Source organism: Cygnus olor, chromosome Z (assembly GCF_009769625.2).
Source record: "Cygnus olor isolate bCygOlo1 chromosome Z, bCygOlo1.pri.v2, whole genome shotgun sequence".
NCBI lineage: Eukaryota > Metazoa > Chordata > Aves > Anseriformes > Anatidae > Cygnus > Cygnus olor.
In genome coordinates this window covers 43,796,469-43,940,647 of record NC_049198.1, presented here as the reverse complement: position 1 = coordinate 43,940,647, position 144,179 = coordinate 43,796,469, and the positions used below count along the sequence as shown (strand labels likewise).

Genomic DNA, 144,179 nt, shown 5'->3' with positions numbered 1-144,179 from the left:
GCTGTGAGAGATTAAGTAACGATGATGTCAAATGATATTAAAGAAAAAGGCAGATATGATTTAGTTTGTATAATTACTAGATTTTGAGCTCTTCGTTTTTCTGTGTCTCAATACAAGTGATGGTATCTGGTTGAGCATAGGAAGCTGCAAGAATATATCAGGATGTTATATTTTGAAAATAACTTGAAATATTATCTGATACTCTTTGTTTACCCAAAACTCAAATTACTTTTAGTGAGATTTTGTGCCAGTAAATGGTATACTGGAAGTTCTTTAATGTATTTCAGAATAAAAGTTAATAGCTATATTGCAGCCTTTTGATTTTCATTTTACCCTTGGATATGTATTCAGAGTGTAATGTTAAAGTTACTTTAATTAGCCATGTAACGACTAGCTGCATGGTAGACCATAAAACAACCTTCTTGTTTTTCTTTGTTTCGTTTCTCCCCCAAGGTTTTGCCTTTTCTTGCTCTTGGAGTTGGTGTAGATGATGTTTTCCTTCTGGCACATGCGTTTAGTGAAACAGGGCAGAATAAGAGAATTCCATTCGAGGTAATGACAAAATGGGGAGTTAGGGTAAAAATTAAAAAAAAAAGGCTTCATATAGAAAAAGATACTTTATCCACACTGAGTAACAATTACAAAAAAAAATGTTTTTTTTTTTCCTAGAGATCTTTTCCTGATTTGTACAATATAAATTCTGCCCAAAATTTTTGTGGAAGTCAATGTAAATTTGGGAACATACTCAAATGTGAGTCAGACATTAAAATGATGAGTGTTTTTAATAGAAGAGCACAAACATTTTAGGGTGAAAACAAAGAGAAGGAAAAAAAATATATTTGTATTATGTTACCTTTATTTATTTGTTATGACCTTTAACTTGAGATTTTACTTTTTTTCTGTTTTTCTTCACTGTTACTTATAATTGACAATGACATTACAAAGCGTAACATATTCATGTTATAAAATCTAAGATGTCATCTTGTGATCTTTTCCTTTTAGTGACCTTTTTTATCCTCAGTCCAAAGTTTCATATCCAAAGTACAAATCATTTAAAAGTAATGTACACTTGCCCATCCTGTTCTGTACAAACAATGTTTTCCATGTGCTCTTTGCAGCTGGTTCAGCATGCAGTTACGATAACCTCACTCTGCTTCAAAATAGCCTATTGGGTTGGGAAAGTGTCCTGCGCTTATGTTGATTTCTGTCCTTTTTTTTTTTCCATGTGTGTGTGATTCCTGGGTTTGGGGTTGCTGGTTTTTTTTTTGTTACATCTATCTTCAAGATCTGTAGATATGTTATGTATCTGTGTTATCAATGCACGCTTATTTTGTCTGAAAAATGTTAAGAACACTAAGTGACTCCACTACTAGACAATGCATTCTAGTTAAATTACAAATCTATTTGATGTAATGTCAGTATCAGTTTAGTTGTGTCTACTGAAGGTAGAATCAGGTTTGATAATGTCTTCTACCCTTAAAAAAACATCAGCACTTAATGTGTCATATTCTTTTCTCCTGGACAGCATACTTAGTATATTTTTTATTGAAATACTCCGAAATGCACACTTTTATTCAGAATTTCCTTGTAATAGTTTTTCACTGTTAATGTGTTACATCTGTAGGATGACCCCTTCATTTGCAGGACATCACCTTATTCACATGACTTCTAAGATACACCATTTGTTTTGCAGGACAGAACAGGTGAATGTTTGAAGCGAACAGGAGCAAGTGTAGCCCTTACATCTATCAGCAATGTTACTGCTTTCTTTATGGCTGCCTTAATCCCTATTCCTGCTTTACGAGCATTTTCACTCCAAGTAAGTTTACATGCTGTTTTGTTAGCTCTTGTAGATTAGTCCCATTATGGGACTAATGATGATGATACCTGTTAGTGATAGTAGTGAATTCCATGTTCAGTGCTTCTGCAGTTCACTGAACCAACATGTAGTCACTGTCTACCATAGATCTGGGTAATAACAACAACTGTCTGCCCTTGATTGCGCTCCTCCCATTTCTCATGCCCGGAGTCTCTTGCATCATATTGGCAGGTGAAAGAACACCCTGTCCTACCACAGCTGGGGTGAGTTGCAAAAAGCAAGATGTGTGCATCTAAGCAGAAAAAAGCCACCAGAAAAATTTGCATTCTTATGGCAGTCAAAAGCATTGGACTGTCCTTTAGTGTATACTGTAACGTTCCTAAGTAGAAATTTTAATCCTTTAATTCAGGTTTGTCGAATTTGCTGCTTTTCAGAACTACAACAAAAGTTCAGTGACAGCAGCGAGAATGCATTTGCCATATTAATTTTTACTAAAACTTCTTTGTACTGCCTTGTTCCCAACATAATTTTAACAAAGCCTTGGAGAAAACTTCAAGAATTTTATATTCCAACTGCTTTGAGAGAAAATGTGAATTTTATGTGCTGAACCATGTATCGCTCTCTCTCCCTTTTCCTCTGTCTTCTTGTATTTGTTTGTGACAATATAACTTCAGGAAGATGAACTGTTAAGGGTGCTGAAGAAAGCTGCCTTTAAAAGCAAGGGCTCTTTGAAGAAGGCTTTGGGAGGTTCCCATCAGACACTGCTTTGACACACAAACAATTTATAGCAGTGTCTGACCTTGGTGCAGAGCAGGCAAACCATACTTTTTCAGTAGCCGTTTTTCTTCTGATGTAGTCTGGTTCTCCAGTCATTTTTCATTCTCCTTGAGCCCTTGGCTACCCAGAGGAAGCAAGGGCTGTAATTTTTCTTAATACATGTTGCAATTATTGCTGTTTTCTGAAATTTAGGTATGCCTACATTAAACTGTAAAATAGTAAACTGTTTATGATCGCAGCTACATGGCCAATAAGCATTAATAACTCATTTACCACTTTTTTCTCAATAGGCAATTTGGTAGTGAATAATAGAGGAAGTAAAGGCCTCAATGGTTTGCTGCACAATTGAGAAGCAGTTATGTGTGGCAACTAAAACTAGAGCTTTGGTCCTGAATGGTTAGAAGTATTTAGTTCTGCTGACTTGCCAAAACCTAAATGTCTATTCTTACAGGCAATGTTACAGTGGATTATTTTATATTATGGCAAAGACCAGTCTTAAGATGTGAAATATTTTTGAAGTGTAGTACTTCTAATTTTGGAAGAAGTGATTTATGTCTTTTAAATCTGTGGCCCAGAATCAAACATCCGACGTGTACCTTAAGCAGTTAATGGGATACTGGAGACCTTCTCTAAGAATCTGAGGAGAAGTCTTGTTTTCCTGTTGTCTAGCTTTGTAGTAACGGTGTTTTGCAGAAGTTACTTTAGCTTAAACATGTCTTGTAAGAAGTACTCAACAGAGATTGGCCATTTTGACCTAAACATACTGCTAAGCTGTCAAGTGAGAGCCGCCAAAATTATTTTTTTTCTTCTCTGATGAAATTTTGCTCAGCCTGTCTCTGTTCTCATTCTCCACATCAGAACGTGACAGGTTGCCTTGGGAAAATAAATGGAGACAACAGCTGTAAATGTAATCTGAATATAAGTTAGATATACCTTTCCTAGAGTCTTCTTGCCTGCTGCCACCATGTAGGCTGAATCAGTGGAAGTTCAGAAAATCCACCAAACAAAATGACAAACAAAAAGTTCTCGATGAGATTTCAACATATTCCTGTATGAACATGTTGACGTTATTCAGAATAAAAACATCGCGATCAAAGTTCTTCTTAAGGCAGTGATTAATATGGAATTTATGTGTAGGAGCACTTGGGTGTTCAGAAACTGATGTTTGAGTTGCTCAATCTTTTCTCACTTGCATCTGTAGTCTGTCTTTGGTCACAAATAGCAATGCCATGCATGTATCTTAAAGATGCAAAAACGTGCAAAAAAAGGGTAGCTGGAGACCTGTACTGAGGATTTATTGGAAATAGAGCAACATATGTACGTAAGCTAATATGACATTCCCAAAGCATCTGTTACTTGTTTTGTCCATCTTCATCAGGTAAAATCAGTGGTAGGTGAGGCATTAATTACAGCATTTAGAATCAGATAACTATGGCAGGTTTTGGTGGGTGGTCTGTGTTTATATATAGATTTCTTTATTTACAGTCTTTTTCCTCCCTCTCCCTCTTATTCAGCCTTGTTTAAACAAGGACTCTTTGCTGTCTTTGATAGCTCCCTAGCAAGACTTAGAAAGCAATGAAATACTGCAGTTTACTTTTTCACAGATGCTGCCTTCTTCTCATCTAGATAGTGAATTTTTAACAGATGGGCTTAAAAAAGGATTGCTCTTGACCTTATTTTGCTCTTCATACACTTTCCTTAAGACATTGCAAGATAATTGTCAAAGTTTCCATAACTTTTGAGGCCCAGTATCTGTAAAATAACCCAGCTGCTGAAGGAGAATAAATGGTTTCCTGCATGTGCAAGTCAAACTTTTATTTAGAAACTCACATTTTACATATCAATGCTTTGTTCTTTCTCAGCTTCTGTCCTGTTCTGCCAGCTAAAGCAGTTCATTGATACCTCTGAGTTTTTCATTTACTTCACAGAACTGCAAGTTTGCTGCTGTTTGGTTCACTAGGGTTAGCTCTTGCTGAGTTAGAAAAAAATGGAAATTGGTCATTTTGAAAGTGAGATTTTAAAAATGAATTCTGTTATGTGGATAGAGACTATTTTAGCTTTTTTAATGTTTGCATTTTTTTCATTTATTGATCTCATTAGCCCCTTATTTAAGCAGTTTTAGGCTCTGAGAAGCTGCATGTATCCCAAATATTCAGTCCCAAGAATAACCTGTAGGAGAGTGCTCAGGACTGTGAAGAAGTAGGTTCTGAATTTTCAGATACATGTCATCTCTTAAAATTGGGAGTTAGGTGGAAGAGAGGTTACCAAATAAATCCACTGAAAGTGTTTGAAGTTTGCTGTAGGAATGTCTTAAACATAGTACTTTTTTTTTTTTTTTTTTTAAGTGTAAACAAGGGAGGCATGGTAGAATGTAACTACCACTGGTCTGAATTCTTTCCTCAGACAGAATGTTCAGACACCTTTGTGGAATAAATTCCGCCCGAAAAAAGAGAAGGCATGGTTTCATAAAAAAAATCACATAACTTTTCTTGCTTACACCACAAACTTCCTCCCCATCAACAGAGGAGTGGTATAGATTTAGTAATGAGCAGAAGTGGAACTTTGCCCATTAAGTCTTAGCAGTAACTTTTTCCCTCATGGTAAGAATGACAAGTTTATTTTTTTTTTTTATTTTTTTTTGTAAATGTTAAAGTGCATTACCAGGTGCTGGTGGTAGGTTTGTGGACAGAAAGAATGTAAGTTTTTAAGCTCATTCTATTATCTTACTCTGCTCAAGCTGTTTGTCCCCCTCCTTTTACCCACATCTTTTAGCTTTCCCTGCTCCTGACATGAGAATTTAACAAGCAAAATTAAAGCCTAAGGGGAAGAGAAGGGGGGGCGCAGGAGGGGGAAGTGAGTCTGTACGCTGTCAGGAGGGAGTTGCAGATAGGCAGCAGTGGGGTGGAAGTTTCCCTGACAGACCTCCTCGTCTGTTCATCACCTCTGGCTATACAGCACACCCATTCTCCTTGGGTGGGCTGCCAGGAATGGCAAATAGCAGCACATACCTTCAGCAGGGCCCCAGCCTACCAGCTTGGCTCCCTTCTCCCTTGCTGCCTCCAGCACAGACTGCCATTCTTCTGTCTCAGCTAACAGTTGCAGCAGCAATCATATTTTTAGGCTGTGCGTTATGAAAAGATGCAAAATCAGAGCAGGTTTCTCAGAAAATGACCAATGTTTATACTGATAAATAGATATTTTTTTTAATTCCTTCTGATCTCATTTCATTGAATGCCCTCATTTACCACCCATGAGTAGGCCCTGTTTTTTCCCCTTCTAGTACTAATCTTACCTTTGTTGATTTCTCAAGAAGGAAGTCTAACGCCCTTTCCCCTTGCATTTGATCATTTTTCTATTAAGTGGCAAGAGCAGATGCCCTGTTCTGAAAAGTCCTAAGCATGCTTTCAGCATGGGTATTGCTAACAGATTGCCTATACTCTGGAAGCTCTGCTACCACAGATTTCTGTTGGTGCTTTTGCAGTGAATGTAATCGTTGCAGGTAGATGATGTTGCCGCGATCACATTTTTCATATCTTCCCGTTCCCAGCCATCAGGGAAGGGGAGGTAGTAGCTAATGCTGGGATACTGGGAGGGGAGGTAGTAGCTAATGCTTCACCTTCATAGACTGGGTCACCCTCAACGGTTCTTCCATCCCTCTCTACTTGTCTTAACTTGGTCTACTCCGTGTCGTGCTATTCCAGGTGCCCCTGGAGCTGGGGATGTGCAGCAGGAACTGGGAGGCATGCTCCACTTTACCAGGTCATAGGGTGACTTTTGCTGAGCCTACAAATAAGAATTAGTAGAAGAACAATGTTTCACCTATTTTATTCAACTGTGAAAACTGAGCACTGGTGCAACCTTGAAATGCTGGTGAGGTGGGTGGGGGAGAGAAAGGAGAGAAGTGTGGTGTTAAGCTCTAGGAATATGCTTAAATACAAACTAGAACAGAGATGGTTTTTTAAAAATAATTGACTTGCAGAGTTAGTACGTCGACACTGGCATGGCACATTGGAAAATCTAGTTAAATCTAGAAGATATACCATGCTAATAGGTAGATTTACTATTTGTAGTTGGAATAGTTTTGATTCTTCCTTAAAAAATGTATGTGAATGTAACTGACTGTAATGGCATCCCTGCCATACACTTGAGTATTAGTTCTCGGGTTTAGTGGCATTTAAGATTCAAAGATGTTGGGGTCTATAGAGGGAACTGGTAAGGCATGAACTATTTGTAGAAGTTTACAGAGAAGGATTGGAGGACTTAATGTTAGTTTTTCAGCCATGCAGGGAGAAGTAAGAACTAGAGTCAGGCCTCAGCTGAGGTTTTTGAACATCTCGGTAAAATTTAGCTGATAGAAGATCTTTGTTAGACACAACTAATTATTCATGTAATATGGGTGACTGAACTTTCTCTGGTTTAGAGGAAATAAAGGGAGTGTTTGTACGAACCAGGTCCAGCAAACACCTTGCTTGCAACAACAGCTATTTGTTTTTTTCTGGCAGATTCAGTTTATTCTGGAGAGGATCAAAAGGAAATCGCTTTATCTCAAAGTCTTGGCTATGACCTTAAATACCTTTCTGTGTGGATATTTATAAAACATGAAATAGTTATTGGATCTTTTCTCTCTAAGATGGTTAAGTGCTAATTAGGTTTTAAGTACTAGATAAACTCTGTTTTAGTAGTTATTTCTACAGACACATGGCAGGACCAAAATTTTACTTTAAGCTGGCTGGAGACAGCAAAAAAGAAGCACCAGTAAACACCACTTTGGTGTACAATATGTTTATGATTGAAGTAACAAGACAATATTTACATAACTGATTCTGTCATTCTCAGAAAACTAAAAATAGTACCTAGTCTTTTAATCATACTTTACAGCTTCATAACTCTCAAAATCATTAAGTAGGTTAATATATTGATTTTCAAAGGTAAGGGAAAAATCAAAATTGCATAATTTAGAGACACGTAGGTCACGAATTTTTAAAACATGAACATATATTCAGCTGCCAATTTTGAAGCCTGATTTTTCAACATCAAAACCAGACATTTATTTATTTTGGAAGAAGGAGGGCATGTTTATGTCACGTTCACCACTTCATTCTTGTAGCCCAACTTTAGTTCTTTTTTTTTTTTGACTGCTAGTTTGTATGGTTTCCCCAACATGAAATTGGGCTGCTTTTGAGATGCCTATTGCTTATTTTAATGGATAAAATATAAGGATTCTTTCTTTTTAACCTGATGATGACTGAATACACGTGTTTTTTTCAGTGTGTCTCCTACACTACTACTGTCTTCCAGTCCTATCTGTGCCCAGGCTTCCCCTTTTTGAGAGCTAGTTCTCTCAGCAATTCTGCATTACAAATAAATGCTCTTAATAATAATAATAGAAGCTGCATCACGTGTGTTTATGGAGATTCTCTGTGAATCTCTGTGTGGGAAGGGTTTGAATATGGTTTGAAGGTGGGTGTGCAGGGAGTTTATTTTTTTTCCTTAAATAATGTTCACTTTACAAATTACACCAAGTATTCTTCCAATTTAGGATGTATTCTTGTTCCAATTTAAGACTTCTTTTGGTAGCCTTGGTCATTAATCAAGTTCCGTTAAGCATGTTAATACATAGATTTACTATGTGTTGTTAAATTAATTTTGGTTCTTCTTTGAAAATAATAGCAGATAATCCCAAAATGTTACTCTTTCTGGCTAGACTTTTAAGTAAGTACATCAAGTGCATAATATTAAACTAAATAGAGCGGTTTCATTAAAATTTGATTAAACCTTTATTTCATTACTGATTTAATAATGTGCTTTAACGTTATTCTAATGTTTAAATTACTTCAGATCCCTTAACTTCAATCCTTGTTCCAGTTTTGCTTTTGCTTCCATTTTTTTTTTACCGTGAGACTCTGAATAGGGCACAATCTCATACCAAGGAGTGGTGATTTATTAACTTTGTTTTTCTGCTTTAAAAATCACAGCGCAACCACATCTCCAGGCACAGGCATATTAAAATATAAGAAGCTTAATGTTAAAAGAAATTAATTAACTACAATAGTACTACCACAATGGCACTAAAAAGTGAAAATGTACCTCCCAGTTCCCTCAGGGAGAAGCTTGAAAGCATCTGACACGTTGATATGATAAATGGGTGGATAGATGAGAACCGAAAGGAGGTTTTACGCTTTGTGAAGCAGATGCCCTACATGGGACTTAGTAACGACACTGCTTCTCTTATGATTGATCTCTAGGCAGCAGTTGTGGTGGTATTCAACTTTGCTATGGTTCTGCTAATATTTCCTGCTATCCTGAGCATGGACCTTTATCGTCGAGAAGACAGGAGGCTGGATATATTCTGCTGTTTCACAAGGTGAGAATGTGTGACAGATTGATAGATGAGGTGTGTCCTTTTTGTGGTCACCAGTCAATGCCACTGTTGCCAGTCAACTCCGTGGTCAATAGTGGGAGTTCACTGCAGCAGGTCTGTGCGTTATTGTCACGGTTTGATTTCTAGTGACTAAATTGTGTTTGCTACTATGTTTTTTACCTGAGGGGAAAAGTTAAAGTAAGTCTATCTGTCTCTCTCTCGTCACCTTTCGTCATCTTTGCTTTTCACACTCACCTTGGAGCAGACACGGTTTGGCTTTTTCATTTTGATATCAAAGAGAGAAAGCACTTTCTTAAATTTGTTTCTGCAGGAGTGGTTAGAACAGGGAACTGATCACAAGAGAGTAGTCTTGCTTTTTGTTTCTGATTCAGTCATGCTTTCACTGGATGGCCTAATGTACTTGGATTTTGGAGGCCTAATTGCTAGAAGTAGCAGACAATCAGGCTTTCCCTTTATTCTCCCATCTACAGTTGTGCTAAATGTATCAGAATTTGGGCCCATTTAGATAAGAGGCAATTCAGTTAATGCTTTGTATAGGCAAGCAACATTCTGAATTCTTCATTTTTTGGTGGATTTTTTCACTTGATGAAAAATACCTGATAGTGTTTTCCATTGTTAATTTGTCATTTCTTATTAAAGGAAGAGGTTTGTCTCTGGTATTATTATTTTTTTTTTTAAATAAACTAGGTATATGTTAGGTTCTTGCATAGACTAAAATAAAGGGAATGCTTCAAAGAAATACTTTTGTAATTTTGTCTCTTCGTGTAGCCCATCCTTCCTGGAAATTAATCCTTGCATATGTTTACTTCATTTTTAAAACATTCAGTGAGTGTATGGCAAGTGGTTTCAAGCTGCCTCCCAAACGTCTGAGATCTTATCCAGAAGGCCCAAATATTATTTAACAGTTACTTTAATAGTTCTAAACAGAAGAACTCAGTATGTCATGTGTTTACATTTTGATCTAAATAGCTTAATTCTCAGCATGGGCACATGGATGCAAACTCACGCATTGTGCATTCAGACTGTGTGACTACCTAGCTATTGACCTGATTAGCATGTGTAATTAATGGAGTTATATGAGTTGATGTCAATGTCTTCAGACAAATACTGGTTCCTTTTTTGCTGAGCACAAGAAACGTGCGCATATTCTCTGAGGCCTGCAATTAGAACCACGTCTAAGAAGTGTCTGCACATAGAGGTGCAGAAGAAAATCTATGTCAAAGCACGACACTTAATTAACTTAAACCATCTAATAGTAGTAAAAGCAGTTTCAGCCAGAAGCAGATTATCTAATCTAGTCTGAATAAAATAAAGATGTGAACAGATGTTTTTCTTTTCTCTTACAGTCCATGTGTCACTAGAGTGATTCAGATTGAGCCTCAAGCATATGCGGAAAATGACAATACTTGCTACAGTCCTCCACCCCCGTACAGCAGTCACAGTTTTGCACATGAAACCCAGATTACAATGCAGTCTACAGTGCAGTTGCGCACAGAATATGATCCCCATACGCAGGTGTACTACACCACAGCAGAACCGCGCTCAGAAATATCTGTACAGCCTGTGACAGTGACTCAAGATAATCTTAGCTGCCAGAGCCCAGAAAGCACAAGCTCAACGAGGGATTTGCTTTCCCAATTTTCAGACTCCAGTATGCATTGCCTTGAGCCACCCTGTACAAAATGGACACTCTCAACTTTTGCAGAGAAACATTACGCTCCATTCCTCCTAAAACCAAAAGCTAAGGTAACCAGAGAACAATTTACCTGTTTCTCAAAAATGGACTTCTGCCTTGTCTAGTAAGAAAACTATCCTGACAGTAATAATAAATATAAGGAATAAATAGAATTATTTTGGAGTAATAATTCATAATAATTTAAAGCTATATTCATACCTTTAAAAAATTATCTTTATAGCCATGTAGTGACATAGTTTTTAAGTTAAGAGAGAGGGTATTGCTGACTTTCAGTAACATAAGCTTGTGAACTGTGAAACTAAAGCCACTTTTTAACTTTGTTACTGTGTAAGTTTTTCGTCAGTGATATAGAGCCCCTTCAATAAAACACAGTTTAGCCTTGTCGTATGTGTATATGAAAAGAAAAGAAATGAAACTTTAGAAGTATGGTGATGGGTGCAGATTTTGATCCTGGTTCTTCAGCATGCTGTTGTGAATTGCTAGTTTCTTTAAAAACCTAACACCAAATGCATTTCGATTTTTTCTTGCAGATTGTGGTTATTTTTCTTTTCCTGGGTTTACTTGGGCTCAGCCTTTATGGAACTACCCGGGTAAGAGATGGACTAGATCTCACAGACATTGTACCACGGGAGACACGGGAATATGACTTTATTGCCGCACAGTTCAAGTACTTTTCATTCTACAACATGTACATTGTGACACAGAAAGCAGACTATCCAAATGTCCAGCACTTACTCTATGAACTTCACAAAAGTTTCAGCAATGTGACATACGTTTTGTTGGAAGAGGATAGGCAGCTTCCCAAAATGTGGTTGCACTACTTTCGAGACTGGCTGCAAGGTAAGAGGAAAATTGCATGAACCTTTCTTCATTTTTCAGTAGCAACCACTTATTCAATGTAGTAATGCTCCTGTCTTCCAGTATGACTACGCAGTTAAAGGCTGCTTGCATCAGGGGCATATCTAGGTTCTGATCTGATTTTGGACAATGCCTGGCTGTTTCTCCAACAGTTCAGTTCTGTGTGGCTAAGTTTACTCCCTGTTAAGAAAGTTTTGAAGCTTTAAAGATTATATTCTTGAGAGGCCATCTCATGCCATTAATTTCTAAGCAGCTAGTGAGGAGTTCTGATTTCTAATTAATGACTAAATACAGCCCAGTATCTTGGGAAAATAAATGTTTGCTGAGTGTTTTGAGAACAGTAAATGAAAAGTCCCAGTTCAGCAATGTATTTTGGCACAGGATTAACTTTCAGCACATGAGTGATCCTGTTGGCTTCAGCTGGGACTGCTGGCATGAAGAAAATTCAGTGTGGCTTAGGCGTTTTATTGGACTGGGAGTGCACCACACATTCTAGATTTCCAGTCAAGTGTCCTCACTCTTTCTGTGGTGCTGCTTTTTCTGAGGTGAATTGTAAAGGGTTGTGGGGAGACAAGAGGAGGCATGGCCTTTCAGGTACTATGATGATAATTAAATTGAAGCCAGCTTATTAAAGATGTTAAAGATATTATAATTACACGTGTTGAGACAAATAACTGTTTTGTATTTAAAATAAATGGTACAGTTACATCTCAGCAAATTTAACAGTTCTCTGCTGCAAGCGAACACGTTCTGCTTAGAAATATGCCTGTCCTACCTCTGCCTTTCTGTTGGAAGAGTCTACAGGAAGCTTTTTGCCAAGAGAAGAAAAAATTATGCTGATCTAGTGAAAATATAAATTTTAACCTTAACTGTTCACAGATAACCAAGGTAGCCAATGAATCTTAGAAAACATTTGCATAGCTGCCAGTATTTGGGGTATTTTCTTCCTTCTGAAAATATCCCAAGCAATATTAGAAAAGAAGAGGCATCTAAGTGACATGCATAATAAACAAAATTACCAATTTTCTTGTGTGCTCAATGCATTGATAAAATCAAGCAGAGCAGGGTCTCAGCTATTAGCTTTGTTGGTTTTTTGATGTTTATTACATGTATTGGATCTGTTCATTACAGTCTCCTTACTGTAAGTTTTACTTGAAATATTTTGCTCACATAAGCATATTGAGCTGCAAGGGAAGGCAAGACCAGCAGAAAGAAGGCAAGACCAGCTGATATGTCTTTCTGGATTGGAACCTTAATATACTTTGTAGCTTTGTAAGCAAGAATCTTTCTATATGCTTTTCCAAACTCTCATAATGCATCTGTTTATGTTATTTCTTTTGCGGTTATTTTTTCTGTTGTCCAAAACACTAGGGAAAAATGTGTCTGGTCCCACCCCTGTGGAACCCATGAAGTAGGTAGGAATCTGAGAAGATTGTGTTCACAATCTTCATGTATTAGTGCTGAATCTGAGCATAGCCTGCCAATGATAAAACGAGGAAAAGGTGCCCTTGGATCTGCTTCTTTGCTGTCTGCTCACAGCGAAACGCTGGAGGCTAGCCCACTTGGTGTTGCTCCAGGGGTTGTTCTGTGCCTCCTCTCCCAGGCCTTCCGCTTACCTCCCTGGATCTCTTCCATTTTGGTTGCCTTTCCATAATCACTTCCTAGTGCTAAGGACTGTCTGTGCGCCCCGCCGCCCAATGCCTACACATCTCCTCTGTGCTGTATGTACATGTTCATAAATGACCTTTCCAAGTCTGCACTAGTCTTAGGGGTGTTCCTGTTCTCTTCTTATTGCCCGTGGTTACTTTTCCCTTTCTGGTCCGTATTAGCTTGCGGGCCCTCCCTCCTCGCCCTCTTCTGTTCCCACACTAGAGGAGCTGTGGGTGTTCTAGTACCCTGGATGCCCAGAGCTAAAATGTTACATGGGAATGGTCAGGGGCATTCCCAGGATGGAAGTGTTGGCTTGTGGTGGTTGAAGTGGACGTGCCAGCTCTGTGACTGAAGGCACATTGTTTTGCCTGCTGATCACTCACGGATTTCAAATTAATCATTATGATTACTACTCAGCACTTAGGCCTGTATCCTTACCACTGTTCCCTACCTTCCCCAAGAAGGGGAAGGCATAGTTAGGACAAAACAGTTAGCTGCTTTGTAATGACACAGGGCTGTCTTTACAGATAATGCATTTACAAAGCAGTAAAGAAGGGTACAGGGCATTAATGTAAAGGGGGAACTAAACTGTTGTAGTAAAACAATTCCATTATAGTTATGGAATTATCTGAAGGTGCAGACGCTAATTAACAGAAAGATATATGGTCATTACCAAATGGTACTGAAGCCAAGGGAGTAAAGGATGGGAAGGCGAAAACAGAATTTGCAGACAGAATGCAGTTCTAGGCTGGATCCAAGCAGGATCCTTAAAGAGATGGGAATAGTTCTGTTGCTGCATTTTTACATGCTGGAGAGAGCAGGATAATTGAAGTAGGGGTAACTTTGAACTTAATGGCTAATTCGTACTGACTTCACTGGAGTACTTCAGTACTAGAGATTAATGGCTCAAGGTGGCCTTCTGACCATGTATATGCGTTGTCCATGCGTTTATGTGTATGCATTTGTCCAGCAGATTACAGAATGGATTGGAGGGAAGCAACAGCATATGAACAAAAGCATTTTTTATTAAGACAGCATCCTTGGTTTAGCCATACACTTCTAGTTTCTGCACAGTTGAGTGCCATCAGCCTAACACGCTTCTTTTGGCAGAGGTTCCCTTGTATTTGGCTTCCTGGTGTCCAGTCATATTAACATATTTTCTGCTATTGAAAATGCAACAGAAGAGAGTTAATACTAATCGTTCATTTAAACTGGGGATGTTAGCATTATTTTTGTAAGTGACTGAATGTAAATGAGGTAGCTTGAATTTCCTGGCTTGACATTAGGCTTGTTTCTGCAAAGAGTAATCTTATCTCACATTACATGGTGCCAGCTGTTCACGTGGGTAGGTAGGAATTGCTTCGTCACCTCCATTCCAGCATCCCACGTAATTTTGGAGGATTTTGCTTTTTTTTGAAGTATTAAGCAAAAGTCACTGCTAACATGAAAAAATCCCATACATAACATTTTAAAAATTCCCTTACTATTTTTTAAAACTTCTCTGCAGAACAGCATCAACAAGTTACTTTTATCTTTCTGACCAGAAACATTTCATTAATCTCAGTTATCTTTACAGTAGATTAAAGGTCTTTTAAATCATCGGTGGAAACAATATATAATAAATGTATTATTTGCTTTGTAAGCAGTGACTCTGCTATTATTTTCAAGGTGTTATAGGAAATTTTATTTATTGAAATTTTGAAATTCTCTAGAAATGAGACACAACTGAGTGTGGTTTCTTGATATTCTTTCCACAGACTTTCAGTTTCAGCAAGGTCAGTAATAGAATGGCCCAAACTGCAAGGTGGTTAAGCCATCTGAGTAATAAAGACATAACAGGGAACAGGTTTTGAAGGATGATCGAACTTGTAGGAACAGCGAAGGGGCAGAAAGGGAGAGATGTGAAAGAGCTGAATTTCCGTCCACTGTAGTAACATAAAACGTACGTGCCCATTTTTTAACATACCGTGTGACCACAGATTGGTAATGTTGCATGCAAATGAGTGTATTGGGTATTGTGTGTCAGTGTAGCCCTGTGACAGGAGCTGCACGTTAGTCTGGAAGTTCCACCCCAAACGTTGTCTAGCATAGCAACTTGTGTGCTCCTCTTACTGAAGGAAACCATTTCTGCTGTAACTTAAAAGTCAAGCTGTTCTTTGGTGGTCCCTCCATTTACGTGATGATTATGATAGCAGAAATGCTCTCACCTAGCCACTTCCTCAGAGACTGACACAGAGTTGAGCTGTGTTATGGAGGGGTGGATTTGTATTTCTGCACATCTTTAACAGTGTTTTCCCCACTCTGAGGGCACGAGTAGGCAGTGCTTTTTAAAGGAAGGCTGCGAAGCTCCTTTGGTGGTGTCAGGAAGCCTGGTGATGAACCGTCCTCCTCCAGGTGGCACAGCGGCAGATTTGCCAGGCCCTCTGCATGACTTTGTTCCCCACTTTCTGGCTTTTTTTGGGGGGTGCAATTTTGCAGGACAACATGGGAGGCAGTTTTCTCAGGGAGTGGGGGAAGAGTTCGTCAACGGGAGCAAGTACTCAGGCCCGGGGGCGGTGTCAGTCAGGCCTGTTTTCTCTTCCAGCACTCTTATCTTCTTACAGCTGTAGCTAACCTATCAGATCTGTAATGATGGTTTTCATTACAGCTCCTCAGTGCAGCTGTGAGGTGGGCTGGTGATTTCCAGCACCACCACCACCACCCCCTGGCCTTTTCCTTCCCTTCCCTGGACATGCGGTTTGTCATCTGTTCGCACAGAGCCTCCTTGTACCGGGCTGCGGCTTCCTGTTCTAAATCTGATCCAAATTTGTGCCGTGAGGTGTTCCCTCCCCCTTAAAGGGTGGCAAAGAGGAAAATAACAGTTGAGAGTGAATAGGTGTTGGCTGTGATCTTTACATGTGCTGGCAGCAGATCCCACGACTTGTATTAGCTACACAAGTTGAACAGATGGAACAAATTGACAAAATCATGTTCACTCACGCTGCGCTCGAGGAGCAGCTGAGTTGCTGTTTGAAGTTGGAAGTTTGAGTGTGTTTTTTTTTCCCCTTGTAGTGGAATTTCTGGTTATATCGTAGGAGCTGTTGCCTCGGTGCTCTGCAGTAGCCCAAAACAGTTAATGAGAGTGGTGTGTGTCCTCCTCCTCCGTGCCCTAATATTCTTGGCCAGCATTTTGGTGGGGGGGGGGGGGGGGGGGGGGGAGCACGGAGAGTGTTTCTCTTCCAGATAATGGACTAAATAGCTCTCTGTTTTTAACTCTCAGGTAGGCAGTGATGTTAAATGAGCGCTGAACCCAGACCCTTCTGTTTTGGCACCATCTGTGTTAGCTTTGTTTTGAGGAGGGTGTATGTGAAAGGGGCAATAAATGAGATACAGTTATGGATTTTGTGTGTAATGATTCTGGAATTGTAGTTCATGAGGGTAAACACTTTTTATTTTAGTTTTAATTCTTCCCAAGATATTTCTCCAAGCAGAGTGCTAGGTTGCTGTGTCACATCTAGCATTCCTGTCAGGCAGTGCTGAGGCTGTACAAACTCAAGAAAGTCTCTGAGAAGGACACTTGACCTGAGAGTCCTAATCCTACCTCAGATCTCCTGTATGCATTGAGGGTAGGCTGGTTACTCCAGCGCAGATTGCATCTGCGGTATGCTAATTCACTTTTGCTGGTCAGCACAATGTGGGAAGAGTGTTGAGGCTTCTCCCTTACACCTTCTTGTTTTCCTGCCTTTCTCTGCACAAAAGACAGGACGTGGAAGTGGTACTTTTACCTTACCATACTGTGAGTGAGTGAGGAACCCAAATCTGGGAGGGTGTGGGTGGATAATTTGCTTCCTGCTTCAGCTACACAGGGTCAAAGTTTACATTGAAAAAAGTCATTCTTCTTTCTTTCTACCGGAATTTGTTTCTGATTGATTTCTTATCTGTTTGTTCTGTCTTCTTCTTGACTTTCTTAACTCTTCAGGACTTCAGGATGCATTTGACAGCGACTGGGAAACTGGGAAGATCACTTACAACAATTATAAAAATGGATCTGATGATGCTGTTCTGGCTTACAAACTCTTGGTACAAACGGGCAACAGAGCAAAGCCCATTGACATCAGCCAGGTACTGTATCAGAGTCCATACTGGTTTATACAGGAATGCACAAGTCATCAGGGGTGGGGAGAGATGGAAAGAGCATGTCATAGTCCCTTTTTCATCTTTAAGAACTGAAATACCTGAGTTATACCATTCTGCATGGCCTTGCCGACTTTGCTAGAGCTATGTATTAGCTACAGTCTGGCCTGTGTTGCAGAGTGTTCAAAGTCAAGACTGGGAATGCCTGTCCTTGGTAATTACTGGGCGGATTGTGTTAAATGGTGCTCCCGTCTGAAACATACTCTCTGTTCTCACTGGAGTTGTGGAGGATGCATTGCTGCATCCATAGATGGAACCTGGTTCTACGTGAGACATAGAGCCAACATCAGCCTTGTTGTATTAAGAGGCATTGCTGCTGGTTTGAATCAAGCTTCCTTACAGGGTCAGTTTTTGCTCAGCTTTTGCTGTGGTTTTGCATCTAGCATTTCTAATCATTTGCTTAGTTCCTACCAGTTTATTCAAAACCTGAATTTTAAGGAAGGATGTTGATGAATGATAATATCATATTCTTGTACTGTCATCACTAAAAAAAGATATACTGTAGTAGAACCAGCAATGGCAGTTGACTGAGCTGCCTAAATAGAATACGTCTGACATGCTTTCATAAGGTTATCACAGGATATGACTGCTGTAGCCATTGGTAGGTGGAAACACATTAGGTTTGACTCCTTTAGCTAAAATTGTACTTAAAACCTCAAAGAAAAAAATCTGCAATAATTTAGCTTCTCCTGTCCTAGAATCCCTATTGACTCACTGTGCTTTTAGGCAGAAAAACAGTCTTTCTAATGAGCTTCTTGGCAGATCTGCTTATTGTCTTTCTCTCTTTTGCTGGCATTAAAGGTGAAAGATTTACAGAGTACATTGTTCAAAGTTACTATGGTGTGTAAAACACACGGCTGTATAGCAACATGCAGCATGCTGTCAGGTCTGAATGAAGCTTCAGCTATGAATTAAGGAAAGAAAGGGGGTTGAAGAGAGAACCTTTAGTGAGGTTTTGTTTAGCAGTGTGTACCAGGTACGTGGTGGAACAAATGTGATTGGACTACAGCTGCTGATATAATTTCCTGTGCCTGGGAGGGAGAAAAGTGTGGTGCACCCACAGGGGCTGAGCCCTGTACTATGCAGTTCCAAAGACAGCTTGAAGACATACAGTTGTTGCATATCCTGTGGATTAATTGAATCCAGATCTTTGGAATCCAGCTTTTTTTTAACGGCTGTCACTGTTGTTTTTCATTTCATTAAAAAGACCTGAAACTGGAGCCCAGCCAGAATTTTAAATAAACAAAACAAAACAAAAAAGCAATACTTTTCATCCACAGAGTCCTCTGTCAGAGCCCTAGCTGTGCAGTATTTAGCTTCAGAACCCTAGAAGAGTACCACTGCTGTTTACCCCACAGATACAGTTGCCCACGGTGACCCAAATAGCATAGGGCACTCGTCTGCTTTCTTGATGCTGGGCATTTTCTGAATACATAGGTCATAGGAGGCAAGTGTTAGCAAAATTTATACAGATGTTGTTTTATTTTTATAGCTCTCCTCCATTTACTGGGTGGCATTTCCTTCAGTGTTAACAACAGAGGTTAACTGCACACAGACGTGTATAGGGACTCTTGCCAGATTTTCTTTCCCTTTCTTTAAATATGTTTCTCCAACTTGGTTGTTTTTCACTCTTGGCTGCAGGCTTTTAGAATTCAGGTTTAATTGGTTCAGTCTATTCTGGAACCGGCTGCTGATTTAGTGGTTATAGTAAATACTATCTGAGTATTAATTTATAAATAACCACTTTCTACTGTCACTAGTTCTTTTTTAGGTTTCTTCTATATTGCCCAACAACAGTTCAGTGATAAGTCACTTCAACTGAAAGCTTATACTCTTTGTTTTTCCCCTCCTATATATGTGTCTTTTCGTTGAAAGTTTTACAGCAAGAGCCCCAGAAACAAAGCTCATTTTGAAAGGCTTCTAATTTTTCCATTTTGCAGTTGACTAAACAGCGTCTGGTGGATGCAGATGGAATCATTAACCCAAATGCTTTCTACATCTACCTGACAGCCTGGGTTAGCAATGACCCTGTGGCCTATGCTGCCTCTCAAGCCAACATCCGGCCTCACCGCCCAGAATGGGTCCATGACAAAGCAGACTATATGCCAGAAACAAGGCTGAGAAGTAAGTAACATTTCATCTTAATGTCTTACAGTTTATATAAGTGCCCCCACTCCTTCCTTCAAGGACCAGTAACTCTCTAGTTGGTTGATGCTGTACAGGGCTCAGAAGCATAAACAGAACAATATATTGTGTTACTCTGTAGCCTCAAGAGACAAATGTACCATTGCAAATGTGATGCCACTGCAGGATTTTATCATGTTGAAAAATGAGTTTTATAACAGCTTAAAGCTCTAAAAACTGGTAATAAGAATTGCTTTTTAATGCTGTATGATAGTTTTGTGAGAGAAACCTGGAGATTGCTTGAAATTGCTGCTTGTGTCACTCCAAAGTATTATCACTCAGGTTATATCATGCTTGTCCTCAATTCTTAATACCCAAGGGATTTTTATCAAGTTAGCTCATATGTCTAAGCTACCAACACTGGTATGGTACAAGAGCTGCTTAGGTAGGGGGGCAGTCCTATTCCATGCTGTTTGTTTTTTCCTGAGTAGTAATGCTAGTTTGCATTGCTTTGCTTCAGCTTTGAATTTATTGGGAAGATTGCTAGTTGGACACCGGTGGAGAAGCGGAGAGGGCATGTGGGGGAGGCCTGGTGCACTTGGAAATGTGATTGGGTAACAAGCTAGCTGTGCTTCAGTGGATCTGAACCCTAGAGCTTTGTGGCAGTCAGCCAAGTCTTGTCTTAATGAAAATTTATAGTTGAGATTATAATAGGGCAAATCATGTTTAGCAAGTCAACTGAATGACCCTGCAGGGTCTGGAACACACAACGGCAGTAACGAAATGCTTGTTGTGGAAGCTTTTTTTTTTTTTTTTTTCTTGTGGTACAGTAGACTTAGCACTGAGCTTAAAAAGAAGCATGGAGAGCTTTGGTTTGTCAAATTATTAAAGGATAAAAGGTTATGTATTTCCTCACTAAACCATTACTTTTATATCAGTGCTTTTTTCAGTCATTTGCATCAGTAACAAAACATGGATTTCTGAATCTGAATTTCAAAGTATTCAATGGAAATCTTAAAAGCCAACCAACCTGACTGAATATCACTTTCCTCTTTTTTTTTTTTTTTTTTTGTCAGTGGACCTCAATCAGTCTCAGGGAAATGACCTTTAATTTCAAAGGAACTGCACTTGCATAAAACATCTGGATAAAATATTTAACATGATGTGATCTTCAATTTTCTGTTGCAGATAGGGACTTTTGGCAATCTGTTCAGTAAAAAGCACTATATAACTGATGAAGCTGAAACACATTGCTCTTAAATTATATAAAATTGTTTGGGAACTTAATATAGACTGGTTTCATCCCCTTGTATTGCAATGTAAAGTATAGTCATCTCCTGTATTTAGAGTTTTTAAAATGTTGCTTGCTCCAAAGATGTAAAATTTAAATTCAACACCTTTAAACATTTTGCTATGGAGATTGAAGTGTTTTGTTAATCATGCTCTCTGTGTATCTTCTTCCCAAACATGCATTTAAACATTGCTATCCTTTTCTCAGTTCCAGCGGCTGAGCCCATAGAATACGCTCAGTTTCCTTTCTACCTCAATGGATTGCGTGAAACTTCTGACTTTGTGGAAGCTATCGAGAAAGTGAGAGCTATCTGTAGTAACTACACCAGTCTGGGGATCGCCAGCTACCCAAATGGTTACCCGTTTCTATTCTGGGAGCAGTACATTGGGCTTCGTCACTGGCTCCTCTTATCCATTAGTGTGGTTTTGGCTTGCACGTTTCTGGTGTGTGCCCTCTTCCTCCTAAACCCCTGGACGGCTGGGATCATTGTAAGTTTATTATAAGGGTCTTTGTTGAAGTCAAATTCCTTTCAGCATAGCTCTTGCTGTAGTCGGGAAGGTTTTGTTTATGTCTGGGCCTCTGGTGGAGTATGTATATTGCATCATTCATTATATATTTATTCAACTTGAGGGGGTAGGGTTCACGCTAAAGGTACAAACCTCAATAACCTTAATCCTTTGGCCACCTCTTTTTTTGCAGCTTTAAAAGTTTCTTATAAAGGCACATAAACTTTTGCCCTTGCTTAGATGCATACTAACATGGGAGATAAAGACACAGAGGAAAATTAAGAGTTTTGTTAAAGTTGCTTGTAATTATTTATTCCTTCTCCTCTTCTATCAAACAATGTTAGTTCTCAAGGCAGTTGCTTGTGACTAGCTTGCCTGTAAATTTTCCTACTAATTTCTGAATGCAGTCTTTCTGGAAAAACTGAAATGGTTAGGTTGTACAGTACACACTGTGGAAGGAGTGTAACTGGGCTATTGATGAGAAAGAGTCATAAAATTCTAAACTGAAGAGAATACTCCTCCATGCTTTCTGCAAGGCACCATAAGTCTCACAGTAAACATTCAAGTTAAATTGAATGATGAGGTTCCTATGTTTAAATTCCATAAACTGTCGTATGGTTTATAAAACGCCAGAAGTAGAAAAGCATAAAATGGTTACTAGTTTTTGTAATGTACGTTTATACGACAGGTATGTTAAAAGGTAAATGTTTAGTCTAGAATATTTTTCATAGCACTTAATCAAGCAATTTATGTTATTATTCTTGATTCATTAACTTATAAAATCATTTATTGTAGTGCATACTTTTTTTCCTTTAGAAAAGGGGTTTATTTTCAGAGTCTACCACTGCTTGTATAAGTATGTCAATCTTTTTTTCTTGCTTAGTTTTAGAAACTTTAAAGTTGATTCTACAGATTTCCTCCCCTCCCTTTTCCTCATTTTTTTTACAAGGTAGATGAAAGAAAAATAAAGCTTTCCCTTAGATTTAACTGTTCACTTTGTTCATGTCAATCCCTCCAAGTATCTTAAAAGCTCAAAGCCCCTCTGTAACATGATACTCATCAGCTGATTACAGCATTCACTTTCTTGTGGGCTTTAAACCTCCTCAAGAGTCATCCTCACTTACATACACAGTTCTACAAAAAGAATTCCAGTAAAGGTAGTTGAAAGTTACTTTTTCTGGAAAGATAGTCAGAGAATCAGGTGAAAAAGAGAATGTAGGTTTTGGTGGGTAACCATCATTAAGAAGAATAAATTATTTTTCAGATCACCTATAATATTGTAGCCAACAGAAAATTGATGCTCGCTCTGGTAACTGATTCTTAGGAGTATAATTTAAACCAGCTCTTTAGCAAGTCATTGCCATTGAGCACAATGAAACAAGGAAAACTAGTTTGTCTTTGGCAATAGAGGACTGCTTTTATAGTCACCATGTTGTTCTGAAATATCTTTCTCTTCATTTGTCTAGAGTATGGGAAGTTACTAACAGCTCTTTGAAATCATCTAGGTGGTGGTGCTGGCTCTGATGACTGTGGAGCTGTTCGGCATGATGGGTCTAATAGGAATAAAACTGAGTGCAGTGCCTGTGGTTATCCTGATTGCTTCTGTTGGGATTGGTGTGGAATTCACTGTTCATGTTGCTTTGGTATGTAAAACTAGGAAGCATTTTCAAAGTATTTTAAAATAACGTCATGGCTATGTTCAGATCACAAATCCTTATAGTCGCTATAAGACTTTCCTGGTCATTGTCTGCAGTGTGGCTGTTGTTGCCTCAGTGCTGAGAAACTATTCTTGTGTGTACATTCTGTGTCTGGTGGAATAGCAGCCTTTGAAAGGAGATTTTCAAAATCAGATTGTCATTTAATGTCTCCAAGCCACTAAAATTTGAATGGATTCAGGTTCATATTCCACTTGAAAAATCTGCACCTTCTTTTCAGAACCCATCAACAGTTGGGCACAAATATGAAATACGTTGAAAAATAGTTTTCCAATGTGATGAGGAGGAGCAGAGGAAAAAAGAAATGCATTTTATATAAACATTTTCAACATTTGCAAAGTTAAGTGTCCAAATCTAGAGTGCACCTATTCACCCAGCTTAGTCAACCTGATGTACACAAATGAGGCAAAATGACAGAGCTCTTGCAAGGGGGCAGTTTTGGGTGATCAAGATCTGTAAAAACTCATCTTGCTTTATTTAATGATAAAGAAGAGATTAAAGGGCTATTTTTCTGTGTTCACACTTGATAGTGTCAGTGCTGAACTTTCCAACACTTTGCACACTCAGCAAAAGGAGATGAGAACTGAAGGGGATCTTAGCACACTGGAGATGTGTATACAAAATTGGGGCACAAGTAGTGGCAGGATGATAAAAATAATTTTAAGAAAAGTTGTGGGGGAAGGAGGTTAAATAGAAGCAACCGGATCCCTGAAGTGGTGATGCTTTTTTTCCCCTTACGCTATGGATAGTTAGACTTTTGGAGGTAAACATGTTTGCGAGCACTTGATACGTTGGGAAGTTTTAGAAACCAGCTGCACAAGAGGAAGAAAGCAATCACAGTTTCATAGAAGTGACATTTTAAAACAGGAAAATTGGAATACAGAAGTACAAAACACTTGTTTGTTTCTAAATGGAAATAAACCAATTTAATTTATAGTAATGTTTATATGTAAGTAAAAATCACCTGTGGCTGAAGCTAGAGTGCCAAGTGAATTTAAAATTGTGTTTTTTCACATTGAGTCTGGTGTCAAAATCTTTCCAACACAGTCTTTGACATAAATGCTTAGTAGACCTCAGATGATGGTAAGCAGTATATTCATAGGACTTAATGAATATACACCAGTCTTGCATTAAAAAAAAGGCACTGTTGGTACAGACCTTGGATTGAACTTGTTGAAGAGTAATTAACAGTCTACTTGTGGCTCAGTTCTCTGCTGTCACCTGTGAATTGTCACTTCATTTTTTTCATATTTTTTTCATTCCTGCAAATAAATTCTGAGTCAATAGTAGACTCTTGTATTATGCATCCTTTAAAATCACACATACACATATGTAGTTTAGATAATGTTTTAATATGTTTGTGGATCAAATCCCACAGCTCCCATAGCTGCCATTCACAAGAGTCATCTCATTGACAGCTGCCTTTACCCTGAGGGGGATTCTTTATCTATTTGAGTATATGGGAATGTAAAATGTCCTGGACACATTAGTTTTCCATATACCATTGTTAGTCCAATTGTAAAGATTAATATTACATGTTTGGGCTTCCTACAGAAATGAGGGTTGGGAACCTCACTCCACATGTTTTTGGTCTGTTTGTCCCACCAAGTAACTTTTTAATATGTTGATTAATTTCAGACAAATTTTGTTAGGTAAGTGAAAATAAGCTGCCAGAGAAGAGATACTTAAATACCAGGACCATGAGGAAGGTAGCTTCTTGAGCGCATATGTTAGTAGATGCAAGAGATTTCACCTAGGAGAGAGACCTTATAAATCACAGGGAGAATATCAAACAGATTGCTGTTTTCTTAAACTGCTACACTATACAATGAGAAGACCAATTCATAAGAAACACCATTTGAGTGTTCTTGATGCAGCTTGTTCACTAAGGAGACTTAGGGAGAAAGGTGGACGTTTTATGAGTTATATTGTTGCTTATGCACTACTCTGTTCCCTATTATTCCTAAGGCAATTTTATGTATAAGGTTGCTAGCTTTGAAGTAGTAAATGTTGCAAGAAACATTATTTTTGAGTGAAATAGAAGTGTTAAAACAGCACATAGTCTAGTGTTACTTTATGCCAATCCCATTGAATACGCTGGCAACTCTCAATCTGTTGGGCACTTCCTTCCTATGATGTCTGAATCCTCAGACCTGTGAAGAAGAAATGCACTGTACCAATGGACACTTCTTTGCATATGACAGAAAGACCTGATTCACTGATAAATGTTACCATGGGTAGGGGTATCTGAACAAAGGCTACTGGTCCTAGCTTGGTGTAGGAAAACCTCAGTCAGTGTTGGCTGTTTTTACAGCAAACTTCCCATGATAGTAGTGGAAGCCATGCCCCCTTGAGAGTTTGAAGAGTAGCTCTATAATTTTTACACCTGAAGTGCTCTCACCATGAAATTAATTCTTTCCAGGTGGAAATAAGCAAAGCTGGCAACATGAAAAGTCTACTGGTGCAAGCAGGCTTTGTTTCCAAAAATTATTGCTAGGGCTCTGATTCTTTAATCAGTGCTTACTCTGGTCGTGTGACTTCAGCAGCAGCTATGTGCTATGACTGCAGATTCAGACCTTGTCTTGAAGGTTAGCCAGCTACAGAGATATTTTCATAAACTGTAGACTGAAGTAATTAACTGGCAAAAAAACTGTGCATGCTATGAGAGAGACTGTTTGACAGGTTGTATGTATCTGTGTAATGAAATGAATTTCATTGTTTTACAGGCATTCTTAACTGCCATAGGAGACAAGAACCATAGGGCTGTCCTTGCCCTGGAACACATGTTTGCACCAGTGCTGGATGGAGCTGTGTCCACACTGCTTGGAGTGTTAATGCTTGCAGGATCAGAGTTTGATTTTATTGTCAGGTAAAGCATTTGCGTGTGTCTTGACTTTATTTTAAAAATAAAAATAAGTATGCTTTTAATATTTAGTCATTTCAGTGTGTCTGTCATTTTATTACTATGCATGGTGTGTCAAGCATGCTTACATCATGGTCCTGCTTTCCTTCTGTTTTATTAACTCCTTGTTGCATGCTAGACATAGTAGTGTTTCCATTGCTGGTATTAAAATCTGTTCCAGGAAAATCTGACTCCCAGCATGGAAGGAAACAAAAATGGCCCTCTTTAGCAAAGTTGGCTAATTCTGGATTTGAATCAGTTCAAAATAGCGAGTATTGTCTGGTATTAGCTGGGTTTGACCTTTAACCTTTAGATCCTCCAGACTTCTTGTATGCACAAAAAATTGTGTTGAAAGGACACATGAACCTACAAACGTGCTGCAACTGTGCTGCAAGCGTCGCTCTCTGGGCCTTCTCCGTCTGTCGTTATACGAGGCTTACAGCAGTGCCGAAAGCGGAGAGAAAGAAAGCTCTGGTTGGGAGCTAGGGAACCATAAGTATGAACACAGAACTTCATATTAAAATTTTGCAAAGCAAAGCCTGAAGGCCCTTCTGTTTAGAACTACAGGCAGACTGTTTCTTGTGGATTTAATTAAGAATGTGAATTCGTCGAGTATGAGAGGAGAGCAAGTTTTTCTTTTGAGGGGAATTTGAGAAGTGCAGTGAAACAGATCCTATTCTATTCCAAACAACCTGTGGAACTCTGCAAAATGGCTAATCTTAGAAGTAACACAGGTTCTTTGTGGCAAACTACAGCGTGAAAAAAAATATTTTAAGACCTAAAACAGAACTGAGGTAGAACCGGGCCAAATACAAGTTGTCTTAAAGATGACTTAACTACTTAGGTAGACATAAGCTGGATAGATGACCAGACTTTGCTGACATCCACTTGACAACAGCAACAAAACATCAGAAGCAAGAACTGAGAGAATGGCTGCTAAATCTCATTAAGATTTTTTTTTATAAGAGATCTGAAGAAAGCAAGGTGACAGGAGGTTTGTAGTTGGACCTCATGAAACCTGCATGGGGATTATTGTCATAGAGATACCGCATCTCCTGAAGTATAATGGGCATTTTTTGAGGTCAGAATTTTTTATTTTATTGGCGTTGAACAAATAAGTTAGAATTATTCTTTTAGGAGCTGATCTTGTAAGAGATGGAGGTGTTTGACATATAGGTTACTTACAGATTTAACCTAAATTTACAGGGGTACATTTGGTGTTTTACTTTCCTACTTAACAGACCAGATTTTGGCAAGAATATTTTTGTGTCATTGCAAAAGGATGATTGTAGCAGCCCTTCATGCCAAATTTGGATTGGATATTCTCTTAGTATATAAAATGTGCCTTTCAACTTTTCAACTTACATTATTTTACTTTTTTGGGCCATCAGTTTCTCATTTTCTAGCACAATCTGACTTTAGTTTGCCCTGTTTAAAAAAAATACAGTAAAATAAACTATCAGAGCCCAAGTATTGTTATAGTGGGTGAAGAAGATCCCAAACTTCCGGAAGGGGATAGATTAGTCCAACAATGTGGAAGATTAAGTAAATTAACAGACATTGTATACACCAAGTGGTCAGAGCTAAAATCCTGCTGTTTATCCTAGTGTTAGATGGATGAGATGCAAATGTTTTTAATGCCTGTTGTTGATTTCTGTCCCAGTATAAAGTTCTGGTGGTTTATGTTAGTAGAGTAGATTGGTTTGCTGATTTTTGCTAATGCAGATCAGAAATTCCAAAATGTTTATAATAGTAGGATATTTGTAGTTTTACAGGAGTCTGATATATTTGATCAAATGTGGAAAGACAGAGGCAGTAAAGTTTGTTGCCAGCTAGACAATGTAATCAGCAGACCCATTAGTAGCAAACTTGCCCTCAGTTCTTCTCCTACCCCTTCTCCTCCAGGAATTTACCAAGACCGAGTCCTTGAAATCATTAGTTACAACACAGCCTTAAGTTTAGTCTGAGCCCCAGCTGTGCCGAATACCAACTAGCAAGGCTTTCCTTTTACTGACAGGTTTACCTTGGTATTCATGAAGGATCCCAGACCTTAGCCCTCAATGGTGGGAAAGGACAACCACTTGTGCACTTTCCTCTTCTTCCATAGTACTTCAGCCTTTATGTTTGAATTGGCTGACGCAAAACAAGAGTATTCAGAGATGCTAAATTGTTCAACAAAAGATTAGCCTGCAATGCAGCTCTGCCATTGTGGAGTGCTCTTACTCAGTACAATGCTGAAGCTCGCTATAGAATGGGCAGCATTTTCTTTGCAGAAAGCGGGTTCCTGTGTTGTAAAAAGGTTGCAATTTGAGCTATTTGGTAAAACTGGAACTCACAGAATTCTAGGCGGAAAGTTGTGATTAATGAACAGCAAGGGAAAGCCTTACCTGATACACTAGAGATTTAATTAGAGATTCTGCTGTAAGATGCAGAAGCATTTCACAGTGGATTAGCTGCTGCGAGAAGAGGGCTTCTTTTCCTTCTAGGCTAAATTGTTTAAATTCTACACCCTTCACTTCATTTGTTTGCTTCTGCTGGGTTTTCACTAATGGGGGCCCCTTTTCATTGTATTTGTGCTTTCAGTCCATTCAGCTATTCACTGCACATTCCATATTTTTGTGTTTGTGTAACACATTCATAAATAACATTGCATGCTTCCAGATTCTGGGAAATTAACAAATGTAATTTTTTTTTCTTTCCTTTATGAACTAACACTTTTGGTTGTGGAATGTAGCTTCTCTAATACAAAAGGTAAAAAACTCTATATCTCTATATAGAAAGTGATACAATTATTTAGTACAATATTAGTAATACTTGAGGCTTAATTTTATAAATGTATTATTTTAATATATTTAAGAGTAGTTTGTAATCCCTTATTACTAACAATATTTGTGGCTCCTTTCTTTTCCCCCCAATCCCTGAAACCTCACTTCAGGTATTTCTTTGCTGTTTTGGCAATCTTAACCATTCTGGGAGTTCTCAATGGATTGGTGCTGCTTCCTGTTCTTCTTTCATTCTTTGGACCGTACCCTGAGGTCAGTAAAACTCACAGAGAACAGAAGAAATAATAACATTTTCTTTGCAACCCCACCTCCCAGGACTACTCCCCTTTTCTAGAAACTCTTTATTTTTAAAATTTTCTTGGATTTTTAAATGTAAAAGTTTCTTGCTCTAGTTTTATTTTAAATCTGTATTAAATTTGCTATTTCTTATTTATTTAATATTCTTATATTTTTAAAGTATGTTTTTTAATAAGTATTGTTTTAGATGGTTGTCAGCAAACTAGATACAAATGTAGGTTTAAGTACACTTCTAAAAGCATAACGTGATATACAAACTAGCCTGTAAAATCAGGCTTTTCCTCAATATTTCACAAAGGACATTTCCTTTTGTACACATACCTTCTCCTTTCCTACCTCACTGCCTCTGTTGCTTTCCTCAAAATATTTAACTGAGCAGACCACCAGGAAGGCCTGTGTGGGCCAACATACACCAGTGGTGGTCCATAGACCACACCTTTATAACCATGACCAGAAGTCTGCCAAAAGGTCCCCCCGTCCAATTGCCCCTCCCTGCATAATGCTCTTGGCTCGAGCAAGGTTCTTGATGGATGGAAGGCTTCACTTAAATGTCGATGACTTTACAGTATGAAGCCCAAGTCCAGCAAAAAAAAGGATTCATAGCTATCAAATTTGTATTTGATTGTTCATTACCTACAGTCTCGTTAACACAATTACTGGGTTACATAGGGTAATCTTTATTATGCATTAGCAGAATAAGTATGCCACGCTTCATTTGGCTGTATATGTGTGTGTATAAAAGTAGAACACAAGGTATGTATGTAGCATTAGTAATGTGAGATGTATTTTTTTTTTTGAATTAGTAAAACATTTTTGACAAGTGTGACATCTCTTACCTTCACAATAGTATGCATAGCCTGTCCCTTATTCAAACAATATGTATGTACATGTTATTACCACTACGTTCTATTAAGTGTGTACCTGTCTCTTTTTGCAAATAGTCACTGAACCATACTATACACACATGTTTGAGGCGATTTATAAAGCCACTGTTAGTGTATGCTGCAGGGGGAGGGAAGCCCACAGGTGACTTCTGTATTTATAAGTGCAAGAGCACGTGCATGTACACATACATGCACTTGCTGAAACAGCAGTACCTAGAAGAACCTCAGTCATCCTGTTCATATACGTATCTGCAGGTGGAGATCGTGTCTCACTTTCATGCATGTTTTTCAGATTAGTACGAATGTTCATCAGAAAACTGGTGCTAGGGTTCTCACAGCATTGAAAGGTGTATTTGTCAGAAGAACATTTGCATCAAGCAATCACAATTAAAAGGATAATGCTAGTCATATGTTTTTGAATGCTTGTAATTATAATTAGCATTGTCATCACCAGGTTTCACCAGCCAACGGGCGAAACAGATTACCCACACCATCTCCTGAGCCACCCCCCAGCATCGTGAGGTTTGCTCTGCCACCTGGGCACACAAATAATGGATCAGATTCCTCTGACTCAGAGTACAGCTCTCAAACCACGGTGTCAGGCATCAGTGAAGAGCTCCATCATTATGAGGCTACCCAAGGTCCCGGGGCACCGGTCCATCAAGTAGTAGTGGAAGCCACTGAGAATCCTGTCTTTGCGAGATCCACTGTAAGTATCTCAAATATTGGCTGCTGGATGGGCAAGAAGAGTGTCTGGGGATTTTTATTTAAATGTATTTATTTTTTTGTGGAAGATTTTTTCATGTTTCTGGCTGATAATGCTTCGTGACTTTGTGCCAAAACTTAGAGTACTTACAAAGAGGGAGTGAAGGCTTTTCTTATCCTCACTTTAGAATCACGTTGGGTATAAGGTGATGGTACCAGAGCTGAGGTCTCCGGGATGTGTAATTGTTGTTACATCATATTGGCACCAATCACAAGAGAGAGCTCTCAGTCTGTTTGATGACTGTTCTAGATGACCTCTTAGAGTCGGGAGAGATAAAGAGATCCAAACCTCTTCCGTGCAGCTCCTCGTGGATCACCATCTCATATACCTCTCTCTGACAGCAAACTTTGGAAAGAAAAACTAATACAGCCTAGAAAAAAGCAGTTTCAGGGTTGTACCAAATCTCAGGCCTGTTGCATCTTGCTACTGGGTTGGCATAACTGCAATTTCAAAGGAAAGTGAAAAAGCTCTTGTCTCCTACCCCTGCTGATGCTGCATGCTGAGCTGCAATGTGGATCTGTTTTTGTTCAGCAGAGGCCTAGAAATAGGTACAAGCAGAGCCACATTTGAAGTTGGTCACGGTTTATTGACTGATGTGGCTGCTGTGCTTCACGCTTTTTACAGAAATCAGAAAACAGATTCCTACAGTCTATACAAACTACCCTGCTAACATCCTGTGTGTGTACCCTGCACGGAACAGAGCCTTTTCCAAATGCCTGCAATTCTGTTTGCTGAATCAGTTCAGATGAAGTGCTTCTTATCCATCCTTTTGAAAACATGGACCAGTATGTAGGAAGCCTATAATAATATTTTCAGCTGTAGTCCTGTGTTTTTGTGGTGTTATACTTTCCAGTTTTTAATAACTTCAGACAAAAACTGTTTGGAAAAATCAACAGTTACAAGGCTCCAGAACATGACCTTTGTAGAGCCAGGACAGCAGTCTTATAAGTCTTCCTAGCGTAAGACGTAAGAGAGCATGGCATTTGTTTTCCTTGCTTTTTCAGAGGCCTGACTGTGCATCTATCTTCCAGGTGGTTCAGCCAGAGACGAGGCACCAGTCAAGTCCCAGATTACAATCGAATCCAGAGGCCGGCACACAGCAGGCGTGGCGTCAGGGCAGACAACCCAAACGGGAAGTGAGGGAAGGGCTGCGACCACCTCCTTACCGTCCTCGCAGGGACGCTTTTGAAATTTCTACTGAAGGGCATTCAGGACCCAGCAATAGGGATCGCTTGGGCCACCGGGCTCGTTCTCATAACATGAGAAGCCCAGCGTTCGGTGCCATGGGCACCTCGGGACCAGCGTACTGCCAGCCTATCACTACTGTGACTGCCTCAGCTTCAGTGACTGTCGCTGTCCACCCTGCTGTGCACAGCCACAGCTCTCGGGGAGGAAGCTTTCCATCCTACGAGGGGTACCATGAAGCTGACCATGGGATGTTCGAGGACCCCCATGTGCCTTTTAATGTGCGGTGTGAAAGAAGAAATTCTAAAGTAGAAGTTATAGAGCTTCAAGATGTTGAATGTGAGGAAAGGACAGCTGGCAAAAGCTCAGTGTAAAGGTGGGTCTGTCTGTTGTAGCTGTGAGCTTTGCCTGTGTTGGGCAATGGTGTGCAGAAGAAAGGGGAAAGATAAAATTTCTCTGAAGTACCTTACCCTCAGGTAGGTGTACTTCTTGATTCCTGTTCATCATAAATCTGCTGACTGTGAAGATAGTACATTTTACGCTGGATGAGATAGCACTTTACAGTACTAAGAAGTTATAGGGTGTCCAGACATGAGTTATTTCCAAGCACCTTGCAAAGTGGGTAAGTACATAGTACAGTCCCGGTTTACCAGATGAGGAAAATGAAGCAGATACGTTGTGTTATGTTCAGAGCTGTGTGATTACGTTTACTCTTGACAGATCCTGTCTTTTGATTACTGAATCTTCTGCCTTTTAAAAACATAATACTGAATGACATTGTCTGGGAGAGTGTAAAACTGCTATCTACTTTAAGAGAGATGGGAGATGAGCTGAACGAGGGAGGCAGAAAGGCCTGACCTTGGCTAGTGCACTGCTGAGCTGTGGGGTGTCCCCTTCACTCTGCTCAGGGACCTGCCCTGCCCGTTCACAGCCTGGAGGTGTCCCCTGGCCAAGCTCTCCCTCTTGCCAGGGTAGCTGCAGTGGCTGTCACAGATCTGTGTAGCTCACAGCTGACCTTCAAGGGCATTTAATGTGTTCCCATGAAACAGTATTCCCCTTATTCACCCAGGAGTTTGTGTTACTTGAGACTTATATCATTGTCCCCCTAAAGCTAGCAAGAGAAAGTTGCAGGAAATAGTGCTGTTTAGAACAGACGAGATGTTTTAGCAGATGTTTAAGGAAGAAAAATGCTGTTTTTTTTCTTGAAAATGTTACGCTAATCTCACAGGGAGTGCTGCTTCAAAGAGGAGAAAGCAATTGCGTTTTTTACCGAAAAACTCTTTCTACTTTTTAAGTAGAAAACTTTTTCTACTTAAAAACTCAGTTGTGGCTTCAAAACTATGTCTCGGTATTTTAACTCAATCTTCCTCTACTGGGGAGAAGAGGAAGTGTTAAATTGTTAGCTGTGGATTCTTTTTGTCTCACTTTTCTTTTCAGAGCTTTCAGGGACAGACACTAGTGTGATCAGAGCAAGCCATTTTATTTTGGCTGTAGAAGTATTCTGTGTGCACACACATAAGTAGAGAGTTTTGATGGAAAATTTTTGATGGCTCATGATAAAATTGCTTTCTGATTTACAAAATTTCTCTCCAAGCATCTCAAAGTTCGAATAGCCCTGAATGCCTTTAGCCTCACAGTCTAGAAATACTGCAAGTAATACTATTGAATGAGGAAATACTTGGGCTCGGCTTTTCCAGGTTTAACTGCAAGCTAATGCAAGAGTCTTAACTGTGCCCAGTATCCAATACAGTTTATTACTCCCTGAAGCATCCATTGGTTTTGACTAAATTTGTGGCAGGTATCTAAAGCTGTACACTCTGAAATGAAAGCATCTACATTTTATTTAATTGGTGTCAGTATCTTTTTACCAGGAAGTTCATGACTAAAATGAAAGAAGAGCCCACGTTTCCTGACTGCTAACTGTAACCATAAGAATCATGAAATGAGTTTTAGATTAGCTTGATTTGCTTGTTTTTCTTCAACGGTAATGAATGTTTATTTGTTGGTTTGTTGTTTTTTTTCCCCCTCTTTATTTTTAAAGGGTGATAACTGAAGCAAAGAAGAGGCCAAAGATGGAAAACTGTATTTCCAGAACTGCTTGAAGAGAAGAACTGCTTGAAGTTATGGAAAAGGACATGCTGCATCAGGACAACAGTTCACTGTTACTGTAACCTATTGTATTATTTTGTTAAATATTTCTTTAAGTATTTAAAAGATGTACACATATGTAATATACAAAAAATCAATGTAAAGTAGTATAATCTGGAGTCATTTGCCTTCAGACAATAGAGTGGGGACATTTTTGTTTGTGCTCTGTACTTATTGTACATTGATCTCTGTGCCACAACTAAGCTTAATCTAGTTCTAAATTTCAGCATAAGTTGCTGCTGCTTAAATATTGTATAATTTACTTGTATAATTCTATGCAAATATTGCTTATGTAATAGGATTTTTTTGTAAAGGTACATGTCTGTTTAAAATATTTTAAGTTTGCATATCACAACCCTGTGGTAGTATGAAATGTTACTGTTAACTTTCAAACACGCTATGCGTGATAATTCTTTAAAATAAGCAGATATGAAGAAAAGCACGTTAATCTTGGAGGCTTAAATAGATTTAGCTATGTGCAGGTTTTGTTTTGCTGTGTGTATCCATGTGTGCATCTGGAATTATGCATGCCTGTGTATGTGTGTTCCTGATGTACTGTAGTTCCTCTTATACTGTATGGTAACCTTTAGTGGGCTTATAAACCCACTAATGCTGATGTGAGTCTGCTTTTCCCTCTTAGCAGGCAGTACTGAAAACTGCGTTGTTTACCAACATGTACCATAGACTGCCATCAACAAAGGCCCAAGATAAAATAGAAGAGAAGACAGGGAGTCAGGGTGTTGGTGTTGTGGTTCTGTTTCCCACACTATTAATGACTTGGTTCATGTGACTTTGGTCAAGTCACTTAACTGCCCTGTGCCTCAGTTTCTCGTTCTGTAAAATGGGTATAATTATACTTACCTACCTCCAAGAGAGTTGTGAGGCTTAATTACTGTTCGTGAAGTGCTTTGATACTTTTTTAAAAGGTGCCAGGTAAGTGCAAAAACTATATTATTTTGTCACTTCCAAAGGTGCTGGATATTGAGAGGTGCTGGTGGTTACAGAAATTCAATGAGCATATGCCGTATTTTGATGCTGTTAATAACTATGAGTGGCATTAGAAGCTGAATAATCGAGTTGTCTGATGGTGAGCCACAGCTCAGCTTTGTCCTTACAGCATTCAAAGCAGTATCTTCTGTCACCTTATTTTCATGGCAGGAAAGAAGTTAATAGTAAGTGATAAAAATCAAATGGAAGGATAAATATATATATATATATATATATATATATAAAACTTCTGTTTTCACTTATTAAGTATAAATGGCTTTCTATTGGGTCCAGGACTGTAATTAATGACACACAAGACCTGGGGTGTTCTTTTCTCTGTTGTTTGTATTTTCCCATGCTGCATTGGCACTTTTAATTAAAACAGCTAAATGGGGATCTCTTTGCAAAACTAATTTAGCTTTTTGTATTATTATTTTTTAACTAAAGATGGATTGCTGCAGGTGAAGGGTCTGAAAAAAAAAAAAACAAAACACAACAATATGTGTTCTGGTTGGAAACAAACCCTAAGTATGGAGAACCTTAGATTAAAATACTAGAAGAAAAGTTTTCATTATCTCTGTCCTCCGCTTTCTCCATTATTTTTTTCTGCCCTTCTACAAGTTGTTTTTTAGAGCAGGTAGAAGTGCAAATGTGTGTTCGGAGCCAAGTAAACATAACCAATATTCAGTATCTAAATACAGCACTGGTGAGGCTTTTCTTCAAGTACGATGCCTGAAGGGCAGTGGCCGGTTCTTTGATGGGAAAGGGTATTTCTCCAGTGGCTTCAGGGAGTCTATCTTTGCCCACAGACCTTCCTAGCGCAGCAAATGGGGATAACTAGAATGCACAAATTTCCATGCCTTTTTTTTGCTCACTTGAAAACACTTTGATATGAGGCACTTGTTTACAGATCTCCAATGTGAACGCTCGAAGAGCAGGTGAGAGCCTGGTATTGTTCCCGCGATACATAAGCTACTGTTTCAACGTACACTAAGGGTTAATGTCGCAACTGCCTACTGGTCCAGTTCACTGTCTTAGCATGAAAACTCTTAATGGCAAAAAGACGAGGGGCCCCAGTTTAGCACTAGCAGCATAGTGACCTCAGATCATGAAAACTCTGCAACAAAACTGTATGATACTAATTGGAAGCTACCTTCAACTGCCAAGTGCGCGCGCTCCTGTGTCAGAGGTCAGCAGGGCTCCCTCCCACTGACGCTGCCGCCGGCATGGCCGCAGCAGGCCACCTCACCTCGCCTTCCTCCCTCCCTCCTCTTCCTCCGAGGTGGCGGCGAGAGCCTCAGCATCTCCCACCCCCCGTGCGTTTGTGCGCAGGGTGAGCTGTCTGCTGCTTCGTGCACGGTGTGCGCCGCCTCCTCCAGTAGTCACATTGGCCAAGGTTGAACTCAGTGGCTGGCAACATTTGTTCTGTTTTGGCTTTGTCTTAAACTTTTTTTTAATCATGGGTGATATTTATATTTTTGTATCATAAGAATGTTTTCTTACAGTATTTGTCATGCCAGTTTATAACAAACAAAATGCAGGGATTTTATTTCTATTGGAAACACTATTACAGCTATGTTTTTACTTTTTAATGGATTTTTATTTGTATAGAGTGCTTACTAATGTTAAATAGGAAAGAGTATATAACATTTACATTAAGGACTCATTGTAGCTTTTAGCATTAAGGAGTTAAAAGGAAAAAAATATTCAAACTGGGTCTCATTGCCTGCCTGTTTTGGTAGGAGTGGGTTTGTGTCATTTCAGTTACAAAGATAAAATTATGCCATATAATTTATTTATATGAAAATTTATTTTTGTAGTGTACATAGTAGTCATCAAGTCTTTTGACAGAAGTATATTTTTAAAGAGTTATATGTAATGATGATACCATTATGTTTTGGAACACTGCTGAGATGTGATTACGGTGCACACTTTTCCTTGTAAACCCCCTGGCAGAAAAGAAAGTGTTTAACAGTGTTAAGAGAGAAAGAGAGTGTGAATATTCATACAATTCTGAACTGTGTTTTAGTTACCATTTGTGATCTAGTGTGGTTCTCATTTTAAACTTTGAATGGAAATTTTACAAACTCTCTAAATATTAATGTTCAAACACTGATAGAAATTCTAACATGAATAAAAAAATATTATAACTTACTGCTTATGGACTTGTTTGTTTATAGAATGCTTTTTTTTATGTACTGGTCAACTGTGCAGATACAGTCATGCAGCTATACTGATTTGAAGCACGGATTTGGGGTGTTTTAGGGGATTCACATATCTGGGAGGTTCAGTTTTGGCCCACTTTGCAGCAGGAGCCAATTCTAAAATTGTGCCTAAATTGTGATAAACTGGTGCTTATCTGTTGATTCTGTTGCTCCTTCTATATCTTAGGAGCATGGGGATTGGGCTGGATTACACATTTCATTCTCATTCTGAGAAAACCATTTTGTATAAACATTGAACACGAAGCAGCTTATGCACAGATTATTTGGGTTTAGAAGTAGGGGAAGGTTTTTCGGCTTTTGGTTCATTCCCTAAATCGGATTAGAGAAATAGCCTACTTTTTCCAGCTCATGGAACAATAAATACATAAATAAATTTGGGGTTCTAAAAACTACAGTGTTCCTTGGGAAGGGAGGCTTAAGAAGCATGCAAGCAACTACTGCCAGCCAGACTGCAGTTCCCTGTGCCCATGCAAGCATTGCTTGGGAAGGAGGAGAGACCACTGCATTTCTGTCAGAAGCCGCTTGCACCATAAACGTGGTTGCCACATGCAAGCGCCCAGGAGAGTACCACAGAGGCAGCAATCCTCTGCTTCATCCTACAGCCCTTGCATGCGTTTATCACGAGTCTTCTGAACTTCTTAAAAGGCTCGAGCGAGTCTCAGCATAACTTAGAATTCAGCCTCTACTTTTCACAGCCAGATGAAATACAAACACAACTCTTTATGTTTTCTGAAAGTTTAGCCAGAAAAGAAAAAAAAATACAGCTAAAGGACTTGAACTGCCAAACTCCTACACATATTTTCGCTACTCTCCATCAGATGCTTGGAACTGGCCAGGCTAAGTCAGATTACATATTTGGCCTTAGTGGGTTACACACCATGAGAACAGCGTCCACTGAAATCCTGCATTAGCTAAAATCACTGACTTCGCCCTTTGTGTCCCAGCTATGCATGGGAGCAGCTCCACTCGCTAGACCAGAGATGATGGGAATAAATCAATACATTCTTCCAGTCAGAGCACAGGATTTTTCTTTCAAAATTCCATTTCACATCAATGAAAGCTATTTACCTTACACTACTTGTCATGTGTAGATTTCTTATAAACGACACTTCTTGCTGTCAGTCTTATTAACCCCAGGTAAGATTTTAATCAGATTTTTGTCAGAGATCGGCCATATTTATTCAGGCCTTAAGTAAACATGTGGCCAAATTTTTGTTGGCGTAATGCATGTATTTAACAGCTTCAGGAATGCTGCATGCTGCTAAATTGCAGCAGCACTGATGTATGAACAGGTGTTTCATTTTTGTTAAGTTTCACTCCCAATGAGCATCTGAGACACCGACTCTTTATATCTGAAAACCACCTTTGCCAAATTGTAATTACTTTTAATGGCTGTTGCAAGTAATGAGAACAATTACTACTTCCCTATTCCATTTAATCATTCTTGTCCTTTTTGTTGCAGACATGTTGAACCTCACTGCTAGAACAGGATGCATGCCAGGAAACTGCATTACCAAGCCTGAGCAGCTTGAAAAAATGCTTGCCCACTTCAGCTTTGCATGGTTAATTGCAGGCGATTGCATACAAAACTGAAGCAGTTGCTTTGACTGCTTTGACAAAACAGTTAAACATACGTACTGGCATAGCTGGTACTGCAGAAACCATTCTGACTCTGTAGGTACTATGTAAGCAAATGAAATCTTTATCTCAGATTTTTGGCTGCCTTTAGTGGCATCATCTACAGCGGCATCTGAGCTTCTTACTGCCCTACAGTAGCTTTTCTTAGAGATGTTTCCACCCTGCCTTTAAGAGCTGTAACTGCACAGACAGGTCGCTAATGTTTGTGCTGCCCTGGTAGCTATACCTGCTCAGCACTGAGGTAGGGTAAGGCTGAACAAAGAAATTTGTATCTACCTGGGGTTAGTTAAAGTGCTGTAACAGCCCACCTAAAGAAGCAGCACGTACAAACCAGCATACATTTTAATTTATCTTGCTAATTCATGCCTCCTTGCAGGCCTTTCCCCAGGCTTAGGTCACCCTGCCAGTTAGGAGCTGCAGGGCCTTTGAGCCAGCGGATTTCAATAAGGACCTCACCTTCACCCGGTGGAGACAGTTTTGCACAACCGGGCACAACCCCTCGGCTTTTCTGCCCGGTCTCTCAGGCCCTTGAGCTCAGGCCTTCGCAGTGGGGCTGCCTTTGCAGGGCACCGGCTGTCTGCAGACACCAGAGCCTTACAAAACCTGCCAGGAAGCAAAGCTGTAAACCAGGGCAGACCAGGAAGAGGAGGAGTGTTGGAAGCTGGAGGCTGGAAACTGCTTCCTAGGCACGGGAGGGCTCTGTCTTGGTTGAATAAGGGAGGGCTGGGAGGCACAGGTCAGGCCTCATTCACGGGTGAGTGAATTAGGTGGGTTTCCCCATTTGCTGAGGTGTTTGCAAAGTGATTTATGCCGAAAGGGAGAGACCCTGAGTGCTCTGAAAGAGAGAGAGCTCCACCATCTGATTTCAGAGACCCAGAAGGGCCTTGCCAATGCGTTGTAGAGCCTGGGTAAGGCTGATTATTTTTTCTCTATTCCAGGTCCTGTCCATTTTGGCAGACCTTTTGTTCTGAACGTCGCACCGGGGAGTAGGCCTGTAGGGAGAAATGTCGGGCCAGCCCTTTGAATGATGAGGGGAAGAGAAAGGAATTAAACAAGAATCATTTGGTAACTAGAAAGAGCTCACACGCAGAGCATTATTATGATTCCTTTTTCCATCTTATGTTACTCCGACTAATGGAAATCTTTCCTCTCTCCCTCCCTCGCAACCTATGTTTTGTCCTGCCCAGAAGGAGGGGTTGCACCTCCCAGGCCTGTCGGATCTTGGCAGGGCCTCACATGGGGACCTTCCTTCAGGAGAGCTGTCACCAGAGTGTGCTGCTCCTGCTCAGGTGTTGCACTGTCGGCAGTACGTCTGGCTCCCAAAGTCACCAAGCAGAAGTTTAAAAGGCGTTTGGGCTGTGCTCTTAGTCATATGGTCAGAATTTGGGGGTAGACCTGTGCGGTGCCAGGAGTTGGTCTCGATGATCCTTGTGGGTCCCTTCCAACTGGGGATATTCTGTGACTCTAAGTGACAAACAACCTTTGAGATGGGCTGGATTTACACTAGTAATCTTGAGGCTAGAATACCAATTTATCCTTACCTAGTTACCAAACGTGTAACACATCTGTAATTACAGTTTATCCCTATTATGAGCCAAATGGGTTGTTTCTTCTCATTAAACAAGAGAGCAGGTGTTTTATCAGTTGCTAACTCTAATAAAGATAAAGGATCTGAGTACCTTTTTTCAGCAGAGTAACTGGTGTAAAAAGGAAGCTCACAACTTTCACCCTAAATAACTAGCATTTGCCATTAGATAGTTTGGTCAAACCCTCTTTCACTTTATTGCTTCCCAATTAGGCAATCATATTAAGCAGGCTATGTATTTTAACTTTAGAATATTCACTTTAGTATCCAATTTAATAAGGTTCTGTGGCACTTTGCAAGACTTTAGAAGACAGACACATTCAACTTTAAACAGTTACAAATGCTAAGGGAGAGTGTTATTGTATGGTACCACAGACCTATGCAAATTTTCAGATGACATCTAACAGCTGGAAAAAAGCAGCATTTTGGAGTTAGTAGTACGGAGCTTTCTATCTGGCAAAAGGGCAGGGAGGACCTCTTTTTGTTCACTTTTATCTTCTCATGATTTGCAAACCAAACTGACAACAAAGTTCTTGTGTAACTAAATGAATGGAATAAAAGTATGCATGGTATGAACTCTGTGAGCACCACGCAGTTGCTGTTTCATTCAGTTAGGCCTACATTGAATCAAATGAGGAAATGGAACTGTAAATAAGATGAGTTATTTTTAGCCCTTAAAATGTCCGAGTATGAATACAGCTGATTATTATGCATATATTTGTTAAAAATACCAACAAATACATAAGCTGTGGTGTCTGACTATTTAAGTTACTTAACATTGCTTGATTTAGTTAAACTTTTCATTCTACATCTCCACGCAGTTGTCAGGCATTTCAGCATAATTTTGAGGAAAAGTGTATGTATAGAGGCAGAAAGTGTTTGTAAGCATATTCTCTGTGAAAGATCTAACCTCATTCATAAGCAGTTTTCCCAATTCATTCGGTAACACATGGATTTAAACCAATTTCAGTGGATGTTCTCTAATGCAACAGGCTGTAATTCTCCCAAGTAATCGTTACAGTCCACTGAATCAGTAGCCCATGAATTAATGAGGATTTACACATTAGCTGGTTATGGTTCCTTAGGAGCTATTAAGAACTTTTTAACATTTTGTTGTTGAAATGAACGTACATGGAGCATCATGGAAATTCCTGCCAAATCAAGTGGGAATAGACTGTGAGTCAGCAAGGGCATTTAAGAGCCTTAAGCAACCACTGCTTTTTAATTGTCTTCAGCAGGATTACTCGCCGGTAAATCTGCATCAGTATCAATCTTTCATGGTTTGTCCTGCAGAGTTTGTAGCGAAAAGTGTGGTCTTGGTGATGCTACTAACACCCGTCCTTTAATCCAAAATACGTGACTTGGGCACAGCAGGTCATCCCTCCATCTGTTCTCATTGACTGCAGAAGGTATATGGACTGTAGAGGCTCTAACTCATACTTGATCTAGATTCCCAAAATTGTGGATGAGAATCAAGTCAGGGTGTTTTTTCCCTCCCTCAGACTGCAAATTGTACTTTTGTTGATGATACTCTGGGACTTGAACAGATCCACATGCTTAGGAGTCTGTTTGAGCTGCAATGGAAACACGAAGTTGCACAAGGAAAGACAGCGAGCAGAGGGCCTTGTTTGTGAAAGTGACCTATCTCTCTGCCATCTGAGACATGCAGAGGAGCTATGCCAGAATATGCTCCAGAACCTTAATTGTAGGCCTCCAGGTCACTGCCATTACATCCAAGCTTTCTGTCACTATTTTGATATTTTAAAATTGCATTTTATTTTGACCATTCTGTATTAAATTATCACCTTTTTATGTTCCCTTTATTTAAATCTTACAAAACCTCTTAAGTCAAGAGAATTACTATAACCTAAGTGCAATGACCCAGATTGTACCTTTTATCTCTGTGGCAGTGGATTTCTGCAGGAAAATAGCTCTTTTTTTTTTTTTCTTTCTTTTTTCATTTTAATAGGATTTTAGACATATCTATGACACTATTCTTCCTCTCTGTTCCCTTCCCCTTCCTTGCTTCCCCCCGGCATCCCCATGCAGATGTCCATCCAGCAAGGCTCATCATTACCTGGCAGATACAGCAATGCCCAGAGATATCTGTGGCATGTACATCGAGCAGAGCTGCTCCAGAAAGCCAATGGAAAAAGCTGGTGCAGAATTGCAAGATCTCTTGTGAGCCAGCAAGATAGTACAAATTCGAGGCTGGGCAGGCCTGAGGAATCCCAAAAATGAAATGACTCTAAAAAACCTCTCAGGGTATGTTCCCTGGGAAATGATTACCTGCATTTTTTCTGCTTTGTTTTGTTTCCGTGCTTTGCGTGTACTTTTCACAAATTGATGTATGGTTCCAGTTTTGCATGAACCTAAGGAAGAGTTTTACATTTTTAAAAGCCAAGCCATTTTTATCAGACATACTTAGCAGAAAACATATTGTTACAGAAAACTCAGGCTTCTCCAACAAAATGTGACATGGGCCCTGATCCCCTAAACATCTAAGTCCTTTGGTCATCGTGGTGAGTAGTTGGAACTATTCAAACCAGAAAAATTACACACATGCTAAAGTAGTTGCAGAAATGGGATGTCACTGCTGTATCTGGCAAAAACACATGTAAGAAAGTTTGAGTTTTATTACTAATGATGATGAGACTTGGTTCAGTGTGGCAGCATGGGTCTCAGAATATTCTGCACACGGCACAGACAGCAAGCACGCTTGTTTGCTTGCCCTCATAGATGCAGGGAGAAGAGATGCAGAGAAAGAGGGAACCAAAGAGCCAGTGAGCCATACAGCAGAAAGTGAAGGGAAACAGCAGAAAAAGCGAAACAAGAGAGAACTATACCTGAGAGCATGTGGGAGGACTCACAAAAGTTTCTTTAAAAGGTGCATTTGAAGTCTGTGTAAAATGACGAGGGGTGCCGTTCTGCTGGACAAGGGAGGCTTAGCTCTGCCTAGATGCTGAGCATAAGAGCCCAGTGTTCCTACTCATAGGGGAGGTGATAACTTGCTTTGGGTGATATTTTTTATAATGTTGATGCTGGCTTTTTCAATGTTTTTCTATGCAACGTGTGTGTGTCTATGTGTGTGTGTGTATGATGGGAAACACACGAGCATGTAGAAAGAACTGTGGTTTCAGTGTGTGGAATTTGCTACTGGCAAGTTATTCTAGCGTGGAGTCCAAGATAAATACCAGGTAGGCTCATATTTTTGCATGTGCTTTTTTGTCCTGAAATGTTTTAAAAGTTTTGCAAAATGCAGGAAGTTGCACCTGGGGTTTCAGAATTTTCTTGGGGTCGACGACCCTGTTGGACATCTCTTAATACTCTGCTTCTGCTTTAATTTTTGTTGATTGGCAAAATCCTGAAGGGAAGCATAGGTGAAGAGGCTTCAGAAGACTGTCTCAATCTGGGGGCTGGCTTCACTGACTCTTCCTAAAGATTTTCTTCTGCACTGCCCTACAGACTATGGGAGTCTCTAGACCTCCTTTCCATACTCCTGTTGTGTTGATTCATTTCTCCAGGGTACAAGTAGGACTAGGAAGAATGGAAGGACACTGACTTACTGGAAATGGTCGTTAGCTTCCTTATTATACATGTTAGTTTCCTTATTATACATTATACATATACATAAAGAAAAAGGCTTTGAATTGATGACACTCCACTGTGTCGTTTAAAATTATTTTCTCTGGCCTCAGAGAAAATACCTTTCCCTTTAAGGTCGCCTTTGCACAGGCAGTGGGACAAATGCTTAATTGTTTCCCATTGAAATTTTGTGTCAGAATTTTTTTGTGTCAGCTGTTTGTGGCCCAGCAGAAGTCTTTTTCCTATTGCAAGGGGCACACATCCCCTTAATAACCATCATACTGTTCCTCACGTGCCACCTAACAGGCTAAGTATGTCAAAAAGCAGAGGCTCTCAAGACCTCATGACAGAGCGTTGCAGAAGGGGGTGTATAGGAAGCCATCACTTAGGGGACACCTGGGGGTTGGGGTGCCACAAAGGCTTTTCCTGGCTTTTCTCTGGGGATTTGTGGTACATGTGGCTTGGTGTGTGGTTTTTAATCCCTGAACATCTGGTCAGAAAGAACTGAAAGAATGAACGGACTTGGCTAGCCGTGAAAGCCAATAAAAGGGTGGCAGATGGGGAGAAAAATGCCAGAAAGAGCATTGTCTGGGTCCAAATTACGGGTAACAGCAGCAATATTCCCTTGAGCAGCCATGGGGCCCAACTTTGTGTTCAGGCAGTGGCAAGGAAGGTTTGGGAAGCATCGGGGATTTGGCTGGGGACGGGTGAAAGGGGCTTGAGCCAGGAGGGGATGGGTTAGAAGGAGCAGGGGACTTCTGATATAGAAGCATCGCTTTGGGAGGAGTGGGGTGCTGGGATCAGCTGTGGGAAATTGGGACTGCTTCAATGTAAAAGTACAGAAAAGTGAATGAAAAACAGCATAAGAACAAATAATAGAACCATACAACCGTAGAACGTAGAATCCCAGACTGGTTTGGGTTGGAAGGGACCTTAAAGACCACCCAGTTCCACTCCCCTGCCGTTGGCAGGGACACCTCCCACCAGACCAGGCTGCCCAAAGCCCCATCCAGCCTGGCCTTGAGCACCTCCAGGGATGGGGCACCCACAGCTTCTCCGGGCAGCCCGTGCCTGTTCCTCACCACCCTCTGAGTGAAGCTTTAGTTTAAAGCCATCAAATCCACCTTCTCTACTTAAAACTATTCAGAAACTTAAAATACTCATAGAACCTTGGAACAGACCAACAAAATGGAATGCACAAACTGGAAATCAATGCATTTGCAATTGAAATAAAATGTAATACCAAGATTTTTATTTTTGCATCATAAGAAATCAGTTCTTGTAAAATACTCATTAAAAGCAGGGGATAGTTATCTGTTCGGCCCAAATATTATATTTCCGAGCCCTACGTTACAATAATGATAAATACTACGGAAGATTAAGGCAGTTGGAGAGGAAAGGGACTGCCATCACAGGGGTAAGCTAATGCACTTACAGTTCACAGACCTAAGAGCAGTCAAGTGTTGGCGTCCCGGAGGCTATGTTCTCTCATAAATGTGCTTTACTTGACACTTCGCCCATTTTGCTGTCAGTTTCTTCATAGCTTGGAATGACACTAAAAAAAAAGAAGGAAAAAAAAAAAAAAAAAGAAGGAGGGGACAGTGCTGTCCTAGAGTCTTCTTGCAAAACTCTGCTATATTAAAATCAGCAGTGGTAAAGAATGAATTTTATACCTTTTTTCCTGTTTTGGTTAAAAGTGGTTTCTTTTTTGCAAGATCAAATTTGTAATTGTCATCTTATTTATAAACAAGGAATTAAAAGGCAAATGGGGTGTCAGGATGTCATGATAGGCTGTCAGTAAGAGTATAACTTTGCTAAGAACACCATACAATTAAGCATATTCTTTAACTTCAGAAATTCTGCTTTCAAATTCATCAATGCACATCTACCGTCTGTGACAAAGAACACTTCTCACTGAGTTAACATCTTCAACATTTGTTTCTCTAAAGCTTCGAGAACAAAACACCTCTTCAAAGCAACCAGGAAAGAGAAATACACTGTGACGCAGTTAGCTGCAGCAAGTGGATAGGGAATTCTGCCTTCCTAAAAGGCTTGTCTGGCTTTGGTTTTTCCCGTGGGTCTCTCCAGGTCTATACAATTTTATTTAGGCACCAAAAGAGGTCACCAAAATTTCAGGAGTGCTGAGAACTCAGCTGTGGTTTCTGTGTTGGATGATGGCCCCTTTGTTCCACCCTACAGAGGTAGGAAAGAGTTATCAAAGCTTTTCTTTTCTGCTACGCTTTGTTCCAAAGGAAGTGGGCTCTGGAAACATTCACTGCTGTAAATCATGGCTTAAATTCAATCTGTTCATCTGTTCAGCCGCTGTTCTGCGATCTCAGGAGTGCTGCATTCACAGGAGAACAGAGGTAGCTGTATTGTCTTTCAAAAATATATGAAAATCAAAACGGTTTGAAGTAATTTACGCAGCACACTGCTATTGAAGAGTCCTTTAATCTCTTTTTAAAATTAAAAATGCCTACACATCCTATTTATTGTGTGCCATGAATCCTTCCCCGTTCTTTTTGATTATATCTTGTAATAACTGATAAAATCTAAGCCTTTCATCCGTCACAGACTTTCCACATCCCAGTGCACCTTTGATCCAATATGATCTCCTAAAACAATGCATAGGGTCAGGGCATTTTCTCTGCAGAGTTTTGAGCTGAAGCATATTCCATAATAAGGCCCTCTTATTAAGATCCATTCTGCCACTCTAATGGAAAACATAGATCTCTGATCTGCCCCTCATAAGATATTAAACAAAATTTTTACTGTATTTATTGGATTATTTACCTCGATAGCTTCAGAGATTAATTCATTATAACTGAGGTTTTCTAAATATTGCTTTTTTAGTGTGGCTGCAGTTTGAGTGATCCTGTAATTAGAAAATTGATGAAAGGACTGGCAGCATGATCTTTTAGACTAATAAAAAAATGTGTGACTCTCAGCTTCATACAATTGCACTTGATTTAAAGTCCCCCCTATATCTTTATTAGGATTTCAATTCTGCTCTGCTGAAATTTTCCCTGAAATCAGTTCCATGTTTAGCAGCGTGGAAAGAGGAGCCAGGGAAGGATTTTTCTGTAACTAGTTAAGAAGAGATGAGCTGAAGTGAACATGCAAATCTGACAGCAGGATTTATGCTATGTGCAGAGGCTTTAGATCAAGTAGTCTGAGCAGGTATTTACTTCTACAGCTTCGTATGTGTTACAAAACTTGTTGCTGAAAAAGCATTCACTGGGTCAGCAGAAACATAGCCAGAATACTGGTCCTCTTTCCCAAGCCCTCTGATAAGACTGGTCTGCCTAGGTGCATGCCCATTTAAGCAGTTTACTATCATAGCCAAGGGACAACGGTGTACAGCACTCTAGAGAACACGGGAATTTGAAACTGCGTGTTGTTTGCAAGCTGTTGAAAGAAGACTCTGTCTCTATAAAATGTGTGCCTTTGTATGCTGCTATATGTAATGATTTATACTCATTCTAGGAGTCTAATGTGAAAGTGCCTCTGCTAGGTTCTCTCTAACATTTTTAAGGTGCATACAGATAGATCTGAGGAAGTCCCTGGGAATAAAGAGAAGTATACTTGGAATCCTGTTAGCAAGGGTGCTCTGCTTTCCCCATGAAATGCTGCAGTGACTCCAACATGTGCACGCTACCTTCCAGAACTCCTCCTTCTACTAGGCATACGCCTGACCTGTTATTTTGGGTATGATCGTTAGTGGTTCTGTTGCTGCAGTTAAGCCCAGGATCTCTGTGCATAGATTAGTTTAACCCTTCATGAAACCCAGCCACATTGCTGTGTGAGCTTCGACTGTTCCAATTTGTTTTCGTCTGAAATTATGAACTGAATTTAGTGGATGCTGCTTGGTAAGGCCCGTGACTTCTGAAAGTTTCTGCAGTGGTTGCATTTATTTTGTCAAAATACAGAAATTTGTGTTCACTTCTAGTTTTCAGCATTTTGTTTTGGACTTCCATATTGGTCATATATTTTCACTTGTGTTTTTCACTTGGATTTTCACTTGGGTTTGCCCCTATTTTCATCTTTCATCCACATTAAAAACTGTGACACTTATTGAGGCGAGCCACCTAAATGGGTGTCAGGTAATCTACAAATAACAAATGCTAAGTTGTAGTGCTATGAGAAGACTTCTTTTTATTTTGATGCAACATATTCAGCTTAGGAAAAACAAACCAACCAACCAACAAAAAAAAAACACTTTATATCCGGTCGAGGGACATGTAGCTATGCTCACAAGGAAAGACTTCTGCCTAAAACCTGCTTAGTATGGAGAATTGTTAGTTCTTGGGATACCCCAACAAAAAAAGAAAAAAATACATATATATATATATTTTCAAAGACTTTTTTTTTTCTATTTGTCCACAGAAAGATAAACTGCAGTATAAAACCTAGAGGCATTTATATCTTTTGCCAGTATCCCTTCTGAACGTCTGGTACGGATTTCAGGGTTGAAGCTATCCATTTGGTGAGAAATTTTTGTTCAGAGCAATGTGCAACATGTTGGACAATCAGATAGTGCTAAACTCGGGTATATATCTGGGGTGCTAAATTGTGTTTTGGAATGGTGGTTTTATTATTAATTGTCTGGTTGAGAGACTTAAACCATTTGGTGCTTGGACAAATTGGAATCCTTTAAGTAAATAGTTTAGTCTTGGCATCCTTTCACTCTAACTGCTGCAACTTATCCAGTTAATGTCGGAGGGGTGGATGTTTCATCTCGAAAGCACATTTAGAAGGACAAAATTTGGTTTTATACACACTGTCTCTTACTCTAAAAGCACAGATTTCCAAACAGTGTATAAAAGTCCATAATTCATGCCCAGGCACAAGCAGCATTTGCAACTATTTCAGCCTTAACTAGGAAAGTGCCTTTTTTTTCCTGTTGCAGAAACTTGAATTTCTTAGACTGCCCTGAATTCGGGCTGGGAGGCTGGCTTCATGGATTGCATTTGGCTACTGCCATCAGATGCTGGTGGCAGAGAAGGAAAATTTACATTGTGTACAGACAATAGCATCACAGGATATGATCATACTCCTATATGCATAATAATGTATTACAATAAAAAATACTTAAGCTTCAATTCTGCAAATGTTTATTAAGTGCTTAACTCCCAGAGGACTCTCAAGTCTGTAAAATTAAGCAGATGTGTAACTGTTTACAGGATTTGTGCCTTAGGACTCGCTCTGAATCCTACCAACCTCAATAGAAGCTTGGTTTTGAGATATTCAGAAGACTTCAGATAACATACATGCACATTGCTGGGATGGTGAAAAGTTTTTGAGCTGGAAATAGAAGAAACCTTTATGTCAGTGGAAATAATATCAAAATAGGATGGAAAGGGTATTGGGGTGTATGTGTGTATGGAGAGAAAGCAAACAGTTGTGAGAGTATTTCACTAGAAATGACATGAGATTTTTAGCACAACAGGACACTGACGGAACTGTTGGAATTATCTTTTGCTCTGCAGCTCTGAGCGCTGTAAGAAAATAATTATTTTCACAGTTGAAACATTGTTTGCCCAGCAGGAGGACTAGCTTTAAGAACTGCCCTGTTTACTGACAGTGATTCCAACAACAGCTACCAGGGGATCTGTTGATACTCACTTTCATCTTACTATTAAGTGCTGAAGTCGAAGCCCAAAGCTGGGAGCCCTGCCACCTCTCTCAAAAGGTAATCATTCAGGGAGTGAAATTTTGGTGAAATAACAGGCTTTTATATGACAAAAACGGAATTAACTTTATGCACTGGCCAAACTTGGAAGCTCCAGGTAAGTAGTCTAACTTTTAGTCTGAAAATCATCAGTGAGATTACAGACTCAAATGTTATACAATTGGCGATATGGAAGATTTAGCCTTATCTGTACCAGGACTTTTTTGTGGTATCACAGTACAAATGCATAAAACAGGTTTGGTTTTGTTTTGTTTTTTCCTACTAAACTTCCAGAATTTCTTCTCCTCCTCCTGTCCCCCAGCAGTAGCAATATTTCAGCAATGTTATGTTTTTACTGTTGTTTCTTTTTTCCTTTGAATCAGAATATTACAAAAGTAAAAAGCCATGTGTGGATGGCTATCCTGAAAGATAACTGATTTGTTAGGAACATAAGACCCAAGAATTATTCAGTAGTTTGTAGTGCTTGAATCAATTCCTCTTTTATTCAAAACTGTGCAGTTCCCATCTCCACTTATGAGCAGGAATACTTCCACTGAATGCTCCTTTTCTGTTCCAGCAAATCAATTCCAAATGTATTTTCTTGAATTCTTTTCTGCTACTACATTGTCTCCCCAGAAGATGTTTTAAATGGAATTATTTATTATTTATAGGCCCTTGTTAAAGCCTATAAAATCCTGCCTCTGTTAAATTTTCATTTTGGCTTGTTGGCCAGCTGGTATTCTGAATGATCATGTCTTTGTGCAAACACACTAGATAATGAGGAGAAGAAGATGGAGTCCTTACTTCTTGGCAAATGTATGTACATTGCAATGTTTTTGTTTGTTTGCTTGGGAGGCAAAAAACATCCCATGTCTGCTAAGAGATCTGAAATGATAATCATATAAACTGATCTGAAAAGTCAGAGTGCTCTGCTTCCATTTTTCATAATAAGTATAATTAAAAGTGTATGAAGACTGGAATGCTGAGAGGTGACTCAAGTAATTGGCTGGTTAATGTTACGAAGGTGTAAATTCTCCAGAAAAGCCCTCTGCATACCAACTGAAAATGCAATCCATGAAATAAATCCATCTGCCTACATTTGTTTTAACAGTAATACTGACCTTAGAGCAAGGTATTTCCGAAGGATTTTTAATGACCAGCTGGAGTTAATAGCCTTTGGCTGTACCTCAGGCTTTAAACGCTGCCCAGTCAGTCATTAATTCTTAGGAAATGCTCTGTTCCTTGATTGTTACTGCTTAGCTGCAAGTCAACCTGGACTCTAAATAGCTGTTAGCAGAGAAAACATAATTATTGTTAAATGCACATAGTACCTTCCTTCACAAAATACTCCAAAGTATTTACAAGCTGAGGGTTCTGAAAAAAAAAAAATAAAAGTAAGCCAAGGTGATTTTTGTTGCTGGGAAAATAGCTTATTTTGTAATAGACAGGACTAAGAAGATTCATTTTCACAGTAAGTCTCTGAGAAATTAGACATCCTTAGGGTTGTCTGACTGCCAGCTACGGCTGATTCTGGCTATAGGCTAGAGAAGCATTACCTTCTTCTACCCCTGGCTTTTGGTTAAGAGGATCTGAATTAAATGGACGTTTACCTATCCCCTGGGGAAATATGTCAAAAGTCTTCAAACATTTCCCACCAGAGCTTCTACGTGGAGAAAAAAAAATATATATGCTCATGTAACTAGTAAGCAGTTAAGTCTTATAATATGGGTACTACATCTAAGGAAGCATAGCGTTACTTGTAATGTCTACGTGCTGCAGGGGATTTAGGAGGGAACATCTCATTACTGAACAGGCTGAGCTGGACCAAGTAAGTCTAATTTCTTCCCTGTCATCAGGAACATTAATGCAGAGACATTAATAACCAGAAGGATGAAGAGACAGACCCAGTGACTGATAAAGCAGAGGAATCAGGGGGCCGAAAGCCAGATTTTCTGGCTTGCTCTATGCCAGCAACGTGGTCAAAGACTCAGGCCATCATTTTCCACTCAACCACAAGCTTTAGTGAGGTGCTGAGAAATTTCACCAGCTGATGCTGGAAAGCCAGGTAGGCTTGCATTGGGTGTCGTGCATATCATCTGCGCTGTCACTTGCTGGAATGGTCTGCCTGGCATGAAGCACAGGACCAACTGCTTTGCCAGGCTACCAGCAAAGGCTGTACAGGTTTTGCTGGGCATGCAGCTGTGCTGTGCAGAAGTACAGAGTTTCTGGACCCTGAAGCAAACTCCTAAAGAGTCACCATTAGACCAGCCTCTTTTAAAATTGTAATACTGTGACAGTCCTAAACTTAATATGAGAAATGAGTTTTGGCACATGCAGGCTCAGGAATTTTATCATGTGGATATGAAGAAAAACTGATGATGAGCACAAAGCTGCATGAGATATCACTTGTACATAACTTCAAACCTGGCTGACAGAAAAAATGGTGTTGTTCTTATGGACAATGTAGCACAGTTGCAATCTTTTCAATTATATCATTGTTTGTAACTGGCCTAGAATGACTTTTCTAGATCTTATATAGTTACAAGTTTCCTGAATATAAATTCTTCTATAATTCTAAGTTGTGTGCTGTTAAAGCTAGCAAAATGACATTTTAAAACCTTTTCTTCAGTGCTCACAGACTTTCTTAAAAGAACATACTTGTATTTTCTCCCTGCTGTTTCTTAGTTAGAATTAACTTATTACATGATAAATGCTTATCACACCATTTCCCAGATACAGACCAGTTGTCGCACGTCTTTCCCATGCATGTTAGTGCATTGGCAAGACCCAGAGCATGATTTGATCATGCTCCATTTGTAATTTCTCTTAGGGGTACAGAGCAGCCCCCTCTGAAGAGTGTGCCTGGCGAAGTGTGAATCACCCAGATGGCAGCATCAGCTCAAGGGCACCTCTGACAACAGAGGTGCCACATCCCACCGAGTTTTTGCTCCTCTCTGTTGCAGCCAGAGAAAAAATCCAGATGGGGGTCAAGCCCTTGGTCCTTTTGGCCATCTGCTCCCGTCAGCAGCTTGGCTTGCACCCCTGAAGCCTGGAGTGGATTTCTGGGAGGTGACAAGCAATGCTGCATCCCCTACATTCGTTTTGAATAGTGAAGAATTTGGAACCACTAAAGACAGATGATGTCTCCTTAACTTAATTAGTTACTTGTTTGCAGCCTTTCCTATGCTATAATGTACAGCTACATACTACCACATTTAAAACATGTATCCTGTATGTTTCCAGTAACTATACTCACTGGAAACCGCCCAGCAGCCTTTTTTGCATCCTGGATGCCTCCCCCTGTAAGTTCCTACCGACACTTTGAATTTTTTACTTTTAACTATGGCCTTGTGGCATTTAGTTAGCACATGAGAAAGCCGAAGGTTAATGTCTTCCTAGAAATCATAAAGCCAGTTAACGATGACTCTAAGGAACCAGGCTTCCTGGCTATCTTTCAGCCATCTTTTTGACTCTACAGTAATGATTGGAGTGATTTTTTACATCATGTTCCTTAGCCCTTGTTCCTAGATTATTTTACAATGCCAGTGTCACTATCCTCGTTTAACAGATGGGGAAAAATTGCCACTTGGCGGAAGGAAGTAAATGTCTTTAGCCAGCCAGAAGACTCGTTGTTCTTCCAGTGCACTCTTCACAAAATTCATTGCCCAATAGATTTATTTTGAATATAGTTTTATTGCCTATGGTATGCAAGGCACTGTGGCTTCAGTGAGAGAGGGTAACTTTTCTAGATAGGACAGATATGGATGCTTAGGTCTTCAGCTTTTCGGTAAGGTCAGTCTGGATGCATTTTACTTTTAGGCATAGGTGGAGATCATGGGTGAAAAGATTACTACCTCTGTTCTCTTACAGTTAAATACCACCTATTTCTGGAGTTACTCCAAATCTAGTTGTCTCTTCAGTCAGTTTGTACAATCTGAATACCTGAAGTAAGGGCCTTGTTAATGAGAAAGTAAGAGGACTTTTGATATTTAGGAAATAGAGAATAAATAGTATTTCTAAATGCTTACATTTTAGGATTGGTAATACTAATTATTCTTCCATTTTCATCTGTACAAACTAGCTGAGGAGAAAAGAAATTAGCATCGTGGATCAGGCCACCGGTATAGCAATCTAGGTTATCTGTCTGCAGTAGTAGTCCATGGATAAGTAGCTCTGAGCTGTTATTCATGGGTGCAGAGTTGCTTATGCTAGCATTATCGGTCACTGCAGACTCTGTGGCTTACGCCAGCTCAGGTGCTGGTAGCTGAAAGGCTCCCTTGTACACCCCTGCCTTCATGGCTGGGCAGCCTGACACCAGAGAACAGAGGAGCACCTGAAGTATGGGCATGTCACAGCTTAATATATTGGACTTGGTCCATAATATCTTTATTGAATGCTCTGCCCAGACTAGTGGATTTCTGATAAGAGCTTTGTGGGCAAGAATTAGGGTTGCTTACACCTACTTTCAGGTCCCCATGAGCCCCATGTTGTACAGCCTAGTGGCGAGGGGATTCAGCTTGGTATCCTTATCTGATATCATGTTATTTCATGACAAAAATTGTTTTATAAGATTAAATACAAAAGAACTTCTAGCAACACTGTAGATGTTCTTAGAGTTCATATATGCCCTGTGGAATGAAAGTACACAACTGTAAGGCAATGCATAGTTAAATTCTAAGGCTGGGTTAAAGCTCTTGAGCAAGCTTCCAGGGTCACCACCAAGAGAAAATAAAGGGTGTGACATTGTGGGTGACGAGAGAAACAGGAAACAAGCAACTATTTCCAAAATTCATAAAATTCTGTATGGAGCAACAAACTCTGTATTTTAATCTTGTGGTTACATGAACAGCCTTACAAGATTTTTCTCTCTTACTTTGTGTTTTGTAATACACTTAGATTTATTTTATATGTGATCTTAGCCTTAGTTCTTAGTCTGAGTTCCCACTCAGATCTGGGATAATTCAACACAACTAATGTTGAATTTATTGATTTGTGATTTAGTGATACATATACTCGACTTTATCTCTATCACAATACATTTTTTTTCTGCCTTTGCTATTTTATTGCATATTATGTATTTGTATACCCATCTTTCCTTTGTAGAGATATCTGAATCAATGACTTTAAACTGGGCTTTATGGGCCTGCAGGAAGCTGTGTAAAGCTGTTTTAACTGTATGCATTATATGCACGTAAATTATTATCAGTTGTGAATCAGATTCACCGTATTAGATTATAGAATATTTTAAAGTGATCCAATGTAAATACTCAGTTAAGGTGGCAGGAAATTAAGGAAACAAAGGAACACTGTTTTAATGAGAGAACGATAGGAAACAAATTGATATTTTGTCTGGGATGTCATAAGGAAAGGACTAAATCTGAAGATAGACAAGGTTAAAGAAAGGTTAATACCAATAAAGGAAGAAGGATTGCTAAAACAACTGAGAGGAGATTTATGAAAGAGTGCATTCCAGAGATTTGCAACTATGAATATTGCAGGCAAAGGAGTGTGGATGACAAACTGTTTAAAGAAGCAGTGAAGGCACTGGAATATTGGAGTTATATTTCCTTTGGGAGGTCAAAGAAGCACCATATTGTAGTGTCCAATAAACTAAACGAAGGAATGAGAAATATGAGGTTTCAGTTAACATATAGAAAACATGGGGGCAAAGCAAGCAATCCACAAATTGCAGTTCTTGTTTTCGATCGCAGACCTGTATTGTTTCAACCTTGTTTTGACCAACAACACGGTGAATACAGTTCTACAGAGTTGCTATACTATTTTGGTAGTTACTTTAATACTCAGTAAATGGAAACCTTTTCCATTTTTAAAATAATCCCTACTTGGGGACTGTTTTTGTGTGGCAGGGATCAGCTACGCTGAGGAAACACATAATTCCCAAAGTCATGAAGGTTAGGCTAGCGAACTGGCCTATCTGACTGTGAGCAAAGGATCACATACAACATTCAGCAAATGCTGAAAAATGCAGACCACGGAGACAATTTACTAAACTGATTAGCTGAAGATGACTGTATGAGAATGGGTTAAGCCTGAGAGATATATCTTCTCACTGTCTCTCCATCCAGTCTTCTTTTCCTGCATATTTTATTTTATTTTATTTTATTTACTTTATTTTATTTTATTTTAAATTTAATTTAATTTAATTTAATTTTTATTTTTATTTTATTTTACTTTATTTTTTGCATTCCTTGCACTTTGAATTTCTTTGGTTTTTAATGGTGATTTTGGTGATTTTTGACGGAAAGACTTACAGATGAAAAGGCAATTTGTTTTGCTGAATTTTTAGTTTAGCAGGGAAATATAGGGCAATATTTTGCTTTTGTCTCAGTTAGTGATTTCTATCATGTTATGAAAATTTGAGGTGTACCTTTCATGTGAGTGAATTTTGCTTTTTGTTTTATTTCAAACTTCTTGTGTTTAATGGAATAAGAACTTACAAACTGTTTCCCTTGTAATGCTTTACAGTTCTGTGGGCTTGTTTGAAACTTTATTTTCAGGCAGAGCTCAGCTTTCTTGTACATGCATTTAAATTGTGAAGAAAAATTAATTCATTGAAATGTAATTTCTTAATTTGATAATCTCATTTTTAATAATCAAGTTTGCAAAAGAAAAATATACTAAAGATTTTCAGTGGGTAAAGTTTTAGAGTTCACTGATGTACTTTTAATTATGCTGGTAACTTCATTTTCTAAGATTTAATGCTTCATAACTTGACACGAGTTTGAATAATGATGTAAGTCACGAGAGAATATAAAGTTTTGTAGCTGCATTTTGATTCTGAACAGGCAGTTTCCCACACCTCCAAATCTCTGTAAATTGGTTCAAGCATGATCTTTATCACATTTTGTTGATTTGTTATTTTGACTCCTGCTTGGTGGCGATAAAATTGGTGTTTCCCTTTTTACTATCCTAAATTTTGCTAAAACTTTTCAGGTTCTAGGGTGTGTAAACACCTCGCCTGTTCTCACTAAAGTATTTCATATTGGTAACAGCTGTCACTGAGACAACAGGTCAAGGCTAAGTCATTAACTTTCCATTCTGCAGCAAGTATTTTATGCTCCGTCCGAATACGTCCCAGAAACATTTCGGCGTATCAACAGGGAATATCACAGAAATGAGTAAGCTCTCAGCTTCTATGTGCCGCACTTAGTTCCTGGGGACCAAACTTCGGAAATGGCTCAGTATTCATCAAGTGTTTGCGCTTTCCACAACAACAGTGGGATGTCATGGAAGATTTTTGTCTTGCTGCTTTCTCGGTGTCTTGGGAATGACTGACTTCACTCATGTTTTTCTCTACAGCACCTGCTGAGAGTGCAGATAGGTACAGGGACAGGAATTATACTCAGGATATGAATCCACGAGGAAGTTTATAAAGACAGAAACATAATCAATCACCAAGCTAAACACTTCAGCTTGGTGAAGCAATGTGCATATTGAAAATGCACATATTGAAAAGATATGCGATGAGACAAATTACGACAGTCTTGACAGTGTCAAGATCAGCTAAATGATCAATACATGGCATAATTTCCAAATTTTGTTCTTGTGAACATACATTTTACACAAGACTGGGAAACAGCAAGGGCATAGCTTAAACAGATATTAAAAGAACTCCTACGGTCCAGTTTAAGGAGCATAAAATACCATTGGCGTATTCAAGGCCAATTTTTCAGAACCTTGCAGAGGCTCCCCAGCTAAAGAGTTGATGGGGTTTGTGCTGTATGTGTATACGTAATGGCATGGAGCTGGGACAGGGGAGGGTCAAGCTGGGTGCTAGGGAAAGGTTCTGCACCCAGAGGGGGGTCGGGCACTGGGACAGGCTCCCCAGGGCCATGGTCACAGCACCGAGCCTTCCGGAGTTCAAGAAGTGTTTGGACTGTGCTCTCAGAGATAAAGTCTGATTTTTGGAGGGTCCTGTGTGGAGGCAGGAGTTGGACTCGATGATCCTTTTGGGTCCCTTGCAACTCAGGTTATTCTATGATTCTAAACATAGATAGGCATTTAAAACATGTATGTATATGTGTGTTACACACTATGGTCTTCTCCGGAAGGAAAGGACACCTTTTGACTGTTTTTGACACTATGCTTGCCAGGCTAATACTCAGGCAGGTCCAGGTCAGTCCATAACGGACAACAATACATATTCAGTGGATATGCTAACTCCTTGTTGTCTTGTTCAAAACAACCATTTTGAACTAAACGTGGTCTTACCTGAAGATACTTAACGTGTTTACTTCAGGTAAGGTGCCTGAGGGCATTTTGCTTGGTACTGTGACTTCCCATAGGCAGAAGCTCTTCCAGTCCTTCAAGCAGCACATGCTCTTTAGCTCATGACCATAATGTGTACGAAACATATTGTATACACACTGATGCACACTGATAAATTATACTTACCACACACCTTTTGAGTGTCTCACCTGCAGTGTGTCCCATTAATCTATCTCCCCAAGTATTTATTCTAACATTCCAAGCCTCTGAGCAGCTTCAAACAGCTGTGGGGCTTTTTGTTTTGTTTTGTTTTGTTTTGTTTTCCAACACCTGTCAAAGATGTATTTCTTTCTTGTCTCCCAGCAGGGGATTCTTTCCTACCAAATTAATACCGACCAAAAGACAAATGGTGACATTTTGCCCTTAACCGAAGTGTGGTATCTGCTCTATCTCATCAAAGTGCACAGCTTAATGAGGGGCTTTTGCAACGTACCCGAGGAAAGACAAGATTGCTGCGGCTGCATAGGAGCAGCCAGCAGCTCTCCCGTGTTTGGAATATCCTTCCCTTCCTGTTCAGATCTTGAAGTCATGGCATTCTTATTTCTAGCAGTACTACTTCTGGTGACTTTTATCAGTTTCATATAATTTCTGGAAGTTTCAAAGATTTACTCATAGTAATTCCCTCTTTGAAACTAGATGGCTGGGTTAGCTGTATGCTTAGTACTGCCTGCTATTAAAGGACAAGGCTATGAGAAATGGTCCTAATAATATTTTTAAACATTCAGATGTTTTGCACGTATTAAAGGTAGGATAGTGGCAAGCTGCACACAGAATGTCTGAAGTAACATAACATTTGTCTTGGCATTCACTTGATTTGTACTACCTAATTCATTATTCAAATCAATGCCAATTATTTTTTGAGTATTTAAAATAAGGGTCATTTGAAGGTAAGTGCCAAGTATTCTTTCCACCAATTGGAATTTATGCATATAAGTCATTTGCTTTCATCTTTGCTATGATATTTACTCCTATTTTTATACATATGTTATACCGCTGCCTGTAACTTCTTAGCGCTTTTTTTTTTTTTTTTTAAATCATGGATTTATTTTTAGCAGCTTCTGGTATATTACAATGATTTTTGGCCATATGTTTGGGTGTGCATGAGAACGGGTATGAGGATTCTTGCATAGAAAAGAGAAAATTGGCTCTGTTGGTGGCATAAATATCAAGCTGAATAACTAAGGCAGCTTTTTGCGACTCTGTGACTAACTATAGGATAGAAATAGACTTTGGACAGCTATGGAGCGTACCCAGTCAGAACCATGAAAAATAATGTTATCGAACTTTTTGCAGTCAAGTTTTTTTCACTGCACCAGAACAGTTACACGTTTCAGCAATGAAATAATTAATAATCTTGACATCTAAGGAAGTGTTAACACAATTGATGGTAGAAAACAAATATAAATTCTCCCATGTTTTCACTTGACAAGAAAGGGAAGGAGCAGAATGATTGAAGACTTGCATGAGTTATGAACTGGACTCACAGTGTGAATATGGGCGTTACACCCAAAGCTCCGAGCTGTGCTGTGCAGATGTGCTGGATGTGTGGGAAACATCCCAGCCAGTTTGTCTTGGTGGATTGCCTGACGAGCAATTGCTGTTTCCCAAAAAAGTACTTTGGAACTTCCACAGCCGAGCCTTTTAATTCATCAGGTGTTGGTGATTCGATAGGACAAAATGAAAAGAAAGTAACGTAGGACTCATGGAGATATTACTGCACAGGGTAGGCTGAATTTGTCTTCGTACGGAAGGGGGTTGTGTCTCATTTTACAGAAAGTTGAAAGCACTGGTGATTGGAAAAGATGACACACTGCACAAAATTTGAATAGAAGACTATGAAAGCTGAATGAGATTAAGGACATCAGCTAAAATGGGTGAAAACTGCAAAGAGAAAAACAACTTCAGCCTTAGCAGCAGTGGTCCTGTATTTATGCAGGACAAATCTTCTTGAATATCCAACACAAATTAGCCTGTAAATTCAGACTAGTGATGTTGGTAGGGAAAAAAAAAAAAAAGGGGTGGAAAGACTGTAGCTGTTTCTCACCAGCTCTTCATCTCAAGTGTTGAATCTGGAGGTTAAAACGGTCAGGAGTGGAAAAAGTGCAAGGATGAAGAGACGGAGCTGGTGAGTGAGAGGAAGAATGGCGAGAAGGTGAATAAAAGTCAGTGTGGAAGTGGGACAGGGAGCGATGAACGAAACTGCTCTAAATAGCCGAACTGTATAGTGCTGTTACTTTCAGCAGGATTTCCTTCAGGAACAGACTGAGAGGTTAAATGACAAAACGTCGGTGTTTGCAGCTTATTTACTACTCGGACACTTTTTAACAAGTTGAGGGCAAGTTTAGCAGTGTGCATTCCTCATTTTACCACCAGAACAAATTCCAGCCACAGAAATCTTACTTTTTCTTCAAATTTGAAGTTTATTCAACCCGAAGTTCCTCACCCTGCTGTACTTCTGTACCCACACTACTTGCTTGTGGAAAACAACCCCACGGGCGAGGAAAAACGTTTTCCAGTCACGGAGCCAAGCGTCCCGCCACTGTCACCCGCCGGCGGGGCCGCGCACACAGGCCGCATGCCCGTGCTCCCCCTCCCGCCCCCGTTCACGTATCGGCTCCGGGGACGGGCCAGGCGCCCGGCCGCCCGCCATTAATCGTTAACGGCCGCCCAACGGCTCCCGCGCACGCGCACGGCGCTGTCTGTGTGTGTGTGTATGAGGGGAAGGAAGGGGGCGGGGCCACCGCCGGCGGAGCGCGCGAAAATTCCAAACCGGCGGCGCGAGCCGGGCCGCGCGGTAAGGCGCGCGGAGGGGGCGGGGCCGCGGCGGGCACGGGGGGGGGGAGGAGGGGGCGGCGGTGAGGGGGGGGGTCGGGGAAGCGCGCATGCGCGATCTCCTTGGGCGGGGGGCAGGGGATGGGGGAGCAGGGGCCGGCGGCCCTGAGGGCGACGCGAGGGGAGATGGGCTGTGCGGGGGGGGTCACGTCATGTCGCGGCACATCACGTCATGTCGTGTCGCCTTACGTCACGTCGGGGGGCGCTGCCCTTGGTCCCGTCTGTGCCGCGTGTGGGCACTGCGTGGCTCCAGTGGCAGGCCTTCAAAAGCCAGGAGAGTCTGGGCAATTTGGATTTTTTTTTTTTCTAGTATGCAATTATAATAAAGATTCGAAGCCTTTTTTAAGTTCAAAATCCTTCTTTTCTGTTACAAAGAAAACTTTTCAGACTGCCGCCACAAAACCAAACATCGCCCAACCTCCTTTCCCCATTACGGTGGTTGTGAGCTGCGTCACCTCTGTTTGCGTTCCTGTCCTCTTTGTCCAAGGTCGAAAAATTGCCCCACAGAACTCATCCTTCTATTTCCAGCAGAATTCGAGATAGCTATCAGATTATATTGTGAGCTGCTGACAGGCCTGCGAAGATCTTCTGCCTGTTGAATTCTGGCGCTGCTGGAAAGCCTTCCCAGCCGGTTATGTTTTTTCCCTCCCTGACACACGACCCTCCTCCCTCTGCCTATGTTTGTTCGCTACTGCCATCCCTTGGAAGGAAGCAGGCCCGCCGAGCCTTTGTGCTGGTTGTCCTCTAGCGGCTGGCTTGCAGAGGCAACGCAAGCTCTGCTGCTGGACTTGCCCCCCGCCGGGGACTTGTCTTTCGAGAATACGGCAGTGGGAGAGTACGAGTCAGGAACCGATACTGGAGGTTATCTTTTTGCTTGCAGGCATAGATCGAGTTTTGATAATCATTTCTCTGCGTTTCGTTCTTAGTTTCCTAAGGACATGAGGTCTACGTGATTCTGAACCATCCTGCCTTTGGCAACTAAGAATTGAACTTGTTAACCAGTTTTAACCAAGTTTGAAAGCAACACAGAAGTCTTGAAAGCAATTCTATTCCCATATGTTTTCTAGAAATTGGATGCAGGGTGAAACAGAGAGACTGAGATGGGTACAACTCTGTTGTTCCATATTTTGTTTACCACTAGCCCTCACATGCAAATGGATGGGCCAGCTGGATCCAGTGCATGTCAAGTCAACTGTAGGATACTGCCTTTGCTGGGGCAAAGTGTCAGAGGGGACACCATGTGTTAGGTTTTTTGAAGGTGATCAACTCACCTTCCAGAAGGGATACCCTGTTAGAAAGTACTAGACACAGTTACTCTCCTGTTAATGGTGCGGCTTTGTACACTGTGTACTCTAAAACCATCTCTTAAATCTCTTTTGTTTCTTTTACTCTAAGATGCATGTTTCCGTATACTGATCTAGAGTTGCAAAGGTGTTGTTTTTGACAAAGATGTCTCCTAAAAGATGGGTGAAGGATCTTGTGGTGGGTGAGACAATTGTTTCCTGAAACAATCGGTCAGAAAATGTTACAGTCCTTTGATAGAGACTCGATACATGTCCTCTAAAACATAGACCTGATTTGGACATTTACAGGAAAATTCATATATTGTGTGAGCAGGAAAATTCATATATTGTGTGAGACTAATCCCAAATAAAAATATTCAGCCTTCATTTTATCAGACTTTTTTGGTATGAGTACAATATGTTTCATACCAACCTGATCTGAAAAATGGGTAGAAGTATGCCAGGCCATAAAAATCTTATTGCATGTATAAACGGTACAGCACCTGTTATAACTCATGTAAAATCTCTAATTAAACAATATAACTTTCACCAAATTGGTTATTCCCATCTCTGTTTTTCTGGTAAATGTTATAAATTGCTGCTGTTAATGTTGCTAAATTGAATACAATGGTAACATTCATTAAAAATCTTTTCTTTTTCTTATTTTCTTTTATGTAACTTTGGAATAAAAAAAAAAATCCTTTCTGTATTGAAATTTGGTGGCACATCCCACCAATTGCTGAGAGCATTTTAGGACCAAATATTGAATCCACTTTTTACATTATAGGAATGTAGAATATGTTAAATATTTTCTCTTTAGTGAGGGCCAATAACTTCGTGGGTATTGCAAAAGTATTTAAAAATCAGTAAGACTAGTTGTGCATCGTTGGGACTTTTACTTAAGCATTTTACTATAGGAATATGATTTTAGATGGCTATGACAAAACAGTATATGATGGTCATGATTTCTGTCCCTTATACAAAAATACACAGTATTATATTAATCATAAATGGAGGAATCTATATTAATTTAACACTTATAGTTTAAATCTTTTGAACTCAGGAATTTCTGAGTTACAGCGTCTTTAACATCTCTGAAGAGTTGTTACCATTACTCTACCTGTAATGGTAAAGGATGGACTGATGTCAGACTTTACCTCTTTGCAAGAGGTTTCTGTTGGTTTTTTGAACTGTTGGCCTTGCATATGGATGTATGCAGTAGTTTCTGTGTGTTTTTTTTTTTTTTTTTTGTATGTGTTTTTAACTTTGAATAGAAATTCTGCAGGTAAGAAATATCTTGAGTTATATTTGCATAAACTTGTTAGTCACTTAATTGTACAGATACTATTGGACACAATCTAAAGACATCTGACTTGCTGAAATGTAACTCGTACAGCATCAGTTATGGTAATCTGGAGAAATAAAGTCCACCAGCCTACAGCAGCACGAGGAATTTTGTGAATCTTTGAGAGCAGTAAGTTCTCTTAACTCGCAAATAGATCAAAATGGATGCTCTCAGATGTGTAATTATAGTTTGATTTAAAAAAAAATAAAGTAAGAAAGTAATATTTAAGTCTCAGATCAATACTAATCAGGTTCCTGAAGTAGAACAAGCCTTGGGAAATGAAATTACTTCTTTAGTGTCATACGTGAAATGTGTCAGAAATGGGAATCAGACTTCTAGGCATCCGAATCCTGGAGCCAAACTGCAGGGTTGTCCTTCCTCCCTCCCTACTAGCAGATTCACTAGACATGTTTATTTTATAAATCTAGATTAACTATGTGACAGAACTGAAATATTCCAAGCAGTTACTGTAATAGAAGTATTGTAACATACAACTAAATTGGTATACATGAGTGTCCAATCAGAATAGCTCAAGAAAGAGGCGTACCACTACCTAATACTTTTTTCCTATGTTCTACATCAAAAATTCTCATCAGCTGACACAAATTGATAAGGAGCTCCCTTCCCGTATAACAGCAGATCTATATGGCTTTAATTTCACGCCAAGGGTGGCATTGTTAGATTGTGAGTTTTTCATGAAGAGATGGGACAAAAATCTTACTGGCAAGTCACAGGGACCTACTATTAGCACATTAACAAATACACGGGCACAGAATATGCAGGAATAATTGACTGAGAATCCCTCAAATCAGTGCCTCAAATATCAGTGCTGTGTCTCCAGTCTAACTGCTCACAGTTGTTGCTGTGGTACAAGTTTGACTGAGTCATGGAAAGCCTTTGCTTTAGATGTTTCTGAGGAAACTTATCTCTTCTTATTTGCAAAGAATGAATGGGCTGATTTAATGCCTGTGAATAGCATGAAACCTTGTCAATGGACTCAAGGGACAAATGTCTGTGGGAGTGTGTTAAAATAATGTACAACAAAAAGGTGTAAATGTTGATGTGGATGTCATGAAGTTATTTTTTTATTCTGCTGAAGAATACATTTTTCTTTTTCTGTCAGGTATACTTAGTGCCATAAAGACATCTTTCTTCAGGTTTTATTCTGTGGCTATTTCAGGGAGAAGGAAGAGAAGTGTCAGAATTTTTGGTGAGTTTTTCTTTTGCCAAAGGGAAACGCATTCTTTCATTTGCAGACTTGCTTATACTGTGTATGGACTATGTGAATGCTTTTCACAGAATTTCAGTATTCTCAACTGATGTTGGAATAAATTTGTATCACTTTTACTTAACACTTACTGCACTGTCATTAGAGGGCATATAAAAAAAGTATGTATAGTAAAGCCTGGATAGAAAATGTTTTATGTGTTTGTTGTGTGATCATTTACTTTTTGGTGGAATGTTGCCCTTCACCACTGTTTTCTGTTTGTGCCTCTCGTTTCCTCACATTTAGGATGTTTATCTAAAAGTACTTTAATTCTGTAGAGCTGGAGAATTAAAATGAAAAGTAAAGCTTTATTACTAGGGTAAATATTAGAGGTTCCTTTTCTTTTTTTTTTTTTAAAAAAAAAAAAAGGTTCTAGAAATTTTGGAGAAAAAGAATTCACTTAGCATAACCAAGACAATTCTATACTCTCTATGAATAACACTGTATGTCAGTACCATAAGCAGTATTTCAACTGATTTTTAGATACTTGTGCTGAAAAGTATGGGCCTTGTATCTTCTTTTCTTATAGTTGTGTAACTCAGAGTTAAAACTTGGAATTCAGCAAAGTTGCATGGCTACTAAAGAAACACAATTGTTGGCGATATGAAGCCCTTAGTGTTAACTTACAATTTAATTAAAAAAAGACTAGTCATTCTTCACGATATCTAGATAGATTGTACCCCCCTTCCTTTTTTTATTTTTTATTTTATTTTTTAATGATGAAACAAACATGAATATTTTGGGAGCATGCTTCCAGTTTGCAGGATCTTCTGTGTAGTCCAATTGCAGGCAGATTTTTTTCTGGCAGGAACTTTTTTAGGCTTTGTTTCCCTAGTAATTGTATGCACAGGTGGAAATGAGTACTGTTCCTTGATACACTAGTGTAAAGGAATATACTTTTTTCTGTTACCTTGTGGATCATACATAACTCTTCAGAATCACAGAAGAGGGGACTAATATTCTATCTTGCTGCTTGCAATTTAGTTTATGTTCTCTTCTACTTATGCTTTGAAAGTAGGGAATTAATGCATTTTTGGTAATAGCAAAACATGAGTGAAAGTTATAAAAAGCGAAAAACAAAACAAAACAAAACAAAACACAAACCAATGAACCAACCAAAAAAAACAAACCAAAACAAAAAAACCAATTACTATATATGCAGCTGTCCCCATGCTGGTATAGTAACTATGGAAAGAGACAAATGCTTCATGCATATTTCAGGGTGCAACTTTGAATTCATCTCTAGTTAAAGGTTTTTGCAAAGGAACTAATATACAGAGCAAATAATTTCTCTGTATTCCACTCAAGCAATATACAAATAAAAGTTAATTTCAGAGGAGGTTCAATGATGGGGAAGTTTGGATGATTGGTTTTGTTTATGATTTGTCTGTTTATGTTCAGATCAGATTTTTATTTTTTTTCCCTGAAGATGTTCCATAGCGAAGGGGGTGACAAAAGACTTTTAGGCATCTGAGTTAACACTAGAAATGTGTCACTGTGAATATAAGCTGCAGGAAACAGTGGTAACCAGGTGTAAAAGTTTAGCTGAGAAAATACAATTTGTATTTGGCACAAAAATGACTCTGTGTCTAGATAGTCATAGTTCATTCACACCTTTGCATTGACTTATATAATGCCACGTGAGAGGATGCTGTTTGCCAGAAGAGGGTAATGAAAACTTTAGACAAAGTTCATGACAGATAGCCCATGAGTGGTGCATTGGCTGGCAGATTGGGTTTAGAAGTGACAAAAGCGTTAAATTTCATCTTACAAGAACTTGCCATTATTGCCAATAGTGGTCTAACTTAGCTGATGTTGCCAACACAGTGAGAGCCCTTATGATGTGGGTAATCCTATCAGTGTTATGAATGTACCAAATTTAGGCCCCATTGACACTAGCAAAAATTTGGCTGCTGACGTAAACAGGGTCAAAATTTCTTTCCTTATCAAGTAGCCTGCCAAAGAAGGTAAAATTTATACAGTGTTTAGAATACTGATACCAGAGGCCCGTGTACAATTGATTTGTGGTGTTACTAGCTGTAGTGAAGATAAACTGGTGTTAGCGGTGACTGGACTTTTTTCAAAGTGGTGTGAAAACAGATTACTTCTATGTTCACAGATATTCTTCAGGAGCAGTCCTACCTCCTGCAGTTCACAGGCAGAACCAGACCTTCTGCCTCTTTCCAGAACTGCATTTATTCTTTGTTTGCATAGTCTTCTGAGCCGTGGTTTTCTTTGTGTGGCCTTAATTCCAGCTGTTGCCAAATAAATCAGCTGAGAAAGAACTGGGCTGATTGAAAAGGCTCTGTCCAGCAAAATAAATCTGAGAATATTTTAACGTTCAACTTTATTAGACCTATCCCCCCAAACTGTTTATCCCTTCAGCATTAGGAAAGATTGTCGCATTGAAATGTTACCAACCAGTGTTAGCAAAATAATCTCAGGAGGCTTGCTGTTTAGATTGTGCAAGACGAGATATGTAACTTTTTGCCTTGCAGGGGAAATACCTTGAAAGACAATGATCCAGTCCACCTTCCCAGTCCACCACTGTTTCTAGAATGTCGTCAAGGTGTGTACTTGTTTGTGCTTCTGTCCACCATGCCCAGCATGTCGTTTCTAGCCTCTGCTGTGCTTTGTCATATTGTTGCCTTTCTGTGATAGATCACTGTGGACTGATGAAAGATTGCCAATTCAGATATGGAAGAACAAGCAAGTAGTTAAATGGTGAGCTAGAAGTCCCCTGTTTCTTTAAAGTCTGGCTTCTGTTTTGGAGGTCCACGCTGATCTGCTTAACATCAGTATGCACCAGTCAAATCTGGGATTTGCTTTATTGCCTCGAAACAAATTTCCATTTTGTACATGCAGCCGATTCCCCGGTATGCACAGCTTTATGTGGGCCTTGCTGGATTTTGATCTGGCTAGTCCTGATGCTGGAATTCTTTTATATTAGCACCTCGTATTGTTCAGGACTTTGCTGGATTGCATAAGAGCTTTCTGTCAGAGATATAAAAGTGCTTTAACTCATTGTCTGTTTTCTCCTGTTAAATTTAACTTTTCCTTTCAAATACTTGTTGTGTTGGACTCTTAATAACGTAGTTGGGTGGTTTTGTGCAGGAGAGGCTTCCATTGTCTTGTGATCAGACTTTCTATTCATGTTGTGCCTAAAGACATAGTAATCTGTTTTGTGGGCTGGTAATTACATCTCTTATATATGGAAATAATAATTAATTGCCTTGTTTTCCTGTTAAGATTCATTATGGAAAGGTAACGAATAACATCTGTAAAATTCAGCGATATCACTCCAAAACATCTTTCACATCTTTTACTGTTCCCTTGGGCAAAAGATAAGAGTTAGATGGATGTGCTGGGATATTATTTCGGCTTTTTGTATTAGAGAAAGTTTTATTCTTAGGCTCTTCAGATGGGGAGGATCAGAAGGAGGGACTACTGCTGCAAAAGAAGCCTGCCATTAGGACCAGAAAGTTTTAAAATTATTTTTTGTGTGAAGTGGTTGCTGTTAACAAGAAAGGCTCATAAATGATATTTATTGGTTATGAAGCTTATAGCCCGATGAACATGAAGGAGAAGCCTTTATTATGGTCATATAGCTCTTATGCAGGGCAGGAAGAGGGGGAGGTGTAATGTTTTCAGAGTGCTGTAGAAATGGAAATCTTTTTATGAATCCCAGCAATGCATTACATGCTTCCCCATGATGTCAGATCTTTTGCAGTCCAGCAGGGCAACATAACACAACTGGAAATACCATTTTGCTGTTCTTAATGTTGTTCAGAGTAAACCTGTGTAGGAGGTTGCATACATTTGTTGTCCACAGAAGTGATCCTGTCAGTATCCACAGTCCCTTAAAGACGAAAACTGGGCTCTTTTTCCAGTGAGACCTGACAATGAATCCAGAAGGCAGATATGACAACTATTAAAATACCAATACTAAATATCAGAGTAAGTAGAGAAAACAAACACAGAGATGTGGAATACTAATTACTTTCTCTAAGAGAATTACCAGTCTAAAAGATGAATGATTTTAGCACGCTTTACATCTGCTTGACAACTATTTAGTTTACCAGATTTTGCATTTTACTTAGTCAATGTTGGTTCCTTTCTTTTGGCAAAACTCTGTTGGTTTTGTTCCCAGAGGGAGATATATTTGAATGCAATTTGTTTTAATTTGGAAAGTCTGTATAAAGACAAGTAGTTTGCTATAACAGTGGTTTGTTCTTTCTGTAAAATAACTGTGGATGTGGGCACAGAGGAATAGGCAAACTTGCTGTTATCTATCCGTTTGTTTGTTTGTTTGTTTGTTTTCTTCACAAGCTGGGGTTGCTGGTGGGTATGATTTCAGAGAGGAGATGGAGTAATGGAAGGTGAAGTGTTCTTTTGGGGTGTGGAAGTACTTATCACCAGTTCAAGGAAAGGTACGCCAATGAGAGCTTTATACATTGAATAGAAATTTTCATCAGAGTTACTTGGAAACCTTGATGCTATGACATAAGACAATATTATACCTTAATGTTATCTCAAAGATCCTTCTACTTGAAATATTTTTATTTATTTAAAAATAATAGCTGAATGTACAAGTAAGAAAACAAACTAAGTAATAAAATTTAGTAGCACTTCTTGGCAGGCTGGTGCAGACTCACCTTGAGTAGTCTGTGCGGTTTTGGGCGCCACAGTATAAGAAAGATATAACGCTGTTAGAGAGTGTCCAAAGGAGGGCAACAAATATGGTGAAGGGTCTGGAGGACAAGACATATGAGAAGCAGCTGAGGTCCCTTGGTTTGTTCAGCCCAGAGCAGAGCAGGCCGAGGGGAGGCCTCATGGCGGCCCGCAGCTCCCTCACGAGGGAGCGGAGGGGCAGGCGCTGAGCTCTGCTCTCTGGGGACAGCGACAGGACCCGAGGGAACGGCATGGAGCTGGGACAGGGGAGGGTCAGGGTGGGTGCTAGGGAAAGGTTCTGCACCCAGAGGGTGGTCGGGCATTGGGACAGGCTCCCCAGGGCAGTGGTCACGGCACCGAGCCTGCCGGAGTTCAAGTGTTCGGACAATGCTCTCAGACACAGGGTCTGGTTTCTATTTATTTATTTATTTTGGAGGGTCCTCCGAGGACACAGGAGTTGGACTCAATGATGCTTGTGGGTCCCTTCCAACTCGGATATTCTATGATTCTATGAAAGACAAATTTGGGGACTTGAAAGCTATGAAACATTGCTTTGAAACGTAGTTTTGAAAGCTATGAACATTACAGCTCTAAGGAGCTGTAACGTTTTAGCTACTGCAGATTCCCTTAATGTTTTATAATAGCTGAGTCCTGAGTTTCAGGATTTGGACTAGTGAAGAAGTTACTTCGCTTTTATGTGATTTTTGTCTTCTGTGGTTTTGTTCTAAAAGATTATATTTCTACAGTTCCAGAGAAGAAGTCTTCACTATTTTGCTACCTTATATGCTGGATGTGCAAATATGATTTCATTTTCAGACTCTAGATAAGGAGATAGTTGCAAACAAGTTCTCTGAAACCTGGTGGTGTCTCATCTGCTTTTGCAAATAGTTCTTTATCTATCATTGATGAATATTACATCTGTTGTGGAAGGCTGTGACAATGTGGTACTTGCATCTTGCATGTATTTGTTCAGGAGGACAGAACAGTAGCTCAGTTGTTACCTGGAGCGTCATACTGTAGAACTTTGCCTCCAGACCTGGTAACAAAAGTTACCAAGTAAAATGTCATATTTTAGACAATAATCCAGAGAGCTCTCTTGGCAAAATAAAGCTAATCTGTACCCTGTTAGAAATGCAGCCTTCAGCTTCTAAACAAGTACCTTCATGAGTAAGCTCCACAGGGTTCCTGGTGTTGAAAGTACAAGACCAGGAGTGTTTGATTCTTGGAGAGATTCTGATAGAGGAGACGAGGGCTTTTTCTCCTCCTTCTTCCTGGAAGTAAAGGATATCTTATGAGGTGATTCACAGTAAATCCAGCTTCTGAATTTCTCATATTCTTGGGTAAATAGTCCAAAATAAGAAGCAGTTTTAGATTTTTGGCAGCTGAAATAAAAGGAATCCCAAGTGGAAGAGAGTGGAAAAGAGGCTGAAAAGACCTTGGGAATACCCTTGACAGTATGACAGGTCAAGTCAGGTTTGACAGGTCAATTTATTTTTTATAATTTCTGTAGGCGTTTTAATACGTTTTATAATGGGGTATAAATGGTTAACTTGTAATTAAATTTAATTAACCAGCAGTTTTATATTTCTCTCAGCAATAAACTGTTTATTCTCTGACAATTTTTGAGATAAAACTGTGTTGTATTTTCTTTTTAATTATGTTATTTATACATCAGTCATTTTACTGTATGCTTTCCTGTAGTGTTCAGGTGAAGACAATAGTAAGTGATACTAACAAAATAGTTGTTTTCAGGACTAGATGCTATAAGCAATCATTAAAATCACTATTTCATTGGAGGCTTCTAAAGAAAGCAAACACACAAATACAGCTTAAAAATCATGCTATTGTGAATAGAATGGGAGCTTGTGAGATTTTTTTCTGGATTTCTTTTAGTCTGACACAAGCAATGTGATGCGGCAAAATGAGCTGGGATTTCAGCCTTCTGGAATAAGGATATGCTTACTCTGTCATAGCTTCCCCCCTTTGCATCCTGGAATAGTAATTGCATGTACCTGGTGTAGGAGAAAAGCCTGTTTGATTTGCTTACCTGGGGTGCTTTGTTAATACTCAGTCATCTCTTATGGCTGGCCCCAAAATGCTGGAGTGTTTGTGATACTTTTTTTTTTTTCTTTTTTCTTTTCTTCCACTGTCCCCTCCATCCCCTTCCCCCTGCCCCCTCCCCCCCGCCCCCCCCCCCCCCCCCCCCCCCGCCTTTTTTTTTTCTTTTAAACTTTCTGGAGCCATTGTGTTAGAGGACTTATTTTTGATTAATCGGACCTGGAAACATCAAATAAGCTAATTTCTTTACTCAAATCTGTAAGTCCAACTTCCGAAAGTAATTTTTTCTTGAAGCCTTTATTATGCTCTTGTGATGATAGAAAGTTTGACGGCTAATTGCAGCTGGATGTTTGACCTATGTTACTTCTGAGAGCTACTGTGATGAAGTCTCGTACCCTATTTTAGATGCTTACTAGCTAATAAGGTTTAGGGGTATTTAGAAGATCAGTGAGATTTCGGCCCTGCACATGCTGATTAATAGTTACAGGTTAGAGCAACAGTTATAGCTAGAAATAGGCATAGAAATAGAGCATAGAATAGGCGTAGAAATAGGCATGGAAATAGAAAAGATATTTACCTACATTGTGTTGAAAATGATCAGGACAAACATACCTTGAACTCTGACAAACCAACATATTTACCCTTTTTTTTTTTTTATGGACAGAATCCAAACTCAAATAATAGTTGACATTCATTATGAGGTATTTATTTATTACCATTAGAAACTAAACAAATTTATTAATAATCTTTAGGTTTTTGTCTGGCTTGGATTAACATGCTATTTAAGTGAAGTGATTATAAAGAGTTAGCCGTATAAAGCAGGCTTGATTTGCAGGGCTGCTGCTCAGGTTCAGGTTTATTTTTTGGTCTGTAGCCTCATGTCTGTAGCTTACAAAAGAAAATTTCACTGTTTTCTGTTGCTTCAATGAGTGTCTGAATTCGTCTCCAAGTGGACTACAGTTAATTTCTGAAAACTGCCGCTGTGTGTGTTAATTGACAGTTGTCTTTACCATCTGACATAGAAGACAATGATTGAATGGTTGCAAGAGCTCCTTTACTCTTTCAGCCTGTGGGGTATTTCTTTCAAAGAGATTTAAAGGTTGCTGTAGCACCTGCTGCTCTATTCTGTCTCCTTCTGCCAAGGAAAAATACAGCAAAGGAGGAAAAAAGGAAATGTTTTGTGTCTTCTACTGGGGAAATTTGGTTAGTTTTTAACATTTGTACTTGACAATAATCCTCTTAAAGATCTAGTTTTTACATTGAAGTATGTAATTGGTTGTAGATTATACAAGCAATTGTACAGCTTTTGTTCAAAAGCTTTTATATGTAAAGTTGAATGTGGTCATCTTTCTTTCTCCTTTGTGTGATAATAAAAAGAACGTAGAAAGAAAATCAGAGCAAAAATACTGAATTTATTGGCTTCTTTTAAAGAGAATCCTCCTTTTGCACTTAAATATAATGATCAATTACAAATGCAGATCTTAAAACAAGCAAAGCCCCAGCGCATGCCCTGCAGCCCCTTTTGTTTTGATTGAACCTTTTTTTTTTTTTTCAGTGTTTTCATTTATCTTGAAATGGCCATTTTCAGTTTTTCCTCATGCAAAGCATTCTAAATTAGTGTGCACTCATATTATTGTAGTATTCTCTGAGTTAAATATTGGTGATGACAAGTTCAGATCATAAATGCCTGAGACACAACTGGGTGGTACATTCTAAACTAATTTACTGATTACTATGCCACCTTTTTTACTTTGTCACAATTGGGTTATTATTTTACCCTATTACTACTAGAAAGAAAATTGGCACCTTTATGAGGTGCAATTCCCCCCCACCTTCCCATTGGAACACAAAAAAAGGTAGTAGAAATCCGTCTTCTTGTTCTCATTCAAGGTTTCAAGCCCCAGTGTTTGGTTATGCCTGTATTCAAGTTGTATACTTTTTTTATTTTTTAATTTTTTTCCCAGGGTTGTAGAATGGCCCAGGATACTACAGCGCCAACACTGGACTTCAAATATTGGTTGGATAAAGCTGTTGAGTGGGGTCAAGCCACCACTTTGGAAACCCAGAAAGATGTCTGCCTTCACTTGCCCCAGCTGCAGGAGTTTCTACAGCAGACTTACGAGACTTTGAAACATATGGTAAGTGACTTTAAAAGGAAAAAGTGGCCTCTTTTGAAGACACCCTCAGAAACAATCTGCAGTATGTTTTGACAAAACCAGAAGCAAAGAGGCTTGGGTTACTGACCCAATGTATTACTGGACCAGAGAAGCAAACTGGGGAAGCAGTCACAGGTAATGTAAACAGGAATGTGCTTCCGGTTCCCCTGGTTTATCAGGAAAGGAGCTTTTGCTTCTTGATTGGTCATTGTCATGTGAGATTTCCCGGCTGATGCTCTAACCTCTTTAAAAAACTCTTTAAAATAAACAAGAATTTGATTCTGGTTTTCAAGCCATATATTGGATTGTTTAAAGGCCTTAACATGCAAAATTGTAACTGATCCTTTAAATCTCAGAGAGTCTGTTGACACGCTAACCCCAGTGCTGTGGCATATGTAGTGAATTCCATTGGCACATGCTGCTGACTGTTCTGTTTTCTAATTTGATTATTGTCTGCACTCACTAGAATGCTTTTTTTTTTCCCAAGTTAAGTTTAGTTGGTTTTATGCATAGTTATGTATACGTTTTCCTGAGCGTGGCTTTTTCAATATATGTATTAATTTTAATTAGCTTTAGAAATGTTGTGTTGTGGTATGAGGCTGACTTCTTATGGAAGCAATTCTTGTTAAATATTCTTCTTCTCTAAAAACTGCAGTTTTTAAAAATCTGAATTTAATTTTTAAATACAAGATTTTCAAGGAGTGGCATTTCTTCCTCTGTATATCTGTCTTTTTCTCAGAAGAAAAAAAAAAAAACAATTTTTAATGTTGCTACTTCAAGTAATCTGAGGCTTGGCCTGAAATGGACCTTGTGAATATGGCCCCAGAAAGTCTGGGGCTAGCCCCAAATGTGAGACAAATGTAAGGAATTTATTGCAGCAGCAGGAGATGGTTATCGTTCCTGCTACTTGCATGTTATCTCAGCACAGCACCATTTTTAAAAGCCTTCATTTATTAGATAGTAAAGCTACAAAAATGGAAAAATAAGACTGATTACACAGGATTGCGTATAAACTACATTGCCTACTACTTTTTTAGTGAAGCTGCTTTCTATTTGGTTAAAAGTTAAATGGCAGTTTGTTACTGCCTAGTCATTAAATAAGCTAATTTAAAGAAAGTAAGAAGTAACAGAAAAATACTTAGTTTTATGCCGTAGTGAGTATTGTTTTTTTCAGAAATTCTGTGAGGCAGTATATTAAAGTAATGAGGACCAACAAAAGTATATTTTAATTGTGCTTTTGTTTATCACTAAATCTCGGTTACTAATACTGTTTTCTTATTACTATATGTAAGAGGAATTAGTAAATTTTCTACCACAATTAAACATTAGCTGAGGAAATTACTTAAGCGTTAACTTATGTGAGTTATGATATTATAGCTGATTTCACCAAGCTCTGCTTTTATTACCTACCAGCAAGTGTTTTGTTTCCAGAGCATTTCACAGCAAAATCATTGGGACTGTAATTTACAATAATCTGTATCATTAGCAATTCTTCTAATTTGCTTTTGATGTATAGTATGTTTATTGTCTTTTTGTTTGCTTTTATGTCTTAACAGAATTCAATTGTAGCAATTCAGCAGTTCCCTTTAATTGGCCAGCTACTAGGAAGGCTTTGTTGGAATCCTTTTGTTATAGGATATGGTAAGAACCTGTAATGATATTTCTGTAACAGTCCATAAATTTTATTCCTTAGGAATTAAAAAAGTACAACTTGATATATACTTCATCTTTTCCGTAAAAATGCAGCATTCTTTCTTACTTAGGTAAAATTTTGAAATAAAAATGCTATCCAAGTTATTTAAAACATGTGTCACTGAGAAATCTTAAATTTACTTTTACTTTTGGAGATAATTAATTTCATGGATTATTTACAGAATGTTGACTTGGAAACAGTAGGTTTTAAACCCAGTGAGTGTTTATGTGCATCATTATTTCTGTTGTATTTCAAATTTTCGTGTTCTATTAATTTTGTTAGTCTCCCAGAATGTACGAAAAAGTTTTAGATTACTTTCAACTGAGGTTTCTTCCAGTTATATGTCAGAATATTCTATCAGATAGTTTAACATAGAAGAATTAATTTTTCTGATGTGTTCTTTTTTTATTAATGAAAAGCTGTACTGTGTTACAATTGTGTTTGTTTTTACAGATTTTATTCTGAATGTTTGTTTTTCTAACTTGTAAACTAGTGGAAAATACACATAGATTAAAAAGCAAAGCAGTAAAATGGTGACTTAGAAAGAAAAGGTGAGAAAAATCAAAAATGTCTTACTGTTGGGGTGTAGGTGAGATCAAATAAAAGGAGAGGAACTGCAGACAGGAAAACTGTTAGGAAGGACCAGACACTACCTGTGCTGTTTACTACCTGTAGTACTATACAGGTAGGTATACTACCTGTATACTACCTGTAGAACTATACAGGTAGGACACTACCTGTAGTTCCAGTATACTTACCATGCATTGAGATGTTGATAAATGGCTTAGGATCTACTCTGGAAGAGAAAGCTAATTCTGACCTTCTTTGTCAGCCCCTTGAAATAGTATTTTGCTGATGTCCTACATCAGTTTGCTACAGCTACATCTCCCCCCAAAAAGAAAAAGTGTTGCATTTTGTCTCTTCTGGTTCATGCTTTCTTTTGGAGACATACAGGAAAGGGAAATTTTTTTGGTCTCCTGGAGCAGTTTATTAGGTCAAGAAGAGCACTGCGCTACACTGATCATATGTCTTCTGGCTTGGATTTATCTTTTTCCAGTTAGCTCCAAGCACAGGCAGAGTGAACTTGCCTGCGAAAAACATGGTAGATGTGCCTTATGTCAGCACTTCCCATCTAAAAGGAAGACTTGGGAAGGAACCATAGATTTAAACGTAGGTCACTATGGCAGAGATACAAATCTGTGCTTTTGTGACATCTTTTGAGAACAGACGTCTTCTACTTCATGGACTTATTTTTGTGAGGTTGCATTTTTAATCATAGTTTCAGTTTCTGGGAATGTTGATAACTGTTGATGTTTACACATACACACATGCTTTTCTTCTCTTTTTCACTTTGGAATAACAAGACTTCAGACCACCAGTCTTTAGACCACCAGTGTCTCTGAGCCAAAAATGTATTATATTAGAGAATGGAGCATCATCTATTTTTTTCATCTGTTTTTCCTTTTGAATCATTTCCACAACAACCCCAGCTATACATTCTTAGTTTCCTCTACTTCTGCCTTCCTTTTTATCCCTGTGTATTTTCTAAAGCAGGAAAAACACTTTTTCTTCAAGTTGATCGTTTCCTCTGAAGACTGCAAAACAATGAGTTTTACTACATTTTTGTTTGTTTGTTTTGGTCTCAAGGTTGCAACCAATCCAATTCAGAGAACTTCACTTGCTTTAAATGGAATCCTTCTCTTCACTTCAGTGCTTGGAGATGGGAGAAGGAGATTTCCAAACATCGGTAGACCTGAAGATGTCTGCTTATCCAATCCCACCACTTCCTCCTTTTAGAGCCACCTGATCTCTCTATGGGCTGCTGGCACTTTAGATTCAGCTAGTTCTCATTTTGTTTGGCACTAGTTTTGAAGATATTCTTTAAGGTAGTGCTAGTAGATGCTGACTCTCAAGTGGGTTTCACATAATTTCTCATTTGGATAAATAGCTCATTCAGACATGTCTGAGACCAGGCCACCCTTGCAGTAGAAGAAACTAATTCTGTTCAGTACAGTCTTTCATACTAATAAATGGAAGAGGAAAAAACAAAACAAAACAAAAAAACACAACACACAGAAAACATTATATATCTGCATCTTGTCCAAACCACAATACCTATCACCTTAGATGTATGTCTGCTGGTGCTGGATGCTGACATGGCTGACCACTCAGTGCAGGGAGCGTGGTCTCCAATGGAAAATAACCTCCTCATAAACACTCTTGATCAGGAGTGGGCCAAGTTAGCCATATATAGAATGCTTATGTGAGGGAAGCACGACCAAAGAAAATCTCATGGCTGTACTTGTGGTCCTGAACCACAAGGGACACATGAGGAATTCAATCTTGGTAAGGAATTCCAGTGTTTTTTCTGTGGGCTGGGGGATTATGTTCTCAGTAGGCCCCTCCTGGTTTAAGTTTTGAGCCCAAACGTCTTGAATCCCAAACTAATACTATAAATGCTCGGGAATTTCTTGGTGGCTCTCTATGTCAACATATGTGTGTGAGCGTGCATGCTTATGTATGTATTCATTTCCCCTGAAAGTTCAGTTTTAGCTAATCTACATTTTGTGTTATATATCTGTATATATGTAATATCTCTATGCATTTTTCAGTAAAATTTTACAACAGGATCTAAAAAGAATATTTCTGGTTCTAAGATAAGTGTTTTCTCATTAATTCTGTGCATTTGGCCTGGTTCATGATGGTTTATTGATAAATGGACTGCATCCCAGAATGATTGAGACCACACTTAGTTATGAGAAAAAAAAAGCATTGGCTTTTGTCTTCTTTATTTTATTTTTTATTCATGAGAGAGTGACAGGGAAGGAGTGCAATGTGATTAATACTAAAGCTTTTTTGTTTTCTCAACACAGCTTCCAAGCTGTCTTAAATTTCTTCCTAAAAATTGTCATTAATGTTGTTGGAGTTTCAACATTAACGTGTTTAAGAAGTCCAGCAGAAAGTTGGAAACATTCTTTTTTTCGTATAATTTCCACCTTGGAGTAACTAATTTTGTTCCTTTGGATGGCTTACTTGGGTAGTGAGCATTCTTTTGTGCTATTGTAAGATCAGATATCTTGATTCATATCCTGAAAATGGTTTTCAGTGCATGCGACAATGGTATATTTTTCATGGTGATCACAGTTACTAGCAAAATGGAAGGAAAAAAATGCAGAAAGTTTTCTATGGTTCTCTCTGGTCTTTTGATGCAATTGTCTCTCACAGCTGCCACAATTGTTTTAGAAAGGTCTATCCCATCTTATTCTTAGGCATCCTATATTTCTTCCCCAATTCTAAAGGAAAAGGAAAGAAAGTTTTGAAAAGGAAAGAGTGAACCTGGGAATGGCCCTCAGATTACCACTGGTACTTCAGCAAGAGGACTAAGTGATCCTTTTTCCTTATTCTCACAGATCTGTGGGAAGCTACTTCACTTGTAGCTGAAAAGTAATTTTGACTGGGAAAACTGTGAATCTGTAAAAGTCCCTTATCTTGGGGGAACCATTGGCATGGCTTTGATACAAACATACCCTGGTTCCAAACACAGGTTGAGGTTTGAAGGTAGTTATATCCATGTAATCTCATTATACTGACAAAGTGTACGTTGCTCGCCGAAGCTTTGCTTTCATCATTTTAGCTTTTTTCATACTGATTTGCATTTCTGACAGGCAATAGTATATATAATTCACTGCTATACTATGCAGCAAGACTTTGTATGTAGCAAAAGTTCTTCTCATCCAGAAGTCTAATTCAGTAGTTATGTTCCTTCCCTTCCCTTCCCTTCCCTTCCCTTCCCTTCCCTTCCCTTCCCTTCCCTTCCCTTCCCTTCCCTTCCCTTCCCTTCCCTTCCCTTCCCTTCCCTTCCCTTCCCTTCCCTTCCCTTCCCTTCCCTTCCCTTCCCTTCCCTTCCCTTCCCTTCCCTTCCCTTCCCTTCCCTTCCCTAAATAAACGTCACTTAAATAAAAGGACTGTATGACATACTGTAGATGTACAGTGTAACTAGGATGAGGCAGAAGAAGGGACACCTGAACTACATGTACTTTGTTCAGGATAGGTGATTTGAACTCGATTTTTTAAATTTTTTTTCCTATTTTTCAGTATGTTTTGACTTTGTAAATTTATTTCTCGATTACTTTTTCAGTTAGTAAAGTCTGAACTTTACCAATTACTGGTACTAAAATAATATCTATTTGTAATGGTCAGAAATTTCTGTGTTTCCAAAAAGCAAAAGGTTATCACATAGTTGTTTAAACAAATAAGACATTTTTTTTTCTCCCAAAAAATTGCTGATTAGAGTTGTATTGGGTAAAATGTTTTTTTTGAAGGAGATAGATAGAGTTGCCTGTTCGTATTGATGTCTGACTGCCGGTTCAATATAGTTGCAATCAAAGTCTAAGGATACTTTAAATTTCTGCTGAGGAGTATGCAGGTTGTCTCTTGCTCTGATCTTAAAAAATGTAGGAAATCATTAGCCTTGTAAAAACCCATATTAAAAAAAATATATCTCCAAACACACAATGTCAGAGTACCTTAAACTGTAGTCAGTTAAATGTGTATAAGAAACCATTTCAGAGCAGAGATGCTAGTCAGTGGGAGGCCAGTGATGGCCTACAGGCTTGTTGGACATTTATTGAGGAATACTGGTTTAAATCAAAATTAACATCTCTGATCACCTGGTGAAAACACAGGCATTACTTAATGGAGCTCTTATTTTTTCTTCAGGCTTTGCCAACAAAGCCCTTCTAAATAATACTCTTTATTACATCCTGGGTAGCAAATATACAGAAAACAGAAGTCGTCATTTGTTGAACATGATAATATTTAAATTATCTCCTAATGTAACTTCTGAAAGTTATGTGGCATTATCTGTTTGTATCATTTATATTAAGAATAATAGCACTTATTAAGTCAATATCAAAGCTACAATGATGCATCTAGTTTTCATAGTTTGGGTTACAATTATGCAATTTTATTCTGGGATAAAATTCAGCTTAGAGACTCCTTGTATCTGCTTAAGAACATTTAAAAAAAAGCCTATTGAAAGCAAAGTATTGGAAAAATTGTGACTTACATGGCTCTTTATCTGCTTACTCCAAATAATCAGCTCTTCTGTGATAATATATGTGCATCTAAGTGGTGTCAATATTGACGAGTATAGTAGGTTTTTAGAGAAGGCAACTTGTTTCCAGCAGTACATTATAATTAAGTAAAATCTGATCTCATGCTGAAGAGAAAATAGGATTTTTTCCATCAGCATTTAGGTGTTGTGCTGTCTGCAGAACTGTTATTTTCCTGAAGCATGGGGAATTGTAATATATTTTTGCAGAAAACTTCATGTTCTACGTTCTTGTTGTGAATGATTTCATACTTAGCAAACTTAAATTTTTCAGAATGAGCACTTTCAGTTGTGCAGAGTTTGGACACCAATGTAATAACTATTTACTACAGTTGATTATTGTTTATTAATTATATTAATTAGATACTTAAATGAATGTTTCTTGATGATAGCTTCAAGTATTTTTTATGCAAACAATTCACTAGGTCATACATGTTTCTTAAGAACATCTAAATATTCTGTAGATTTTAATTTGACTCCTTTTAAAATGCTATTAAGGAAATGACTACACAAGAACTATTACATATGAATAATATTAAATGTGTTGCGCAAATCTGGTAGATTGAAGCATTATGGGTTGAGACTGATATTCGGGGCTTTATTTTTGTGGATGGATAGGAATTGTTGTGTGTAATTTTGTCTATGTTTTGATTTTCCTTTTTTTTTTTCCCCCTAAATGTATCCTTATTTACTTTTTTTCTCTAGATGAAAGCCAGAAGACTCTGATGTGGTGCTTATGTTGTCTGTACAGCAGTGAACCACAGAACCCTGTGGAATTGAAGGCCAACAGCTGGATACGGGTAAGTGAATGAATCCTTCCCAGGACTGCTTTGAATTAAATTGATTATTTAAAGGTGCTACATCTACAGCATAGAGACACTGTCATTTAAGAAACCGTTTCAAACACAACTTCCATACATATTGCATTGAAGTGTGTACTGCTCTAATTATAACACAATCTGTGCTAGCCTGTCATTTCAAATATTAAAAAGATGTGGCATTTTAAAGTGGGTAGTTCTGATGGCTTATAGCCTACTAGAGTCTCTAAATCTAGTAACTGTGAATAGTGAGCAAAGACCACAACTCAGAAGGAAAGCAAGTGTTATCAAAAAAAAAAAAAGAAAAAAAGAAGAACCTTTCAATTAGGATAAAATAAATAATCTGCCGAAATACCATAGTTTGTTTTGAAAACAGCTTGTATTTCCTCTTTAATTTCATTCTTTTTTGCTTTTGTTTAGTCTCCTGCCTATGAAGAAGCTAATTGTATCCAAACTTTCTTCAAAGGCAGTCATAGAGGGGAGGGGTAGTGCTTGTGTGTGGATTTATATTTAGTGACTTAAGGAGTAATGAATCCTTAACTTTAATCCCAAATTTAGGGGGTTTTCATAGGCACATCTGTTCATATTTTGTATATTTCCACAGTGAACCAGCGAAGCGCATGAGCATGTAAATAATTTGCAGCACATTGATGCGTAATGCTATACATTGCTGAATAGCAATTTTTGGGTGCAGTATTGCTGATTTTTACATCTTTGCATTCTCTGTGGAATTCTGTCATCATATGGTTAAAAAAAATAATTGAATTGTCAATACATTTTTTATAGCTTATCGTCCTCAGAACTAGTGACACTGCAGCACCAATCTCATTATCATTTAAGTAAAAAATTCAGCTTAGCAGAAATTTACATCTCTGAGCAGTTCATTTCTTAATTATTAGTTGACTTTATACATTTCAGTTTATGTAGGTATTAATGTAATACAGAATATTATAAAATAGGTAATGGTTTTGCCATGTTTATGTTGGTAACCAGCTGTACTTAGCTAAGTAGTAATATTGATATTGGTGCATTATTTCTCAGCAGTACATTCTCACATTCTGATGCCCCTGCGTTTCTATATGTGTGTGTTTGGTTGGTGGTACAATAAACCATGAAATTCTCATTAATTTTATAATAACTAAAATTACTCTTATTTTCTTTCTGTTTTGAACCTTTCTCAAGAGGCTTTTCAGGAGGTTAGTATACTTGTGATTGACGGTGAAGCAAAGTAAAGGACTTTTTAAAAGTCTGCTCGAACACCAAAGCAAAGTGATGCAAAAACAAATCTGTCTTTTCTTATGCATTCTTACTGGTTGGACATATTCTTCATATGGACATAGGAGATTGACAATAGCATCCACTTAGGTATTCCACAGAGAAGAATTTGTCATAGTATGTGTTATTAACAGCAGCATACACATATGCCATGGTGAGGGGGAGCTAAACCCAGGCAATGATTCTGATCTACTGATAGCTTCCATTTGTGGTGGTGGGAAAACATGCCATTTTAACCTCGATCGGTTACCTATGTTTGATGTAACTGGACTGGTGGCTTTGGTGGCATGAGAAAAAGCGTCAAGTAAACATGAACAAACATTTAGGGATGGATGGAGGAGGGACTGCTGCTCCTGGCAGCACTGTCACTTTAAGCTGTCCAAAGTTGGGACTGACATGTAAGCATTTGATATAAAACACACTGTACTCTGCAGGAATTTTTCTACCCAGTCTGTGAGTTTGAATCAACCTTAAATAATAATTGTGACTCGATGGGTCAAGAGTTAACGTGAAAGTGACAGGGAAAAGGGCATGGAGGAACTCAAAGTAATCTATTTCTGTCATTCAGCACTTCCCTAGTTGATTAAAATGTGTGTAGCATAATATGGTCTGAAATGTAACAAGTTCATATTTTGATTAGAGAGAAAGAAATAACCCTTAGAAAATTTTAATTTAAAAAATTGGTTAAATAATGGAGATAGTAAAATGCACAGTATAAAGATACATAAATTGAGATTAAAAGAAAGTATATTATTGCTTTCTACAGTAGTTAGAATTTCTTCTCACTTCCTCACAGTCCGGAGTGCATCATAGTGCAACCACTTTTTAGAGAAAGTGGTTTTATCTCCTTTTTCAAATCAGCGTTGTAGTTCTATTTACCAGCAAATGTGATATGATAAGGACTATTACGCCTGTTTGTACAGAAGAATATAAGTTAAGTATTTTGTTACTCTTGAATAGTTTCTTTTTTATGAAAATAGAAATCAATATCAGATTGCAAAAGAAACATACAGTAAGACTGTTGACCCATCTAATGTATACTGACAGTTATTTCCTCCTGATCTGTTTTATTTTCCACATTATTCATCACAAAATATTGTTACAGTGGGGGATCAAGATACTTTTGCTATAACAACTATAATTTTGAAGTTTGTGTTGGCTGTTTTCCTAGTGGTTTGATAACCAACCTGTGCAGTGCCTTGGTCTGACCTCAGCCTTGTTCATTATACAGTGGGAGCTCTTTACAGTGGGGATATTGACTGTCTTGTGGAGAAGATGCCTAATACAGTTGTTCACTATGGAAAAATGACCCAAAGGTTAAAATATATAGTTGAAACAAATTCTTGGGGATGGGGAGGAAGATAATTTTGTAACAATGTGGTGTAAGGAAATTGAAATCCAGAAATTAATTCTAAATAAACCTCTGAAATTCAGATTTTACTTAAAATATTTTTAGTATTATGGAAAACTTGCCTATTCTTGGAATGAAATAATGATCCTCTAAACTAGTTAAGCTCTATCTAGGAGGTATGCATGGTAAGCTTCCACGACAGTACACTGAACGGACTTCTGTGTTAGTTCTGTATACACTGATATAGGAGCTATGGAAGGGATACTGGTTTACATATAGGACTGCTTTTCAGCTTCTGCGTAACTGACTTTAACAGTAGCCTTGTCCTTTTTGCCCTGCAGCTCAGAGTTGGTATTATCTCCCCAGCTTCATGCCTCAGCACGCAATGAGGATGAATACTTATATTTTAAAGAGGTGAAGTAGTTCACTATGTAAGCCACCATGTATCAGATAAATGAAGACCTCTGGGTGCACCTTTAGTCAATGCTAATGCAACAAAAACAAAAAGCAAAACCAAACCATAAAACAAACAAACAAATACATCCAAACAAAAAGCAAGAAGGAGTGGTTAACAGTTAGTGGTGGAATAGAAAACTTTACTTCTTCACTACTAACGGGTAAATTTTAACAAGGTAAAAAAATTGAAGATTGACCTTTGAAGATTGCTTCCTAGTTTTATGGGATTTAAATTTGTGTTAGATTAAAATTCTTCTCCCAGAATGCGAGGTTATGTGACTGCAAAATGATGCTATTCAGCCAGCATAGTGGTGAATATTCTTCTTTCCTTTGTTTTCACGTCAATGTCCATTGACTATTAAATTGCACCTTACTTTTTGTCATGGCAAGTACCAGTTCCCAAAGAATACTTTGTGGACTGTCAGTGGTTCTTTGATTAAGGTCATTGATAGGAAAGCTGATCTGAAGTCCTTTCAGCTACTAAATTAGATTTTCAATCAAGTAGCAAAAAATGTATTTGCTGCTTGCTTACTCTTTAAATTTCTTGCCATTGTAATAGTAAATCTGAGTTGTTTGGGAAGAAGGAAGTTAAATATGGAAAGAAAGGTGGTTGCACTTGATCTATATTATTAATCAGCTCCAGAAATCAAGGTGATGCATGTCTGTAAGTCCTTTGAAAGAATCAAATGTGCAGAGAAAAGACTTGATATTTAATTAACACTTGCAACATAAACTGCAGTGTTCTTAAAATGGTATGCTATTTAAAATAATGAGAAGCTTCTCTTTTATTTACATTCCGAGTTAGAATGTTGAAAGCTAGATTCCTTGTTTATGTACCAGCTCTGGCGCAGTATAGAAAGCCAAGATACACCCTGCCACAGATTTGTCACTGAATAAATCAGTTGTGACCTGGTAAAACCAATTTATCAGAAAATGATTTAGTTTCTCCATCTGGCCTTCTCTGAGCAGAGGCTTTTGGAGCTGCATGTATGCTGTTCTAACACGGGCTTCTGTCTGGTGGGGCTAGAATGCTTTGTTTCAGTCACAATGCAGGTTGCTCTTGCAGTGGCATTGCACCAACAAGAGACTGAAAACTACTTTTCTGAAGTAGTTTTCCATTTTATTAACTTGATCACATCTCCTCCTCTCCTTTAAATTTATAAACTGTGTTTATGGATTGTTTACTGCTTTGAAATTTGTTACTTTATTATACTATCACTGCTTTTGATGTATTGTTCTGGAAGGCCGTACATACTTGTGAGAGTGTTGCAGCCTCTTTCCTTTAGAGCTTGGTAAAAACAGGAACTGTTAATATATCTTTGTTTGTTTGTTTGTTTTTTAAGACTTTTTTTAATAGTTTACTTTCCCTCAAAGGAAAGCAAAGAAACGAGACAGTGTATGTGTAATACCTTAAACATAGGGGTGGGAGGCCTATCAGCCTCTGCATGTATTTTTGAACATGGTCTTGGGGCCTGGCCAAATTTTCCTTTCTGGAAATGTGTGGTTCTTTTGGTTATCTGTATGCTGTGCAAGGCCACACTTCATTAATGGCCACAAAAGTAATAGATGTCCTTTATAACAATAATTTTTAATGGCACTGTAATTATAAAGTTCCAGTTATTTAATGGCACTGTAATTATAAAATTCCAGTTATTTTTTGTAAAAATATGTAAGTAAACTTGTGTGGTTTATCTTCATAAGATTTCATACATATTTATCTTTTACCACTGTTTTTTATTGGTCGTTTTTTAAAAACAGATGGTATGATGCAAAATTAATATAAAATTTTTCCTTCAGAAACCTTTACTTTTGTTGACATCAGTGAGCAACAAAAGTTCCTCAGCAGAACTGTGTAAAAGAAATGTTTCTATGAAAATACTAAAACTGATTAAAACAACAACAACAACAACAACAAAAACAAAACTCTAAATCTCAGACTTACCTATTATTCGTTCATTAAGTTGCTGAGGTATTTCTGCTGTAAAATCAAAGTTTTGAATTATGGTCTGCAGTCCTTGCCCCTCCCTATTGTCATTGAGTTTATCTTCATGGTTTTCTGCTGAGCTAAACAGTGTTGATGGAAAGGTGGCAGACCACTTATTTCCAAATATATGCTACCAGTAAGCAGAAACCATATTATTCTTTCCTTTGAACACTGTCAGCACTCAGTAAACAATGATAAGCGCCCAATTACTTCTTTGAGAATGCAAATGTTGCCTTTTCAGATACAGGATTTCCATTTTGGCCAAATGCAGTGTTTGCAGGAGAACTGCAACATTTGCTTTCTGGACTTTCCCCTGAGTTTTAGCGAAATCATCTTCCTAAGTTATTTTTCAATAGTAAACACTTAAACAATTTGAAAACCATTCATTTAATACAGTAAGTGTTTGGCAGAACTACTTATACACAATGCTTAAATGTTTCTGGTAAAAAGGGCTTTTTGTGTGTGTTTTTTTTTTCCTTGTGGTGTGGTTTTTTTTTTTTTTTTTTTTGGAATTTCAGTTATTAATATGAAAACATAATGCCAAGGAGAACCTTCTGGTTAGTATCTTTTCCTTTAGCATTGATACATTTGCCACCTATGGAGGACATGTTAAAGCATCTTGAGTGGAAGTCTTGTTTTTCCAGAAGAATGGAAGAGCATATCCTTGTCTTTCACATGCCAACATTTATGTACCCTAAGGTTGTATTTGTTCACTCTAATTTTGATAGAGTTCTGTCTATTGTATCTTTGAATTGTATTGAATTGTTTTTCAGTGGGTTGCCACTCCTCAAATAAGCCAGAACAAGAAATTTACTGCCAATTAAGCACAGGATGTTTGAGATTTTTAGTGATGTTCTCCGGATGACCTGTTTTTTTTTTATGATCATCTTGACTTTTTCATTAAGCTACAATTTTAATTGAGTTGGTTCAGTTAATGAAGCACTGACCTTTCACCCCTAGTTCTGAATCTGTGCCAGTATTTTCAGCAAAATGTTCTTTTAAGGCCTTTGCTTTCTGTGTAGCAGTATTTTGTTTTTATACAAGAGCATTCGCTTAATGAATGTCATTCTAATCTTGCTATGTATGTGTAATACTGAAATGAATTAACCCATCATTGGAAGGATGGTCTCTTAGTGATGGCTGAAAATGGAAACATCTGTGATTTACTTCTTGGAGCAGTTGCACCTGCACTGAAATATGTAGTTACCTCTCACTATAAACTTCGACTTGTGGCTGGTTACCCTTTTTTCCTCGGCTGTGAAGTGCTTCTTGTCTTGTATTTTGCATCATGCAGCTATTTAGTGCTACCAAATTTGTCATTCTTAATAGTTTAATTTAGTAACATATTTTGAATATGACACAGTTGAATATTTAGAAATAGACAGAAAAGAAAATTGTTATTAAAAAAAAAAAGAGTTCTGCAAAGTGAAACTTCTTAAAATTTTAGGATTCAAGTGGACTTCCTGTTTTGTCTGCCAGGGAAGAGTTGCTCATCTTTGATTTATTGGGAGTTTGTGAGATTATTTACTTACTTCAGAAATTGAAATAGAAAGTATTACAAGAAAAAAGAGCGATAGTAGATATGGATGGAGTTACTGGCAAGTTACAAAGAATAACTGAGAAAAAAACCTGGAAAGAAGTCATATTAAGGAAAGGTTGGAGACTGTGAAAGCGTGTGTAATTTCATGTATTTTGGCTTCTATCCCAAATTATTTGCCTCTGAAAAATCATTTCATTTACCGGTTTCTGTGTTCCCAGCACAATGAGGACAATAAGGTATCACATTAAAACATGAAGGAACTGAAAAAGACTAGATTATCTATGAGAAATACAGAGTTTCTCAATGTATTTTTATAAAAGTATGAAAACTGTTTTGGGAAATGGAAGAAGAAAAAGGGGGATGGACTCTGTAATTCTCATTGCATCTTCTTCATGTGTCTGCTTTGTGGAACAAAGTTTAATTTGAGGGATAGATAGCTCGTATGTATTTGTTAAAATGCAGTATGCAGAGTATGTAGAAAGAGATTGTTTAGAACAGGACACAATTGTTCACAGTAAATAATAATGACAACTTTCTTGCTTATTTTGATAGCTTCTACCTTACAACCAGTAGTGTATATTCTTACATACCAGCAGATGGCATTCTTCATGTTATATACAGGTATGCGTATGTTTACATTAATAAGTACAAGGTTTTCCATTTCACGGCCTTCTAGTACATATTCTTCAAAGGGAACATTAACATTTTCTTCTTATAGTGTGTCTCTAGATCAGAATACAACTTCACTATTGTCCAGTTTGTGTGTCTTAGCTGTCTGATACCTGCATGAGTGAGAATTCTGTTAAGATTTCTTGAAGTTGTTAGCAACAACAAATTCAGGATACTCACTAATAGGAAAATTATTTTCATGGTCTTCCTAATTTCCTGTATATGTAATGCATGCAGTGAACTGGTTTTTGTCTTTTCTTGCCCATAATTATTCCAGGGATACGGAACAGTTCTACCCGTGTTTTTACTTGTTATGATGATAGTGGCTAATTCTTTAATTTAATTTAATTATTTATTTATGAATTTAGGGATTTTGAGAATCTGTTTTGTTAAACACTGTAAACAAACAGTTTAGAATACATTTTTGGTTCTGAAGTGGTTACAATGAACCTATCATGCAAATAGGTTTAAAAGAAAGAATCAAAATAAACAACTATGTCTTTCCTCCAGCTTCCTCCATCCATCACTGTTATAAAGTTACAGGTAATATACTGAACAGTGCAGGTTTTTTGTAGCTCCCATTCTCTGTTTTCCGTACTCAAACCTTACCATTTCCAGTTTTATGGTGGCCCATTTATGTATGGCCATGCACTGTACTTTTAAGGACAAAACCTCTATATAGATCAGAACTTTTTTTGTTTGCATGTCATCATATTACTTGTTTTGCTGCTCCCATGGTTTAATTTATTCAGTCCCCTGTTCTACTGGGGTCATTTTCAAAGGTTTAATTGTTGTTGGCATCAGACCGTCCCCACAATATTGGCTACAACAAAGCATCCATTCTTTTGTTTCTGATACCTTGTTAAGAGTAAGCCTTTTGCAGTGCATTACTACAGCCCCTACCAAAACATAAGAAAAATTACACCACTGAACACCAGTAGATGGCACTCTGTTTATTAAGTGATTACCAGTACGTACATTCACACGAGTGTGCATATATAAACGAACATGCACTCTCACTCACTGTTTTTAAACAGTAATTATTTTAAATGTTGCTACGGATTAACAACAGCCTCCTTGCCCTTCCCCTTGAGGGTGCTCAATAGTGTTTGTTATTACTCGATAGGAACAGGCCAGGCCCCAGCAAAGTGCAGCAAGCTGTAACTGTGGAAGTATGATAGGGTCAAGGCATACTTCTTCCAAACATTCTGTCAGTTTTTTAGAGCTCCGCACTTGTTCTGGGATGAATTCCCAAACCATTGGAGGTGACAGCTGTGATAGATACCTGCACATATCCTCCCACGCTGCTTGCCACCTATAACCAACCTGCCTCAGGGCAGATCTCTGGGTGGTATTCTTAAACAGTTGTTTAACCTTAAACAAAACCAGAAACATGTTCAGGAAACATACCAATAGGAATATACTGGTTTGAACATCCCAAGGATATTCAGAATTCTTAAGGGCTATTGTAACTATCTTGAAGAAGGGAAAGGTGAAAATTAACTGCATCCCAGCTGAAACCAGGCATTCTTATAACTCATGATTCACCAGAAAACTGAAACACTTTGAACTTAATGTAATTTTAGAAATGCTGTTGTTATGCAATGCAATTATTAATGTGCTCATTATTCATAAAATTTAATCCAATTTTAAATCCCACATTGGCTCACATCCTGTGGACAGGATGGGAAATGCAGATTTTGATGGCGTTTATAAATTGACAAGTCATTGAAGCAGTATCCAAGAAACCTGAATGTTGTGTTTGACCTTGTAAGTCAAGGAATGATGAGAAAGTATATCCCTAAATAGGAAAAGATGATTTAAAATTGCTCCTCAGATTTAAAGGGAAAACATAAAATATACTGCTATTCAATTCTGTCTAAAATTCTGTTTGCATAGTTCTGTGTGTGTGTGAAACTAAATGTGCAGGTTTTTGTTTGTTTGTTTGTTTTAAAGTTGATGTGTTTAATTAGGAAGTTGACTAAAGAATAGCAAACGTACCTGAGTGAATACAATTGTCACAACAGTTAAACTGATGTTTTTCCCATTGTTTACTTAAGTGAAAAAAGGATCAGAAGTGTTTATTCCCCCCTAGTTTCTAGGTCAGCCCATCTTGCTATATGAAGAAAATTAAATATGTAGTCATGGCAATGACTATAAGATTGTTTTTTGCTCACCTAGTCCAATTCTCTTGACATGTAGTGCATATGCAGACTGATGGACTAGATTACAGGAGAAGACTGAAATGGGTATCTGAAGAACACTTTCTTCTGTTGCTTTTTTTTTCCAATTATTTGTAATAGCAGGAATTAAAAAGCTATTTTGACTGAAGATAGAACAGCTTTACACCCCACCCTAAGAGAGCTGAAAGAACATATAAAAGACTCAGATTTTCTGATTTGTATCAAAACCCAGAAAAGTCAGAAGATAGTCCTCCTCTTCATAATTATTGCAAGTAAATTAATTGATGTTTTAGAACAATTTTCAGTTAATTCAGCTGGAGAAAGTTGGGTGAATTCTTATTACAGACATACATACAAAAGCTATACACATATGGTGTAAAATGAAACAAAAATTAGATGTTTTAGGCAGGGAATGCATAGGGAAAGTACAATTAGTAAATTATTTAAAAGTTTCTAAATAATACAAGGCGGAAAGAAAATCAGTCTTACAGACTTGAGGGTGGAATCACAAGAGATCACAATGTGATCAGGATATGGGATAAATGGTGAGCCACACTTCAGCAGATGTAAACCTAACTTCTGATGCCTTTTATTCATTAAACAGCAATTTGACGCTTAAAGTTTTGTCAAAACTAACCAAACAAACTTGTGTCAGTCAAAGCTAAAGCATGGGGAGGTGGAGCACTCATTTTGTCAGGGTCCCTTGCAAATCAAATCTGACAGGGGAAAAACAAAATGGTGATTCGAAAAGGCATGAATATCTCAAAACTCTTGGCGGTGCCTCATAACTTTTGTCAGGAGCTTTGGCAGTGGGCAAAAATAGAAGAAAGAAATAGATCTCCAGGTCAGAAGAGTAATATTCAAAGTGCTTATGCTTCTATGATTCTTTTCTGAAGGCTGGCTATTCTAAAGAACACTTGACTGGTACATTTGTTGTCCATGTACAAAAATAACCTAAACTAAAACCACAAGTTAAATATTTAAAAAGAGAATATCTGATAATGACACACAAGGAGAAATATATCTGAAGGAGTGACTGATGCCTGATATTAAACTTGTTGTAACATCAGGGTTTAATAGCTGTTCTTAGGGAAACAGAGCAAATGTTTTCAAGTTCAGCCCTCTCCACAGGGAAAACTGCTTCTGTTTCTTTGTCTGTCTTTGGTTTGGGTACAGCAGTCAGTTTGTCTCTCCACTGCAGTAATGTGTTTGAAAACATAGAAGTTCTATGATTCTGGAATGAAAAAAAACACACACCAAACCCAACAAAGGAAGAGTAGAATGAGAAGCTCCAAACCGTTTTTGAAAGAAACAGAACTTCTAAGCGAAACAATCAAAGATACCTTTTCATAGATGTAACATTGCCTGTGGAGAATCATATAGCAAGACAGACTGTACTAAGAGGAGCGTGCATGGACTGTGTAGAGTCTTCTGAAGGGACTTTACGTACTTAAGTTGTCTGAACGATAATTGTATGTGTAATGTTGTGAAAAGCTGTCTAACAAGCATTCTATGCGTTTGTTAAGAGTTTGAGAAAAAGAAGATGAATTTAAGAAAAGAATCCTCAATGCTTGTGATCATCTCTGCAAAAGAATAGATGGTATCACTGCAGTCATGTTGCAGCCTTGCGATTAAAATGGGAAACTACTACTGTTTGTATCATGGGCCTAACAAAAGTGAGAGTAAGAACTCCCACTCTTTCACAGGCCTTACTTCATGCAGTAGAACACTCGTCTTTTTTCTTTGCGGGAGTCAAACTTCAGCTGAAATGATAATAATCCAATTATGGGCATTTGGAGAAAAAAGTCTGAGGATAAATATAATAATCAAACACTTTTCAGCTCTAAGTGTTGCATTTACAAACCTAAATTTGGACCTTGGAGAGAATTGGTGTTTACTGGAAAATCCAATAAGCATTTGGAAAAACATCGGTGAGGCAAAACTTGGAGGTAGATCAACTATTTTAGTGTCATATCTAAGAGTATTAAAGACTAATTGAAAATACGTGTTGGTTGCACCTTGTGAGGTTGAGTATTGAGGCCATAACGTGACAGATGAAGCTCAGCACAGATAAATGGAAAATGCTACACATGTGGGTGTGAGGTAGCTCAAAGGATAGGCTGCTACATGGGACAAGGTGAGCCAGGATCCAAGGGTGACAACATGACAGATGTGGCTGTGGTGTTTTGCAGAAATGGTACTCTATACAGAAGGTTGCATGGTATGTGGATTAGAAGAGCAGGGCAGCTCCAGTGACAGTAACCAGGCTCAGCCATGAGGAGAGGGATCACCAGGGCAAGATCATGGTGATGAGGCGGGTCCAAGGTCAAGCCATCAAGCCAAGGCCGTGGGCCAGGCTCTGGTACGTGATCAACCACAAGTATACCTGCAACATACCTCAAGCAAGGACCAAAGCCAGTGCTTAAATATGGTTTCTGGGAAACCCAGAAGGAGCCAGCTTTGTACAAGTCTTGCTCACACAGTGCTGTGTCAGAGCTGGCCTGGAGCACAAGTGGCCAGGCCCCTGGGAAGGAGGGCAAGGTGGCTGCAGAACGGACTATCAGACCCTTAGGTGTTCATTATTGCTCAGGGGTAAGGTCTTGGAATAAGAATGGATATTTCTGTGGAAATGCCACCGATCAGTAGCTGCTATTCAAGAGAGTATCATGACAGTAATAGGAAACAAAATGGAAAATACTTAATGCTGCTTAAGAAAATGATGACAGCGGTAGTCTGTGTCACAAGTAATTGGTGCAGTTTTTTTTGTCACCATTTTGAAAAGAGCACTAGAGGTAGAAGAGGTGAAGGGATGAGCTATAAATACAGTTCAAGGCATTGGATAGCCTCTGTCTGAGGAATGACTAAAAGGACATTGCTGTTGTCATGTGGTGGTAAAGGGACAGAGGTTGGATTTTTACTGTGTATGTAACTTGTACACCTTTGTTGGTGTTGTGGTGATGTTATTATGACTTAAGCATGGGAAGGTTTTATTTGGTGAGGTACATAACATCTATGAGCACGGTGATGACTCTTTATTTTAATGATAATTCTTAGGCTATGTTTATGGTTACAGACCATTCACCTTGAAAAAAAATCCTATACATAGAATAAAATATCAGATGTCTGTAAAATCCCAGAAGTTTTAGAGAGGGTCAACAGCAAATGAGTTAATTCTTTGGTGGGCTCCAATATAAGGACTAGGGATCATTAGTTGAGAAGTAATAGGTTGAAAACTAAAAGTAGTATTTCTCTGTGTAAAATACAGTTTAACTGTGCCTTGGGATAGGATACACAAAGTGGTGTTGGTTTTAGTTCACTTGGGTTCACTGAAGACAAATTCACTAAAGGTTACAAAGTAGAAAGGTACCAATTCCAGCTTGAACAGATCCTGAGCTGCAAGATGTTAAAACTGATGATACAATTAGATGATTGTTCTTGTCATAAAAGTTTTCCTAAGGCTTCTGCCTTTACCTGCTGCCAGAGAGGACATACTAAGTAAATAGAAAGTTGCTTGTTTGGTAGTTATGCTACTGTGTAATTAAGGCTGTCTTGTTTCAAACATACCATATGTAGTAATTGTTAAAGGTAGCATTAGAGAATGTAATTTAAGAGAGCAAGAATGTGGTAAAAGAATACTAGTTCAGAAGGTCACAACAACATAGCTCTAACTACCGTTGTTTGAGAGGACAAAGGGAGGTTATTGCAGTACTCTGCTGGATTGTATAATGGTTGTCATGGTGGTTCTTTTAAGGCATTGGAGGAAAATATATTAGAAGAGATAAATAAATCTTATTTTCAGATTAGGAAATTCTTAGTTTTGGTAGAGATGTTTTAGGCTGTTCTGAAATGGGTATGACATGATACTGAGAAATCTGTTAAGGCCTACTTCAGACGTTGAAAATGCAGGGCAAGTAAAGAGAGAATCCCCTAAAGCTGTGTAGGCATAGAAATATGTACTCTTTAGAAAAATAAACATACTTTGATTATTGTTCTGTTTCCTATAAATAGCCTCCCTATAAGACACTGTATTTAATAAGTTTTTTTTTTCCCCTGACCACTTAATTGTAGTAGCCATAGTATATTCAGTACATATACGGCATTTAAATCGCTTCTGTGTAGCGTATTAGTAGGCCACACATAAGTAGGCTGTTCTTGAGTTTGCCACACTACTGATATTTTGTTGTTGTTGTTTTTGACTGAAATTTCTTTCAGGTCTCACTGTTGCTTCACATGATTTTTGTGTCATACATAATGAGGTTTCTACAGTTGTGAATTAGAAGATCTAAGAGTACAGTTTCCAAAACTTTGCTTGAAAAATCTTACGAGGGTGTGGGCAGTTAATTTTCCTGTATCTTTCAGTAGCTGCTTGTATTGAGATAAAACTGGACAGTAGCACACTGAGAGAAGGAGCTCTACAAGGGTCAGTAAAAAGGATTTACAGTGGGGAAGCGGAACAGATTGTTAGGTATGATTTTTTTCTGACCAAAGGTCACAGTATATTTCTTACTGATGGCCAAAGCAAAGTGTGATGATTTTGTGTTTGAAATACAAAGCTGAGTGCATTTATTACACTGGTCCTGAGATGCTGTTATCTAATGTAACATCGCTGGCCTTCTGACAGACTCTTTTCTAGCTGCATCATTTATTGGTGTGATTCATATTCCTGCAAGTCATATAGGTGGCTTCAGCTCGTCAGCATGGATAAGGCTGAGAGAGCATAATTATATTGGAAATCTGTGATATATTATTAGTTCTAATTCTGGCATATACATTGTGAGTTTTGTAATTTTGAAAATGTTTAACTTAATACTAACTCTTGGTGGGGTTTACATCCAGTTTCTCCATGACCTTTGCAAGTGATCATGCACCAGTGTTGTGCTTTACTACTCTGACTTTCCCTCAGGTGTCTAGTCAAATCAGAGCATTTTTGCTAGTGAGATTAGAACTCTATGCCTGAATCACTGTCTCTTGCTTGAAGTTTTCCTTATAATATACATGTGTATGCATATATGCATACACATTTTTTTCTGTATGTGTGCTGTTCCAGCACTGTGATGCTAAGAGGAAGGATACCTGGTTACTTGATCCTTATTGCACTGTTTTCTCACCAGTTTCCTTCTGTTTCCATATTCCAGATTACCTTTTCCTCTCTTGTTTCTTCTTTGATATCATGCTGATTTCAAAGAATGGTTTCAAATTTTGTCTTGTGATGATCATTTTTCCGCCATGAGTACTCTGTATACTTTGGGGAAGAACCACTTTCCAAGTAAATGCTTTATTTCATATGAGATGTAGAAAGAATGAAGTATGGGATGTAAAAGATGTACAAGGTTTCTTCTCTGTCTCTCTTAACTACTCCGTTCTAACTTGCCTGTAAACTTTGGTACCAGTCTGGATGTTTGTTTTTCCTTGTCTCAGCATGTTCTGCTAAATCTTTGATGTGAGATGCTGTTTCTCAGCATAAGTTTCTCTTAGGACTCCAAGAAGATTGTAAGTCATAAGACTTCCTAGCCTCCAGAATTTAATGCCAGTGTTTATCTTTAGTTTTATAAAGCTTTTCTTTTTTGTCTTAACTAATCAGTTGGCTTTTTTTTTTTTTTTTTTTTTTTTGAGGAGCAAGGACCATCCATCTCCTTGTCCAACTCCTTATCTTCTGTTTTGGGTAGGAATATGTTATTGTATCACCTTTTGTTACCCCACCAGGCAGTGTCATTCTTCCTTCTGACATAGGGTGAGATGATTCACTAGTCTTGGTGATAAAACAGAAATCACTTATCCTGATTTTAACTGGCAAAAAACCCCTCAGCACTACCCTGAAATTCAAACAAAAATAGAAACAGTCAAAGCAGAAAACTGCATGTTCTTTCCTTTCCATTTGAGCTTTGAAATCTGAACACTTTCTTTTTCTTTCTCATCCAGCATGATCAGCTGCCTCATTGCACCATGCTACTGTAAAGCTTTGAAGAGTAGAAACAGAAATTATTCTGGCAGATGAAAGGAGCATCTTATGGTGTAGAGGATGTGTCACAGTGAAGGTGAAACCCGTTCTTTAGGGCATTCTCTGTCCAAGCATTCTGTCCTTGGTTTAATTCTTAAGTAAGTGGTCTACACAGGGACTCTGGATGACTTGATTCCATCTGTTATGTTGGCTAATTTGCAGGCATTACAGACTGCTACAATAAGTAAATAGAGGTGTACTAATATATATAGTAATGCAGCTGTTTTTCTGCCACATAGAGTTTCAAACTCCAATCTCAAATTCCCTTATGAACACACTCTTGCTGTAAGTATCAGCACTTCATAATAGCTCGTGCCTATGATCAGACATTTAGCTTTCCTTAGCACCAGTGGCTTTGTGAAAGTCTTCCTGTCAGTGAGTATCTCAGGAGATTGATTCTCTTTCACCAAGAAAAATAGCTGTGAGAAAGTGCATCCAGCAGCTCAGGTTCACATACATGTCATATGTATGGAGCATCCTGGTTATTTAGGCAAACAATGAAACATACACTCTTTCATATATTTAGTTGAATTAATAGAGAGACTGTAGGATTGACTTGATCTCCATTAACACAGTTCTCTTTTGACTGCTTGCCCACTAGTTTGACCCTGTGCTGTCAGATGAGGCTTGTCTTTCCCTTTTGGCATGACTTCACACTGAGGACCTTTATACTTCAAATAAACAGTTATTTTCTCAATATCTAATCCACACAGTATACTTCCCTGCATCCAGGAATATCCTTTCTCATGTGAAGTCCTTTAACATCTGGTGAATGAGCTGCTTTCACTTTTTGCCTCTTTAGTCTGGATGATTGTTATAGTGACTTATTTTTGGTCAGAGAGACTATTTCAGACACAGAAAATAGTTTTAAAAATTTTGTTCCCCTATTGAGAGAAGTTTGTGTATTAATGTCTGAGAGTTCAAGCTGTTTGCAATCCCTATATGCAGATCATCCTGTGCAGCTGATAGTGGGTAATAATTATTTTACTTAAATAAAAGCAATAATAAAACATAATCTTCTCTGAACTAGGCAACAGTGCATACTGTGAATCATCAAACCCATTTGTCTGTCATTTCTCCTTGATTCTATCAAGTTATCTTTATAAGATTATAAGCTTGAAAATAAGAATGATATCTTCTGGATTATCTTCCATGACTGAAGGTTTTCTGAGAGGCACCCTTTTGCCTCGGCGATGACCAAGAGATCATTTTGCTGATGACACCAAGCTGTCGGCAAACTGGAGGGAAGGGATGCTATCCAGAGGGACTTTGACAGGCTTGAGAGGTGGGCCTCATAAGGTTCAACAAAGCCAAGCGCAAGGTCCTGCATCTGGGCTGGGTCAATCCCAAGCACAAATACAGGCTGGGCGGAGAATAGATTGAGAGCAGCCTTGATGAGAAGGACCTGGGGGTATTGGTGTATGAGAAGCTCAACATGAGCTAGCAATATGCACCTACAGCCCAGAAAGCCAACGGCATCCTGGGCCACATCAAAAGCAGAGTGGCCAGCAGGGCAAGCAAGGTGATTCTCCCCTCTACTTTGCTCTTGTGAGACCTTATCTGGAGCACTGTGTTCAGCCCTGGGACCCCCAGCACTAGAAGGACATGGACCTGTTAGAACAAGTCCAGAGGAAGGCCACAAAGATGATCAAGGGGCTGGAGCATCTCTCCTGTGAAGACAGGCTGAAGGATTTGGGGTTGTTTAGCCTGGAGAAGAGAAGGCTCTGGGGAGACCTCATTGCAGCCTTCCAGTACCTAAAGGGGGCCCAACAGGAAAGCTGGGGAGGGACTCTTTGTCAGGGGGTGGACAAAAAGTAGGACAAAAATTAATAGCCTTAAACTAAAAGAGGGTAGATTCAGATTAGATATAAGGAAGAAATTCTTTACTCAGAAGGTGGTGAGGCACTGGAACAGGTTGCCCAGGAAGCTGTGGATGCCCCATCCCTGGAGGTGTTCAAGGCCAGGCTGGATGGGGCTTTGAGCTACCTGGTCTGATGGGAGGTGTCCCTGCCCATGGCTTGCCCATAATTGCTTGAAGCTCTGTTCATACCCTAACCAAAAAACAGATCATCATGGAGGCTTCCTGAAACAATACTGTCCTTGGCAGAATATTTTTTGCTAAGATCAAAGTCTCCCACAATGTGATTTTGCATACTGGTAAGTCCTCAAACGTGAGAGATTTTCTCTTTACACCCTGAAGATCTGTAGTTTGTAACACATTTACTCAACTTCCTTACTGACCTCTTTCTAGTAGGTATTGAATTTAATAGGGTGTATACTCCCCTTCTGAGGGCATACACCCACAACAAGGTAAGGCAGGGTGTGATATGCTCTGTTTGTAAAACAATTCCTTTTCTTTGATTGTCCTTTCATAGAATACGTGTTAGCACATCTCAAAAGAACTGCAATTGCACTGTATTTTGTAGTTTTTGGAAGAAAGGGAGTGACATTATTGGAAAATGAGCTTTGTAAAACAAGTCTTTTGTCTGGTTTTTAGTGTTGTTGCTTGTAAGTTTGGTTTAATATAAATTAAATCATGATTTTAGAAGATAGTATTCTTTCTGTTCATTTATTTTCTGTAACATTATATTAATAAAGACATTAAGTTATAGGTGAAGATATATATTGTACACAGGAATTAGGAGAACCTTTTCTAAGGTGAAGAGCATTCATTTGATTTTGTGATCAGCATACTTGTTTTTTAACAAGACTGTCTATACACTAGTTTTATTTATGTTCATGCTTTGTTAGACAGTTGATCTAGGGCCAAATCTACATTTTCTATGTAGAAAGAATAGCTGTGGACCTTAGCAGGAGATCTATGTGACTAATTCTTTGCAGGAACGCTTCACAAAATGTTGTTATTAAGAAAGAACGTGATACATTAAGTGTAATCCAGATATAATATTGAATTATTATTTTTTGTTTAGTATTCTCTTACCTTTTAAAAGTAATTCTAAGGTAACACGAGGAAGATGAGTGGAAAGTGGGAGATTAAAAGCTAAACTGAAATATCTGAGTTAAAATTATGAACGTACTTCCTTTGCTATTATTGAGAAAGTTAAAGGAGAAATAATGCTTCATAAAACAAAAGGTTTAGAATGGTTTTATTATAAATACATTGTTTGAAACTTTATTTTTGTTTTTCTCCCTTCTAAATTAGCAACGCTCAGACTAAAATAAATAAATAGACTACTTCTTATGTTTGTAACAGTATTACTGTAATATTTAACCATAGGTAAAACACAAGAGAATTAGAAGGGAATGCCAGTTTAGGAGAGTAGGGGAGGAGTGGACTGGGGGATCTGTTTTTTCCTAGCAGTTGTGGGAAGAGGGAGGTCTGTGTTCCAGGGGGCATGCTTCCAAGAGAGAAATGGAAAATGTTAAGTCTCTTGGAGGCCAAAGTAGTTCAAAGTTACTTAATCACTTTCTGAGACTCACTTTTGTGGTTTTAGGGATCTTATGGCTTTTTTGGTATGTTTGGAAAAGAGGAGTTGTCATTCCTCTTCTAACCTGTGCAAATAATCATCAGGAACTTTGATCACTGCAAAGGCTGTAGTGTATTCCTCCAGATGAAAGACATCTGATGGTAATTACAGTATGTATCTTGTTTATACTTTTTCTACTCACTCTTGCTGTATTTTTCCCCTCATCCTTCAGCAGTCTTTGTGGCACTTTTCCTCAGTCACTATATGTGGAACTTAACCTTGCCTGTAATCAAAGGCTTGTATCAAAGGGAGTCTGAAGACATTTCCACAGGAAGTGGTCTGGGGTGGGTGGAGACGAATGGGCTTTTAACCAGTCATTGAATTTTTTCGTTCAGCCTTGCTTCTGGTACATCCTTCTTCCCTCCATTGCTCGGCAGTGGCACACTGTTCAGTGTAACACTTCGTATTTATAGCCAGTAGACAATCTGTGCTTTTCACAGGAGCATCTGTGCAGCCAACTCCAGGCAAAATTGTGGAAATGGTACAGGCTGCCTCGTAAATTTGGTAGGGAAGAGTGCAATAACAGCTATGTGTTGTGTTTCCAGCAACAGCGTCATACTGCTTAGTTTTGTGTGATAGAGCACCATACAATAAATAAATAAATAATAAATAAAATTGTCTGCTAGAGAACTGCAGCTTATTTTGATGTTTAAGGCTTTTTTTTTTTTTTCCCTTAAGTTATTTTTACAATGAACTGTTGAGCATTCTGAAAGGGAAAGGGAGAAGTTGTAATGCATTTAAGTCTTAGGATCTTCGGAAATGTTCAATGTGTGTAATCACTTAACGAAGTAGCAGATGGAATTGTAATACTTCAGTGCTCTCTAGGTATATGCCTAGTCCACAAGTCGCATAGTTCTTGTGCTTTAAAGACAAAGTTACAACTTAGCTCATTGTAAAATGTTGGGTGAAAAGATGATGTGTCAGTATATCTTCTGATAAGAAAGTTAAAGTGAAAGTTTTGGTCATAGGTCTGCTTTCACTATGGCACTGGCTATACTGTAAGGCAAAATGTTTTCATAAACTTAAAATACAAGTATTTAAAGTATCCAGTTTTCAAGCCATTTGTGCACATTAAAAATAACTTGCTATTCGTGTTCAATGGTTTTCTTGTTGGACAATGTAGGGGGACTTGCCGCAACACATGCAATAGATTATAAGAAGACTGCAAGTATAATAATTACAGCATGGAGCAGACTTTGCTGGCAGATACTAGAACATAGAACTCTCTTTAATCATAGTGCTTCCCATAGTGTGGGTGGTCACAGTCTGCAGACATTTCAGTCAATCCATTCTCCGTGCAACGGTGGTTGTAAAACAGAACTGAAGTAAACAGCATTCCACAGACTTTCAGGGTCTTTTAATTTTGAGAAAGTATAGCTTCTCTTTGGCCCCTCCTTTGGTCTGTTTGCTTCTGTCAGCTGTAACCATACAGGTTATGCTTCCTACCAAATCAATTCTGTTTGAAGTTAATAGCATATAATATAATATAATATATATATAAATTCTCCAGAAAGTTTTTTTCTTAAAAATACATGCTACTTTAAAAACTGCATGTTTTGTTGTTTTTTGACAATAAGAAGTAACCTCTGCACTTATGTTAAGTGCTGCATAATGTTTAATCCTTTTTTAAAAACCTCTTATCTTCCCTGTTTTCCCTCTCCCTATTTGTTTTTCTTTGATGCTCGGTGTTGTTTTGCTGTTTCTCTAAAAGGTTTTACTGTTAGTTTAGCCCTTAGCACAGTACTTTTCCTCCAAACAAAATGACCAGGAACTTTTTTTTTTTTTTTTTTTTTTTTTTGCACCTGGCATTCCGTTTACTGCTTTGGAAGCTGATTTCACCTCCTTAATGTTTGACATATACTGACCTGGAGTCTTGAATTTCATGAAATAGATTTAAATGGCTAAGGTGGGTGTCATGCAAATACTTACACAGTATTTATAGGCCTTTTTGGAGTATGTAAATCAGTTGCAGTTGAGGACAAATGCTGTAATTCCATTATAGAAGAGTACAGGCATGAAAAGATAGGTTTTGACAGATGAGTTTTTACACAGTATTGAAGCATATGTGGAAAGAACTCAAGTATGTAAATGAGCTTGAAAGAATGTCTTAACTCTTTCACTGTATAACTCACAGTTGAAAGTTGGCTTTCTTTTGAATCACAACAGAAAGCAAATGACTGTTAAATGAGATATATGTGCACTTTTAAGATCTGACATTATTGATTATAGCCCTAAGACTTAATGAATTCCTAATGCGATATGGGAGCTTTCAACTTATAAGTTACTGGTTAAACCTCATTTTGAAAACTAAGTCTGCTTGTGTTGCAGCATGCCCCAAGGGAGTAATGAGCAATAAAGGCACTTTTCTTACTCATTTCTGCAATTTGTTTGTGTCCCGTTTATCAACTTGGAAAGGATAACAGGCTCTTCCAAGCTGCTGGCCCTCTTTATTCCTGTCCCCTGGTGTATATGTCATGTGCATACACAAAATACGTGGGCCAGAGACGGGGTAATTTTGGAACCGTTGTTTAATGTGTTTGTTTGTTCAGCTGCACCAGCTGTTTAAGCGTGTGTGATTACAGTGGGTACACACCTAGTGAGATCTGCTTCTCTCAGGAACACCAGGAGGAAGTTCTAATTTGGTCTAGGATCAGTGAAACATAAATTCTTTTTACTTTTCATGGATTGCTAAATCATGTTTTAGTTGCAAGTTATTAGTAAATTCTAGTTGTTATTTACGGGAAGCTCTTTGATGGCTTTTATAACTCGTTGGCAATTTCAGTAACATGTTCTGATAATGCATATATTTGTCATTAAACAATTGGGTAAAGTCAGGCTAGCAGTGTGATCTGTTCTGTGCCCGGTCTGGGCAAATGAAACTTTCTTCTTTATGAGTTTCTTATTTTTCTTTTAGAGAAATGTAATGCTCATGAAATAAGGGAAGACCATAGATTATTCTCCCCATATTGATTGGTGCAAGCATGTGCTCATAGAAATGACTTTAAATGTCTGGTATTGCTTGGTTGTGGTAGACATATAAGGGCTTTTCTGGCTGCAGTTTAATTTTCCACTTGTGCATTTTTCTTTTTGTACAGTCTGTGCATCCATACTTTTTGCTCAGAATTTAAAATGTTTCTGTAGTAAAAAAAGTATTCAAGTATTCTAAAAACTACGTTTTGTTTAGAATTAGTTAATAATACTTGCTTAAGGTTTGACATATCTGCCTCTTCTACTTGCTAATACACAATTCTGCCACTAGTGGGTTAAAAATCAAGATTCTTAGGATTGTTTAGAGTGTGTCACTCTAGCCAATTGACCTGTGAATAAAAGCTTAGTAAGTAGTTAATACAGTCATAGTATATATTCAAGAATTCTAATAGATTATGTACTAAATCAGTGTTGTTAATAAAGGATCAAAGAGTGATTGAGGGTGTTAAGAGAGATTCATACAAGAAGAAATTGGGGCTGGCTCATTTTAATTTAGAGAGAACATTTAGGAATGGAGATGGATTTTTACACACAGCGCATAATCAATTTTTGATGATTATTATCCCAAAGTTTTACTTAGTTCACTGACAACTTTTTCTAATGTTGATCTTTCAGTTTTTGGAAGTCAACCTGAAGGAGTTCTTAGTCATTTCTAACCTATCGAAGATTATGCATCTAGATTGTTAGCCTTCTCACTAACCCTTTTGTAAATCAACTTTACAAGTTGATTTGGACTTTCTCTATCTACCTATAGACAATCGCTTGGTAGGACGTGAAAGTATTTGGATTTCTTACCAAATTCTTCTGGTTAAGAATAGCGTGATAATAACAAAAGGCTGTGGAAAAGCAGATCTCAATTCTACTTTTTCAAATAGACAATTCTTTAACAATGCCAAGCTAACATGAATATAAATAATTTCTTGGCTTCTGGGTCAAAATAAACAAAAGCTAAGTATCTCAAAGAACAAAATGGGAAACTAAGGATTCTGCTTTCCTGTAAGGCTGCTTGAGGTTTAACAGCAAGTGTCACAATTTGCTAGCCAGCTGACATTTCTCAAAGCACTCTAGTAGTGCCAGGTGGCTCTAGTAAAGAATAATGATTTGTTACTGACAAACAAGAAAGTGGTCTCCATTTGAAGAAGTTCTGCTGGCATTAGCTATTTTTGCTCAGCCTACTATAATTAGTGACCAGCAGTTATTGCATCACCATTATATGTGCATTTTTTTAACTAAAAAGTTTAAGAATGTTTTTATCCCTTTAAACTTTTAACAACCTGATATTTATGGAGTCCAAAAACAACAGACTAAAAATAATTTCTCCTGAACATCATCCTAGGTTGGATGACCTTTGAGTATTTGCAACACACACCAAATGGAAACATAAAAAACTGATATGGAGGACATATACTTATTGATAAATTATTTTCTCTGGAAAGTGTTAGACTTAAAGATTTAAACTGAAAAGTGAAAAAAAAATTATGATGCACATAGTCTTCCTAAACTTGTCTTCATCTTGTGGTGTTTTTTGTTTGTCTTGTTTTGTTTTGCCTTTTATTTAAAGAATTCTTCTGTGGAAAGCTTGCATTTTGGCTTTTGAAAATTGTGGAAGGAAGAGGGAAATTAATTCTAAATCTCTGGCTACTTAAACCCAAGGACTGAAAAAAAAGAGATTTACGGTTGACTCTGGTAAAGCTATTGAATTTCCTTTTGTAAGTTAGTGTAAATGTGTGTTTTATTTCAGCAGCAAAAGTCTCTCCTTTTTAATACAAAGAGTACTAGTGCTTTCTAGGTGGGTGTTTTTAAAAGAGAGAGGAGAAAGAAAAGAGGAGATTTGAAACTGCTTTTCCTGTTTGAGGCCAAGTGTAGCCTCAAAGCTTGCCAGCCCCACAATTCCTAAGCTTTTTCTTATGATTTCCAAGGGTTTTGTTAGTGATTTGCAGATGGAACTTAGGTTTTGGAACTCATCCATTACAAAGTTGTGTGGTCTTAGCCACAGTAGTAGTGCAACATGTTTTTCCTATCCTAGTCTCACAGAAGTTAACAGGGCTTAAATTGGTGAGAGAACAACAATGCAGCTTCCCTCCCCCTTTCCCATAGTTTTCTTTGCTGCATACCACTTGGAAACCAGGATCAGGTTAATTTTGAATTGTATGGAAGAATGTAACACTTTTCTTCCATTTTAAGAATTAGAGGAAAAACGTAAGCCTACACTTTTAGTGAATTTACATGTATTAGCAAGATGAATGCAATTAATAACATGTATTAGTTTCTAACAAAAAACGAAATCAGTCTGAATGATCTTTTGATATATTTTTTTTGCCATTAAGCTTTTTTAGTCCTTCATAGTCCTTCTGTGTATTTTAGCAGTTATTATTTTATTAAAAAAAACAAATTGCAATTAGAATTGTTGATGCAAAATTAAGGAAATTGGCCTAATGTAAGAACATTTGAGCAGTTCTGCTGTAAACATGGACTAAAGGTAAGCCTGCTTATGTGCTTGGAAGGCAAAGTGGGATGAAGGTCTCTCTTGCATCAGGTAAAGTGTGGAGAACTTGATAGAATCTATGCCTTCCTGCCCAGTAATATGTGAAAATCAATGAATTCTGTACATCTGGCAACATCAATTTGGTGAAACAATAATATTGTTTCTGGATTATTATTATTTTTTTTTTAAACTCTAAAGTAATATTAACCCAGTATAGTCATTTGTCTATAGATTTTCTTTAACTTGATTAGATTCTCGAATGCCAAGGCCTTGTATCTGTAGGAGAGTTTAGCAGAGTAATTTGTTTACTATTGGCTAGTCTTTCATGGTTATCAATGGAGATTTAGATGTGGGCAGGTTTTGGATTGTCATTCCAAGTGAATAAGAAGAAAAATGAGAAGCTCCAATAAATACAAACCATGTACTTATGGCCAACAATTTTATTTAATGTGCTGGTATGGAAATTTAGCTGATGAAAACCATCCCATAAATGTAAAAAATGTGTATCCATAAACTGGGCTGAAACAAAAAAACTTCCTGACAGTAAATGTCAGAAAGAAATGTAGGAAGAAAACCCCTCCCCACCCTATACTTAGGCACTTTGGCCATGATCCAGTATTTACTGAGGAATATTTTAAGTTTAAAGTTATGTTGAAACTAAAGTGATTTGTTTGTGCAAAACATTTGAGTGGTTACTGGAATAGACTCAATTGGGTAAAGTGGGAGGTTCTGTTGACTAGCTAATCATTTAAATATGTGTGTATAGCATTTACTGTGTTTAGTGTATGTAGTATAGCAACTTGTGTATTTGAAGTATGTTTTAAAAATGTTTGAATTTTAAGGCAGAAATTTGAGATTTTCATTAGGTTATCATTGATAAGTAAATAAAGATATTTTTTTTTACTAGATTGTAAAACACACTCTTACATTTTGGTAATAATTAAGTTGTTAACAATATATGCCATGTAATTCCCCCTAGTTTAAATGCTGAGATTTGGATAAAAAATTTAGAAAACAATTTTGTTTAGAGTAAACTAGTGCTCTAAAAGCTACATTATGTTTAAATATGTATGATGTTTTACTACCTTATTTTCTTGTTGGTTTTGGTTTGTGGAAAACTAATTTTCTGTCTTTTCCTGGAACTAAGGAGCAAGTGAGCAAGAGGTCCTGTAAGCAAAATTAAAAGTCACAGACTTTGTTATGATTGGATAAGTGTTTGGAAATAATACAAATTGTGATATGTTAGCATCCTGCTGACAGAATTGCTTTTGTAAATGGTTGGTCTCTGAATGAGCAGGCTTCCTTGACATTTACAGACTTAGCTGCTATGATTCTCCATAACTGTCTGTTTATTTCATAGTAAAAGGGTTCTAAAAATACCAGACCAGCTTGTGTTTTATTGACAATCATTTATCGTGTCCCATACCATCTACATTAAAACTCTCAAGCCTTCAGGCAGGATTTTAAAGAAAAATTGACTAAAAATTATCGGCAGGCATTTGGGTTGGATTGGGCTGCTGAAAGCTAACAAACAAGCAAACAAAAAGCAACCAGGGAATAATTTAAACACATCAGGGCAATGTGTTTACCTTGCTTCCTGAGGACTATGGTCAAATGATTTAAGAATTAATTTGAAAAGATGGAACACTTCCTCTTTAAAGAAAGAGATTTTGAATGAAAGATTGGAAATTATGTTGAATCAAAATCATCACTAATGTTGCAACTTATTACATAGTCATGAAGCATTTTTAATGCCGGGTTGGAAATAGAGTGAGATCTCTTCTCTTCTAGACCTGTGTTGGAAGCAATGGACCCATCTGACAGTACAGGGAGCACTTCAGAACAAAACTTATCTGGAGACTTTTGAAATCATTGCTATACGAGAAATATTCATTCCCAAACCTGATAAAATGTAAAGAGGAAATAGCATTTACTTCTAATGCTTCCTCTGAATAAGATTTAGCTTTTTGCATTATACCTGCTTTTTCTTTGCACGGCAGACAAAATCTGGTTCATGTCTAAGCAGATGGAAAGGTCAGAAATAAACCAGTTATGTGATCAGATTTAAGAAATTTACCCTTGGGTATCCGTGTTGTATGAATTCCAACAAATTCACATACGTTGTAATTTTCGGTAAAATGTCATTAATAATCTCTTCTCAAAAATAATGGCACTTTACTTAGAAAAATAATATACAAAAAAAAAAAAAAGGAGAAATATCCTTTAGGATAAATGGTAGCTCCTTCTGTTCCCTCCTGCTTTACCTGTCGCTTTGACTGACTCATCCAAGTTGGCAAAAAAGCACAATAGTGTCACTGGGAAGTCCTAATTAGTATCAGATTCAATAGGCACATCCCAGTGAAACCATCCATCTTTTCTCTCCAAAACATATTGCTGCTGTTGATCTTAACATCTGCTTTCAAGGACATTCAAAATCGTTAATACATTAGAGAGACTGCATTGAGAAGTTTCCAGAAACAAATTGGTTTATCTGGTTCTCTGGAAGGCCTTGGTGTCAGCAGTTCCAGGACAGTTGCTACACAAATGCAGATTCCAGAATAAAACTTGTCACACAATCCTGTAATTTTAAAAAATACAAAACAAAGCCCCCACTATTTAATTCCAAAAGTAATCATACCTTTAAATCTGGCTTCCCCCCCTCCCCAATACTGGAGGTGATATTTGTTATTACAGAAAGAAGGGGGAAAAGCCTTTAGACATGTTTGAATCCCTGCTTGGTAATAGCACTATCAAAAGACCAAACACCTTCTCCTCCTGTACGGAGTCGTGTATGCTGGCTGGGTTTTACCTGCCCAGTGCCGTGCAGCTTATCTCAGCAGAGGTGCAAACTCTGCTCTGGAAAGTGGTTTCCAGGCTTTTGTTGAAGCATGCATTCAAAGAGATTGTTTGTCTCTGGGAAACAAACTGAATGGAGCGACTCAGCAAACCCGTTGTAACACACAGAAATCAGCCTTTGTTACTTCAAAAGAAGTATCTGAAGAGTTGTCTTAGCTTAATTGGAAAATGGTATTTAGCTTAATGGAAAAGTGATATGAAGGAAATGTTTTTCAGTTACTTAATTTCGTTTAGATTCAGGTGAACAGTAAGCAGGAACACAGTGATTCATATTTCTCCACTTCCATTCTTAGAGGAAAGACTTCAGTTTCAAGTCTATTCTCATTCCCACCACCTTCCTTGAGTGAGTTGATGAGAGACACTCTTATAGCCAATCTATGAATCAGAGGGGTAAAAGTTACATCAGGCCTCCTCTGCTACAAAGCTTGGTAGATACCAAGCACCATGTTTACATGGATGACGTAAATAATTTTATATTTTCATGCACATACTTACAGGATTTTCTGTCTGTTTAAGATATCAGAAACCTCAGTGCATCAGGTGATGGCAAATTCAGTTAGTAGAGTATTACTCAATATAAAATGCATCAATAAAATAAAGACATGGGCAAGGTAGTTTAAGGAAGTTGTTCACTATGAAAGCTTTATGAAAATTGATTAATTCAATTTCAAGTTGAAAGGGATTCTGTCACAGAACTTTAATCCAAGGCTGTGGGGATGGATGTATCCTCTTGCAAGTAGAACTAAGATGGTTTCCTTTCTGTCTCCTGCTGAATCAATGGTGAGGAAAATCAAACTAGAACAGAAAGAAATAATTTCTGATATGACAGTGTGCCTTGCTGCTGTTCATTTTCCAGAACCATGGCACCTTGTTATTTTCCATTCTGAATGCATTATTTCTGCCATAGACTCAAGTGTACTTTATGGGTCCAATCCTTAACTTTTACCCACAAGCTCTCAACCTGTCCATGGCTGTTTCTTAGAGGCAGCTCTTCACAATCTTTCCATTTCTTAACACAGAGGGAAGCACCCCTGCCCCTCCTTTCATGCCTCTCTCTTCTGAAAAGCTTGTAGCCCTCTGTTCCAGTGTTCCAGTTATGTGATGTGTCCCTCCACATTTCCATATCATAATTTTCTAAATATAATCATAGTTTTCTAATCGCACAGTAGCTTCAAACTCCTTCTCACTTCCCATGCTGTGCGCGTTGGTGTGGAGGCACTTCAGCTGGGCTTTCAGCTGCATCACCTGTTTAGAGGAGCCCTTCATAATTCCTTTGGGACAACTCACAGGTGTATTTCCCTGTTGTTTCCTAACATGTCAGTGTTCCCTGGTTCTTTTCTGTCAGTCAGAGGCACATCCCCTTCCCCTGCTGAATCTAGTTTAAAGTCTTGCTATAATAAGGGCTTGGGCCCAGAACACTCTTGCCCCCTGTCAGGTGCATCCCATCTGGTGTCGACACACCTGGCGTCTCAAAAGTGCATCTGAGATTGTAGAAGCCCAAACCCTGAGTGTGGCACCAGCTGTGCACCCCACCATTCACCCAATCTGTTTGTCTTCTTCTTCTTCTTGGGTTCCGTTCTCCATCTGGGAGGTTAGAGATTTATGTGCTCCTGATCCTTGTGACATCTTTCCAAGGGATATAAAGTCCCTTTCAATATTTTGCTATCTCCTTGTTGCAGCCTCATTCAACCATACACAAAAGAGTAGGAATGGGTGGTAGTCCTCTGGCTTTACCTGACTTGGTAGCCTCTTGGAATAGTTTGCTCATTTTCTCTTACCATGTTCTACCTAGATAACTTGGTCTCTGTCAACTACCAAGTTTGCCTTATGGAGATTGTCTGCTAAGTGGCTGGAAAACTCACATGCAAAATAAATAAATAAATAAATAAATAAATTTACCAGTATTTGAAGATTATTAGGTATAAGCTTTATTTCTGGCCATTATCTACCCCTTCCATTCCATTTATGTACTTACACATAAGTATGCTGTTATAAGATGATGTGATAGAATAACGTAAAGCATCTTGTTTTTAAGAAACAATGTGCCTATACAAATATTGAAGTGGATTGTATGCTTACTTTTTTTTTTTTCAGACAGCTATCTCCTAATACAATGTATAGTAGTATAGAATCATTACTTACAACCAGAGTTAAGTGCACTAAATAAGCTAAATTTTCTAGAGAGGATGAGAACTTTCTGGGCATCTTTTTCACCAAAGAAAGCATTTAAACATATTTAAAGAAAAATAAATGCTTTATATTATTGTCACCAAATTTCTTATCTATGTTGAATGTAAGTATGTCTCAAGCTTTGCAATGGCAGTAGGGTCTGCAAAATGAAGTATATAAGACATGGAGCTGAATTCTTAATGTTTTTCACTTTTTAATACCTACCTTTCCTTATACATACCTAATACGTCATTCATATTGACTACAGCATTTCCTTGGCCCTGTTTCCCTTGCCCCCTTCTGGCTGTTCAGAGGTTTTGTGTATTCCAGAAAAATAGCTGAAGTGATCTGCAAAATCCCAGCAGGGATGTAGTAAAACTTATGGAAGAGGGGTGAGGGAACAAACCAAAGCCTTGCAAAACAAACAAGCAAAAGATCCTTGGGTAAGTGTCGGAGGCCATAAGCAGATTGGTGATGTTTCGTAATTTTGTTGTGTCTTTTCCTTCATTAAAAGGTTAACAATGACTGTTACACAAGGGCATTACTCTTCACATAAAGAGCATTTGATTTGTTTTGTCCTTAGGAAAACAGTTTGTTCTTCCCATTACTGAAGTCTTTCACTGAACAGTCCAACTGACTTTGTGTGTTTCAAGCTCCACCTTACCTCTAGCAAAATGTCATCTCAGCATCTCATCTACCTCCTGCTTTATTTTGTTTTCAGCTGGAGATCTGATCCTACTTGCCAAACCCTCCTGCTACCTGGGAACTACTTGTCTGAAACCTTGATAGTGTTCTGAAAACAAAGGCTAACTTGAGTAATAGTTGAAATGGAAAAAAATATAATTAATGGTTCCATATTAATAAATTATTCAAGGCATGTTATGAGATTGTGTAGTTTAACAGATTTTAGTCTTTTTAATCACTTACACATTTCGAAAATCCCCTCCCCCCCCCCCCCCCCCCCCCCCTCCCCTTTTCCTCCCTTAGGAATGCAAAAGTTGCTTTTAAGTAATTTCTTTTGAAACTGTGTTGCCTTAGCGTTTTCCTTCTTTAGTTTCAGGAACGTCACTAGATGGCGTAAGAGCAGCAATTTCTTCTGGTGATGACTATTCAGGAAAAAAGTTTGCAATGAAAGAAAATGGTATTTAGGCATTTCAGTGTCCAACATAGTAAAGTAACCCTAAACAAAAATACTATAAATAATGTGTCCCAAATGCTTGTTGTTTACTTTGTAGTAATAGTTTTCTTAGATTTCTGGTGTGTTTCTCCTTTTTTATCTTCTCTTCTACATTAATATATCAAAAAAAGCATATATCTAATTCCAGGACTTCTGAAGCAGTTGTCTAGGGATATTCAACAAAAACGTGTAGAAATATTTTTGGATTTCTGAAAGCAGAAAATTAACTAAGTGGGTTTTGTTTTTTTATTCTAGAGTCTTTAATCAGATCACCCTTCTAAAAAGTACACATAGAGTAATGCCCCCAAGACCATAGAATTCACTGAGCTTTCATCTGAACTTTTCTTCTAATAACATATTTTTAAAATGTAGGTCTTTTGCAGCGTTTGCTAATCCTAGCCCTATGTCACAAGGTGTTAGGTATGACTGCACATACTGGGGCCTCTTATAGGAATGATATGGAAAAGTAAACCTTAACTTCATGCTTTTTCTTCTTGATCAGGGTACTGCTACATGCATAGTTTTTTGTTTGTTTTATTTTTTTTTCCTGTGTTGCAACATGACTACTGCTGTCTGGGCCATATCTGACTGAAATGGCTGAAATGGCTCCTAGAGAACTGAAAGCTACCTAAGCTCAGTCTACTTTGACATGGGCTCTTTTGCCATTCTAGAACTACAGAAATCATGTGGCATATGGACATGTGTTTGACTGTAGTGTAGCTCAGGCATTCTCCTAATGGTTTGGAGGAGCTGCTTGCTCCTCTGTCTTGATGATATGGTATAAAATGACCACAACCCGTCAAGAGATCTTCCCCAGATACAGGTAAATAGTAGTCAGTTCTTTTCACAAGCCGTGTTGTAGCCTAACACATTGTGTTTCTTTTTTTTTTTTTCCCCTTCTGTTAATTTCTTGCAGAGTTTGCTGTGCCATCTCCTTTCTTCATCTAAGTGGGAAAGTAATGAAGCTGAAACCAGTACATTCATATCAGCTCTTGGCTACACATCAGCAGATTATTACTGTCACTTAGTTGAAAATGTAAGTGTTTTGTGCAAATGAGATTTTGTTTATAATAAATCACCAGTTTATAAGCACATACATGGAGTTGTCATTGTTATAAGGAACATGAACTGAACTTTGTTTATCTTTTCTTACCTCCGTTCCTTTTACAGCCTTTTAAGGGAGAAAATGAGGTGGGAGATCTTTGGACGGAAGAGAATATTTTTGATTAAAACGTAGAAGTTGTAATAGAGGTTGATATTTTTTTGTGGCTTTGTAACAAAAATGGCTGTCCTATCATTCAATTTTCCCTGTGAAGATTAAGTTACATATATTATTTTGTGTGCAAGAACATGACTTTTTAAATGTTTCTTTGACTGCACTTAAAATTGTAGATATGCCTTAAATCCTAAGGAAAGTGTATTTTATGTTTAATATATTAAAAAATAGGAGTAATATTTCATAATAGGTTGACTTAAATCAGACAAAACATCTAGGATTATTGCTTCTCTGAAAATGTTGCCTCAACTCTTGGCAGAGCTAAAATAGTTTGTTAGTTTTCAAATGTGGAAGGTAAATAACATGATCAAAAACATTTTGAACAGTTTACTCAGTGATCTGGACAACTTTAATTTGGCCCCAATGCGTTAAAAAATAGAACTAAATAGAACAGCAGGGAAAGTTTCTAACTTCACAGAATGTCAGCCATACAGAGAACCATGCGACTAATGTCTATTTCTTTGCAGTATGTGTATTTTATTTTATTTTTATTTTATTTTATTTTACAGATGGTCTCCTCATTAGTAACAGAACTCAGAGGAAATCAATTTAATGGACTTACCGTTCAAGGGAGGTAGGTGTTACCTAGACATTATTTTGATATGTTTAATATTGATCATTACAGTACAGTGAGGACCTTTTTGCAGTCTTGGAAATGCAAGTACTTAGGCTTCAGTTGATAAGTTTTGGTTATGCATGTAGGTAGTTTCAGGTGTGGACAAGCTTGCTAAGCTGTGCTTCATGTTACCTGATAATCACTGCGTTTACTGCTGCATACCTTCTTATAGGCAAACTTAACTGGCAGTTACTGAAAAAACAAAACAAAACAACACTTTTTTTTTTTCAAAGGATTTTTTTTTCTTGTGTAATGGTTTTATATGTAAGTGTTACTTTGCACTTGTTATTAATGAGAAAATTTTCCATGCTCATTTAAATAAGCTCCCTCATTTTCCTTCTATTATTAGTTCCTTAATCTGGTACCAAATAGTGCTGTGGCAATACCGTGTGTTTCACAAACAAATATCTTAAATGTACCCAAGCACATAGCATCTCCACCCTTTAACTGCTTCCATGCCCTGGTTTTCTAAGGAAGAAAGTCTGGAAAAGTGGGTGTGTGGGAAATTGTGATGTGCTGTGGGCAGATTTCCAATCCAGATTATCAGGAGATGCTAATAATCATTTTGCAATGTTGTGTAGTGTGTTTGTACACGTCTAGATGTAGTCAGTGTGAATAATCACCTTCTTCATCCACACTACGTAAAAAAAAATAAAAAGGAATACATTTGCCTGTTACAACTATTTTCGAAATGATTGTGCCTTTCTACTGGCCTTGAAACATCAATCATGATCTTTTGTAAATATTCTAAAAGTTATTATTCTCAAAGTGTATTGGTGCATATCCTGTTCTTCAGAGTCAAAGCTGCTGACACTGATGAAATGATTTTTATTACCTATATAATGCCATATAGCCAGCAAATTTATAGGAAAGAGGAGGCTGATTGAAAGATCCTCACAGTGTTGTGATGCCTTCTGTTTTTCTTGCATAGTTTGGCTATTTTCCTCCTTTCCTTCTTGCACCTAGATGTATGTGTAAAAAAGTATAAATGATCATGTAGACAGATTAGTGAGGAGCACCACAAAGCTTTGTTGAATGTAGAAAACAAACGCTCACATTTTATAATATAGGGTGAAGCAGACTAAGCTGAAAAGCTAATGAGACTGTTGAGAAGGGGAATATCTATTTTCTACCAGGAAAAAAGGAAAAGTTTGAACTTCAAGTGGATTTGGAGTATAGAAATGATGATATGGCTGTTTGTTTAACTTACAGAGACAAATCGTAGAACCATAGAATGGTTTGGCTTGGAAAGGACCTTAAAGATCATCTAATTCCAACTCCCCAAATAGGGCTTGAAGTTAGAGGTGTACATTGTTTTCATTTCTCTGTTTAGTGATGCTCACAGCAACATGGACAGTATCTGTGGAAATTCATTGCACACAGTGAACTGCATGCACTGCACAGTGTTCTCCAAGAACATATTTTAAAGATTATGTAAAAGAAGAAAAAAATGCCTTTGCAGGGTTTTTCTTCCAGAGTTAAAAGTAACAGTAAAGTAAGCAGCTAATGTTTGCTAATCCTGGAATTTTTTTTAGAGGAAACTGATTCAAAAAGAGTCTAAGGACTGTGAACTTTACATGTATAGCCTGGAAAATACTACTGCAGAATAAATGTTAGCCTAATAATTACCATTCCTACATAATCACTTCTCATAGCAAAACTGCATCTCAAAGTATTTCAGCGTGAAAAATCTTAAGTATATGTTTGATTGGGTACTTAATCAGAAATTTGAGTCTTTGAAAAGGTGTCATGTTTTATTTATCTCACTGTGGATATCACTATGGTTCTGTGTCTACAAATCATAGCATTTTGTCACAACATATGCCAGTGACCTTTAGGCAACATATTTTGGGATCAGCTTCCATGTTTCAAAATATGTTTATAAGTGACATTTTTATTCTTAGTCTTGTGGCAAGCTAAATCACTATCTTTAGTCATTTCCAAGCATGCAGTTTTAGCAAGCAGGTCAAGTGAGTGGTTCGTACATAAAGATTGAAATTCATTACATATTTCTTCAGCTGTAAGACAAACAGTTTTTACCCGAATGCTTGAAGTCAGCAGGATTTGTAGTGTTTGGTTTATAGAAGTTCTCTCTGTTGAGAGGAGAGAGGTCAAGGAAACAGGAGGTGTTAAAAGCAGCTAGGTTGTCTCTTGTGAGAATCTAGCAAACCTACATGGGAGCCGTGAAACTGTAGTCTTCTTTACCTGTGCTTTGCTGTTTTCTGGGAAGGGCAAAGCATTTCCTGCTAGGAAGGCAGTAATTACTGAGCGAACATAACTAGCTGCACTTCAGAATTGGGTTGATATCCCTCACATGGTATTCTTTGAGCACTAAAATATCACGCTTCTCTCAGACAGTATGCAATAGGCAATGTATAATTATAAATCAACGTATTCATCTGTTGTGTTTAATCTTCTGGAATTAATTTCATTTCTCTTACCCTGTTGGTTTAGAAATTTAAATTTTGACTTTTCTAAAACAGGAACTGTATTTATTTTTCCTCAGAGTTCCAGCCAGTCGTGTGAATGCTGTGTCCCTTTTCTGTCTCCCTCTTATTACTTTGCCTGATATAACTCCACTGCTGGAAACTCTTCTTCTTTACCATGGAGGCGCACCAAAAGAAATCTTGAGCTCACAGTTCCTGGAGGCTGTGAATGATGCCTTTTTAAAGTAAGTAGCTGTATGATTTAAAGTAAGGTCTGTATGATCTTTCTGCTTTCTGTGATAAAAATTCTTAATTCAATTAAATGTCTTTGATTCAGATTTGTATGCTGAGTGCACTGTACATCTTCTGTGTTATAATAAAATATTTTCTTTACATTTGAATAGCAGAGCTCAGGTTTTTGGCCAAAGCAGAATTTTAGTGCTGGTATACAAATTGTGGCATAACAACTTTAAATATTGACTGTGACTTCATCCCACCTTTTCTCTAAAACGGAGGTAAAAGTTTTAGGATTTTAGGAAGCTGGTGAAAGATATGATCACTTTTAATAGAAATGTTATCTGCTTTTCATCTAGGTGTATCAGCATGCGTAACTGGACATTTTGAGAGCCATCTTTACTTTTCAATGCACAAGATAAATTCTTGTTTAAGTGGTTCCATATTTCTCTCTCTTTTTTTTTTCTGTGCAAATGGTTCTCAGGATTTTCAGTTCTGGTGATTTTCAGCAGATTATTTTTAATGAGGCTTATAGAAGCAATTTGTGAAATACAGTTTTGCTTGTTTTGCTGCCACTAAAGCCACTGTTTTGATAAAATCAATCTATGGATGAAAGCCAGCTGAGAGAAGCTGAACATCAGCAAGATTGGCTGTGCCAGGGAAGAAAAGACAGTTTGATTTATGCAAGTTGTAACTGAGAAAGATGGTTCTGAATTTTGTTTTGTGACAAAGTTGTTGTGTACCTGTGTCACTGGACAATTTCTGTCACCTTTGGTTAGCTAGGAAATTCCACTCAATCATGACAGATGACAGCCTATCTTTGATTTAGGAGTCTCTGGCATCTTGTGTTTTAATCGCATGTGAAATGACTTTCTCTGAACTCCTTCTGAAGCTGCCAGACTTGAAGTAGCCTATTTAAATGCAGGATGTTACAACATATTTATGAGATAACATAGGATGCAGTTGCAAGAATATCAGATCTGTGCACTGCTCATTTCTCTTGACTTACTTTAGGACTGTCATTATTTTCAGAGGACTTGGTGATCTTGGTGTGGGACAAATAAAAGATCACCTAATGCTAGGGAAATATAAATCAAAGCTTTAAAAATAAAATAAAAGGCAAATAAAAATGTAAAACACAAACAACAACAACAACAAAAACAACAACAAAAAACAGTGATCAAATTGCAGTTATGTATTGCAGATTTTTTTTTTTTGATACTAGAAAGGATCCTTTGTGAATCCTTTACTACAATTATCCATTTCTCTTCTTTTTTAATCAAAGTTTTAATTGCTTCCCTGTACTCAGCAGTATTATTTCTGAGATGTTTTAACGTTATATATATCATTGCTCCTCTGAGGGTTTCAGCAAAAATCAGTAATCAATAGAAAAAGCACAGGTACTAGTTTGTGCACGTGCTCCTGGAAGTCAAGAAAAACAGGTGGAAAAGGAATGTGAAGGTCTGTAGTGAAAGGTGCAAAGTCTGTAGTGAAAGATGAGTCCCCAAAAAGAATGAGCTACCTTTCAGTTGTCCTTTTTGCATGGCTTCAGATTGAATGTGGTCTACAAGCAGAAATGCAGAGCAAGTACACAGTTTCAGCAATGACAGTTTTTACTAATGACAGTGAGCCAACAGGCATTCGATCATGACATACTTTTGGCACTTCATAAAGTGAATCTGAATCCTTTAGATAGTTGTAAGAGGTCCTTCTGATTAAAATAAACATTGCTTAATCTTTGAGCTACTTGTTTATCACAGTGAGCAAAAATAATTCAGTTCATGTGTCTTTTGACAAAGTGACTCATGCAGGGCCCTTGACAAAAGTGTTTGGTTTCCCTGAGAGCAGATGTAGGCTCACAAGTCATTTGCATGGTACACTCTTAGCCTGCTACTGAAGATCTTGTGATCTTAAGATGAATGTACTTGTATTCTTTTCCACTTTAATAATTTAATTCTGTTCCCTAACTCTGTCATTACGTTCTGGATGCTGTTTTCTTTCCGAACACGGGTGAAGCCTGCTCCAAGAAACAGGGTCACTAAATGCTAGAAAGAAAACTGTGGCTAATGGTGCTCCCAGAACTTAGAGGTGTCCCACTGAGACTGAAATTTCAGTTGCAGAAAGATAATGACTACAGTTTGCTTCCTATATGGTTTTTAACTCTTGGAGCTGGAATATCTCTAAGAACACCTTCTTAGATTTCTTTTCTTGGCATAACGTTTACAATACCTATTGTGCTACTGCAAAAATAAAGAAGAGAAGAGGATTGTGGAAAAATATCTGTCATGATTCGTTTCTGGTGTGCGTATGTGCTTTAATAGTGATACCATATTAATTATACAGCATCTCAAAACTGAGCAGTACTAAAAAAAATTGAAATTCTAAGGATATATTTCTTCTTGTCTACAGAAGTATAATTTTACAGTAAGCTATTAAGTAGACATGAATGAAAAAACAGCTTTTCAATGGAAATCAGAATTTCGAAGGCTGATATTTAAGCAAGACTATGATAAAATACATTAAAAAATGAGAATCTAAAATGGTGTTAAATCTTCCTGCTAATATTCTTTTCTTTTTTATCAGTAGCTTCAGTCTGCATGTACTCTTCTGTCTAATTATTTTTAATCTTAACTGCAAGACACGTATTTCTTGTTATTTAGGTATTGTTTTGTTTTTAAGTTTTTGATCTGAAACAATAATAATAGCTGCAAAAATGTTCCAGGATGTTTTGTGCTGCAATACCTGTTCTTCTTGGGTGGTTACTGTAAAAGGTTTTGGTGTGTGCCAGCACATTGTGGTGCTGTCTCAAAATAAACTATGCCTTCTGTTTCCTAGCGATATAACACTATACTTCAGCTGAGCTATAGCTGAAAGTTTTAGGTGAAGAGATATTTCTCTTCTGAAGCATTTATCTGACAGGAGCATTGGCTCCTGTCGGTGTTGGTAGGGTCGAGAATTATCTACCTCTGCCTTGTTCTTTTTGATTTTTTCCTTATTTCTTTGTAAAGAAAGGTAATGCTTTGATGCAGCCAGTAGTAAAGTTGTATAGGACCTTCATGCTTACCTGCCAGCGGCTGATACTCTCTGAGCAGACAGGTCTACAGGAAACTGTCTGGCCATGAAAATGAGTAGGCATAGAGTCTAACCTTTCTCTGGGGCTAAGCAAATACCAGTCTCAAACCCTCTATTTCCGTTTGATGGGGTCCGGCTTAACCATGCTTTTAGATTTTAAAGATGTGTAAGGAAGTATCATTTTTAGGTGATGGTGATTCCTTATTACTCTTTGCCACTATTTTTTTATACTGAATAGAGTACTGCAAACAAGATTTTCTCTTTTGCTGCAGGTTGATCTCCTGCAGCAAAAGAGAAAAAGTAAAAGTTACATTTTTGCATGTCTTCCAGTTTTTCAAGGAAAAAATAGTATTTTTTTCCTCTAACCCAGGAAGAAAATCTCCCTTTCTGAATCAGCTGTCTTCAGTCTCTGGCTTCGTCACTTACCAAGCCTTGAAAACACTACGTTACATGTTTTAGACCAGCTGTTTTCCATTCAGATGAATTCACTGGAAGAAGCGGCTTGTGTCATAAAAGATTCATTTCTGGTATGTACAATGTTGTAGTACATTTGATACTGCTCTTTCAGGCTTAAGAAGTGATGGTTTTCAAATATGTCAGCATCTTTGAGGGAACCGGGCTGTCATGTGGCAATAACTTTGGCATTACTAAAGGCAAATCTTGAGTCTTATAAATTTCACTAAATTTTTAATTTTTAATAATTAATTGATTGAAGGCAAAAAAGAAGTTTCATCCTGTGATGAAAAACAGATGAAGAAATTGAGAATCCTGTTGGTGGGAGTGCTGCATACCTGCCTCTGTCTTTAAATATTATCCTCTTTTGCCAGGGAGGATTTGAATCTGTTTTTATCTCAGTCTCTGTGCCCATTGAAGTTTAGCAGTTTAGACTGCTAAAGTTGAAATGCCTTGTAGTTTACTGTTATTGTGGATTGCTTAGTTACTTGGTTTTGTTTGAAAACTTGAACAAAATTCTTAATACAAAACATTTCCTAAACTGTGATTACAGTCTATTTTAAAATGCACCAAAAATCTTTCCTGTTAGAAAAACATAGTGATGCTGTACCTCTTACAAAATAATGAGATAGTTAGCAATGCTATATGCAAACTTATTATTTAGAGTGTGAAAAAACATATGTACTATGCACTTAAATTACGTATTTCTTAAAATGGATAGCACTCAAAAATGGTACATCATATCTTATTTTCCGCCTATGAAAGATTGAGTATTTTAGATAGGAAGACTAGAGTTTTAAAAATTCTTCTGTTTTAATTGAATCTGCAAATTTCTATTTCAGGGGGTCTTTATAATACTTGCAAATCTCATAAATGCTTGGCATCAACAGCGTATCATGCATCATCTGGGATTCTAGGTGTCCCAGAAGGCAAAGCTTATACACAAGGCCTGTACATAGTTTTATGTATCAGATACAGTATGAATTGAATACAGTACATGGTACCACACATGGCTGAGAAGAAAAAAGTCTAAGTTAAGATGTAGCAGGAAGTAAAATGTTTGTTTTAATTATTGGTTTATAGTTGTTTTGTTAATGACTTTCATGTCTACATTGTTTTATTGCGTCCTGATACTTGAAAATAACAGAACCTTACTCTGCTAGCACACTTAAATTATACCTCTTTGTCTCTGCTCCAAAGACTTGGTGCTTTCAAAAGACGACATTCATGAAGGGGAAAGACCAGTGCAGCAGCTCTGAATGCTGGTTTAGAGAGGACATCCTGTGGACAAGGAGTGGAATGAAGGCAGGCATAAAGATGAGAGCATTTGGAAGATGGATGTAGTTTATTGGTAGGAGTTGATAGAAGAGAGAGGATGTATAAAAGGGAGATGGCTTAGCAATTAAAAACAATGGGATGACAATCTTCAGAATTATAGAGGGAAAAGATTGGATCTAGAAACTATGGTCTACAGTATCTAATGATATTTTGTACGGCTTGTACCTGGTACTGTAAGGACAGTTGTGTGGTATTAGATCAGTCAGCACCTTGAATCCAACAGCCTGCCTGAAAGACATTTGAATATTTAGGAGTATGGGTATGCATGTTTTGACAGTTGGATTAAGGCATTTATAGGATGTGACCTCTTTGCTTTATGGGTATAGTAATAAAAAAGTAGAAACATGAGTCGCCAATTGATAGGTTTAGACATTTCTTCTGTTTGCAAGAAGACCTACAGAGTACAAATAGGCAGATATATGTTAGTGTTTTGACTATAATATATGATAAGAAGGAAAAATCATTAAGCTGTTTTGTAATTGCATTATCAGGGCCATTTATCTAAGCAAAATATTTTGAAACAGCAACCAAACTGCACATAAACCTCATAGTGACCTACAGTACCCCTACGGTTATAAAATACTATACTTCTGTTGTAATAGCAACTTGATATGAAATATTCATATTTGAATTCCAAGTGTAATTATAGTGTGATGGTCCACTAACTTGTAGTTTTATGTGGTATGCTATTAGGTTTTTGGGGTTTTGGTCTAAACTGGAATTAATATTGGAAATTCTGTGGTTATTGAGAAGTAACAAAAACAAGTGAAGTGACCATCACAAATTGTCTTTTGGCTTCTTCAGAATTTGGTGGGTGGATGGATGTCTTCCTTGCTGAAGTAATGTTGAAGTTTTTGTGTGTGAATTAACTAGTAAAATCTAAGTAAAAACACATCAGAATGTTATACTTTACTAGAGATATATGCATATATATACACAAATTTTAAGCCCATTTTTGTAAAGAAGTATGCAAACAAATCAATGTCAATTATAATTTGTATTCTGTTCTTAGATAGTTTTCCAAAGAAGTTTTATTTCATCCAAAGATATAAGAAAACCCTACCATATTGCAATAGGTTGAGAAGGCTTAATATTAGTCATCTTCTGATGTACTTGCCAAACCAATCTCAATCATATTTGAAAAGGCATGGCAGTCAGGCAAAGTCACTGGTGAATGGAAAAAGGGAAAACGTATTTTTCCTATTTTCCTCCTTTTAAAAATGGCAAATGGCTACGTTTTGGTTTGATTTTTGTTGTTTTGTTTTTTGAAGCTCCACATCTCACACTCTTGAAAATATGTAATCATGATATTATACATGCAATTCCATTTCCCTGCATTTGGATCTTTTCAGCTTAGCACATGTTGTGCTGTATGGAATGTGCATGTTTGAAAAGTGATTGAACAAGCTGCCAGTAGACAAGATGTTAGATTTTCTGAGCTTTCTCTGAAAAATATCATGTAGTTACAGACAAGATTATTCAAATATAAAAAGCTCTCATCTGGGCGGAAAAGAAAAAAGAAAAAAAAGAAAATAATGTTAAAACCCAGAAACCCTGTGAGAAACCCTCCCAAACTTGAGAATTTCTCCCAAACTCCAAAATTGATCTAGTATGACATGCTACACCAAAAGCACATCTTCAGATAGCCTTGGAGTCTTTGGTGCTATGGTTAGTATTCTTATTTTGAGTATTTTCAAATGAATTGGATACAGTCTGTTGATCAAAGTCTTGTGAAATTAGGTAACTTTTTTTCTTTGTCTTTTTTTTTTTTTTTTCCTTAATGAATAGGTGGTATTGTAGATTGGTGCTGTGGGTCAGGAAGGGGTGGAAAGATTTTCAGTATTGAAAATTTATTTTGGTCTTTTGCAAAAGAGTTTGATCTTTGTATGTGTGGCGATGTACTGGTGGACCCTTTCTAGTTTATACTCAACATGTCTTAGGCAACAGGGGGTTTGTATGTTAAAGGTGGGTAGAGTATCTGAAGGCAGCACAGAAATTGCTGAATTCAACCATTTAACCCGCAGGACTGGTAAACATAGCTTTAACTCTCCACTGATTCCATACAGTGGCTGAGATTGGAAAGGATGTCTAGAGGTTGTCTAGTCCAGGTTTTCTTTAAAAGAAAAAAATAAGTCTTGTTTGCTTGTTTGTAACATCCAGACAGCTTTTTTTTTTTTTTCTCCCTCTAACTGTGGAATTTTGGAGACCGGCCCTGCACCAAGCTGCATGCTGTTTTTCATACATCAAAGCAACCAACTGTAAATACTCACGAACGCTAGATGGCATACGTTCAATAGGACAAACCTAGCTACAGCCGTGTGACAAAGAGATAGTGTGGTAAAACATAAAAATATGTCGTGTAGGGTAAAGTCCTCATTCTGCCTGTGTGTAATTAAAAAGCAAAAAGAAAAATCACATTTACTTGATATTTTTTAGCTTGAAACAGATGCAAAAAAGTTTTCTTTGGAATGGTGCTTCAGACACTTAGAGCTGTTACAACAAATGCCATGTGTACTCCTTCCATGCATCCTGAAGTACGTAAAATGCAATTAACCAGACATGCATTATTCCAGATTGCCGAGTAATTATGTTCTCATCAAAATCTTCAGGTGCTAATTTCAGGAAAAAACAACACCAACAACAAAAACAAACAAACAAAAAACATGAGTTTGTTTTATGTTTGTTTTGTTTTTACTTAAGCTAATGCACTTTGGAGAACATGTAAATAGTAATTTAATCTTAGTGCTGTATAAAAGCCTACATAAATCTTAGAATTTAAGAACATGGGATTAGTAAGTAGTGTGTTTACCCGTGCACGTTTAATATAGTTTTCTTAAAATAGTCTTTTATGTGGTAGAACCACAAATACAAGAAGCTTCACTATTAAAAAAAAAAAATAGTTTGATGCACTGAGATATTTAGCTCATATTAGCAACTCTGAAGTTCACAGAAGAACATAATACTGTGAAAATATGTCTTGGACCAAAATGCATGTGGTAGTGTTAAAGACAAAGGAAATAAATTTAATTTCTGGAATTTCATTTTGAAGATTTGTCAAGAATCTCTAAACACATCCAAAAGGAATTGTCTTTAAAGGCAAGAAAAAAGCTTTTTAAAATCTGTTCCCTGTCTTTTGCCTCCAGCAATTGCATGCAACAACTTGTTTTATCTGCCAGTCGTAGTATTTTTAGTGATTGTTGTCATAAACAGTTTGGTATCCCAGGTGTTTGCATTTATCAGCTGTTAGCCTGCTTGGTATCATTGTGGCTGTCCCTTCACAATTTTCATGTAGTTATTTTGGAGAATATAACCCTGAGAAAATGAGTGTTTAGTAAGAACTAAGTTGAGATTTACAGTTTAATAATTGCAGCATAATAGTATCCATGAATTAAGCCATAGATTATACAGTGACAGTTGTTTGAGTTGCTTCTTAATGACTAATTTCCTTTCATTTGTTTACGAACAGCCACAAGCAGCAAGCCATCCTGCCATTTTCAGAATTGTTAATGAAATCTTCAAGTAAGTTTTGAAATTATAGTGGAAAGTGTCTCAAATCACTAGTCTAAACACCGAGATTTTTCTTCATGAGAATATGTTGTGTTATAATTTCTGGATGATATACTCTTTAGCAGAATGCCTCAGTATACTCCTTTGTGCAATATATTGCAAATAATAGCAAATGTTGAAAATCCTGGGAAGTTTATTTGAAAGTTACATTATAACAACAATTGACTACATTGTATTTTAGCCTTTAGAAGTTAGAATTTATTTATATAGTAGAGATTTGTGGTTGAAATATTATTTTGATGTGAAAACTGCAAATACTCTGTAATAGCTTGGCCCATGCCAGCATGAAGATGGAATGTAGCTATAACATTTGCAATTACCAATGTGGCATCTTTTGCATTATGTTAATTATCTTCAGGATTGACATCAGATATGCTCTTATTTGCACTAAACTATTGATCTGCCTGTTATTAATGAGTTTGTGTTTGAATGCATTGAGATTATTTTGAAGCTATGTATATTGTTCACCACATGGGGGCTTCCAGTCCTTTGTAGTTTCAATGATTTTTTCTCTTTGCTTGTCCTCCTTCTATTTTATCATTTTTAAGATGGTCTATTGCTGTGGTAATCAGATTTGATACAACAGTAGTGTATTTCCTGCTAAGAAGAAGCTGATGATCTTTGTTCATCAAGTGTTTTCCTTTATAAGAAAAAAAAATGCCTCCCAGGTGCATGTGTTTAGGGGCATTTGTGCATGCTTACGTTTGTTCAGGTACTGACAGAAGAGCCTCTACTGCAGAAACGGTAGCGCAGGGCAGAGGCGACCCCAGCACACTCTTAGAAGCACACATCTAAACTTTGTCTCTTTCAGGAATAGCTTTTCCTACTATTCGCATGCTTGTTATTGAGCTTTATTGTGCTAAATTGTTTCATCACGGGGAGATGGAGATACAAGATATTAATGAATGAAGATACAAGACATTAACTTTTTTTTTTTTCCCACCAAAGTAGAAGCTTACTTTGTTGCTCTGTGCAGCTATAGAGTCCATAAGCCTAGCCTGAGTTTGTGTACTATTTCTTGTGTTTAAACTAGAGATTATATTTGCCTGCAGCTTTATGAAATTTCTGAATTACAGGAATGTGTTAGTTACGGTAAAAAAATAAACAAGTCTATAGTAAAAAAATATATTAAATCCCAGTGGCAGCTTACTTTGAACAATTTTCTCCTGACCGTTACACACCTTTTAAAGATGGGAATGAAAATTACTCTTGGCTGTCCACGTGCTTTTGTGCTCCATTTGCTCAAGGTTTCATTATGCCTTATGGGAAGCCAGTTAAAGGGTTCACATTCCTGAACCTCCAGAATGGATTTTATGATTTCACCAATGAAAGGACTTTGGAATCTGTCTCTAATTAAATCTGCAGTAATTACTGATCTAAAGTATGCCTTTGGTGTATACTCATTTCTGTTTGCACTGCTGATTCATTACTTGATGATCACTACGGAGTCACAGTGATTGAACAGCAGCTGTATTATTTAATATTTAAGTTTGGTATCCTTGTCTAGTTTGCTATAGATGGAACTTTTAAATTTGATTGACAACTTTTTTTTTTTTTCATTTTCTCCTGACTACCTTAGGAGTGCAGTACTTAACAATTTAAGTCTCTCTCTCCCTCTTTCTTTCTCATGTTTTTCCTCCAGGTACCATGCCCCAGGAGATCGTAATTTCTCTCTAATTTGAGATGGGCCATGGATGCCTTCCCACAAAGCAAAGAAATATGCCTAACTGTAGGCATAGGAATACTTGCCTTGAACCCAATAAGACTGTTCCAATAATAAATTTGCCTAGTAAAGTTGTGATAGTCTGATAGTCTTGTTTTATTTTTATCCTTTTTCCCCTGTTGGTAAGGAAAATTCTACATTTCTGTGTGTGTACTCTATGCACATAAATCCAGAGTATCTGTAGGGTTTGATATGTTTTCTTAAAAACAAAACAAAACAAAAACATGTGAAGTTGGTATTCTGTCAGTTTCCACACTGGCGTAATTAGTATGATGAGCTCAAACACAGCTTGAAGCTACAGCCTAGAAGGAATGTACCTTTTTTTTTAACTTCCTTTCAATAACAGTGGTGTGTCTGGGAGACTAATTTGCTAATCTGTCATAATCTAACTTTTCAATGTTTATGCTTAGGAATGCACTGCTGGAAACTGATGGAACTCCAGAAGTTATGACCATAATACAGGTGTTTACACAGCTCTTCGTTCAGGTTCACCAGAATGAAAACAAGCAGGTTGGTCAAGACCTACTTCTTAATGTTTCTTTTCAGTGAGAAGACACAAAATTTTGCAAGAAAATAACAATTCTACTGATGGGAATGGTGACTGAATATAATGAGTGAAATGGTAGTGACTCTATGGCTGTACATGCACGCCAAAGTTTAGCTCAGATATTTTCACCTGTGAATAAAAATGCAGCATGAAACCAATATACCAGAGCAATTTACCTGAGTTTATCCTGGAATAATCCTACAACATGTTGAGAACATACAAGCTGTTGTTTTCTCAAGAGCAGCTGTTGTCATGGTGCTGAAGTTTCTGCCTGTACAATGAGCATCATTATCGTCATGCACCTTTGACAGATAGGATGAAAAACTTTAGATTAGTTTTTCTTTTGCAGTTGTAGGGTTCTTGATAATACATGAAACAGAGGTAATAACCCCAACCCCATTCCCATTCCCTGTCTGTCTCCCCCCACTCAATCCCTCCACAAATAACAGTAAGTAGGATACCAAATACCAAAAGGTAGGACACACAGTATACAAAACAGTTTCAGTTTCTGGTCATTAATGCCTCAGAAGTTTTTCCTCAGTTTAAAGCTTCAAATTTTCCAGCTTAACATCACTTCTTCTGCACAGAATTTTACACTGTTCTTACTGAACTGAATTAAGTAGATTTACTTTTGTATGCACTACTTTAACCATCAGCAAGACCAGCTTCTTACTTTACATTTTTACAATGGGAGATATGAATAAGTTTTGTTCTGTTTATAGGTTACAAACTTTTTTTAGATTATGATATCACTGTCACTTCGCATCCTGACCATTTTGTTTGTTTTGCTTGTTTTTAACTCCAATGCATATGATGTAAGTTTGGAAATTATCCTATCATTTAATAGTTTTTGGTTTAGACTCAAAGAAATTTTCCATTCCTTTGATTTTTGCATCCATTTGGGGAGATGGTAGTTAAGAAAATGTGGCGACTTCATCTGGGAACTTGTGATGTACTGACCTTTAATTAGCATTGTGATTGAATCTATCTTCTAGCTTCAGGCAATATGATTTAAGGATGAAACTGCAGCTGCGTTGCTTAATATTTTGGTGCCGTGCGTGTTAATTTTATGCCACCCTGGTTTCATGGCAGCAGCGTGTTGTGTAGCCCCAGGTGTGGGTGACTGGGTGGAGAACACAAGTAAAGATCCCACACCCATCAGACACCCAAGGGCTAATCCTGTTGTGCAGGTGATGTTTGATTCATGGTGAAAGTTCTTCATCTGCTGACATCGCAACATGGACTATTGCCCAATTATTTGAAAGTGGTTTTAAATGTTAAGTTTCCTGTATTTGACTTTTGTACAGTTTAATTCATGGGTTTTTAATTTAGATACTATCTTCATTCTTAGAATTTAAAATCCCTTGTTTCACAGTTTATGAATCAACTGTAATGTTAACTAACAGTCGACATAAAAATATGCAGGCACAGACTACTTCCTAAATATTGTTTAAATCACTGTGATTTATTTATCTATTTATTTTTTTGTGGTCATACCAGTACTACATATATTCATAGGGCAACCATTTTGTAGTATCTGGATGTCCTTGATGGGGGATTCAATTTGCTCCAGTAACATTTCTTATGGTAAATATTAATGGTAAAATCATTAATGACAGAGGATGAAGAAGGTTATGGCTGGATCATCTGAGGCCATAGGAATTTAGAGTACAGTTGATTGAAAAAAAGCTATGCAAACAGATGTGTCCAAAAAATGTTTTGAAGAACCAGGTCATGTCTGGCAGCTGCACAGGTTTGCAAGGTAGGTAGGAGGAGAATGATTCCCCATTGCAGTGTGTGCTGTTTTTTCTAATAACTTTGTAGGCTGTACTGGGTTCAACTGTTGGGATGATCTTCTCTGTCTTGTGTAGAAGCAAATTTCATTCCAGTTTGTGACAGTAGTGAGAGCTGACTTGAGGTCAAGTTAGTTGTAAATTAATGAACTGAAAGCTCATGTTTTTATTTGATGGAAATTATAATTTTCTCCAGGGTTGTTTTCCCGTAGGATTGTCAGTGTTTTTCACCTGGGAATGTTGTTTTAAATAGCTGCATAAATATTTTAAGCCAGTCATCAACTTTTATTTCCCATTTGATATCATGGCAATTATTATAATCAGCTACATCCAAAGTAGTTCCATCTCTTGGTACCTTGTTTTGCAGTTCTTGATGGTTTATGTCAGGAAACAACTGCTTAAAATACTGTGTGTATGGTAGAAGGCAATTTTTATTTATTTTTTTTACTTTGCTTAAACCATATGTTGAAAACTGGTTTTTACATGCTTTACAATACTGTTCTGATATGTAACTCACACTGCGGTTTGTCTTGGCCACTACCGACTGTGTCAAGAGCTGCTTTTTCATGGGGATTCTTGACGCAAGCTAATTGGCTACACGCATACTTTAGTACAGGGATTATTTTTAATTAGCCTGATTCCATTTGACAAGTACACTTTTAGAGTCTTACCATACCAGTGATACATTGACTGCCTGAGAATACTGCACATATTACTGTGCTGTAATTAAAATTAACTGTTGTTTACAGAACAATAACAACAAAAATAGTAGAGAGAAAATGTGTCACTCCATTTATTTATAAGGTGCATAGATGAATTTCACAAATTAAGTAAGTTTTCTTAGACTGAATGTCATCTTCATTGGGTGTAGAGATTTGTCACATTCTATAGTCTGTCTTCCCAATCTGCGTTTCAAGAGGTGATCTGTTTGCTGACTAGTCTCTTATTCCTAAAGGAAGAAGCCAGAAGAGTTCCAAGGTCATTGGTATGGAGACTTGAATCACAGAATGGCTGAGGTTGGAGTGGACTTCTGTTGATCATCTGGTCTAAACCCTCTTTTCAGGCAGGGTCACTTAGAGCAGGTTTGCACAGGACCATATCCAGATAGTTTTTGAATAACTCCAAGGACAGAAACTCCACCACCTTTCTGGACAAACTGTGTCAGCCCAGCCTGACCAGTCACCTGCACAGTGAAAAAGTGTCTCCTGATGTTCAGAGGGACCCTCTGTGTTCCAGTTTATGCCCATTGCCTCTTGTTCCATCACTGGGTACCACTTAAAAGAGCCTGGCTCTGTCTTCTTTGCACCCTCCATTCAGGTGTTTATAAATGAGATTCCTCCAAACCTTCTCTTCTCCAGGCTGAACAGTCCAAGCTTTCTCAGCCTTTCCTCATAAGACAGGTGTTTCAGTCACTTGATCACCTTGGTGGCCTTACATTGGACTCTTTCCAGTATATCCAGGTCTCTCTTGTACTGGGGAGCCCAGAACTGGACACACAACTCCAGATGCCACCTCACCAACGCTGAGTAGAGGTGAAGGACTACGTCTCTTGACCTGCTGGCAATACTTTGCCTAATACAACCAAGAATACTGTTAGCCTTCTTCGTGGCAATGACATGTAGACAACTCATGGCCAACTCGGTGTCCACCAGAACCCTAGGTCCTTTTTTGCAAAGCTACTTGAGTAGCTGAGTGGCCCCCAGCATGTACTGGTGCCTGGGATTGTTCCTCCCCAGTTGCAGGACCTTGCACTTCTTGCTGAATTTCATGAGGCTCCCATCAGACCACTTCTCCAGCCTGCTGAGGTGCCTCCATGAAGGGATGAAAGACACGGACTCCTGATGGCTCTTGAACAGGAGACGTTTATTGCCCTTTTTCACTACTACGTATACTTTCCCCGTACCCCACACACTGTCCACGCGCCCGAATCTGTCATACAATTGGTTAGAGACCCTCAGACACGCGCCTCGAGCCAGCCAGCAACTGGCCACGGTCCAAAGCTCATCTTTAACACTGTAGCCAATTTACTTTATCGCGACCTTGCTCAAGTTTTTGTTTCTACCGCTTGTTTCCTCATTATCTCTAATTCAGGGACGTGTGAAACAGCACGAAGCCGCCTGCGAATTCCTTTCCCGCACCTCCAGATGGCAGCACAACCTTCTGGTATATTCAGCACTCCTCCCAGTTTTGTGTCATCAGTAAACTTGCTGAGGGTGCACACTGCCCCATCGTCCAGATCGTTAATGAAGATGTTAAACTGGACTGAACAGTGACCCCTTGGGTACTCTGCTGATTGTGGCCTCCAACTAGGCATTGTGCCACTCGTCAGCAGTCTCTGGGCCTGGGTGTCAGCCAGTTTTCAATTCACTTCAAATGGAGTTCATATTATACGTTGAACATTCCTGTTGTAGATGCTTGCAGAACAACAAGATTAAAGGATATTCTGCTGTTAGTCTCACATTTACACAAGCAGCGACATTCACGTCATGCAAATTGCACACACCCAGATAAATAGAGGACAGGTTTGTTATCTACGACAACTTTACGTTGTGCTGAATCAGATCCAAAGGATTTTAGTTTTCCATTAATTGAACACAATGCAATAATCTATATCACACCCTCAGATTTTGTGGATATTATTATTTCTTGGTTTGATATGGTCCATGAGCCTGTTTACAGTGGAAAATAAAATTAAACTAATTAGTATCTCTTAGCCTCTGTGTATTAAGAGTGAAGACTTTTCTGATTACAGGAAAAAAAGACTAAGAATATTAAGATGTAATTTTTGTTATACTCTGAATCTTTTTTAATGCATATATATATTTTTAAATGCGTAAATAATTACTTACTATAATCATTTTTTTCACAAGTATCTCCCTTCCTTCTGTATACCAAATCTTAAAATTGAGTTTAGAGTTAGTTTTGTGTTCTTTTGCTTCAGACTGTGTTGCTAGTTACTATGTTAGATGAGATTGTTTGCTGTGAGTTTGTTTTGAAAACTGACCAGAAAGCTCTTAAAATAATATATATATTTTTTTTATTTTAGCATAAATTTCCACTGAAGGCCTACTTCCCTCACCATCACCAGCCCCTTGTAATAGCTTTACTGAGACGTCCTTTTGGTAAGTTCCTAAATGATATATTTGCAGCATTAGCCAACTTGCATTGTCTTCATATGTCTTAAAATAACTTTAAAAGGGACTAAGACTAAATTTTGCCATTTTCTAGATTGGGTGTTTTGACTTAGCAGTTTTAATAATATTCTTTTAGTGTATTTTTTGTAGGAACATCTAGAAACATATACACGTATTAACTTCAAGAAAAAAACTAAAAGAGAATAACAAAGAGTACATTATATTTTTATGAAAACTGTGATATTAGGAATTAAGATAGGTTGCTGAGGTCTGCATATATACATTTATACATATATACACACACACACACAAACACTTTTCTTATAATACCAGTAATTGTCATTATTAAAATTCTAGTGTGTATATGACAAGAAATACTGTGTTGCTTTGTTGTTTGTCTCTGAAGCTTGAATTCTGCTGTTCTTTTAGGTTCTGCAAACTTTTTTATCTTTTTTTTTTATATTTCCCATTTACATAGATCAAGAAATCACTGCTCAATGCCATACAGTTTTTCATGAGCAGTAATTTCTGTTCAATACAAGAGCCTTTGAGAATGTTACTCCACTGATTATATGCTAATATTGAGGCAGGATTTACACAAGGGTACATCGGCCTAATTTGGAGAGTATTCCTAGCTGTAATTCCTCACATGTCTCTGTCAATGAGTTGTTCTAAGAAACATAGGGACAGTTATTGTTGAAAATTGGGAAATTATAAATGCTTTGTAATAACTGAATCCTGAACAAGTTCTAATGCTTGCTAAATGTGGTTAATTTCATTGTTCTGTTCCACTTGGACAGAAAGTTTTCATTAAAAAAAAAAAAAAAGTCATCTTTTGAATCTGAAAAATCATGTTTTAAGAACTTTATTTCATCGTTCCTCCTCAGAATTGCCAGCCACACACTGGTCTCAACACTTGACGCACATTTCTGATATGCTCAAAGCCTTGGTAGAAGACAGAAACATTAGGTAAGCAGTATTTCTTAACTTTTTGTCTTTTGAATGTGTTACCTTGTGAAAAGTCATGCCATTTGAACTCTTTAGTGGCTACATTTCATTAAGTGTAATTTTCTTCTGTAAATATAGCTTTGGCTTAAAAACTTAGATTACTTACTGAACCAGAACTTTGTAGCACTTATAGACCTGTCCAATAAGCTCCTGTGTAAACAAAGTCTTCTTGCTTTCATTTCAGCAAATAGCTAACTGTGTAACAGAAATGCTTACTTTCCTACTTTGCCATTTGTCCCATGAAACTTTTAAAACTGATTCTGGATTGAATTTCTAATTCTGTTTAGCCAGAACTTTCAAAAGTTATTGGGGCAATAATGTATCCAGAGAGGGTCTGATGCAAGTTGCGAACAAGAACTTGTCCTTGGGCATTGCCATTGCCTTTAGGACGCAGAGTCACGGTGCACGCTTAAAATGAGCCCATTTTGGCTCATTAAAGCATCAGGAGTAAAGTCCTGAAGAAGCAGTGTGAGAAAATATATGGGGAGGATTGTCAGGGGAAAAACAGAGCCTAGGCTATGAGCTGGAGGAGGGGGAGCTGAGGATACTTATTGGAAAGTTGATCTGACGTTTCTCCATTTTATTGCTGTAGCAAGAGAACTCTTCCAACCAAAACAAAACAGCTAGTATTGGAAAGAGTCCGTTGTGAGTTGTACTCTGTTATGTATGAGATGGTATTGGGCTTCTGCAGGCTTGTACGAACATTCAATCTTCAGACTTCCTGTATTGTTTTGTTGTTGTTGTTGTTGTTTCATAAAGATATGTCTGCTAGACTATTACATTGTTTGCTATATTGCTCCTTGAGCTGACACTCAGTGTTTCTGACCTGTTGCCCTTAGGTGTTTTGTTTGTTTGTGGGTTTTGTTTGTTTTGTTTTGTTTTCCTAAATAGCTACTGTAATGAATGATAGTGTTTGTCTAGATGAGTTCTGCTTTGGTAGTATATGTTCCAGGACTACAGGGAAAAAAGATACATCCCTATCTGTTGTTGCACTGTAATTCTTTCTTTTTGGGTTTGTGACAAGACTTGACTTGGCTAGAGTTTAGATATGAGTCTGCATAGATCTGCTCCAAGAATGAGCTTTCCAAAGAATATTGAACTGCTTTTAAATTCCAAGGAACCAATTTATTTTTGATTTAAAAACTGAAAATTTAAATAGAAATATAGAATGCCTAGGCCAGATAGATTTGCAAAGTAAGACACCCAACTGTCCCCCTGTTCATAGCATCCTGGAAGGCAGATCCTTAAATCCACACTTGGTTTCAGTTAACACATGAAAGCTTTTATTTTTGTTGTTGCGTGGCATAAAAAAGCTTTTTGCTTTTTCCCCCTGAGACCTGGCTGTCTGCTGCTTGCTTCTTATTTTCTGTATGAGCTGCGGTTCAGTGCAACGTCTTGCCCATTCTGCTGTGATGTCAAACCTTTTTGCCCTTAAAGTGGGACCACTAGCTGACCATGATTTCTTAAAGAAAAATAACTCAGACTTTGAACAAACAAGTATCATCCATCTTAATGTGTTACAATAATAGAAGCATGTCTTTCTGCTTTTGTTACCTAGCCTTTTCTTGGCTTTTCACCTCTTCTGCCTTGATAATATACTAGTTTGAAAAGCATTGTACTTGTCAGAATATCTTCTTACTTTCTTTGGGACTCACACAACAATTATTTTTTCCATCAAATCCCTCTCAGTTGTGAAGAAAATGGATCTGACTTGTCTTCTTCAGTACTAATATCAATGACTAACTGTATTTTACTTGCTTTTTCATTGCATTATTCCTGATTCTCTATTTTTTCTACTTAATAAGATTAACAGGGGAGCAAAAAAAGCTACTATACAACGTATCCTCTTGTCTCATAGTTACTACTCTGTGTTTATACAATGCTTTCATTTTTCAGTGATTTTGTTTTACACCAAATATTATGTCTTACAGCAAAGCGCTTTCTGTGCATTTCTAATGAAGAATTTGCTTCTGTTCCATTACTTATTATTATATGCAGTCATCTCAGTAAACAGTAAATATCATGTGACATTTTAAAACTAAATCAACTCACATAAGTTTAGGAGAAAAAAAATGTCCCAGAAGAAGTGAAGGGCTTCTTTTGGCAATGGCAGTAGTGTGGTCGACATAGTTGTCAGTACAGAGTGGACAGAAACTTTAATGGGGTCAGAAGTGGAGGTTATGTGATTCCAAACCAGGCAGTTTGACGGAAAGTCATAGTGAGTTGTAAGTTCACTGGTGCCTAGACTGTCTAGGAAAGAGTTGGACTCTATTCTACTTAATACCTGTTAAAATCGGTTTAATGCTTAAGTTTAAGGACATGTATTTACCCTTTGAGCTATGAATGCTTCCAGCTGTAAATATTGTCAATGTTACCCTTAGTTATCTGTTCTCTGTAATTAACTTTTAATTAGTTTTTTGTTTGTTTGTTTGATTGTAAATCACTGTGTTTCAGAGCTAGCCTATCCACTTACATTGTCACAACATTGAATTATAGTTAGATAAGTAGGTTATTTTGCTGAGGGGAAGGCTGTTTTTCCAGATCACTGTCACATTTGTTTATTGTCGTCGTTTTTTTTTTTTAAAAAAGGTTTTAAATGTTCTATTTCTGGATTCTAATAACTTCAAATACTTTACTAGTGCTGATCCAGTTCCTTTATCTAAGGAATTTTTGTCTCACATTTTGTCATACATATCTAGTTCTCTGCAGTCAGAGACATGCTGTTACCTCTCCAAAAGCTGTGGAATATCAACAGCAGTGACTTCTGTAGCAGTTACCTCAGTACATTATTTTCCAGCCCATCCTATATCAACTTCTCATGTCTGATGTCAGTGACCAAGCTTATCCAAAAATAAGGATAAGCTTTTTTGGCGGATTTATGTCCTAGGAATAGAATTTTGAGATCCTGGGATTCTGTGGTATAAAAGTATGATTTACAGGGTCAGTAATTTCTGGGGTACTCATTGACAACGTGAGTCAACAGTATACTCTAGACATAGAATATTATCTGTGTGCATTACATTTTCCATCATACAACAGGGCATGCCTCCTTCAGGAAGTCTTAAAGATAAAGCAGTTTTTTCCAACTATCATCTCGTGATATTCTCCAGGTGATGTGATCAAACAGCTGCGTTAACTCTTGAAATTTCTAAAATATTTTGGAGTTTCCTGGAAGGGGTGGTACAGCAGCTCTTGGAATCCCCATGAATAAAACTTAAGGAAAACCTCTGATTCTTCAAACCTTTTGCCACACTTAATAGTAATATTAGTTCCTGCTTCTTGGTTTCCTTCCAGATGTCCTTTCTTCCTTCCTCACTCTGTTTGTCTTTTTACCTATGGGAAGCCCATCAATAGTTTGCGTCTCCCTGTGCAAACTAATGTGAGAGAGTGTAGAGATGAGCTGTGGTCCATTCTAATCTTTCTTTTCCTTAATGCAATAGCCCAGATTGTAATATCTTCAAAATATTCATTAAAGAAGATCCAAATTTTAAAAGTCAGGAGATAAATATCCTTAAAAACTTTATATTTATCCCACCTAAATGTACTTCCTCATTAATTACCAAAAACATGTGCTTTTAACAGGAAATAGCCCAGAAAAGCAAAACAGAGAAACAGAAAACCAATATAAGGCAACAGCATTTTATAATACAGTAATATACATAATATATGACTTAAAGTTTTGAAAATCTTTAGACTGAAGAGCATAAACTGTGAATACTTTTATGATGTATACTTTAATACATAATATTTTGTCACTGCTATTTATTGGAAACTGGTGTTATGGATGTTCTCTTTTGCTGATAAAATTAATCTGTTAATAGCACTGGGTGGTGTCCCTATTGACCTTATTGCAGATAACAGAGTACATGGCTCTGCTTAACGGGTAAGACATTATCTGTTGAAGAATAGCTTAGTGGTCTTTATTTTCATGCCAACACCCTTTGCAGTTAATGTAAGAAATTTGAGTATTTAATAAGAAGAAATACTTAATTGGATCTTTGTCATATTCCAGTTCCTCTGACCTTTTAGAAATCTGGTTTTTGGTTGCTTGTTTTGGAGAGTGGCTGGATATTGCTGCAGAACAATTGCTGAAGGCAGCTGTAGAACCAGATGCTTTGCTGTGGCTGTTGGCATTTTACTACTGTCCTCAGAATGAAAACCTACAGAGGACTCAAACAATGGTGAGTAATGTAACAGTAGCAATCACTGATAAGCAGTTAATAGTCTACTTATGTCTTATTGTTATAAAACAAATTGTACACACCAGAAAAAATGAAAGGTCTGTACTGGAGAAGGTATTGGTTTTACAAGGTCTCCTGGGAATAGTGTTGCAGTGAAGCTGGAAGCTAATTTTTGTGAATTTTCTTGTTGACAATCAGAAAAGTTTTTCCCCTTTTAAAGACTGTTATACATATTAGCATCATTTTAGCTTTCTTTGAAATAACTCATGTGCTTTTCATTAGACGTAAAACTACTCTGGGAATGGTATTTTTGAAATCTCTGTGTGGCAGAATTCAGCACTCCCGTGTTACGGCATCTTCTGAGAACAAAACACAAGAGAAATCACAACAGCAGTCGAAGCAGTAAAGACATTCATCACACACAGCCCTGAATCCCAACCTCACCCATCTATTCTGATTTATCTTACATCTCTTTACTGATTCTTGACATGTTTGAGGCTGTAAAACGTATGTTATATTCTCACATGCTAAATTTCTAACAGAATGAAGCAGTGTTCTAACTTTGCTCTCTGTAACCGAGTGGACTGGTGCATGTCTTTGTGTGCCTGCAAGTGCATGAAAGTCTATTAAATGCATGAAAGTCTACTAAATGCATTTAGATCTATTCACAAGTTTGAACTAGCCCAAGCTATCTGCTTTACAAAGCACAGATTCAAAATCTGGCTGCAGTATCTATTTTTTCTTAATTAAAAAAAAAAAAAAGATTTAAAAATGCAGCTCAATACACCACACTAACATCATGTTTTCATTTTGCATCTCCAGTGTGTTTTTTACATCTCCAGTATGTTTTGCAATATTTCATTTCCTTTCCTTCCCCTCCCCCTACTATATATGCAAACTCACATGCCAATCACTTTTTACTTTCTTTCTGTTAAATTTCTTATACTCCAGGAGCAGGGGCGGAATATTGATCAAGTAGAGTTAGGTTAGAGCTACAGTGGAACAAAGAAACAAGGGTTTTAGAGTGCAGTTTTGGGAGAGAAGGCAATACCCAAACACGAGTGAATGAAACCAAACGACTTTAGGTGCTGATATCTATATATACGGAGCATTGTCCACCTCCAGCACCACAGAATGAAATCATATTGTCACGTATATAAAGTCATCTTCCCGTGTGTCCCTTATGCTATCAGTTCGTTATTCTCAGTCAGTGTATGATAAACTTCAATGAAAAAAATGTTTTCCATTTAGAGCCCACACAGTTTACTCATCTGTTCCCAGAGGTCTCATATTTCAGTTCAGTATGGTTCTTTTCTTCAGTTACTTAGAGTGAAAAAGACTTTTTGCACAGGTCAGGCTACTTGAAAAGTATTCCCACAGTTCACGCTAAGCTTCTGCCTTTACTTAGATGTTTGATTTATTTTTTATTATTATTATTATTATTATTGTTCTTTGCCAGAAACATTTGCCATTATTTGTTCCTTGCCAGATTAGCTCTCAGCTCTGTCAAATGGAGCTGTTTCATCTTCAACCTCTGCACCTTTTACCAGTTAAGAATTAAGATGGGATGGCACTTTCTGGCAGAGAACAAGCTGGAGACATTTTCATTCAGTATATTTTTGTCTGGAAAGGTGCACACTCATGACTTAAGATTGTGTATTCCTGAAACTGAATTTAGGTAGCAGCTTAGATATCAGAATGAGTGGAATACATACTGTTAAAATGATTTAAAGAAGGCAGCGGTGCTTTTGCTGTTCACTAGAGTTCACTTATGCATGCAGGACAGAATATTCTGTTCCTCACTTGTCTATTCATCTGCTCTTTCTTACCTTTAGACTGTGAAACATTGAAGGAACAAAATTTGGAGGTTGGTCATAGTAACTTTGGCTTTAAGAATGAGTGTCCTAGGGTGCATGAGCTCATGGAGCAGGTCCTGTTAGCTATCAGTCTCCCTACTCTGGCACATGGGATGGAGGCACACCATGAGCAGGATGCACAGAGGGAGAAAGGATTTTGGAGAATTCCAGTTACCTTTCTTTAAATTCTGGTATCATTTGTTGCATTACAAGTAATTGTGAACATAATTCTTTTCAAAAATAGAAGCTATTTTATGGCGAAGGGATGAGAAAAATGAGGTCAGGTAAATGATTGCCATAAATTGTCCTAATGAACATGGTTGAGAAATGGATGTCCTTTTCCTTTGGATTTGCAGTTGTTACATTTTTCCATTGTCCATGCAATTACCTGTTTGCAGTTGTGGATTTTTTTCTTTTCCTTTTTTTATTTTTAAACACACATTTTTTGGTTTGTTTTTAATAGGGTGGACAGAATTACTGTTATGATTTTTTTTCAATAGTTGTGTATAATTCTTTTTCAGTTGTGTAGGAGCCAAAGTCTTCTGTTTTCTACACCCAGTAAAAATGAGTTTTTATTGGCTAACTCAAAAGGTAAAAACATAAGTTGCAAACAACACAGGAAGAAGGAAAGAACTGCATTCTTACCAGAACATTTTATCAGTTGAGGTCAGGTTGCATGGGGATTTGACTGATTTGTACCAGCAAAACTGAAATAAGCCCTTGAGGAGTCTCTATTCTTTTTCCCACAATGCAAAAACCTGACCATGTTCTACTGAGGGACTTTCTCTATTTCCTTTTATTATTAAAAAGGTCAAATCCTGGCTTGATGCCCTGCCCGCTTAGTTTGCAAGACTAAAGAAAGTTAACAAATCCTTTCTGCTCACCTTTGCGTGTGTGAATCAGTATAAAAGAAATGTGTACTGCCCTTCCTTTCCTGTTCTCCCTGCCTAAATGCTGACTTTTTTCATGTTTGGGTAGTTTCTGCCAAGTATTCAGTGTCCTGTTAGTGAATAAATCCATAGGAAAAATACCATAGGTGACCTTTACTCTTCTCTGATCCTGCATCCTTTGAAATTGTTCCATACAGGCAGAAGCTCGAGCAGTCTACAACCATCTAATGGCGCTCTTCAACACTACTACCCTTTCTGTCAGAGATCTGCAGGCTGCTGTAAACAATATAACAGATACAGAGCAATGTTATACCCAGCATCTTACAACACATCTTCTTACCAACTTTTTACTATTTTCTTCCAGTGGACATATGATTGCCCAGGAATTTATTTCCCATGTAAGTGTTTTTTTTGTTTTCTTTTTTCCAGTTTAAGCAAAATGTATTTTTCTTACTATTTGGATTTGCATTAAATCCTCTTAAGAAAGAAACTACATACTACAGCAACTATAGCTAACCTGCTATGTATATTTCAGCTACAGTCAAAGTATTTTCCTTCTTGACATATCTTGACAAGATCCCACTGAAAAAATTGCTGTATTGACTGCAGAAATACTCCAAGTAGTAGCTTGCGACTAAGGGATACCTACAGTTAATTTACAGCTGGCATAATGTGTAAACATCTTGCTGTAAATTTTGCTGTTTGCCTTCCCCAGCTGCAAATGACTACCTTAATTATCCAGCTGCTGCAGAGGTGCTGGAACTGTCTTCTCTCTGTTTTCCTTTATGTAAAACAAGTACTAAGTGTCAGTATTGATAAGGCAGATGCTTGGTACTTTAACAAATCCCGAGAGAGAAAATGGTTTAAGAACTGAGAGAGAAAAAAAGAACGAAGACCCAAGAGAGTGTCACTTAGGGTGTGAAAAAAGATGAAGAAAAAAGGAGTAAAATGTTGCATGTTTGCTACAATATCTTGCTATTTTTGTTGAAAGCTTTCAGGGATATTGGTGCAAACTGTAAAATGTGCTTGTGTCTCTCAAGATTTTTCTTAAGAAGTACAAGTTTCCTGTACAAGCAGGTACTGTGTGGTTTTAGCACTTTGAAAATTTTTCCTTCCAGCAGCAGTGAGCCCTTCTATTCTGTATAGGTTATATGTTTTATATAATCGCTGTGATTCTGTGGCAGGAAGAACTGGAAAACTATTTTGGTGGTTATTCCTTTTGAATGGCTAAAGAGACATGACATTTATCTGTTTAAGGAGGGCTAAGATATTTTAAATATTTTAGATATAGGTTCAGAAATGATCAATTTCTGCCCAGCATAAGACCGTAATATTATAAAACGAAGGGGGTTGTTTGTAGTTTTACAGTCTGCTGCCTTCAGCTTTTCTCTTTAGAGGACTTGATTGTTGAGCAGTGGTGCTGTAGTATGCCAACATGCTGCTGTAAAGCTGACTGAAAGGAACTTCTTATTTCTTCATAGAAAGTAACATAAAACGACTTTTAAAATTCCGAGTATACAATTTCCAGTGCAGGGAGGTCAAGAGCTGTTATAGGCCAGAGTATGTCAGTCTGATTTGTTTTGATTACATCTGTGTAATCACTGATTTATAACTAGGCTTTCCAAGTGATTTGAAAAGGCCTGAAACAATATATGGAAGGCAGAATGGTACAGAACCAAACTGGGATGCATGGCAGTTGTTTTGGCTAGCATAGTAAACTTTGGGATTAACACATCAGATATGTGGCGGAAAGTCCATCCTGGTCTGCAGAAATTCCACCTTAGGGTCTTTTCCTGGCTCTTAGTCTTTGGGGAAGGGATTTATTTTTACTTTTTAAAACATTAAAGAATTTAATTGCCTCCCCAAACCCATTAACATATTTTCAATTGGTTTCTAAGAAGATAGCTTCTAAATTGTTGTACTGTCTGTCTTTTTGTGTTTCCTTTGAAAACTTATTGACTGCTTGATTTTTTTCACTTAAATTTGAGAGAACAGTAGAAATCTCAAAGATGCTCAGTTCCTCCAAGGTTTGTGAAAAAAAGACTGATTAAGCAGAAGGGAAGTTTCTTTTGAATTCAGCTTTTATTATCAGAGCATCTCACATGTTCAGATATCTGAGGGACAGATCTGTGGTTATGTTGCTAATACTAAATAGAGAATAGCTAGTACCCAATAACTTAATTGCATTATTTCCCATCTTCCCTATTTTCCTTCAGATTACTGAGACAACTGATGTAAGCAAGGAAGTTCGTAGCCTTCTTATCCGTACTGCATACAGAATTAACCAAAATGGAGAAGAAAACCAAAAGACTGTGAAGCTGCTGAATGAACTTCTTCAAAAACTTAACGTTTGAAGCTTAGGTTTTTAATGTCATCTCCTTATCAAGGCAAAAAATCAGGGCTTTAATCAGGTGTCAACCTTTCACGAACATCTTGTATTACTAGTTAGCAAGGTTAGAAGAAAAATCTCTTAGCATTCTGACTTAAGGATAGCCCATAACTTTTCCTTCCCTCATATATTTGAAAATTTATTTGTTTTGAAATGTAGCCTATTAGAATATAAAAGAAAGTGTGAAAGATGGTTGAAAACTTTGTTCTCATCTCTACCTGTTTTACAAGAGACCAATGTCATTTAAAGCAGCTTACTCATCTTGTTGTTTATCTGGCTGTGGATCAATTTTTCTCCCAAATTACTCATGGTTTTATTAGCAAATTGTATCCAATTGTTTGGTTGGTAAGTTGTTCCTAAAACGTTTTGTTCTACAATTCTGCTTTTACAAGAGTAGCGATGATCTCAAGTGAGAGTTAATGATTCATGGTGAATGCACTCCATGTTCTCAGGAAATCAACAGTGTTTCCTGAACTCTTTAATTCTTTTTGAAAACATTTCCAAAATAAAACTCCTCTCAGATCTGGTAAGTGATTAACTAACAGTACTGCAGCTTTCACAGTACGGTGTTCTCTCCAATGAGCTGGTCTCTGTCGACAGATGCTGCAGATAGAAGGTTTCTCTCAGTAAAGCCTATTTTCAGTGTGTGGAGACTGATGCTATTGTTTATTTGTTTAAGAAATCTTTTTTTTTTTTTCTTCATAGAGACAAAATAGGGCAAGCACAACATAAGTGTAAGGAAACTTTCTAGTTTGAAGGCCAAATTTCCTAAAGAAAGCATGCGGTTACAACTCATCTCCTTCCTTTTTTGTGTCAAGAGGTACGGTTTGTTTGCTTACTTCTATCTTTGTGTCATTTGTCTGATGAGGAGAACGTCGACAGGGAACAAAGCCTTAGTGTTTTACACTTAGGAAAGTACTTATCCCAAGAAGCGTAGTGAACACGTTTCTAGCTTAACTAGACTAGTAAGAATGGAGAATGGTAATGGTAGAGCACCTTAACACATTTCAGTCATTTCTTCTCATATATTACCTATCTAGCTTTAACGTCAACACTTATGCTGTGTTCAAAGATACACGCTGGAATATTATTCTTGCGTATAAAATTGGAGGTACATATCTTAAATTACTATAGCTTTATGGGTGTAGCATTTGTTTTTGAGCAAGGGAGAAGAAAAACAAAGTTCTTAGTATCCTTTGGCTGCAAGAAGTGGAAGAATATTCTGTAACTGTTCTTACAATTTTGTTCCCAGTGAGTCATATCAGACTAAATTACAGAAGTTACGTGTCCTCTGAGTGAATTTATTAATATGGTTGTAATATTTGACTCCAGCATATGAAGAAATAATAAATATTTAATATATGTCTGTGAAGAACACTGCTTTTTCTCTTTTTGGATTAAAAATAGTTCTGAATAAAAAAAAAAAAAGGTGTGTTGCAGTTTTTTGATTGTTGGTACACATATCTACAAAAGCAAAATCAAGCAACCCAGTTTTCTATTCCTTGAATAGCATAACTAAAAGATATGATTAAACTAAACTGTTTGTTTGTTGACCAGAAACCGAAGTATCTATCCAGTGGAAACAGATGTGTGCAGTATTCTCTGTAGAATGACAAATACTCTAAAATTGGTTTCCAAAGGAAGAACCCCATTCTTGGATGTGAGATTTTGTTTTTTCTTAAATTCTCTCCATATTAAAACAATTTGTAATTTAACCTACTTAAAAGAAGAATTAGCAGAGAGTTGCAATGTGTGATTCTTGCAGATCTGTGAAGTGTAATGCTATGGGTATTATAGTTACCTGTTGATTTCATTTGCTGGAGATGAATTTTTAACCATCTTTTCACAGTGCAGTATTTTTTTATTATTATTATTATTTTACTAT

The 144,179-nt window shown here is 37.8% G+C and overlaps 2 protein-coding genes across 7 annotated transcripts in view; both read left to right on the top strand.

The window, feature by feature from the left end:
• The window catches only part of PTCH1 (patched 1), a 72,411-nt gene extending 35,316 nt beyond the window's left edge, over window positions 1–37,095 (top strand). For 3 of the 4 annotated variants that reach the window (XM_040541117.1, XM_040541116.1, XM_040541118.1), the window contains exons 11-24: window positions 454–552; window positions 1,694–1,819; window positions 8,842–8,960; window positions 10,325–10,724; window positions 11,205–11,514; window positions 17,141–17,283; window positions 19,296–19,479; window positions 20,978–21,258; window positions 22,782–22,919; window positions 25,718–25,860; window positions 28,829–28,928; window positions 30,312–30,566; window positions 31,655–32,184; window positions 33,850–37,095. In XM_040541117.1, the coding sequence (XP_040397051.1) occupies window positions 454–552; window positions 1,694–1,819; window positions 8,842–8,960; window positions 10,325–10,724; window positions 11,205–11,514; window positions 17,141–17,283; window positions 19,296–19,479; window positions 20,978–21,258; window positions 22,782–22,919; window positions 25,718–25,860; window positions 28,829–28,928; window positions 30,312–30,566; window positions 31,655–32,182 (2,826 nt within the window). In that variant the 3' untranslated portion in view covers window positions 32,183–32,184; window positions 33,850–37,095. Of the gene's footprint in view, window positions 1–453; window positions 553–1,693; window positions 1,820–8,841; window positions 8,961–10,324; window positions 10,725–11,204; window positions 11,515–17,140; window positions 17,284–19,295; window positions 19,480–20,977; window positions 21,259–22,781; window positions 22,920–25,717; window positions 25,861–28,627; window positions 28,645–28,828; window positions 28,929–30,311; window positions 30,567–31,654; window positions 32,185–33,849 lie in introns of those variants that run through there. The other variant, XR_005815251.1, reaches the window with a different exon arrangement.
• A 22,129-nt stretch (window positions 37,096–59,224) lies between these two features.
• Window positions 59,225–143,708, top strand: FANCC (FA complementation group C). 3 transcript variants are annotated; one of them, XM_040541632.1, is made up of 17 exons: window positions 60,676–60,730; window positions 64,520–64,606; window positions 67,162–67,232; window positions 73,357–73,530; window positions 75,105–75,189; window positions 81,060–81,154; window positions 112,708–112,827; window positions 113,577–113,641; window positions 116,190–116,354; window positions 119,786–119,942; window positions 124,673–124,725; window positions 126,907–127,006; window positions 131,883–131,958; window positions 132,858–132,939; window positions 136,991–137,159; window positions 140,103–140,303; window positions 142,122–143,708. In XM_040541632.1, exons 4-17 carry the CDS (start codon window positions 73,366–73,368, stop codon window positions 142,257–142,259), a joined length of 1,671 nt encoding a protein of 556 aa, XP_040397566.1. In that variant the 5' UTR covers window positions 60,676–60,730; window positions 64,520–64,606; window positions 67,162–67,232; window positions 73,357–73,365; the 3' UTR covers window positions 142,260–143,708. The 3 variants fall into 3 exon arrangements, with proteins under 3 accessions (XP_040397564.1, XP_040397565.1, XP_040397566.1); XM_040541631.1 differs by lacking the exon at window positions 67,162–67,232 and having other exon boundaries at window positions 60,674–60,730; XM_040541630.1 differs by lacking the exons at window positions 64,520–64,606; window positions 67,162–67,232 and having other exon boundaries at window positions 59,225–60,730.
• The last annotated feature ends 471 nt before the right edge of the window (window positions 143,709–144,179 follow it).

Excerpts from the sequence above, each read along its gene's own strand:
- FANCC (XM_040541630.1), top strand. The coding sequence starts at position 60,650 with ATGAGGGGAAGGAAGGGGGCGGGGCCACCGCCGGCGGAGCGCGCGAAA. Across the intron at positions 119,943-124,672 it reads TCATAAAAGATTCATTTCTG|CCACAAGCAGCAAGCCATCC; the intron begins GTATGTACAATG and ends GTTTACGAACAG. Across the intron at positions 137,160-140,102 it reads TACAGAGGACTCAAACAATG|GCAGAAGCTCGAGCAGTCTA; the intron begins GTGAGTAATGTA and ends TGTTCCATACAG.